General features: G+C 34.9%; 1 protein-coding gene across 1 annotated transcript; it reads left to right on the top strand.

Annotated features, from left to right (window-relative positions):
• The first annotated feature begins 37,862 nt into the window (after window positions 1–37,862).
• Window positions 37,863–122,611, top strand: LOC117328519. Its single transcript, XM_033886055.1, has 4 exons — window positions 37,863–38,240; window positions 38,403–38,508; window positions 121,295–121,762; window positions 121,851–122,611. The coding sequence occupies exons 1-4, from the start codon at window positions 37,863–37,865 to the stop codon at window positions 122,609–122,611; spliced, it is 1,713 nt and encodes a 570-aa protein (XP_033741946.1).
• The last annotated feature ends 20,855 nt before the right edge of the window (window positions 122,612–143,466 follow it).

The following is a 143,466-nucleotide window of genomic DNA, read 5'->3' as shown; positions in this document are numbered from 1 at the left end:
AGAACAGGAGGTATGTAATAACTTTAGAAATCACGGTATTTAACACTTCACTGACTATTCGTCGTCACTAATATTTTATTATTTTATTTGCTCAGTTACATGTGTGACGTTACTGACTATTCGTCGTCACTAATATTTTATTATTGTATTTGCTCAGTTACATGTGTGAGTAGAGGTCTTCTTGTTTAAGAACACATATATTTCTACTCTTATGACGGACATATTAAAAAACTGAAGATCATTTGCGGTGTTTTTTTCTTTGTCAAAATGTTGATAGAAAAAAATAGGCAAATAACAATTATAAAGAAAAAAAGACTTTAACATTATATTTACTGGTCAAACCTAGATACATGGAAACAAACGCTGTTCAAACGCCAGGAAATGGAAGATATTCGTCAAAACGCACGATGTTAATAACATGACATTATTTACATACATGTATCTTATGTTGTCTATTTGTGAATTATCCCGTGTAATAAGAAAGTTAATCGACATTTTATTATGGGATAAAAAACCCTTAAGGCCACATAGACTTTGTAAATAGTTGTCTTGACACCCCTTAACCGTCCATGATACATGCCCAGGATAGGATAGTAGAGTAATACCACTGTATTAGACAGTCAGTACTTCAAAACATCCAGACATCTACCAATGTATTAGACCGTCAGTATTACAAAACATCCAGATATCTACCGCTGTATTAGACAGTCAGTACTAAAAAACATCCAGACATCTACCGCTGTATTAGACCGTCAGTACAACAAAACATCCAGATATCTACCGCTGTATTAGACAGTCAGTACTACAAAACATCCAGATATCTACCGCTGTATTAGACCGTCAGTACTACAAAACATCCAGACATCTACCGCTGTATTAGGCCGTCAGTACTATAAAACATCCTGACATCTACCGCTGTATTAGACAGTCAGTACTACAAAACATCCAGACATCTACCGCTGTATTAGACCGTCAGTATTACAAAACATCCAGACATCTACAGCTGTATTAGACCGTCAGTACTACAAACATCCTGACATCTACCGCTGTATTAGACCGTCAGTACTACAAAACATCCAGACATCTACCGCTGTATTAGACCGTCAGTACTACAAAACATCCAGACATCTACCGCTGTATTAGACCGTCAGTACTACAAAACATCCAGACATCTACCGCTGTATTAGACAGTCAGTACTTCAAAACATCCAGACCGCAAACGAATACAAATAATTCTACCAAACGACATCAAACTCTCCCACACGTTCCATGACGTGTAGGAGTATACCGTGTATTGTGTCAGTCAATTAAGAACTGACCTTCAAATGTGGCTAAGTTTTGCAAGTTCAATGTCACATTATCAGGTGTGGTAGAGCGCGTGGGCCGACATGTGACAGTATAGCACAGTCATCGGGAAATAATAGTCGTTAGGGAGGATATCTTTATCAATGTACGTGGACATTTAAAAATCTTATTTAGCAGCCTACTGCTGTTTGGTCTCAACATCACTATTTCAGCGAACATCTGACAGATACTCATACCACGAATTTCGGGGGGACTCAAAACGGTGTTGATGGAGACTTCCATCGGAATGATAACTCAAATTAAGCTCGTCAGATGAGGTTATGATGATGATTGTGATGATGATTATGATGATGAAATGATGATGATGAGGATGATGAAGAAAGATTTAGGTTATGATGATGATGGTGAAGACTATAGTAGGATTATGATGATAGATGCAAACCATACCTATTGGAAGTAATGTGTGTTTGTGTCTGTGGTTCCTGTTCATTTTTCTTATTAAAAATGTCTATAAAAAAAACCCCAAAAAATTAAAAAAAAGATAAAAATAAGCTCGTCAGTATGGCCTTATTTGATTACCCTGATCCAAATTTAAAAATAAATACAAAACAAAATTATGTGACAGTTATCTTTGAAATAAAAAGAACATCATAAAGGCTAACTGCAAGCACCTGGCTTTCCAAATGGACTCTTTAAGATGCACTACCATGATCATTTTTTGGAATTAACAAGATATTTGCGCTCTCATGTTCAATCGTTATGTTGATTTTGTTTAACTATGATTCATATTGTTTGCTGTTATCATTATATGAACGGACTATTTGTATCTTAATGATATAAAGATTGCCTTAATCGTTTATCTTTTTTGGTATTGGGTTGTTTATGTAGAAACATCACAGGGCACCTCAAAGCTTTACAGCTAGTTTTATGAATGAACAGAAATCATTAAATAAATGTTAAACAAAATAGTATTTTGAGCCGACAACTGTAGACTTACACCTACCTACCCATGGAGTCTTGAGAGACCACCTTGACATGCAACACGTGGGCGTCTCCATTTACCGTCACTGTCAATAACACGACTTAAAGTGGGCGTGGTTCAATGTCAGGATCAGGCCTGTGTGACATGCAGTCACTCGTTCACGTGCAGCGTTGGTACTGATGTCCTTAGAACAGGAGGTATGTAATAACTTTAGAAATCACGGTATTTAACACTTTACTGACTATTCGTCGTCACTAATATTTTTTTTATTTTATTTGCTCAGTTACATGTGTGACGTCACTGACTATTCGTCGTCACTAATATTTTATTATTGTATTTGCTCAGTTACATGTGTAAGTAGAGGTCTTCTTGTTTAAGACCACATATATTTCTACTCTTATGACGGAAATATTAAAAAAACTGAAGATCATTTGCGGTGTTGTTTTCTTTGTCAAAAGGTTGATCGAAAAAAATAGGCAAATAACAATTATAAAGAAAAAAAGACTTTAACATTATATTTACTGGTCAAACCTAGATACATGGAAACAAACGCTGTTCAAACGCCAGAAAATGGAAGATATTCGTCAAAACGCACGATGTTAATAACATGACATTATTTACATATCTTATGTTGTCTATTTGTGAATTATCCCGTGTAATAAGAAAGATAATCGACATTTTATTATGGGATAAAAAAAACCTTAAGGCCACATAGACTTTGTAAATAGTTGTCTTGACACCCCTTAACCGTCCATGATACATGCCCAGGATAGGATAGTATAGTAATACCACTGTATTAGACAGTCAGTACTTCAAAACATCCAGACATCTACCGCTGTATTAGACAGTCAGTACTACAAAACATCCAGATATCTACCGCTGTATTAGACAGTCAGTACTACAAAACATCCAGACATCTACCGCTGTATTACACCGTCAGTACTACAAATTATCCAGATATCTACCGCTGTATTAGACAGTCAGTACTACAAAACATCCAGACATCTACCGCTGTATTAGACAGTAAGTACTTCAAAACATCCAGACATCTACCGCTGTATTACACCGTCAGTACTACAAAACATCCAGACATCTACCGCTGTATTAGACCGTCAGTACTACAAAACATCCAGACATCTACCGCTGTATTAGACCGTCAGTACTACAAAACATCCAGACATCTACCGCCGTATTAGACCGTCAGTACTACAAAATATCCAGACATCTACCGCTGTTTTAGACCGTCAGTAATACAAAACATCCAGACATCTACCGCTGTATTAGACAGGCAGTACTTCAAAACATCCAGACCGCAAACGAATACAAATAATTCTACCAAACGACATCAAACTCTCCCACACGTTCCATGACGTGTAGGAGTATACCGTGTATTGCCTCAGTCAATTAAGAACTGACCTTCAAATGTGGCTAAGTTTTGCAAGTTCAATGTCACATTATCAGGTGTGGTAGAGCGCGTGGGCCGACATGTGACAGTATAGCACAGTCATCGGGAAATAATAGTCGTTAGGGAGGATATCTTTATCAATGTACGTGGACATTTAAAAATCTTGTTTAGCAGCCTACTGCTGTTTGGTCTCAACATCACTATTTCAGCGAACATCTGACAGATACTCATACCACGAATTTCGGGGGGACTCAAAACGGTGTTGATGGAGACTTCCATCGGAATGATAACTCAAATTAAGCTCGTCAGATGAGGTTATGATGATGATTGTGATGATGATTATGATGATGAAATGATGATGATGAGGATGATTTAGGATATGATGATGATGGTGAAGACTATAGTAGGATTATGATGATAGATGCAAACCATACCTATTGGAATTAATGTGTGTTTGTGTTTGTGGTTCCTATGCATTTTTCTTATTAAAAATGTCTATAAAAAAAATCAAAAAATTAAAAAAAGATAAAAATAAGCTCGTCAGTATGGCCTTATTTTATTACCCCGATCCAAATTTAAAAATAAATACAAAACAAAATTATGTGACAGTTATCTTTGAAATAAAAAGAACATCATAAAGGCTAACTGCAAGCACCTGGCTTTCCAAATGGACTCTTTAAGATGCACTACCATGATCATTTTTTGGAATTAACAATATATTTGCGCTCTCATGTTCAATCGTTATGTTGATTTTGTTTAACTATGATTCATATTGTTTGCTGTTATCATTATATGAACGGACTATTTGTATCTTAATGATATAAAGATTGCCTTAATCGTTTATCTTGTTTGGTATTGGGTTGTTTATGTAGAAACATCACAGGGCACCTCAAAGCTTTACAGCTAGTTTTATGAATGAACAGAAATCATTAAATACATGTTAAACAAAATAGTATTTTGAGCCGACAACTGTAGACTTACACCTACCTACCCATGGAGTCTTGAGAGACCACCTTGACATGCAACACGTGGGCGTCTCCATTTACCGTCACTGTCAACAACACGACTTAAAGTGGGTGTGGTCAATGTCAGGATCAGGCCTGTGTGACATGCATCACTCGTTCACGTGCAGCGTTGGTACTGATGTCCTTAGAACAGGAGGTATGTAATAACTTTAGAAATCACGGTATTTAACACTTCACTGACTATTCGTCGTCACTAATATTTTATTATTTTATTTGCTCAGTTACATGTGTGACGTCACTGACTATTCGTCGTCACTAATATTTTATTATTGTATTTGCTCAGTTACATGTGTGAGTAGAGGTCTTCTTGTTTAAGAACACATATATTTCTACTCTTATGACGGAAATATTAAAAAACTGAAGATCATTTGCGGTGTTTTTTTCTTTGTCAAAAGGTTGATCGAAAAAAATAGGCAAATAACAATTATAAAGAAAAAAAGACTTTAACATTATATTTACTGGTCAAACCTAGATACATGGAAACAAACGCTGTTCAAACGCCAGAAAATGGAAGATATTCGTCAAAACGCACGATGTTAATAACATGACATTATTTACATATCTTATGTTGTCTATTTGTGAATTATCCCGTGTAATAAGAAAATTAATCGACATTTTATTATGGGATAAAAAACCCTTAAGGCCACATAGACTTTGTAAATAGTTGTCTTGACACCCCTTAACCGTCCATGATACATGCCCAGGATAGGATAGTATAGTAATACCACTGTATTAGACAGTCAGTACTTCAAAACATCCAGACATCTACCGCTGTATTAGACAGTCAGTACTACAAAACATCCAGATATCTACCGCTGTATTAGACAGTCAGTACTACAAAACATCCAGACATCTACCGCTGTATTAGACCGTCAGTACTACAAACTATCCAGATATCTACCGCTGTATTAGACAGTCAGTACTACAAAACATCCAGACATCTACCGCTGTATTACACCGTCAGTACTACAAATTATCCAGATATCTACCGCTGTATTAGACAGTCAGTACTACAAAACATCCAGACATCTACCGCTGTATTAGACCGTCAGTACTACAAAACATCCAGACATCTACCGCTGTATTACACCGTCAGTACTACAACACATCCAGACATCTACCGCTGTATTAGACCGTCAGTACTACAAAACATCCAGACATCTACCGCTGTATTAGACAGTCAGTACTTCAAAACATCCAGACATCTACCGCTGTATTAGACCGTCAGTACTACAAAACATCCAGATATCTACCGCTGTATTAGACACTGTCAGTACTTACAAAACATCCAGACATCTACCACTGTATTAGACAGTCAGTAGTTCAAAACATCCAGACATCTACCGCTGTATTAGACAGTCAGTAGTTCAAAACATCCAGACATCTACCGCTGTATTAGACAGTCAGTACTACAAAACATCCAGACATCTACCGCTGTATTAGACAGTCAGTACTACAAAACATCCAGACATCTACCGCTGTATTAGACAGTCAGTACTACAAAACATCCAGACATCTACCGCTGTATTAGACCGTCAGTACTACAAAACATCCAGACATCTACCGCTGTATTAGACCGTCAGTACTACAAAACATCCAGACATCTACCGCTGTATTAGACCGTCAGTACTACAAAACATCCAGACATCTACCACTGTACTAGACCGTCAGTACTACAAAACATCCAGACATCTACCACTGTATTAGACCGTCAGTACTACAAAACATCCAGACATCTACCACTGTATTAGACCGTCAGTACTTACAAAACATCCAGACATCTACCACTGTACTTAGACCGTCAGTACTACAAAACATCCAGACATCTACCACTGTATTAGACCGTCAGTACTACAAAACATCCAGACATCTACCGCTGTATTAGACCGTCAGTACTACAAAACATCCAGACATCTACCACTGTATTAGACAGTCAGTACTACAAAACATCCAGACATCTACCGCTGTATTAGACCGTCAGTACTACAAAACATCCAGACATCTACCGCTGTATTAGACCGTCAGTACTACAAAACATCCAGACATCTACCGCTGTATTAGACAGTCAGTATTACAAAACATCCAGACATCTACCGCTGTATTAGACAGTCAGTAGTTCAAAACATCCAGACCGCAAACGAATACAAATAATTCTACCAAACCACATCATACTCTCCCACACGTTCCATGAAGTGTTGGAGTATACCGTGTATTGTCTCAGTCAATTAAGAATTGACCTTCAAATGTGGCTAAGTTTTGCAAGTTCAATGTCACATTATCAGGTGTGGTAGAGCGCGTGGGCATGTGACAGTATAGCACAGTCATCGGGAAATAATAGTCGTTAAGGAGAATTTCTTTATCAATGTACGTGGACATTTAAAAATCTTGTTTAGCAGCCTACTGCTGTTTGGTCTCAACATCACTATTTCAGCGAACATCTGACAGATACTCATACCACGAATTTCGGGGGGACTCAAAACGGGGTTGATGAAGACTTCCATCGCAATGATGACTCAAATTAAGCTCGTCAGATGAGGTTATGATGATGATTGTGATGATGATTATGATGATGAAATGATGATGATGAGGATGATGAAGAAAGATTTAGGTTATGATGATGATGGTGAAGACTATAGTAGGATTATGATGATAGATGCAAACCATACCTATTGGAATTAATGTGTGTTTGTGTTTGTGGTTCCTATGCATTTTTCTTATTAAAAATGTCTATAAAAAAAATCAAAAAATTAAAAAAAAAGATAAAAATAAGCTCGTCAGTATGGCCTTATTTTATTACCCCGATCCAAATTTAAAAATAAATACAAAACAAAATTATGTGACAGTTATCTTTGAAATAAAAAGAACATCATAAAGGCTAACTGCAAGCACCTGGCTTTCCAAATGGACTCTTTAAGATGCACTACCATGATCATTTTTTGGAATTAACAATATATTTGCGCTCTCATGTTCAATCGTTATGTTGATTTTGTTTAACTATGATTCATATTTTTTGCTGTTATCATTATATGAACGGACTATTTGTATCTTAATGATATAAAGATTGCCTTAATCGTTTATCTTTTTTGGTATTGGGTTGTTTATGTAGAAACATCACAGGGCACCTCAAAGCTTTACAGCTAGTTTTATGAATGAACAGAAATCATTAAATAAATGTTAAACAAAATAGTATTTTGAGCCGACAACTGTAGACTTACACCTACCTACCCATGGAGTCTTGAGAGACCACCTTGACATGCAACACGTGAGCGTCTCCATTTACCGTCACTGTCAATAACACGACTTAAAGTGGGCGTGGTTCAATGTCAGGATCAGGCCTGTGTGACATGCGTCACTCGTTCACGTGCAGCGTTGGTACTGATGTCCTTAGAACAGGAGGTATGTAATAACTTTAGAAATCACGGTATTTAACACTTTACTGACTATTCGTCGTCACTAATATTTTATTATTTTATTTGCTCAGTTACATGTGTGACGTCACTGACTATTCGTCGTCACTAATATTTTATTATTGTATTTGCTCAGTTACATGTGTGAGTAGAGGTCTTCTTGTTTAAGACCACATATATTTCTACTCTTATGACGGAAATATTAAAAAACTGAAGATCATTTGCGGTGTTTTTTTCTTTGTCAAAAGGTTGATCGGAAAAAATAGGCAAATAACAATTATAAAGAAAAAAAGACTTAAATATAATATTTACTGGTCAAACCTAGATACATGGAAACAGGCGCTGTTCAAACGCCATAAAATGGAAGATATTCGTCAAAACGCACGATGTTAATAACATAACATTATTTACATACAGTGGAACTTCGTAAACTCGAACTCGGAAAACTCGAATACCCCGCTTAACTCGAAATACCTCCTCGGTCCCGGCCGAATTCTCTCTTTATCTTAGTAAAGAAAACTCGGAAAACTCGAAGTCGGAAAACTCGAAAAACTCGGAAAATACGAAGTGAAAATTTGGTCCCAACAATAAAAATCCTATTTGAAATGATCGAATAACTCGAAGTATAATTTTCGTCGATCGGTGGTAAACGCCGACATTTTTTAAGAGCTAAATTCCGTTTGTAATACTGAACATATCGGCACTACTAGCTTACATGCTATTATAAGTGTTTCATAAATTCATAAAAGAAATTGTCGGTTGAATCTTATAACAACAAGTCTTGGTGATAAAAAGTACTTCTTTACTTACATCAGGTAATTTCCTAAGGCGGTTACCGATATTAGTACACACGATAGTCAACAAATCATCTACCCGCTCGCTCAAGCGGAAGTAATCTCTGACACACCGGTAGATCTACCCGGCTGATATTTTTACAGGTGTAGAAATAAAACAATCACCGGCGCCTATTAAATCTTTAAACTGCTGAAACAATAGCGTAACTACTGCCGAGGTGTTCAGAGTACAACTGTAACGGTCAGTGCTGTCTATTAAATCGGATAAAACGCCAACTCAGTTACAGTAACATTTTATACGCACATGCGCAGCCCAACTTCCGCTGCTAATACACATGGAAATGGCGTGGTTATCAATAAAAAGTAAGTAGGCCGATCAAACAGTATTTTATATGTCCAATAAAGGTAATGGTTCAGTTACGTTTTGCATGCAATACGGAAGCGTTTAGGGGACACGACATACTTATTTATAATACATTATGTATAGTTATCATATCCCGTTTTACACACATATGTACTGTTATCTTGAGATAGATATGTCGACATAACATACTTTATCTTCACATTTTACAGTTAAATAATCCAACTTATACATATAAAATCATCTATCTAGAGTAAACATATGTCGATATACATAATGTCATTATAAGTCCTTATAACACTATCTTGAATTATCCATATACTTAGTTATTTCAATATCTAATTTGTTGTATTAGAGCCTTGTACTTTCACATTTTAACTTAATGTTTGTGTTTTTTATAGTTTTTTTCATATCTCAAAATACTATAACTCGTGTTTGCGAAATATATCTTTCCATCCCAAGAAAAAAAAAAACAGGTAAGAATAAGGTATAACATTTGAACACGATTTATATTATCTCGAATTCTAAGTTTGAAAGTTCATGTTCGACGTAGGTGTTGTTGAGATATTAACTTATACCCGGCTACATTTAGGTAAACTTCTCGACTTGGCAAGTTAAATCTTAATTGCTTAATTGCCGTAAAACGATTTGTCTGGTTATTACAATATCTCATAATGATGTATTTCGATTTAGCACTGTTGATGTTTTCCTCTACAAAAGCACAATAAAATTAATAATATACAAGGGCATTTGCATTGCGTTTGAAGAAGGGAGAGCTGCTACTATTGAGTGTGGACGTACAACAATAATTTTGGGATATGCTGCCACTGAAGTAGGTAAATATAATAAGCAATAATTATCATATTTTTTAAATTATCACGGCACATGATTCTGCCTTGGATAACCTCTGAAAAATCTTAGAAGTTAGAGGACCAAATTGAGACTAAACAACAGAGTTGCTGAATCATATACCGGTTTGACCTCTCAGTTAATGGGTGAAAATGAAAAGTCGGCTAAAATAGATGGTATCATACAAACTACCGGCTGACTCAAGGGCAAATCTAAGACTGGGGAAAAAAGGATTTTAATGGCCGAGGGCGAAAATAACACAGGGCGAAATTTCCTTCAATTGCATTAAATTTATTTGTATAATCGAGAACTGCTAATGAATTATTTTCCGTAATGCATATCCAATGCATAGACATTGGTATCTATTTTAATTATTCTAAATAAAGAAAACTTACTGGAATGTTAATATAAATAATAAGAACAATAAGGGTCTTTTACCGAGATTTTGAAGTTTTCAAGAAGATCCATTGCGAAACATGTTAACACCAATTGTTATTTGAGATAGTATTGTGGTCATTTTGTATTTTACAGATTGTACTGGTGTTGTCAATCTTCCTTATGGTGGCAGTAAACGGCGCAGATGACCCTGACATATTCATAAATGATGATTCAACTCTGGACGAAATGGTCACGTTTTACTTCAATGATGATGGTTATACGTATAATGAAATCATTGGATTTCTTTTGATCCATCATGATGTTGTTTTGAATTGACGGCAGCTGAAAAGAAAGAATCGTTATAACGCAGGAGCCCCGGCTCGAGATGTCATACGGGGAATCCGAAGACTCCGGGATGCAGGTCTAATTGACGTCGGGTACAGAACGATATGGAAACTGCTGAATACTAGGTGTGGATTGCGTTGCACAGTTAATGACTCGACATGCACTACGACTAATTGACAATGAAGGCGTAAATAATCGCAGAAGTCACAGACTACGGAGACGGTTATACTACAATAAGGGACCGAATTTCCTGATGCACATCGATGGATTCGATAAGCTTAAACCTTACGGTATTGCGATACATGGTTCAATCGACGGATTTTCGCGACGAATTGTTTGGTTGAAAGCTGGTTTCACCAACAACAACCCACGATATGTTGCACGATTTTATATAGATGAGGTTTTACGAACCATGACTGTTCCTAGATGTATTCGTTCTGATAACGGTACAGAAAATGTAACAATCGAAGACTTGCATAAAACTCTGCGATCACGTCATCCGGATGCAGTAGCAGGCCGGCCCGTATTTCTGAAAGGACGTTCCACAGCCATTCAAAGGATCGAAATGTTTTGGGGTTTGCTTAACAGACATGTAATACAGTTTTAGAAGTCACTTTTCAAAGACCTGAGAGATTCTGGGATACTGCAAGATACAGACCCTATTCATATTGAGTGCGTAAGATTCTGTTTTATTGACGCAATACAGAGACAGCTAGATGTGTTTAGATACATGTGGAACAGGCACCGCATACGACAACAGCATTTAAGTGACTGTTACTGTGGAATACCAAATGTACTGTATTTCCAACCAGAATTATTTGGTACAATTAACTATTCTCTCCCTGTTCCCTTTGAACAACAAGACGTGGAACGTGTATATTGCATTAAAATGAAACAAAATAAAGTCTGTTTCAAATGCGGTGTTGTTTTTAACATTGTGCTTTGACCATTCTGCTGAAAATATCTTTGTTAACGCTTAATTTGAAAATCTAACAGTAGGTACAAATGTACTGCCTAATTCCACCTTTGGTTAATAATATAGAAATGAATATTTCAAAAACATTGTACATCAATGTTTGTCGCCGCTATTGACTGATCTGACGCCGCATGTGAGCAAAATATTTGGCTTATCGACCTAAATTATCCTTTAAATAATCACGGAGAAAAATGAATTTAAAGATAACCGGAAATCTTTATTATAATTATCATATTATAACGACAATAAAACACACACACTTTGTCCAGAAATCACCCTGATGAAATCATTACGTTTTCTAAAAATTCATCATTGTTGCATTGTACATAGCCGATATGCTGATGTGAATGGATATTTTTGAAGCAGAGCCCATGCACAGGGTAATAAACTGCTCAAGATGGTTAATGTTCAAAAACAATGATATGGTTAGATCATACATATTTTTTCAATATATCATTAAAGATAAAGAATACCTCACTAAAACACTATCGCAGGAAGGCTTTTGTACTGATATACGGGTCCGCCGGATATGTAAAACATAAACCTAAATGCATACAATATAGATATGCTCCGATTTTCCTCAATTCTCATTGGCTAAATCCTAGTCATGCAGATGTCGATATTTTGATATCTAAAATATTGACTTCGGGCTTCGCTCTCGGCTAATATTTTATTCTACTAGGTCGGTATAACACTACATGTATATGGACCTCATCATAGATTGATATATCATTGCCAAACTCAATAGCTATCATGGACCTATAGTTGACATCATCATTATTTCGACGTTATAATTGTAACGTTGGAGACCACATACCCTGATGGACGATGGCTGTTCCAACTGCACAATCACAAATGATAAAAAAATAATAATGTAGTGATTTTTTATGTGATGAACATATTGCAAAAATTGTAAATATTTGCCTTTGTTTAGTTGGCATTCATATACCCATTAATGGCAACTGAATGCAGTTCAATGCTTAAGCAACTTCTGTTTAATATAATGAAGCCCACTTGCTAATTAAATAATAATGAAAATATACTGAAAAATAGCAACTGGAAAGACCTGTCCGCATGGTCACACTCACTATTACCAATTCTGTCAAGTCTCTAATGAGGTTTGAATACCGATGTTTCACTGTAATTAAATTGATATGTTGTATTGCTGGGCTCTTCATCTTATTTGGAAATTTTCTATACCATTTCGTTATTTGAAGGGATAAGATTTTGAGTATGCTCATTCCGGAAACTACAGACTTTACTCACAATTATGATCAACATGGACAGCTAACCACAAAGCTATACAATAGGTCCTAAACGTGACGATTTTGACCTTCCTGTCGTAAATTTCCCTTTCTCGACAGCATCATTCCTGCTTCTCGACCCTAAGATATTTACATGTTGCAGTTGATTCAGTTTTTTAAAGCTCATTTCCTTGATATATTTCGGCTGCTGGCTAAAAATACTTGAGAGATTCTGGTTGATGAAAACTTTGGGCAAGTTTTACGGTCGCCACTTTCATCTCATTATGGAATATTCGGTGTCCTTGTTTGATTTGAAAGTGGACGTTTTTTTCGTTTGATCATTCATGCCCAGTGTTGTTATGTTGTTCATGCCTTGGTTCTGATTTGAAGGATGTGACCTTTACTTGAATGTGACCAAGATTTGCATGATGGATGTCGTCGACGAAGCAGTGTACGTTTTTGTTCGATGTTTGATGATGGTGGGCTAAAAATAGAGGTGTTCTATATTAACACAAAGGATGGCTATGTTTTAAGTTAGAGACTTATCTCCATAACATATATATATCAAATATCTCCGGTAAGCACATATATAGCGCATGAAACAGTTATAATACAAACTGTAAAATACCCTCCCTTTGATATTTCTACTTATTAATTGTTCTAAAAATGTGTACGTTCAAGGAACACCCCAATCTCTAGCACGAATTTTCATACGCTCCCTACACTATGCTCTAACGACGACCATCTGTCAGAAATCGTCCGTCCGTCGTTAGAGCTACGATATCGCAGCGACCCAATCTCACAAGGAACACAACCTTGGTTCATAACTGTACTCCATGTACATTTTGTATCTTGCATTATATTATATTTAGTGTTCAGCACATGCACAGTTTTTTGTATACATTGTACTCAGTTACTGTATACTCCAACAGGTATAAATCGTCACCATATTAGATACAGATTAATACCAATGTATGTAATGTAAGGATAGGATGCATGAGTTTCTCGATGTAACTGCTGAAAACTGGATATGAAAACATAACATAAGATAATATATATCAACAAATATTCTATTTAAAAAAAAAATAGCATGCTTCTCAATCACAATAAGGCAAGAACACCTCAAAACAATTGGAATCATACTGACCCTCGTACCCTTTAACTAAGAATAAGAGTAAAAGAAGCAATTGAGACCTGTGTCACACCTAGTGAATGTTCTAAATCATCAGCAATAACGTTCGGCATATGTGACAACATATCAACAAGTTAAACGACATGGTTAAATGAAGCATAAAAAGTAGGTCAAGAGTATGCCTGTAACACACATTTAGACACCAAGCAAACATACCAACCAAACTGTGTACCTTAGGACGGATGGACGAGCACAAATCTACATTCCCTCAACCTTGTTGCAAGGGAAACAATATTTGGTATACAATATGAAAGAACTTACAAGGCATAATAGACCCTTCATATTACCGGGTATACACAAAACAATCAGAAAAAAATATGCATAAATATACTCAGTAAGTTTTTTTTTATAAACAAGCATCTGGCAGTGTAATATCACAAAACGTTTGTCATAAAATATCACATATTGCTTTGAGTAACCACTTGTCAATGTGCAGATATAATGACTGCAAAATATCAAAAATATATTGGCTGCAAACTATGTGCAGTTTTACATAAGGATACTTCCTACCAAACATTATTGAATTTGGCTAATCGGTTCTTTAATGTGATATAGAAAACCATTTGACCATTTACCCCTATTTAGCCCCCATGTTACGCAAATGTGAGCACAACTACCTTTTATGATACATAAATGTAATATTTTCAAATAGGGATGCTTCCTCCCACATTTGTTCAAATTCGGTCAAATTTGAATGTTTGCACTTTTTCAATACCCCTAGGTTTTCCCCCGTTTTGTCTACAAACTTTGAAGCCCTGTTCCTTTGGACTCTATATGTCAATAATGAAGTCAATTGGACTGTTGGTTCATGAAAAGATTTCTCCAATTTTACCCCTTTTCTCGAAGGGTCCACATCATTTTCCTTCAAATGTATCTATAGAACGCCAGGTAATCTTTTCGACATACATTACAGTACATATAGTATTCTCGCATTATTTTATGTCAAATTTTTGTGTTTGTTTAATGAATTTGACTTACGTCAACTCAACTTGTCATGATGTTGTAGAATTTCCCGAAATGTCAAACTCGAATTGTTGATATAGTCAGATCGTTATTGAAGTGACTAAGGGAAAGAAATTTTATCGTGACTGTATATCGGCAAAATACGGAAGCCAGTTAGGGTCACAGCGAAAAAATATATTATGTCGTAATAAAGACATAGTATCTCGTAATGACGACTTAGCTATGTTGTAATAACGACATAGTATCTCGTAATAACGACTTAGCTATGTCGTAATAACGACATAGTATCTCGTAATAACGACTTAGCTATGTCGTAATAACGACATAGTATATCGTAATAACGATTTAGCTATGTCGTAATAACGACTTAGTATCTCGTAATAACGACTTAGCTATGTCGTAATAACGACTTAGCTATGTCGTAATAACGACTTAGTATCTCGTAATAACGACTTAGCTATGTCGTAATAACGACTTAGTATCTCGTAATAACGACTTAGCTATGTCGTAATAACGACTTAGCTATGTCGTAATAACGACTTAGTATCTCGTAATAACGACTTAGCTATGTCGTAATAACGACTTAGTATCTCGTAATAACGACTTAGCTATGTCGTAATAACGACTTAGCTATGTCGTAATAACGACATAATATCTCGTAATAACGACTTAGCTATGTCGTAATAACGACTTAGTATCTCGTAATTACGACTAAGCTATGTCGTAATAACGACATAGTATCTCGTAATAACGACTTAGCTATGTCGTAATAACGACTTAGCTATGTCGTAATAACGACTTAGTATCTCGTAATAACGACTTAGCTATGTCGTAATAACGACTTAGTATCTCGTAATAACGACTTAGCTATGTCTTAACTTGCAGCAAGTCATCTGTTGGGACATGTGACTTCATTGGATTGATCAGTTTCAGCTTTTAATTGCTTATTATCAGAAAAATGTTGCACATAACTTTTTCAAATCCCATTTTAATTTAGTTGTACATTCTAATGTAGTAGAATCTAGTCCTTGTGCATTTTACTGCTTGGGACTGACCGGAATCACAATATCGCCACCAAGTGGCCATATCGGGTTTTAAGAGTACACAAAAACTGGTAATGTTAAACTGGACTCTACAAGTTTGGTACATTATATGCATACATTAAAAGTCCATCTTGGAATATTGGAGCGCAGTGTAAAATATGGCTTAGTAAGTCATTTAGTATCTAAATATTATATACGTTGTTGGCATTTTGGCAAGGAACAATTTGAAAGATCATAATTGGTGAGAGGTAAAGGTGAAGCTCTTTGTTCCAGTGCCACTTTCAGACATGATTTTAGGTTGCCCTTTTCCATCATTTTGCTTTGTGCGTTTGTAAAAATTTACCTGCGACAAAATTCGATGAATGTTCAACCAAAACTGTGAAATATGTGGTCCTCACCACCCGGAAGCCTGAGAGGCGGGACCAGAAAAGGTCAAAATGATATCTATTTCAAAAATCTGCTTCTCAACTCCGAAACATGATAGAATAGAGATGGTCCAACGTCCATCACGTTAAAAACAATCATTTGTACAAACTTGTTATGACAAAATATGTAACTACATTTTTGTATTGTGTTCCTTATTTCTTTCAAAATGTAACAGTTAGTTACTGTAGCATCAACTTGATCGGTTTAATGCAAACATCGTTGAATTTGTCAAATGTTTACACACTAATAGCTACAACCACTTGACTCGAGCAAACGTTTTGTGAAACGGCTCTTACTCTTTGAACATGGTTTGAGTAATGCAACAATGAGACCGGTGTTTGGGACTCACGATGAATGCACTTGACTATAAAGTGATTGAACTATCATTGTTTAAATTTACGTGAAATCAACGAAATGATTAAAAGTAAGAAATACATGTTAGCTTGATGTTCATTATTGGTATTGCTAAGTATCATCCGATTAAAGATATATGTCCATGGGATTGCGTACTTCAATAAGTTTGTACTATGGTGTTCATGGTAAGCACACTCAGAAATGAGTAGAACGAACATATTGCAACTGTTGAGACATGAATTCTGCTTAGCACCGACAACAGTGTTACTCATCACCTACTATTTCGATGGTTTTACACAGCAAGTGTATTAAAATAGATTATACGTACAGCCATAAATATGAGTTTCAAGGTATTATCATTGTCGGTAAGTATTTCATGGTCCTCATTAAACCAAGACGGTCACGAAGACACGAAGTTTTAAACCTGTTACCTGTATCTTAATGTTTTGACTTTTTGTATGGCAAGTCAAGTTGTCATCCAATAATCAACTTAATCACTGCATTTCAATCAAACTTCACCGATCTAAATTTTATCGAATTTTTGTTGTATGCATATTGCTACATTAAAAAACTACGTATCTAAATGTAAACTATGTTTATCTTGTTCAGTTATTACGCGAATATTCTGTTAATATGTTTAAATGAAAGCATTATTAGACATACATATATACATTTGTTCATGTATGCTCGATATGTGAACGACCATTTGTGTAGTTTATGTGCAGTGCACGTTGTTATACAGATGTAGTAGCCTCGTTCTCGGCTCCGTGACAAATATCGCGATAAATATTTTCATACACTGATGTCTCAAGGATTCCCCCGGTCAAGCGTCCAGGCCAGTGGTCATTTTAATGTTAGGAGAGAGTGAATGAGCATCTTGGATTGCTATTAATACATGTGTGCAACTAGAATTTTAGATTGTTTGGGAGTATGTTGCTTTAACCCCAGTCGTTGTTGATCTGTTGTATATTTGTACACGCAATAATACCACACATGACTTGCTCCAAGTTAAGACATAGCTAAGTCGTTATTACGAGATACTAAGTCGTTATTACGACATAGCTAAGTCGTTATTACGAGATACTATGTCGTTATTACGACATAGCTAAGTCGTTATTACGAGATACTAAGTCGTTATTACGAGATACGAAGTCGTTATTACGAGATACTAAGTCGTTATTACGACATAGCTAAGTCGTTATTACGAGATACTAAGTCGTTATTACGACATAGCTAAGTCGTTATTACGAGATACTAAGTCGTTATTACGACATAGCTAAGTCGTTATTACAAGATACTAAATCGTTATTACGACATAACTAAGTCGTTATTACGACATAGCTAAGTCGTTATTATGAGATACTAAGTCGTTATTATGACATAGCTAAGTCGTTATTACGAGATAACTAAGCCGTTATTACGAGATACTATGTCGTTATTACGACATAGCTAAGTCGTTATTACGAGATACTAAGTCGTTATTACGAGATACTAAGTCGTTATTACGACAAAATATATTTTTTCACTGTGACCCTAACTGGCTTCCGTAGCAAAACAACACCAAATTACAAGTGCCATAACGAAACATTACATATATATTTAAATGTATTGACCAGTCTTCACACTAAACTGATGAGCGACAGAGCGAAGTTATAATGATTATATAATGTTGACAAATATTGACCAAACTTTTCACCAAAAATGATAACTCGCTTAATTCGAACACTCGGATAACTCGAAGTTTTTTCGTGGTCCCGTCGACTTCGAGTTAACGAAGTTCCACTGTATCTTATGTTGTCTATTTGTGAATTATACCTGTGTAATAAGAAAGTTAATCGACATTTTATTATGGGATAAAAAAAACCTTAAGGCCACATAGACTTTGTAAATAGTTGTCTTGACACCCCTTAACCGTCCATGATACATGCCAAGGATAGGATAGTATAGTGTTAAGATTAATAGTTCACTCAATACTCCAAACCATCAAAATCTCCGAGAGAACTCTCCCTCATACATGAACATTATGGGATAATATAGTGTTAAGATTAATAGTTTTCTCAATATCCCCAAACCATCAACATCTCCGAGGGACCTCTCCCTCACACATGAACAGTATGGGATAATATAGTGTTAATATTAATAGTTTTCTCAATACCCCAAACCATCAACATCTCCGAGGGACCTCTCCCTCATACATGAACAGTATGGGATAATATAGTGTTAAGATTAATAGTTTTCTCAATACCCCAAACCATCAACATCTCCGAGGGACCCCTCCCTCATACATGAACAGCATAAGATAACATTGTAATCCTGGTCTGGCTCTGGAAGTGCCAACATGCAGACCATGGTGAGATACACCAGGGTAAATGCTCCTTCACCACATGACGCCGTAAATGTGTGAACCTGTAGGGACAGATAGGACAGTCACTTCCCCTTTTTCTCCGTTGATCCTGTTGCCCTTGGGTCATTAACCTTAGCTGAACTAAAGGACTGGTCAGTATCATCCACCTCCTCCTCATGGTCTGGTACAAAGTAAACTTCATTGTCTAAATTCATCTGCAAAATATAACACCATTTTTGAACAACCTATAAGTCATTTAAGTTCTTACAGTAAATGACTACCGACCCCATGTGAATTTTAATAACCCGCCTCATGTGCATGGCCTATTCGCCATCCCAGTCCACCACAAAATTCTGTAATCTCTGTGGCCTCCTCATTTTACGATGTTGCCTTGAACTCATTTCGTGTTGATAAACGGCCGTGTTAAAGCTAATGTCCTTCTTCTGGTTTCGAAGTCATCAGATATTTGACTTCGCTGATCAGACGATCCCACCTCACACGTTCTCTGGCTGGAGTTCAAGATCATAGTCGCGCCTTTGTCGACTATGGGTACTGTGCAGTGTGGACCTTGTAATAGCACGGGCTTGCTGGAGATTAGTACGAAGTGTATCAACATAACCTGCAGTCTGATTCTCCTGCCGTAACCAAACACCAGATGTCCCCAGCATTAGGTCAGATGTCAGCATGACTCCCCATCCAAGCATGATATAGTTTGGAGTAAATCCTGATTGTTGGTTAGACCTGTGTTTCAGCCTGTTTTCCCTTAGAACAAGGATGGTAACTTCCATCCATTCAAACAATGCAGCAAATAACCCCATTTTAAAGTTTCGGCCCTGGTCAGTATGAATCTGTAGCGGCACTCGAAACGTGCAACAAACCAATTCACCAAGTGGGTGGAGTTGTATGCTCTACCTGATCAGCCTTGGCCACACGCTCTGCAGTCTGATCGGGTAGAGCATACAACTCCACCCACTGGGTGAACTGGTCGACTTTAACTAAAACATACAGGTTCCCGTCACGACTCTCTAGTAGTGGCCCCAGTATGTCTAGATGTATTCTTTCTAGGGGTGCCCGGCATGGTATTCCCGATTGGCGATCTTGCCTGGACATAAGCCTACTTGAACCAGTCACAAGTTTCGCATGTTTGAAAATATGCTCTGCAGTCGGTTAAAAAAGCCAAAGGCATCACATCATCTACCCCTCTCTCTCAAATTTGTCTCACAGCTCATGTTCTCGAGTACAAAAGCAACAACCACCACAAGACAACTCATTAACGTGTTAATCAGCCCGGTAACACAGAACTCCAATACGTCAGGCTTCCGCGACAACATGTCAGTATTGCTGTCTTTTTTCCTGGTCGATGCTTGATCATCAGGGTAAATTGAGACAACTTCTCTTTCCATTGGGACAGCTGTCCCTCTGCGTTCTTGAAGTTTAGTCCGAACAACAAACTTCTTCCGAAGAAGATAATTTCGATATTATCCAGTAAAGGTAATTACTGCCAATAGTTCTTTCCGGGTTGTACAATAGCATCTCTGTGCAGGTGTCATCACCCGGCTGCCATATATAATCACTCGTTCCTGACTGTTCTGAATTTGCAGCAGCTCTGCCTTATTTGGTCACGAAAGCCGTTTTGTGACGATCCATGTTAGCTGCATCAACTTGCCAGTACCCACCAGTCATATCAAGAGTACTCATGAACATGTTTAAAGTATCAATGCAACTTTTTATTCTCGGTATGGGAAAGGAGTCCTTAATTGTTACGTTATTTAACGCCCTGAAATCGATGCAATAACGCAGTTTGCAGTCTTTTTTCCTTACAAGGACTGAAGGTGAGGCCGATGCAGAACTGGAAGGTTCGATATCTCGTTGTAGCATTTTACGATATGTTTGAGGGGGAACCGTCCTTTGAGGATGATATATGAGAGGGAGAATCGTAATTTGAGGATGATATGTGTGAGGGAAAGTCACCATCAGTTTTATTACTAAGGGACATAGGAAAAGACTAAGTTGGCCGTATGCCATCTGACCACTTCATATATATTCTATATTTTATCTTTCCAATAAGTCATGCTTTAAAGCTTGACAATACCTATTCTTATCCATTTTACTTGTTTTCTAACACTTTCCTTTCATCGCTTCTCTTTTCTCGTGGATTCAGAGGATTGACAATGGGACATATTTAAGACAAAACAATTCTTAAGATAAGATTGAAGAAATAACTATATTAGCAGGTAATTGCCAGGGTATGTGTGATAAAAGTAAACGTAGATATGTTTTCACATACTTAAGAAACAAGAACTATTATATATACTGTATTCAAGATACGCACTTTACTGTTGAAAAGGAAAACACGTGCACCATAAGATCTGAATGGGGATATACATGCCACTTTAGTTCTTTTAGATCTAATTCAAGGGGTGTAGCAGTGTTGATAAATAAGAATTTTGAGGTTAAGGTTTTGAGAGAGACAAAGGATACAGATGGGAATTTTTTGGCCTTAGATTTAATGATAGGAGCTAAAGAAATTAGCTTAATAAGAGTTTATGGTCCGAATTCAGATAGACCTGAGTTCTACGGGAAAATATTGGAGGTATTTAGGTACTTTAACAATGAATATTATATAGTATGTGGAGATTTTAATTTGGTATTGAAGCCAAGTATATATTATGATCAGAATTATAAACAGATAAATAATCGTAAAGCTAGGGATAAGGTATTAGACCTAATAGATGAATTAGATATGGTTGATATTTATAGAGAGCAACACCCTAATAATAGAAGATATACTTGGAGAAGAACCAATCCTATAAAACAGGCTCGTCTAGTGTTTTTCTTAATATCTGATAATATGGTGAGTTATATACAGAAGTCAAACATAGATATTGGTTATAAATCAGATCATTCCTCACCTACTATCTCCTTCAAATTTGATTAATTTAAGAAAGGAAAAGGATTGTGGAAGTTTAATAATTCACTGCTTCATGATATAAAGTATATTGAATTAATTAACAAGGATATTTTTGAAGTGAAATTACAGTATGCAGTACCTGTGTAAAACATTGAGTTTTTAAATATTATTTCTGACAATGAGAATCGATTTCAAATAAATGACCAACTTTTCCTTGAAACACTTGTGTTTGAAATTAGGGGAAAAACTATCTCTTACTCTTCTTATAAGAAAAAACAGGCACATATACAAGAAAATCAAATTATAGAGTCAATTGAATTGCTAGAAGCCCAAGCCAATATGGATTTTGAACAAATAGAGGAGAAAAAGCGGGAATTAGAAAATATAAGAAAACACAGAATGAAGGGAACTCTTATTAGATCAAAGGCTAAGTGAGTTGAAGAAGGAGAGAAGCCAACAAAAAACTTTTTAAATTTAGAAAACAGAAATTTCATTTCAAAAATAATTCCTAAGGTGGAAAAAGATAATGGGGAAATTGTAAGTGATCACACAGATATTTTAAATGAAATAAAGTTATTTTATGAAACGTTATTCTCAAGAGAAAGTTGTATTTAGGAAGTAAATCTAGATGCTTTTTTAAATAGTTTTACTAATGACATTCCTAAATTAACTCAGTTAGAATCCTGTGCTCTGGAGGGTAAAATTACTAAGGCTGAAGCATCACAGACCTTAAAAGATATGAAAAACGAAAAAAGTCCAGGGTCAGATGGCTTTACGGCAGAATTTTTCAAATGTTCTTGGGGGAAGTTAGGATATTTTATTGTACGTTCAATTAATTTTGGATTTATGAAGGGGGAATTATCAGTCACTCAAAGACAGGGAATTATTACATGTATACCAAAGGGAGATAAACCTCGGCAATTTTAAGAAACTGGAGACACATCTCTCTACTCAATGTAATTTGTAAGATAGCTTCCGGATCAGAATCAAAAGAGTTTTGGATAAATTGATAAACAATGATCAGACAGGTTTTATAACGGAGATATATCGGGGAAAATACAACATTAATATATGATATCATGCAATACGTAGAAGAAAACGAAATTCCAGGCATGCTTTTAATAATATATTTTGAAAAGGCTTTTGACTCTGTTAGTTGGGAATATATAAATAAAGTGTTGACGTTTTTTTTTAATTTTGGAGTTGATATATGTAAATGGATTAAAACTTTACATGCAGAAACTGTCTCTTCTATAAACCATGTTGGCAATCTATCAACATTTTTTAGTATTAAAAGAGGTTGTCGTCAAGGCGATCTGATCGCCCCCTACATTTTCATTTTATGTGTTGAAATATTAGCTATAAGGTTCAGGACAAATATTAATATTAAAGGAATCAACATAGAAACTACCCCAGCTCTAATTTCTCAGTAGGCTGATGATACATCAATCATTTTAGATGGTTCTAAGAATTCGTTAAAAGAATCTTTTTGTTTTAATTAAATACTTTTGCAAAATTTCTTGGCTAAAGGTAAATAAAGGCAAAACTCAGGTAATATGGATAGGCAGTGAGAAATATAGTAGAGTCACATACTTTCCAGAATGGAATTTACAGTGGGCAGTTACAAGGTTTACAGTTTTAGACATTCAATTTAATGTGGATTTGCATCAAATTCCTAAATTGAATTATGTCAAAAAACTAGTAAAACTGAAGTCATTAATTAAGATATGGAATAGAAGGTTTTTGACACCTATAGGGAGAATCCATATAATCAAGTCCCTCCTTATTTCTCAGTTTAATCATCTTTTTATTACTTTACCAAATTCTGATGATATATTCATCAAGAAACTGAATATAGAAATTTCTTATTTCTTATGGAACAGTTCATCACACAAGATAAAAAGAGATGTAATTATTAAGAACTACAGTGAAGGGGGTCTGAAAATGATACACTTACAATCTTTTATTGATTCATTAAAGCTTACATGGATTCGACGACTGTTTGCAAGTAATGGAAAATGGCAGGCAATTTTTAAAACATTCAGTGATACAGATATTTTAGCAAATTGCGGTTTAGATTATATTTTGAAATGTCAAAAAGCTTGTAATAATTTATTTTGGAAAGATGTTCTATTACGTTGGAGTAAGCTTTCTAAGAAGATAGAATGTTCTGAAAATAATAATGCACTTCAAAAACCTATTTGGTATAATAATTTAGTAACAGTAGAAAATAAGAGCACTTTGTATATGTATTGGTATAGGAAAGGAGTTTTAATAATTAATGAAAATAGCAATGGTAGATTTTACAGCTATACAGAATTTATGGAGAAATTTAATATTCGTACAAACTTTCTCACTTATTAAGGTGTCATAAGTGCTATAAACAAAAAAAAATTCAAAAGAGGATATCTCTACTGAATTCATAAAACGACCTTACATACCTGCCAACTTAGAAAAAAAATTTCAAACAGAAAAGGGGAGCAAGAGAATTTTATAACTGTCTGTGTAAAAATAATATAACATCTACTTGGAAAAGAAATGGGAAGCATTGTTTGATTTTGATGAAAATATATGGAGAAACACCTTTCACAATTTCTAAAAATACAAAATTACAGTGGCTTCAGTTTAGAATCAATCAATATATTTTACTACAAACTCATATCTGTATAAAATAGGCCTAGTTGATAGTCCATTCTGTTACCATTGTAATATCGAGAATGAAACAATAGTTCATGCATTATGGGAATGTGAAAAAGTACAGCTATTTTTGACAAATTTTGAATTTCTGTAAGATTTATTATGCATTCCCTTTAATTTTAACAAAGAGTAATTTATCTTTGGATTTAATGAAGGTAAAAACAATGTTGATAATTTAATTATTTTAATTATCAAGCAATATTTATATAGCACAAGATGCCAGGAAAAGAGTCTGTCTTTATCAGCTTTGAAAAGTTACATTAAAGAAACATACCACACTCTTAGATATATTGCAACCAGTAAAGGGGAAACTCATCTTAACATCTTTAATAAGGACTGGGAAAAATGGGAAAGACTTCTGGTATCGTAAATACTTATATTGAATGAATAATTTTCGCTTTTCACTGGTACAAATGTAATAAAAGTATTATGACTTATTGGTGTTTTTCAGTAAGAGTTATTGCCTTTGGTATTTCTCTTATCAAAGAGGGAGAGTCATCATTTGAGAATGATATGTTTGAGGGAGAGTCATCATTTGAGAATGATATGTTTGAGGGAGAGTCATCATTTGAGAATGATATGTTTGAGGGAGAGTCATCATTTGAGAATGATATGTTTGAGGGAGAGTCATCATTTGAGGATGATATGTTTGAGGGAGAGTCATCATTTGAGGATGACATGTTTGATGGAGAGTCATCATTTGAGGATGACATGTTTGAGGGAGAGTCATCATTTGAGGATGATATGTTTGAGGGAGAGTCATCATTTGAGAATGATATGTTTGATGGAGAGTCATCATTTGAGGATGATATGTTTGAGGAAGAGTCATCATTTGAGGATGATATGTTTGAGGGAGAGTCATCATTTGAGGATGACATGTTTGATGGAGAAGCGGTATTTCAGGATGATATGTGTGAGGAGGAACCGTAATTTGAGGATGATATGGATGAGAGAGAGCCGTCATTTGAGAGTCCGTGTCTTTATGGTCAGAGATATGAATTTTATAAATGAAATTCAGATTCGGTTTCATCCTTATTTGATTTTCCTCAGTGAAGCTGCCAACCAATTTAACAGGGCAGACCAGTTAGGGCTGCATGATTCGGGTAACATTGTCAGATTTCAATTATTTTATTGATACAAACGTTTGGTTTTCCTAACCTTTAATGATTTTAAATTCCATCATGTCTAATTGTTAATTTTACTCGCCAATCAGAGAATAACGAAATCAATATATTGCACTATTCGTTGTAGTCACTGCGAGATAATTCGTTTGATATCAATGCCCCTAACTGTGTGAGACTTGGTGTTATATCACTGGCCTTACCTATGTGAGACTTGGTGTGATATCACTGGCCTTTACTGCCTGAGACCTCGTGTAATATGACTGTCCCTAACTATATCAGACCTGGTACTATATCACTAGGCCTTAACTGTGTGAGACTTGGTGTTATATCACTGGCCTTAACTATGTGAGACTTGGTGTTATATCACTGGCCTTAACTGTGTGAGACTTGGTGTTATATCACTGGCCTTAACTGTGTGAGACTTGGTGTTATATCACTGGCCTTAACTGTGTGAGACTTGGTGTTATATCAATGGCCTTAACTGTGTGAGACCTCGTGTAATATGACTGTCCCTAACTATGTGAGAATTGGTACTATATCACTGGCTTTAACTGTGTGAGACTTGGTACTATATCACTGGCCTTAACTGTGTGAGACTTGGTGTTATATCACTGGCCTTCACTGTGTGAGACCTCGTGTAATATGGCTGTCCCTAACTATGTGAGACTTGGTGAGATATCCCTGGCCTTCACTGTGTGAGAACTCGTGTAATATTACTGGCCTTCACTGTGTGAGACCTCGTGTGATATGGCTGTCCCTAACTATGTGAGACTTGGTGAGATATCACTGGCCTGAACTGTGTGAGACCTCGTGTTATATGACTGTCCCTAACTATGTGAGAACTCGTGTAATATGACTGTCCCTAACTGCCTGAGACCTCATGTAATATGACTGTCCCTAACTATGTGAGACCTCGTGTAATATGACTGTCCCTAACTATGTGAGAACTCGTGTAATATGACTGTCCCTAACTGCCTGAGACCTCGTGTAATATGACTGTCCCTAACTATGTGAGACTTGGTGTAATATCAATGTCATTCACTGCCTGAGACCTCGTGTAATATGACTGTCCCTAACTGTGTGAGACTTGGTGTTATATTACTGGCCTTTACTGCCTGAGACCTCGTGTAATATGACTGTCCATAACTAGTGAGAACTCGTGTAATATGACTGTCCCTAACTATGTGAGACCTCATGTAATATGACTGTCCCTAACTATGTGAGACCTCGTGTAATATGACTGTCCCTAACTATGTGAGAACTCGTGTAATATGACTGTCCCTAACTGCCTGAGACCTCGTGTAATATGACTGTCCCTAACTATGTGAGACTTGGTGTAATATCAATGTCATTCACTGCCTGAGACCTCGTGTAATATGACTGTCCCTAACTGTGTGAGACTTGGTGTTATATTACTGGCCTTTACTGCCTGAGACCTCGTGTAATATGACTGTCCATAACTAGTGAGAACTCGTGTAATATGATTGTCCCTAACTATGTGAGAACTCGTGTAATATGACTGTCACTAACTATGTGAGACCTCGTGTAATATGACTGTCCCTAACTATGTGAGACCTCGTGTAATATGACTCTCCCTAACTAGTGAGAACTCGTGTAATATGACTGTCCCTAACTATGTGAGAACTCGTGTAATATGACTGTCCCTAACTATGTTAGAACTCGTGTAATATTACTGGCCTTAACTGTGTGAGACCTCGTGTAATATGACTGTCCCTAACTAGTGAGAACTCGTGTAATATGACTGTCACCAACTATGTGAGAACTCGTGTAATATGACTGTCCCTAACTATGCGAGACCTCGTGTAATATGACTGTCCCTAACTAGTGAGAACTCGTGTAATATGACTGTCCCTAACTATGTGAGAACTCGTGTAATATGACTGTCCCTAACTATGTGAGACCTCGTGTAATATGACTGTCCCTAACTATGTGAGAACTCGTGTAATATTACTGGCCTTTACTGTGTGAGACCTCGTGTAATATGACTGTCCCTAACTAGTGACAACTCGTGTAATATGACTGTCCCTAACTATGTGAAAACTCGTGTAATATGACTGTCCCTAACTATGTGAGAACTCGTGTAATATTACTGGCCTTTACTGTGTGAGACCTCGTGTAATATGACTGCCCCTAACTATGTAAGACTTAGTGTTATATCAATAACATTCACTGCCTGAGACCTCGTGTAATATGACTGTCCCTAACTGTGTGAGACCTCGTGTAATATGACTGTCCCTAACTATGTGAGACCTCGTGTAATATGACTGTCCCTAACTAGTGAGAACTCGTGTAATATGACTGTCCCTAACTATGTGAGACCTCGTGTAATATGACTGTCCCTAACTAGTGAGAACTCGTGTAATATTACTGGCCTTTACTGTGTGAGACCTCGTGTAATATGACTGTCCCTAACTAGTGAGAACTCGTGTAATATGACTGTCCCTAACTATGTGAGAACTCGTGTAATATGACTGTCCCTAACTATGTGAGACCTCGTGTAATATGACTGTCCCTAACTAGTGAGAACTCGTGTAATATGACTGTCCCTAACTATGTGAGAACTCGTGTAATATGACTGTCCCTAACTATGTGAGAACTCGTGTAATATTACTGGCCTTTACTGTGTGAGACCTCGTGTAAAATGACTGTCCCTAACTAGTGAGAACTCGTGTAATATGACTGTCCCTAACTATGTGAGAACTCGTGTAATATTACTGGCCTTTACTGTGTGAGACCTCGTGTAATATGACTGTCCCTAACTAGTGACAACTCGTGTAATATGACTGTCCCTAACTATGTGAAAACTCGTGTAATATGACTGTCCCTAACTATGTGAGAACTCGTGTAATATTACTAGCCTTTACTGTGTGAGACCTCGTGTAATATGACTGCCCCTAACTATGTAAGACTTAGTGTTATATCAATAACATTCACTGCCTGAGACCTCGTGTAATATTACTGTCCCTAACTGTGTGAGACCTCGTGTAATATGACTGTCCCTAACTATGTGAGACTTGGTGTGGTATCGCTATCCCCAAACTTTGCGATGGTCAAAGTACAGGACCATTGACGGGCATGAGGTTGATGTCGTTAATTGCACGTGTGTAATTGAGGGGCGCTACCTGTTTCTGTTACTAGGTATGACTAAGATACATGTCGAGCTCGGGCTAAGCAAAGTTTAATCTAACGCAACCCAACTTAACGGAAATGACGATTGCTTTTGAGTTCGGGTTAGCCATTTCGCGTTGTACTATATCCCAAAGGTGGCGGACGGCGTGCAGACTGTAACAAGCCTTCTGGTTTGATGCTATTGGTCAGCGGTTTTTCATCTTAGGAATATACCAATTCAGGAACGACAACAAATAATTATCGAATAGAAATATTAATCGGCGAGCTTATATTGACACTGACTACACACTCATATTGTTAGGTCGTTCGTATCGCATAGTGAGACTCCCTATGTCAAGTTAGGGAATACCACTAAGTTGCGTGGGTAATTTACGCAAATTCGCCTATTAAAAGCCAATGGGAGTATCGATTTGTTACTAACAATAACCTAAATTATTTAAACAGTAATTGTTGCATTGTATCATTTGTTTTATGTAATTTCCGAAGAGTATGATGTTTTGTTGCTTAATTAATGCGAACGAAAAAATACAAGTAAAGGTCAAAGTGATTTTGGCTATATTATTTTATAACAAAGCTATATCTCAAGGGGTGTAAAATAGGCAAATTTGTGTATCTTGGTGGTATACCCCATCCTGATCATTGTCAGGGTAGATACATATAATTGTGTGTTGAAGTCTTGTAACAATGAAATTGTCCTACCCTGATCATTTTGTATGTAAACATACAACAGTAAGCCCATTATACAGTGCCAAACTATTAATATTAATTCCATATGTGATGACTGCTTTAAAAATAAAACATACATACTATATTAGACCTATTCAGTAAGTTGAAGTTAAGCTGTATGTTGTAACAGAAAGTAAATTATTCAACATGAAATATTTTGAACCTGCACTGAGTGCCACACGAAACCTGTTAGTGCTAGTTAAGGTGTTTGTTGATGATAATTACAAGTACAAATACAATAAGAAGTATAGCTTATTTTGCCCAATTTCAAATCAACATAAATATATTCCAACGTTGTTTTATGCAGATAACTACGACTGCTAAAAAACAAACAAGATACTTGTATGTGCTATATAAGTTGCATAAATTGTGCAAAGTAATTAAAAGAAATTGCTATGTAATTTCTGAAAGAACAATTAATATAGGGGGAAATCTGTTTTGCATTGAAGCATCGTGAAGTGAACTTGGATAAAAGGTTTATACTTCGTTTTATTCGTAAACATGAACTTCCACCTACACTAATAACCTACTAAAGTGAATTCTCCACTTTCAAATCAGCCGCCACGTTCCCAACTAACCACAGATATTAAATGATCTTACAACTGCTGAATAAATTTTCTAATAATAACGCAACATAGATTTATGTTTTCCTCGTCCTAGAATCTGATTGGCAATGTCAGTGTTGGTCTACATGGTAATTTTTATTGTCCAAGTCCACCATGCCCAATACCTGGAAGATGACGGTTACCGAAATCTACATTACTTGTGGTTGTTTAAACATTTTGACTTTTGGATGCAAAGGCTTACTGGTTTCTAAATGGACGTTGTACCCTAAATAGTATATGAATCTGGCTAAGTGGGCACATACCTCCATGGCTTTCTGAACCAGTGGGATGCTGATAATAATAATCCTTTCTAGGATAAATGGTGTTGGAGCTGTCGAGCAGGATCCAATCATTGCACTTTACATTGACCTTTGTCCTCGAGTAGATCTGACATTGTACAATGCCTGGTGAGTGCCGATAGATCGGTATTGGTATGTGCCACAGGATATTGTCCGAAAGTATTCCATGTCTATCTTTGGAAATTCACAATTATTCGCAGTCGCAGCTAGTTTGACAAATAGTTATTATGCCCTACTGGTAAGATCTGGCTCATTTATCACACGCTGAGCTTAGGTGTTGTGAACACGCGCTTTCATTGTGTCCGCAAGCGCTCTATCATTTGCGCCTCGCTCTGGTGTAACATATATGATCCTAGAATTCCATTGAGACAACTTGTTAATATTCTAACGGGTCAAGTTGTGTTTTGAAAAAAAAAACAGCCATTGCTTGAATCGTCTGTGATGGGACGCCGCTACCCATCAGGAATTAGTTATGAATCTATCAAGGTTAGCTTGTAGGTCGTCATGTTGAGTCTGCCTAGGTTTTAGTTAAGACGGCACATTTGTTATCAAACCACGTGATTCCAAATCTGGCAAAACATCCCTAAATCCTCGATCGACAATGACATTGTCATCCTTCTCCCTGCAGGATAGACCCATGATGACTTTTGTAATTAGGTCCTAGTGTATCCAGAATGTAACATTCAGACATAGCTATGTTCATGAACTTCAAAGAGTTCCACTTCTTCTGGAAACAGTAAGAGCTTCTCTTGAGCTTGCGACCAGGAACTCTAAGGAATAAAGATACACAACCGTCAAGCATAATAGTCGCCCACTTACCATGCTCTAAATGTTCTCTTTCACGGTACTGTAACCCTTTATATAAATCACTGCCTCCGCTAGGGATCGAACCTGGGACCTCTGGCTTACTAGTCCTACGCTCAACTAATCGAGCTTAAGAGATCTCTCTAGCCGAGCGGTATATTGCGGCTAGTATTTACCAGGGTTACAGTACAATTGAAAAATTAGCCCAATGTTTTTGCTTTGGAATAAAATATTTTCGATATACTAGAAACCATTTTTGCTCTTATCTAAACTGTCCAGGCTTTACAATCTGTATAATACATAGAGGAGAAACACAGTGTAAAGGAGAAGTCCTGCATTGATAACATATGTGATATCTCCAAAGAGCATTAATGATTTCCTGTGATCTGGGAGGTAACTCAACATGTCTCTATCTGTGCGATTTTCAAAGTAAGGGTTAGGGTTATGATTAATCCCATACAGGACAAACATGGTTGTATGTTCCTATGTAGCCAGTATCCTGTACTAATTAGGATACTACATGCATTTGAAAACCAGTAAGCCTTTGCAGTCAAAATGCTGATGACAAACCGCAAGTAATATAGATTTCCCTGGCAACCATCATATTCCAGGAATTAATTATTATCGACTTGGACAATTAGAACTACGATGTATACCAACACCGACATGGCCAATCAGTTTATAGGACGAGAAAGCCATACTGGATTCAAGTTTAGATGGTTTAATTTGTAAAATTAAAGAAATCTATCATGTAGCGTTCTTGTCAGAAAATTGATTTAGCAGTACTAAGAACATATTCTATTTGTGGTCCATGTGTACTAATAAAACCAAGTATAAGCATTTAATTTCAGTTCACTTCATAATATTTCAATGCAAAACAGATTTTCCCCTATGCTCGTTTTTCTTTTAGAAATTAAGAGTATTGTCAATCAATTTCAATTACTTGAATAGTTTGGGCGACGTTTTTTATTCTGTTTTGAAAATGAATTTAAGAAAATAATTATAAAAAGACTGCATTAAAAAGTAGTTTTTTTTTATTTTCAAAAATTTCACTTAATGTAAAAAGTGTATGTCTTACTCTCTTCACATCCTTATCTCCTGTTCCTAATGTATTTAAAATATACAACTGTTTGCTTTACATATCCAGCATATTACATCAAAATATTCGTGATTACTTTTTTTACAAAAGTGAAGAAATAATAGAGCATATTCCTCCAAAACCAAAATATTCACCACATGATAAGGTGGCATTCATACAGTAATGAATAGCAATAAGGTTGCTCCTTAAAATAATCCAATCCAGTGACTCACCATTTTGATATCATAATGGCTTTCATCCATTCTGTCCATCCTGGTAGATGATTAGATTCCTGGATTAATACATCTGATTATTTTTATGATATGAATGTAAAGTTTATACTTTTCGATACTCATACATTTTGTGGATATTATTGATTAATATTGATAATTTTGATTTAAATGCAAAAAAAAACAACAAAAAAGCTTCAGTCAAGGAGGCTTTGCTGCAAATTATCATGCAGGAACAGAGTATGCACTTGGGCAGAGTGACGAAGAAAATTTCTGATGAAAACTAATCGGGCATAGTAACTGACCAAGAATAATGATAACTACAGAGTAAGTCTGATGACAGAGATTCTGCAGACAAAAGCCACCGAACCTGGACCTGGACAGAAATGAAGAGAGCTTGCCTAAGAAGCAGGAGAGATCAGCTCTGTTTAAGTCCAACAGAGACCACCTTCCCCTATTGAACTTCAAGTCAACAAGTCATGTACAAATATAATGCACTGAAAAAAGGAGTATATAATGTAAAACGTTTTATTCACAACAGAACATTTGATGATGAATTTGACGACTAAGGCAATACAAAATCAGCTTTTACTGTGCGAGACCCCAGTAACCGTTCTACCGAATCAGAGATCAACACGAAACCTGCAAAATGGCTGAAAAAGGGAAGTTCTCAGGAAATGTAGGTGTCTTTTGTGCATTGGAGGTCAGCATTCGGAATTTATGAAAATAAATAAATAATAGAATAAATAGATACAATAACTTCAAAGATGCAATCAGTGGCATTGTCATGAATTGTCAGTTTCACTTACGGCATGGTGTGTGTGCAATCTTCGGTGGACATGTTTAAAAATGACTTTATCTTAATCATTCCGTTTTCGTAATTATTTAAGTTAAAGTCTAATTTTGGTTTGTTTGGTGATTCGATATAGGTTTTAAAAGTCTGAGTAGTTTTTTTTTTAATTTGTTAAGCTCACCCGTAATGAATTGTCAGTTTCATTTACGGCATGGTGTGTGCCATCGTCTGTGCACATGTTTTAAAATGACTTAATCTTAATAACTGGATTACCTAAGTCCATACCTGTTATACACTTTCGTCAAATACAAGACGCTGACCTACTTCCCTTGTCAGACTTTTTAAAAATGTTTAAATATCTTCATTTGAACAAGAGATCTAAAACAATGATACTTTGCCAATAGCTACCGGTACCTAGAACACAGTGCTGTCATGTGTTCCCAAATAATAGATTAGTGTGACCTTCTTTCAAAGTAATAACTGAAGGATCAAATCAATGCTAATATTTAAGCAACTTCTTTGGAAATACCCGGATGCCCTTGGTGAGAGAATTCGACCAGTAGCATGCTAGGAGAGAACAGTATGAAATTTCATACGGCCTAGGATATTCGCACGGCCATCAGTCTCAATAAGTGGAAATGGTGTCTTCCAGTCTAGCCAACATATGAGATTTTAGGTGAGAAATAGGTAGAGAAACATGTTGGCCAGAGTGGAATAGGTGTATTTTTCTAAAACAACAGCGGTGATAACTATCAAAACACTTGACAGCTCAGGTAGACACAGGTAAACTAAGATGAAAATGAAGTTGCCACATTTTATTATGTTTTATTTTACTAACAAGTAACAGATAATTTATTAATGATTAAGATACAAAATACAGATAAAAATATGTGGTTCATAGCACAGTTATTAAGACTTACATGTACACATACATATATTTAAAATATCAATACAAAATGCAGGTAAAAATATGTAGTTCATAGCACAGTTATTAAGACTTACAAATATATCATTTAAAATATCAATACAAAATGCAGGTAAATTAAAATATGTACCCTGGTAGTTCGCAGCACAGTCATTATAAGACTAACATATATATCATTTAAAATATACTATATAAACTACGACAGTTACATTGTATCTAAAATATTTATCTATCAAAATGATGAATTCATAAACAAAATGTATGTAAAACATAATTATTTAATTCATATCACTAAGGTAACTCAATATAATACATGTAGAGCATTTATAAATAAGATAGCAAAATGTTTATATTACAGGTTAGATTATACAATTCACATTTTCCATTCGAATATGTAGTTGGGGTTTACTCATTTAGATGAATTAAGTGAGATGCTGCGTCAGCATATGCGTAAACGTCAAGTTCACCATTCCTGAACCTGTCCTTCAGGATGCGCAATCTAGCATCAATGCGCTGATACTTGGCCTTTTTCCTCCTTGATCTTGCTCCTGCTTCCAGCTGGATGATCTTAGACTCATTAGTTGCCTGAATGGATTTGATTAGTTTAATAATGCTATAGATGTTTGGATGGCCACTACTACAGAGACGGTTCACTTTACTATGCCATCCTTCGACGTGGTTTGTAGTCCTTGGTCCAGCATTTTCAAAATGATTCCATGTCTCCTTGTCATGGTTTTCGACCCATGTTTCTGTTATATAATCTTTAAATCTGATCATCTGTAAAAATACAAATCATTTCATTAGTAAACATATCAACAACCATTTTGCCTGTTTTCTGGTGTCATGCCTAACACAGAATTTACATTTTCATCTTTTTCTCTATAACTAAAGCCCAGAGCTATGAAATTGCCTCTGGTTCGAACATTCAAATTAGGTTAAAAATTGACAGTGCCATTTACCTCTGGAGTATGGTCCTCACTATCCTCAAGTGCGTTGAACCAAACGTCCCCAACCCGACCCACTGCTACCAAAGGAAGCACTGCTGCTCTACGTACAAGTGTCTTTACATCATCATCATTGCTATATCTGGTAGCAAGACCACAAGACTGTTTTCCTCCAAACACACTGTGTATAGTAAAAAAAACATGACTTGACAGAAACTGCTGGAAACACAGCCCTAAAGGCATTCTTTTCTGTCGGTCAAAAGCTGGCTAATGGCACTAAAGAAAGTATTATATGTTTGCTGAGTCTTGTTCGGTAATAGACCGTATATAAATGGAAACACTGTTTGTTGTATCTGGCCGTGTAAAGTATATAACTGGTAGAATAGTCCAGGGCATGAGTAGAATGTACCATCTCCAAAAATGATGGAGGATTCACTGATATGCTCCAAATTTGTATCTGTAGCAAAAATGAGTAATCTTTGTCCATTGAGCATATTCTCGTCATTTAAAAGAAATCTTTCCCCGGCATATGTTTCTTTCCATTCGCCTTGAAGGTCGATTTCGTGTTGCGAAACTGGTAATTTTGGAATGGTCTTCATCCTGTGATTGTAAAGGGATGACTTAACATTTTCAAAAACAGGAATTTTCTCTATCAAAGTCTTGACATCATCCTCAAAATCCCTATTTCTCAATAGTCCAAGTTCCTCATCATATAGTGACGGTACTGGAGTGATTTCATCTCTACACCTTTTCTTGAGGTTAACTACAAATGCATCAGCAGCAAGGCCAATAGTGTCGGGTCGATGGTTATGATTTTGTCCATAATTCCCAACAGGAATATTATCAACAGTGGTTAATGATGCAGTGCAATCAAGATCTCTTCGAACACATTTCCAATACACTCTATTGTTCCTTCTTGTCTTAATGGAATATTTATAGCCCGCATTTAGGAGATAGTGACCCCCTCTTCCATTCTCCAGAAAATCCACCTGTATCTGTGCATTGACCATAGTAAAGTGTGAAGTGGTATCTTTGAAGTTTACCAAACACAGGTAAGAGACAACTTTTTACCTGGAACTTACCTGGTGGTCACTCAGGTATGACCAAGCCTGGCCAAGGTGTGAAAATAGAAATGTTGGCCAGAGTGGAATGGTGTTCAATCAGAATGTTGGCTAGACTGGAATGAACCGTGGAAATATGTACACAAGTGATTCATTGAGGATATTTTTAATGATTACAATATGCATATTAGCGACAAAGGCCCACTTATTATGGTCTGTCTTACATTTTTGAACTTCTTTAATTCAAAATTCACATATAGTGATTGCATACTTTCATTTTACACTGGTTATATCAAAATTTGGGTATTATGTTCAAATATTTATATTTTTGAAATGATTAATACAAAGCTGTAGCTCCAGTTTTATCCCATTTTCGTTCATTAAAATGTTGACGACTCTTTCTTACTGGAATAGGCTTATGTTTATTACTTTAAAAACAAAACAAAAAACTAATCATGTCTTTCCACAATCTAACACGAGCTGAATGAGTCTGGTTATACGAAGTATTCCATAATGTCCAAGCCGATAGTCATTTCCGGGGTCGTCATCGTTTCCTTCATCCAGGTACTGGTCCAAATAATCACGATGGTAAACACAGCATTTAGGCAATACAAACATTGATATAACACGTTTTGTGATTTCTGTAAAGTTGTGGAAGGTCTTATAAGGGATTCTTTTTTCACAAATCAATACGCCATGTCAATAGCCGTATTGTGACGTCACATATTTCGCGCCATTTTCGGAATTTTTTTTCATAGAGGTATTATAAAAAACCAATTAGAAAGCCGCAATGCGCGTACAAACACTGGACTATCAATTATTGGTTATTGTAAGAAACTACATGTCAAAGCAAAAAATTTGGTATATTACATGACTATTTTTGTGCAAATCTTTATATACATATTTAATATATTTATTTGTGTTTGCAATTCAACGAATATCGGGCCTAGAGGTCGAGATGAAAAGCGTCTCAATACAGCATGGTTTACTTTCTGTTACACTTTCGTTGAAATTGAATGTATCAGTTATCATCTGTACAGTTAAAGGGAATTCATTTACACCATGTTCTACGTAAAACTAAATGTGAGCTTTTCTGCTTTCATCTGAGACGGTTACCTGACAATGGCTTCATTTACGGATGTAACAACACTGTACACAGTTGAAATTGACACCGTAGACTTTGACACAGTTGACTTTGACACAGTTGACTTTGACACAGTAGACTTTGACACAGTAGACTTTGACACAGTTGACTTTGACACAGTTGACTTTGACACAGTTGACTTTGACACAGTAGTCTTTGACACAGTTGACTTTGACACAGTTGACATTGACACAGTTGACTTTGACACAGTAGACTTTGACACAGTTGACTTTGACACAGTTGACTTTGACACAGTTGACTTTGACACCGTAGACTTTGACACAGTAGACTTTGACACAGTTGACTTTGACACAGTTGACTTTGACACAGTTGACTTTGACAATCTAAATATGTCGGTGCATTCTAACATGCTCTTTTGGTTACCGAAATAATTCACGGAAACAAGAACTACATATCCGAAGTGACTTGGTTGCGTCCACCACGAAATTGTTTGATTAATTAAATCGTCACTTACACGCCCCAGAAGGCAATCAACCATACCCCTGTTTAATCTGCAGTGCTTAGTCTATGTTATCATGTATGACGCCCCTATTGATCTTGGTAAAGATGAGCGATTTGTCTTCTGCATGTGTAAAGACATAGAAGACATCATTATTTGTGTCGGTAAATTATCTCATCATTAGAATCGCTGATCAAGTATTCCATAAGTATTGCGTGTTGTAAAAGTCGACATGCGGGGCCGCCATTAACTTTAGTGTATGGACTAAAGTGCGTTCGATTTGCAACTTTATTGTTATATGTAATTCCTACTTCCTGGTCAGACTAAAGTCAGCCTCCAACTGCAAAAAATGTGTACTTTCATATCACAATAACAGGAAACTCGACATCTCACTTACAGCATGTCGAAACATGATGCACTATATCACGTGATCGGTACAGATCCCTTACATGGCGTTGTTACTACTACTACCTCGGCTATTTCCCTTGCGTACGTATTACGTTTCAATTATACGTTATTTAGTTAATCTAAATGTATACCTAGTGTCGCCTGTTGATAAAATCCATCGATCATTCTATACTTGGAGCGATGTTTTTGTCCCGCATGTTGATGGCAAGGGGTATTGGGGGAAGGAAGCACACGATGATTTGTGGTCTCCAGGCAGTAAATGATACCTGCGTCATCTATAACGTCTCCCTGTGTGACCAATGTACCGATATATTAGGTTGCCGTTTTAATGAAAAGTGCGTTTATCGATACATGTAAGTTCTAAACTTCTGGCTGAAGTTTAACCATTTACTAACTAAGCTTACTTTAAAGTTTCGCCCATTATTATTTTGCCGACATCCTCTCTGGCCTCAACTTTTTTATTAACTTGGCTTACTTTTCTGTTTCGCCATTAGTCTTTTGCTGACGTTCCCTCTTGCCTCTACTTAATCCCAGGGGAATAAACAACTTGGTCTTACAGAATTTAATGACTTATTCCTAGGGAATTTAATTACTGTGTCCTAGGGGATTAATTTCTTGGCCCTAGGGTGTTTAATTATTTAGACATAGGACGATTCTCTCCTAGCGTCACTTGATTGTCCATCTGCACGTGACACTACGCAGAGCTGACCATTGTTCATCGACACTTACTTTCTGCTGACGAAGACTGCGATACAGTCGAAATATTCCGATGGGAAAATAGCATTCCCTTAGTAACAGATTAAAAAAATGTACTTAGTCCAATGGTGATGTAATTACGTAGTCCTAGAGGGATTAATGACTCTGTCCTATGGGGATGCTATTACTTACTCCCAAGGGAATGAATAACTTGGTCCTAAGGAAATTAATAATTTGGTCTTATAGGAGTTAATTACTCAGTTCTAACGGAATTAATTACTCTGCCCTAGGGTATTCTATTACTTACTCCCAGGGGAATTAATCACATGGTCCTAGGAGATTTAATTACTTAGTCCCAGGGAATTAAATTACTTGGTCTTATAGGATTTGATTACTGCGTTCTAGGGAGATTACTTACCTTGTCTTAGGGGTTTTAATACTTAGTCCCAGGGTAATTAATTTCATAGTCTTCGGGGATTTAATTACTTGATCCTAGGGAATTAAATTGCTTAGTCCCAGGGGATTTATTTACTTAGTCTTATAGGATTTAATTACTTAGTCCCTGATGATTAATTACTTGGTACTAGGGTGTTTAATTACTTAGACATAGGAGGATTCTCTCCTAGTCTCACTACGCAGAGCTGACCGTTTCTCATCGACACATTCGGCTGACGAAGACTGTACGACACGGTCGAAATATCCCAATAGGGAAAAATAGTCCCTAAGTAAAAGCTTTGTGACGTTAGCTCAAAAAACGACATATGACATTCAACTTTCAAAACATTCATCTTGCGGCCAACAAGGGATCTTTTTGAATGAAAAACAAATCAAAATCTGAATTTTGAATTTTGAATGTCGCGGTGCACAACATTCAAAATTTGAATGTTGAATGCATGTCGAGCTGCTCAACATGTTAAATATGGATGTCGTATGCCGCTGAACATTCAAAAGATCCCTTGTTGGTCAGTGAAAACACTAAAGATGAATCTTTTGAATGTTGAATGCCGTATGTCGTATTTTGAGCTAACCTGGGGGTGGGGGGTAATACTTTTGTCCTAGAGTACTTAATTACATAGTGCTAGGAGGAGGAATTACCTTGTTCTTCGTAGATTTATTTATTTACACCTAGGGAAATTTAATTACTTGTGATCTTTGAATTTGAGTTGAACTAGCCTACAAATCACCTCTTTGCCAGACCCCGTGAAACCTTTAGACAAAGGGTCCTTAATATTCTCTCGCATTTCCAACTGTAATAATTTTCAATTCCTGTATTTCATGCAGATCTTCATGGACCTTTTTGTGTAAATTTGATTATGGCAGTCGTTCATGCTCCCATAAATATACATCACACATTGTTCGCAAACCAATATTGATTTCCCCATCACAGTTTTATGTCACCGGCATCACTAATAACCTAGTGCCCTGGAACAATTTGACTAAGAGTACTTCATTTGGTGACGGACACAAACCATTCTACTACATCCAATAACAACAAATATACGATTAGGGTTTGTCACACAGCAACGTGTTACATTTCAAGAACAGGCATTTTGATATTCATACATTTTAATGATGAGATAATCTATATGATTTGACATATTAACTCCGAATTAAGGTCTGCGAAGTCTTGCATTCGTATAGTTGTTGCCGGAATTGTTTGAAATTATCGATTCTCATTTACCAAGCGACTTCACTAATACACTGTAATATACACGTATAAGACTTTGCTGGGAGGAAAAAGATCGAACAGTTTGGTGAATTCAACAGCAGATATTGAGCAACAGCCCTCCGAAGTGCATAGAGATGAATAAAGGGATGTTCCACTTGGGAACTGTTCACGGATAGAAATTGAAGAAAAAGACACTCCATTAAGGAATTCTTCACTGAAAGAAGGTAAAGACAGAGACATCCTATCATCAAGGCGGTGGAAATGCACACCAGGAGGCTCAGAACAGCATCAGCAATCTAACAACCGTTGAATTGATGTTTAATGGATGACCTGACCGTGACTACCACCACACATGTCCAAACAAGATGGGTTATGTATTGGAAGAGGTAGTCCCATGGGTAAGGATGATATTCAAGTCAAGGAAATCATCGAGATTCATGATAGATAATGAGGAAGCTAAAGGTTCATAGAGAAAAGATCCAATTAATATCAGACAGGTATATCAAGTACCCAGGAAACAGGCAGATACAGGCAATTGATTTGATGAGAACAAACCAACAGCATCTACTTGCGAAGGTGACTTGAAGTACCGCCAAATTTGTCCAGAACTGGACTTTTACAGCTGCACATACTCACTGTAACTCCCGCTGTCATCATTTGGGGGAGGGGGATGTATGTGGCTCGAGGTGACAAACGCAAAAACGCTTCGAGATTTAAAAGATGAGAAGATAAGTCACGCATAAATCAAGACTAGGGCAAGACTGAAATGTTGTGCAGACCAAGGGAACAACATGCAAAAATGGTTTTGAAACAGGAGGGAGGCGAAAGACAGGAATCCATCCATTGATGGACAGTGAGCTAATCACCACTGTCGACCCACCATCACGGTGGCGTTCCGCGACGAGGATGGAAAAAATGACTGATGGACCAGATTGATGATGTCAATGGATTCGAAGTTTTCCATTTACTGTATATGTTCATAGGCCTGAAAACTAATAAAGACATCATGCATATCATGATGATCATCATTAATGTTGTGGAAGTACCATTTATATGCATTTTTAGAAATATTGATTTTTCCAAATCTCAATCAGCGGTGTTTTTGGTGAGATAGCCAGTTGACGTCACACAGTATTTTTTAAATGTTTTTATTTTGGCTGATTTGATACATTATTGATACATGCTTATATAAAGTAAGATAAATCCCTTGGCAGTATTCGAAACTTACTCAGGTCCATATCATACATACCCTAGTTACTCACCGCCTGGCGTTTCTGTTAAGTAGTTTAGACCTTGAAATTCCTAGCTTTCTATGGGTCATACTGGAAAGCGGAACTAGTACTATGTACATATTTTTCAATTCCAACAAATGTTATTGACATAGAGATAGTCACTGGTATTAAACATTAGACAAAGCCTATCTAAGTCTTCTCCTTAAGTTACTGAAGTTATTGAGAGAGAGAGAGAGAGAGAGAGAGAGAGAGAGAGAGAGAGAGAGAGAGAGAGAGGGGGGGGGGGGAGTCAATAGTATTAGACGTCAGACAAAACCTATCTAAGGCTTCTCCTTAAGTTACTGACAGAGAGAGAGAGAGAGAGAGAGAGAGAGAGAGAGAGAGAGAGAGTCAATAGTATTAGACATCAGACAAAGCCAATCAAAGTCTTCTCCTTAAGTTACTGATATAGAGAAAGTCAATAGTATTAGACATCAGACAAAGTCTATGTAAGTCTTTTCCTTAAGTTACTGATATATATATATATATATATATAGAGAGAGAGAGAGAGAGAGAGAGAGAGAGAGAGAGAGAGTCAATGGTATTAGACATCAGATAAAGCCTATCTAAGGCTTCTCCTTAAGTTACTGACATAGCGAGAGAGAGAGAGAGAGAGAGAGAGAGAGAGAGAGAGAGAGAGTCAATAGTATTAGACATCAGACAAAGCCAATCAAAGTCTTCTCCTTAAGTTACTGATATAGAGAAAGTCAACAGTTTTAGACATCAGACAAAGTCTATCTAAGTATTCTCCTTAAGTTGACAGCAGGTGGTCAGAAATACACACAAATACATATATACACATTGACATGACAGATTTATTTAAGGGGAAGTAACTCCTCGATGTAAGTAGACTTGTACACTATTCAATATATTGTCCATTTTCAAGCGGTTATCATTTTCATCTCATTTCAACAAATTTTATTGATTAAGATGATTACAGTCAATATCATTGAATAACAGGCAAGGCCTATGCTAACTCTATATAAGCATTTAGCAAATTACAGATATTGATTTTGAAATTAAAATAATAAAATCCAATAGTTAAAGGGAGATTACTCATTCGTATATCTTAATTACAATTGTATACACACGTTTTACACACAAAATACACACATAATACAATTACAGCAATTATTTTATTAGCATGAACATTTAAACTACATGCCACTCAGATATTGACCGACATTGACCAAAAGGCCATATGCATATTTATATCTAGCCATAGTTGTCAATACTTTTTTGTTACAAACAAGAAGTCAGTTTATACATATATGCTTCAATGGATAAAATGAATGCTTTAAAACAGAAGTGATTGAATAAAGTACCAAACAAACCTGCTCAACGGAGGAATCTTAATATGTATCCTTACAATAAGACCATACAGAGATTAAAACGTCTATGTACTTGTATCTTCTCCAATTTGTAGTGACCATTCAGTAATAAACTTCAGTATATGTTACTCCGTATTTAAACAACATGCATACTCGAAAGATATCCTACTCTATAAGAATGCTGATGTTACCAGAATGAACCGTATGATTGATAGTATCAACTGGGTAAGTATAAATGAGCAGCATGACGTAAATGATTTTAACAAAATACTTATTGACACTATAAATAAAGCGGTAGATGTTTGTATACCTAAGAGGTATATTACAGTTAGACCAAATGATAAGCCATGGATGTCAAACGAGGTCAGGCTAAAAATTAGACAGAGAAATAGAGCTCATAAAAAAGCTGTACAGAGTAATAATCCTGATCATTGGGCACATTTTAGAAATGTTAGAAATGAACTTATTACCTTAATACGTAGGGTTAAATCTGTATATATAGAAAATCTAGAAAATTCTCTTAACAACCAGTCTACTTCTGCATCAAAATGGTGGAAAACAGCAAAAGCAATCTTGAAAATTGATGACAAATCACCTATCATTCCTCCATTAAATTGTAATAACTCCATTTTATTTCATCCACTTGATAAAGCTGAATGTCTTGTTGATTATTTTACATCTATTTCAACTTCTTCTGATTACAATGATCCACTGCCTCCTGTTCCAGAATCCCCAAATACTCTCAATAATATTTCATTTCAAGAACAGGAGATAGTGGATCAGCTGACTGTATTGAATGATAGAAAGCCTGCAGGATCTGATGAAATTGTACCTAAAATTATTAAACTCCTCTCACCATCACTAGTAACTCCCCTTACTTTATTATTCAATAAAACTATGTCTACAGGCTCTATTCCTCTGTCTTGGAAATTAGCTAATATTAATGCTATATATAAAGGTAAAGGTAATAAATGCGATGTATCCAACTATCGTCCTATTTCTATCACATGTTGCTTTAGTAAGATATTAGAAAAAATTGTTTTTAAACATTTATATAATCACTTAATACAATATGAAATTATTACAAAATATCAGTCTGGATTTATCCCAGGTGATTCTACTGTCAACCAACTACTATCATTGTATAATACAATTATTCAAAAATTAGATGAAGGACTTGAAATTAGATCAATATTCTGTGATGTTAGCAAAGCATTTGATCGAGTCTGGCATCCTGGTTTACTATTTAAACTTGAAATGTATGGCATCAAAGGTAAGCTCCTTAATTGGTTTAAGGATTATCTTTTAAACCGTAAACATAGCGTCATGACAAAAGGCTTCTGTTCATCACCACGTCAGGTAAGTGCTGGTGTCCCCCAGGGATCAGTCCTCGGCCCTTTTCTATTTCTTATTTACATCAATGATATCACTGAATGTATAACTAATAAACAAAGATTATTTGCAGATGACACATCTCTCTTTAGAGTAATACATACCACTCCATTAGATGCTGCCAACAGTCTATCTACTGACTTGGTAAATGTTGATGTATGGTCCAAAAAATGGGACATTAAGTTTAATCCAAATAAAACTGAATCATTAACTTTTAGTCGTAAAAGGAATATAATTAGTCCTGATATTTCATTTCAAAATGAAATCGTATCTAATGTTACATCACATAAATACCTTGGTGTATTTTTCTCTGCAGATGGTAAATGGCATCATCACATTTACTATATCTATAATAAAGCATATAAACGTCTTCATTTACTAAAGTCAGTAAAATATAAAATGAGTCGAAAAACCTTAGTTACTTTATATACTTCTTATATTAGACCCATTTTAGAGTATGGTGATATTATTTTTGATAACTGTACGCAAGAGGAAGCAAAACTTCTTGAATCAATAAAAATAGAAGCTGCCCGTATTATTACAGGACTGCGTAAGGGAACCTCTCATTATAAACTTTACTGTGATCTTGATTGAGACACCCTTGCTGCAAGACGGAAAAAACATAGATTAATACTCCTTTACAAAATTCTCTGTGGAACTACACCAACTTATCTGAATGAATTAATTGAGCCGTACTTTACTAATGCAAATCCATATTTATTACGTAATGATAGATTGTTTACTATTCCATTATGCAGAACCAATATCTACGCAAAAAGTTTTATTCCAGCCACATTGAAAGATTATAATGAACTTGCAGCAAGGTGTGACCTTACCAGTATTACATCAATTTATCAGTTTAGAAAACTTTTAAATATGCATTTAAGTGACATCAGATTCGAAAATATTAATTATGTCTATTTTAATGCTGGTACCAGGAAAAACAATATACTTCTTTGTCAATTAAGAAATAATACGAGTAATCTTAACTCTGACTTACACAGAGATCATCTTTCTGAATCTCCAGTATGTACATGTGGAAAACGCCCATGAAACAGTAGAACATTTTTTCTCAACTTGTAGTAAATATGAGGAACCCCGAAGAATACTAAGAGAAAAATTATTCAATTTAAATCATAATCATTATAATTTAAATATATTTTTGTCTGGCTGTGAAACTTGTAATAAACTAACTAACTTAAATATATTTGATAATGTCATTGAGTTCATTAGAGCCACCAATAGATTTTTACTATAGATTAAACCCCATTATTGTTCTGCGATCTGCAATTTCTTTCTTTCCTTATTAAGCCCTATATATGGTCACCTACCCCTCCCCCCCCCTTTTTCTGATTGGCATGAAATTTGTAATACTTAACATATTATAATAATATATTCCAAGTATTACATATGAAATATTACATAGCTCTGAATCAAATCAATTGATTATGAAATAAGTAAGGACAATATCAGTCCACTAATACCATTCTACTAAATTTCTTTTCTTCCATATTCTACAATATATTTGTCCATGACTGAATATAGTATCCATGACTTAATCCAAAAACTCATGGGTGGATGACCAATGGCTAGTAAGCCAGTATGGACTTTTTTAGGTCTGTATCCCATGGGTGGATGGATTATGTCTTGGATAATGTATTCTAAATCCTCCAAAATTTATACAAATTGAAAATACATTTAAGACAAGCCAACTTTTATTAATAACAATCATAGAGTTGTCCTTTCTACTCAAATTACATATTCATACCATATTATATTATACATGTACTAAGTAATATCTTAAAACGTCTAGATTTACCAATTACATGGACAGAACATTTTGACCGCCATTTTGATGACGTCATAAAAACGATATGACGCGCATGCGCGACTGACAACAAACATTTTTTTGAAGTATATTATCTATACTATTAATTTATCATGGTCTCTTGCTTCCTTTATGAAGTGCCCACGGGAGTAAAATTTCTGCCCTTGGGGACTCCACTAAATAGAATATATGAACATTCTGAAGTAATTGTCTGTATATTGTTCTGTCACAGTCAGGACAGTCCTGGATAAATTCGTTAGCGTCTTTATAGTCGTGATTTCCATAACTACTACCATACTTAGATAGAAGATAGAGAAAGTCTAATGTGATCATACATTGGGCACTCAAGATAATAATGGGAGACGCGTTTGATTCAACTTCTATAATGGCATCTTTATTTAGTTTGGTTTGTATTTAAAAGCAGAAAGAGTAGGGGAGTTAAAGAGGTCATTATCAGAAGTGTTAATTGTGCAACACATTAGAGGAAAAGGCTATCAAAATAATTATTATCTTTGCATAATGGTGGATTAAATATTCTTGTTTGTCTGAGGGAATAGGGGTTGTTATTTTGGTTGTTAACAAAAGGATTTAAGACAAGCAGTAAGTACTGAGGTTAGAGCCCATGGTTATTTTATTTATCAATGTTTGTTTGTGTTTGTCTTCACTTACTCACAGTGTTTCCCAACCAGGTTCTCTATAAAGTATATTGTGTGATGTTCCAGTGCTAATTTATAATTCTAGCTGCTTCTAATTGGACAGATTCCAAAAGTTATTTAGATTGTTTAATGCAATTATCCCATATTATGTCTGCACATTCTGAAGTTGGTCTAATAAATGCTGTGTACATTTTAACTTATTATTTACCATTAACTTTATTTTTAATATATAGCGTAAGATGTTAAATATACTATAAGCTTTTTCATATGTATCAAGAATGTGTTTCCTCCAAGTTGTATCATCCTTAAGTGTAAGACATATGTGTTGTTTTCTGTTGTGTCAGTGATTCGATTGCTTTGGGAATTTATTGGGGTGTGATTTTTGTTTTGCTTTCTAGAAAAAAGTACTGATTTGTTTTTCTTACGGTTAGATTTAATGACCCAGATACTTGCCCATTCACCAATATTAGGGGGATCAGATGATATTGCTAGAGCTGCTTGTGCTGGGTTTTCATCTATAATTACGTATAATGAGGTGTCGTCTGCAAACAGTCTGAACATTTTCAGTGATGTCGTTGATATAGAGCAGAAAAAGAAGAGGCCCAAGAACAGATCCCTGAAGTTCCCCTGTATTTACAACCTTGAACTGTGAATGATATCCTTCCGTGGTCACTCTTTGTAATCTGTCATCAAACCACAGAAGCAAATTTCCATTTATTCCTTACATTTTGAGCTTGTGTAAGAGACCTTTGTACCATACCCTGTCGAAAGCTTTGCTAATATCACAAAAATAATCTAAGCTCCTTCCCTGTTCCACATTACTTGCAATTTCATTATAAATAAACAATAATTGATCAACAGTAGAATCACCAGGCATAAAGCCAGACTGATATTTGGTTAAGATAGAATTTTCAACTAGATAGTTCTTCAGATATTTAAATACAATGTTTCAAATTGTTTTCCTGAACAATGAAGTTATCGAGACTGGGCGAGAATTCAGAACATTATTAGATCTACCATTCCCTTTATATATGGAATCTATACGGTAATCAATGTCCCATTTCCTTACTTCCTGCTAAAAATATAACTAAATTCATTTTCAAAAAATGAATGCCTCTTATCAATAAGTCATTGCGAAAGAAAGTCACGGTTAGGGTTCGTACTGAGGTGTAAATGAGAACTGATAAGGATTCGTGATAAGGTGTAGATGATAATTAATCAGGATTCGTGATGAGGTGTAGATGATAATTAATCAGGATTCGTGATTAGGTGTAGATGATAATTAATTAGGATTCGTGATGAAGTGTTGATGATAATTAATTAGGATTCGTGATTAGGTGTAGATGATAATTAATCAGGATTCGTGATGAAGTTTAAATGATAATTAATTAGGATTCGTGATGAGGTGTAGATGATAATTAATTAGGATTCGTAATGAGGTGTAGATGATAATTAATTAGGATTCGTGATGAAGTGTTGATGATAATTAATTAGGATTCGTGATTAGGTGTAGATGATAATTAATTAGGATTCGTGTTAAGGTGTAGATGATAATTAATCAGGATTCGTGATGAGGTGTAGATGATAATTAATCAGGATTCGTGATTAGGTGTAGATGATAATTAATTAGGATTCGTGATGAAGTGTTGATGATAATTAATTAGGATTCGTGATTAGGTGTAGATGATAATTAATCAGGATTCGTGATGAAGTTTAAATGATAATTAATTAGGATTCGTGATTAGGTGTAGATGATAATTAATTAGGATTCGTAATGAGGTGTAGATGATAATTAATTAGGATTCGTGATGAGGTGTAGATGATAATTAATCAGGATTCGTGATGAGGTGTAGATGATAATTAATTAGGATTCGTGATAAGGTGTAGATGATAATTAATTAGGATTCGTGATGAGGTGTAGATGATAATTAATTGGGATTCGTGATAACGTGTAGATGATAATTAATTAGGATTCGTGATAACGTGTAGATGATAATTAATTAGGATTCGTGATAACGTGTAGATGATAATTAATCAGGATTCGTGATGAGGTGTAGATGATAATTAATCAGGATTCGTGATTAGGTGTAGATGATAATTAATTAGGATCCGTGATGAAGTTTAAATGATAATTAATTAGGATTCGTGATTAGGTGTAGATGATAATTAATTAGGATTCGTGATGAGGTGTAGATGATAATTAATTAGGATTCGTAATGAGGTGTAGATGATAATTAATTAGGATTCGTGATGAAGTGTTGATGATAATTAATTAGGATTCGTGATTAGGTGTAGATGATAATTAATTAGGATTCGTGTTAAGGTGTAGATGATAATTAATCAGGATTCGTGATGAGGTGTAGATGATAATTAATCAGGATTCGTGATTAGGTGTAGATGATAATTAATTAGGATTCGTGATGAAGTGTTGATGATAATTAATTAGGATTCGTGATTAGGTGTAGATGATAATTAATCAGGATTCGTGATGAAGTTTAAATGATAATTAATTAGGATTCGTGATTAGGTGTAGATGATAATTAATTAGGATTCGTAATGAGGTGTAGATGATAATTAATTAGGATTCGTGATGAGGTGTAGATGATAATTAATCAGGATTCGTGATGAGGTGTAGATGATAATTAATTAGGATTCGTGATAAGGTGTAGATGATAATTAATTAGGATTCGTGATGAGGTGTAGATGATAATTAATTGGGATTCGTGATAACGTGTAGATGATAATTAATTAGGATTCGTGATAACGTGTAGATGATAATTAATTAGGATTCGTGATAACGTGTAGATGATAATTAATCAGGATTCGTGATGAGGTGTAGATGATAATTAATCAGGATTCGTGATTAGGTGTAGATGATAATTAATTAGGATTCGTGATGAAGTTTAAATGATAATTAATTAGGATTCGTGATTAGTTGTAGATGATAATTAATTAGGATTCGTGATGAAGTTTAAATGATAATTAATTAGGATTCGTGATTAGGTGTAGATGATAATTAATTAGGATTCGTAATGAGGTGTAGATGATAATTAATCAGGATTCGTAATGAGGTGTAGATGATAATTAATTAGGATTCGTGATGAGGTGTAGATGATAATTAATCAGGATTCGTGATTAGGTGTAGATGATAATTAATTAGGATTCGTGATGAAGTGTTGATGATAATTAATTAGGATTCGTGATTAGGTGTAGATGATAATTAATCAGGATTCGTGATGAAGTTTAAATGATAATTAATTAGGATTCGTGATTAGGTGTAGATGATAATTAATTAGGATTCGTAATGAGGTGTAGATGATAATTAATTAGGATTCGTAATGAGGTGTAGATGATAATTAATTAGGATTCGTGATGAGGTGTAGATGATAATTAATCAGGATTCGTGATGAGGTGTAGATGATAATTAATTAGGATTCGTAATAAGGTGTAGATGATAATTAATTAGGATTCGTGATTAGGTGTAGATGATAATTAATCAGTATTCGTGATGAGGTGTAGATGATAATTAATCAGGATTCGTGATGAGGTGTAGATGATAATTAATTAGGATTCGTAATGAGGTGTAGATGATAATTAATTAGGATTCGTAATGAGGTGTAGATGATAATTAATTAGGATTCGTGATTAGGTGTAGATGATAATTAATTAGGATTCGTGATAAGGTGTAGATGATAATTAATCAGGATTCGTAATGAGGTGTAGATGATAATTAATTAGGATTCGTGATGAGGTGTAGATGATGATTAATTAGGATTCGTAGTAAGGTGTAGATGATAATTAATCAGGATTCGTGATGAGGTGTAGATGATAACTGGTTAGGATTCGTAATAAGGTGTAGATGATAATGAATTACAGCATGATTACAGGCCGTGAACTGCAATAATGCAGCATAACTCGGGTTTAATTGGACTCTCATTTAAAATGAACACTTTCAGATGTATTCTGGATTCTATTCACTTTATGGTGGATAATGAGCTTGTTTTCTCTTTACTGTGCTGTCAATTATTGTAAAATCTTCCTATTTAACAACATTGTCCCCAGGTGACACTCCAGGTAAAACACGGCCTTTATTTGAAATTCTTCGTCGATTATTATCGGGAAGTACAGTCGACGTCGCATATGTCAAAATGTCATTTGTTTTCTCTATGAACCTCGAACACTGGGGATTCTCCAGAGTAGAGTTATCTGTTCGAATTACCAAACGCGTTATAAAAGTGCTGTTTACGCCGGGAGAAATGACGATGTAATTCACCACTATGCTAAATGTTTCATAGGCGTATAGTTGACCTCATTGTTATTTTTTGAAAATACATAATAAGATTACGGAGATATATGCCACTTAACCAACCCAGTGGAATATGAGTGTATATAACATATATCTAGTGTAATATAATAGTGTATATAACATATATCTAGTGTAATACAATAGTGTATATAACATATATCTAGTGTAATATAATAGTGTATATAACATATATCTAGTGTAATATAATAGTGTATATAACATGTATCTATTGTAATATAATAGTGTATATAACATATACCTAGTGTTATATAATAGTGTATATAACATATACCTAGTGTAATATAATAGTGTATATAACATATACCTAGTGTAATATAATAGTGTATATAACATATATCTAGTGTTATATAAAAGTGTATATAGCATATATCTAGTGTTATATAATAGTGTATATAACATGTATCTAGTGTAATATAATAGTGTATATAACATATATCTAGTGTAATATAATAGTGTATATAACATGTATCTAGTGTAATATAATAGTGTATATAACATGTATCTAGTGTAATATAATAGTGTATATAACATATATCTAGTGTAATATAAAAGTGTATATAGCATATATCTAGTGTAATATAATAGTGTATATAACATATATCTAGTGTAATATAATAGTGTATATAACATATATCTAGTGTAGTATAATAGTGTATATAACATATATCTAGTGTAATATAATAGTGTATATAACATATATCTAGTGTAATATAATAGTGTATATAACATGTATCTAGTGTAATATAATAGTGTATATAACATATATCTAGTGTAATATAAAAGTGTATATAGCATATATCTAGTGTAATATAATAGTGTATATAACATATATCTAGTGTAATATAATAGTGTATATAACATATATCTAGTGTAGTATAATAGTGTATATAACATATATCTAGTGTAATATAATAGTGTATATAACATATATCTAGTGTAATATAATAGTATATATAACATATATCTAGTGTAATATAATAGTGTATATAACATATATCTAGTGTAATATAATAGTGTATATAACATATATCTAGTGTTATATAATAGTGTATATAACATATATCTAGTGTAATATAATAGTGTATATAACATGTATCTAGTGTAATATAATAGTGTATATAACATGTATCTAGTGTAATATAATAGTGTATATAACATATACCTAGTGTAATATAATAGTGTATATAACATATATCTAGTGTAGTATAATAGTGCATATAACATATATCTAGTGTAATATAATAGTGTATATAACATATCTAATGTAATATAATAGTGTATATAACATATCTAATGTAATATAATAGTGTATATAACATATATCTAGTGTAATATAATAGTGTAAATAACATATATCTAGTGTAATATAATAGTGTATATAACATATCTAGTGTAATATAATAGTATATATAGCATATATCTAGTGTAATATAATAGTCTATATAACATATATCTAGTGTAATATAATAGTGTAAATAACATGTATCTAGTGTAATATAATAGTGTATATAACATATATCTAGTGTAATATAATAGTGTATATAACATATCTAATGTAATATAATAGTGTATATAACATAGATCTAGTGTGATATAATAGTGTATATAACATATATCTAGTGTAATATAATAGTGTATATAACATATATCTAGTGTAATATAATAGTGTATATAACATATATCTAGTGTAATATAATAGTATATATAACATATATCTAGTGTAATATAATAGTGTATATAACATATATCTAGTGTAATATAATAGTGTAAATAGCATGTATCTAGTGTAATATAATAGTGTATATAACATGTATCTAGTGTAATATAATAGTGTATATAACATATACCTAGTGTAATATAATAGTGTATATAACATATATCTAGTGTAGTATAATAGTGTATATAACATATATCTAGTGTAATATAATAGTGTATATAACATATCTAATGTAATATAATAGTGTATATAACATATATCTAGTGTAATATAATAGTGTATATAACATATATCTAGTGTAATATAATAGTGTACATAACATATCTAATGTAATATAATAGTGTATATAACATATATCTAGTGTGATATAATAGTGTATATAACATATCTAATGTAATATAATAGTGTATATAACATGTATCTAGTGTAATATAATAGTGTATATAACATATCTAATGTAATATAATAGTGTATATAACATATATCTAGTGTAATATAATAGTGTATATAACATATATCTAGTGTAATATAATAGTGTATATAACATATATCTAGTGTAATATAATAGTGTATATAACATATATCTAGTGTAATATATTAGTGTATATAACATATCTAATGTAATATAATAGTGTATATAACATATATCTAGTGTAATATAATAGTGTATATAACATATATCTAGTGTAATATATTAGTGTATATAACATATCTAATGTAATATAATAGTGTATATAACATATATCTAGTGTAATATAATAGTGTATATAACATATATCTAGTGTAATATATTAGTGTATATAACATATCTAATGTAATATAATAGTGTATATAACATATATCTAGTGTAATATATTAGTGTATATAACATATATCTAGTGTAATATATTAGTGTATATAACATATCTAGTGTAATATAATAGTGTATATAACATATATCTAATGTAATATAATAGTGTATATAACATGTATCTAGTGTAATATAATAGTGTATATAACATATCTAATGTAATATAATAGTGTATATAACATATATCTAGTGTAATATAATAGTGTATATAACATATATCTAGTGTAATATAATAGTGTATATAACATATATCTAGTGTAATATAATAGTGTATATAACATATATCTAGTGTAATATATTAGTGTATATAACATATCTAATGTAATATAATAGTGTATATAACATATATCTAGTGTGATATAATAGTGTATATAACATATCTAATGTAATATAATAGTGTATATAACATGTATCTAGTGTAATATAATAGTGTATATAACATATCTAATGTAATATAATAGTGTATATAACATGTATCTAGTGTAATATAATAGTGTATATAACATATCTAATGTAATATAATAGTGTATATAACATATATCTAGTGTGATATAATAGTGTATATAACATATATCTAGTGTAATATAATAGTGTATATAACATATCTAATGTAATATAATAGTGTATATAACATATCTAATGTAATATAATAGTGTATATAACATATATCTAGTGTAATATAATAGTATAAATAACATATATCTAGTGTAATATAATAGTGTATATAACATATCTAGTGTAATATAATAGTATATATTACATATATCTAGTGTAATATAATAGTGTATATAACATATATCTAGTGTAATATAATAGTGTATATAACATATATCTAGTGTAATATAATAGTGTATATAACATATATCTAGTGTAATATAATACTGTCTATAACGTATACCTAGTGTAATATAATAGTGTATATAACATATATCTAGACTAATATAATAGTGTATATAACATATATCTAGTGTAATATAATAGTGTATATAACATGTATCTAGTGTAATATAATAGTGTATATAACGTATACCTAGTGTAATATAATAGTGTATATAACATATATCTAGAGTAATATAATAGTGTATATAACATATATCTAGTGTAATATAATAGTGTATATAACATATATTTAGTGTAATATAATAGTGTATATAACATGTCTAGTGTAATATAATAGTGTATATAACATATATCTAGTGTAATATAATAGTGTATATAACATCAAGAATAATGACGAGATAACAAAACCTTTGATCACTTTATTATATTTTGATAAGTTAAGATCCAACAACGATATCATGTTATATAATGTATATCAGTCCGTGTTTCTGCCAGGGACTGGCTTACTTTTAAGTAAGGGACGACAACCCTTCGGAAAGACCGGTTTTGTTTCGTAGGCATAATCAAACGCACCAGCGAATCAGAGTTGCATAGAAGTTTGATAGATGCTGTGTTGGGATTGTGAGAACAGACGACAATTGAAAGAGAATGTTTGCCAGTGTGAAGGTGGGTGGTAGTTTCATGAACTCTCGAAACTATATTTAAAATATCTGTTTATCTGTGCTGTTTGTGTTCAGGTCCATTCCTCCTCTATTTTGATAGGAAGACACAAGGATGCAAGGATACAAGGATACAAGAATGTATTATCATTTTAATTATGGAATTCAAAGTGTAAGAATATCATATGTCAATTCCCAGAGTCTTGGTGACACAACAAAACAAAGGATGTATTTGAATGCTATTTTGCATTTTTGTCTTCAAGATATACACTTTCACACAGAAGTTAATTCGGGAATATTACTTTCATTCATACCAATCAAACTCTTGGGAGGTTGCCATTCTTTTTAAAAACAATTTTCAACACACGATTTTACACACCAGAAAAAATGATAGTGGAAATATTTTAGCTTTTATCGTCCTACTTAATGGCGAGCAATTTACGCGTATCACTTTATATGGTCCGAACAACGACAAACCGACCTGATTTTTTAAGAAAATGTGGAGAAAATGTATTTATGTAAGATACGTGACATCCAGTAATGGTGGATGCAAAACATTGTAGAGAAGAGAAGAAAAATGAGTTTAAGATATATTGAAGGAGTGGTAAGGCAATTGGTAAGATGTAATATGATGGAGAATAGCCACATCATACCGTACATAACCTGAAGGAGTACTGTGGAAATTTGTTTTGTTGAAGGACTTAGGTTATTAATTTAGGATGACAACTAGCGGTAAGAAAATCCAAAATGGCGGCCCTGATAACGTTGATAAAGAACGAAGAAAACTCGGTAGGCCGGTTAGATCTGCTTCGAGCTCCAAACCAGAAATAAATCCAGAGCAAAAATACCTTCTATGTACAGTATATAGACCTCCACAATGTGCTCTTACTTTTTGGAATTATTTCCGACACTCTATTGAAACTTCACGGGTAGTAATTGTTGGTGACATAAACGTAGATCTTTTAACTGTTAGTAGAAATCATGCAATTGTTGATATTCTCGACTCCTTTCACCTTTCGAATATTATAGAGAGACCGACACGTGTAGCTCGCACTAGCTCGACCTTACTTGACCCCATTATACTGTCCGACACGTATAACTTTACTTATGCAGATATTATTGACGTTGAAAGTGACATTTCTGACCATAAAGCGACAACTGCTGAATTGACTGTTAGAACGAATTTTAGAAGGACGTATGACAGGGAGATTAGATGCTATAATGATGCAAATTATGATTTATTCAATAGTATATTAGACGAGACGGAGTGGGTTGACTTTTTTTGCGAATACTAATTCACCAGATGATATGTGTAATATTTTTACGACTAGATACCTCGACATAGCCAGAGAATGTATACCGACTCGGACTGTGACGATCAGATCAAATAACAAACCTTGGTTTGACTCAACTTTACGTAAGGAAATTAGGAAAAGAAATAGACTGTTGAAATTATATAAATCAGACCGTTCAGACAGAAACTTATCTAACTTCCGGAAGCAACGTAATCATGTAAACAACCTGAAGAAACGAACAAAAGAACTTTTTTATGTTGATATAAATGGTATCTTAGATAGATATTCAAGTTCAAATCCTAGAAATTTTTGGAAAATTATTCGTAAATTAATAAAAACACCTCATGATTCGAACATTATCCCACCTATTAGAGATATACACGGTAACATTGAAATGTCTGATGATAATAAAGCTAATATTTTAAATGATTACTTTGTTTCAATTTCTACTATTGACGACAATAATTTTGATGTACCGACAGTTGAATTACGGACTGACTCCACTATTACTGACATACAATTTGAAACGAGTGACATAACAGACATACTGAAATCATTGAATATAAATAAAGCTGTTGGGAATGATACAATCAGTCACAATATGTTAAAAAATACAGCAAATTCAGTAGCATTACCATTGAGTCTTATTTTTAGAGCTTCTCTGGAAACTGGAGTTTTTCCTAAATTATGGAAACATGCATTAGTTACACCTTTATTTAAATCTGGGGATAAACATATTTTTTCAAATTACAGGCCAATTTCACTACTCAGTACGGTTGGGAAAGTTTTTGAAAGGTTAATTGTTGAATATTTAAATAATTACTTGCTAGATAATTCATTAATATATAAGTTTCAGTCTGGTTTTCAACCTGGCCATTCGACAGTTCATCAACTTATTGAAATTTATCACACTTTATGTAAAAATCTAGAAAAAAGACATCCTACATGTTTAGTTTTCTGTGATATATCGAAAGCTTTTGATCGTGTGTGGCACAAGGGACTGGGGGTGAAACTAACAAACTATGGTATTAGCGGCAAACTTTTAAATTGGCTTTTAAATTATATAAGTGAAAGGAAACAACAAGTTTGTGTGGGTGACTCTAAATCACTTGTTAAAACTACTAACGCTGGCGTTCCACAAGGTTCTGTACTTGGTCCCTTGTTATTTATTTTATACATTAATGATATTTCCGATAATCTACAAAGTCTTTCAAAGTTGTTTGCAGACGATACGTCATTATTATATTCAAATCCATCCCCTCAAAATGTTGAATCTGTAATCAACAACGATTTAGAGCACATTCAAAATTGGGCAAATAAATGGTTAGTAAAGTTTAATCCTTCCAAAACAGAGGCACTGCTTATCCATAATTCTGAGCTAGATTATGTAATTGATATTAAATTTGATAATGTTAGTGTGAACTTCGTAGAGAATCATAGGCACTTGGGAGTTATATTGGACGGAAATTGTAAATGGACTAGTCATATTGATGGTATTTGTAAAAAGGTATCGAAACAGATGTGTTTTGCGTAAACTTAAATATATATTAAATCGCCATTCTTTATATAGAATATATACTTCGTATATTATACCATTATTAGAATATTGTTGTGAGGTATGGGATGGATGTAGTCTCGGTGACTCAGACAAACTAGAAAAACTTCAACTAGAAGCTGCACGTGTGATTACGGGATTACCATCTTACACTAGTATACAGTCATTATATTCTGAAAATAGTTCATAACCTCTTGCTATTAGACGCTCTAGGGAAAAATTGCAGCTTTTTTTTTTTTATAAAATTAAACATAAATTATCACCAAATTACCTAACATCACTTCTTCCACCTTTAGTATCAGAAAATTCTCAATATAACCTTAGAAATGCCAATAATTACTCAATACCAAATTACCGTTTACATCTTACTAATTCATCTTTCTTTCCCTCTACTATCCAACTATGGAATCATTTAGATAACGAAATCCGACAAAGTGTTACGTACTCGGCCTTTAAACATTCTCTTCAAAATTTTACAGACACAAAAGTTCCCTTCTACTATCAAATTGGTGACAGAAAACAGAACATTATGCATGCAAGATTAAGAACAGATCTAGTACCCCAAACAACGATTTATTTCATGCAAATTTGATTAATTTTAAACACTGCCAATGTGGACACCCTGTTGAAGATGCATATCATTTCTTTTTTGAATGTAATAATTACTCTGTTCAGCGTTTGCAACTGTTTCGTGATCTAAATTATTTCATCCCACTAGACCTGCAACTTCTGCTATTCGGAAAAAATGAACTTTCTCATCAAGAAAATGTAACTATATGGCAATCAACCCAACTATTTATTAAAATTACAAATAGATTTTAATGATATCTTTATTGGAATTAATGTACATTGTAGTTTTGTCTTTGCGGACTCGGGTGACATTCGGGTGTGTGTAAAATGTTATAAATGATGGACCAGAAAAGAAAAGGAGAAAGACACCACTGGCATGGATTATCATAGACATTAGACAAGTTTGAACGAAAGGAAAGTCGAACTGTGTACCAAAGTGATTGTTGCCCGAGTCCGCTTAAGTCTACCACAAAACTATTTGTCTTTATTAAGTATTTAGATATACATGTATATCCCAAATATATAAGATTATTTGTATCAATATCTTATAAAATCTCTCTCTCTCTCTTCTTCCCTCCTCCCACTCCCCCTCTCTGCCCCTTTCTCTCCGTCACTCTCCCCTTCTGTCTCTTTCTCTCTATTTCTTATAAAATTAGATTGTAAATATGTAAATAAAACTGCCATCATGTAAATTTTCTCTCAATGTAAAATTGTATCGGGAGAGGGCTTAATATAAGTTGGAAAACTTGTGCCCAATCCCTTTGTAATAGATTGTAAATTACAAATAAAATATGTTTAAATCAAATCCAGAGCAAGCTCACCTTGTCAAACCTAAAATGGAGATAGAAGTTGATGCTATAGACTGTTACATTTGCAAAGTCTCGTTCACGAGTTCTAACGGTAAGCTAGAGTGTCAGAGGTGTACGGAACAGAACTAGTCAATAGAGGAACACTAGATAATGAAACAAAATGACACTATATGGTTTTGTATCCATGCAGGGAAAAAAGTAAGAAATTGGGGATAGGGGTAATGTCATGATTAAACTGTTTCAGAGAAGAATAACTTTTCTGGGGGACGGAATGCTAAAACACGTAATGAGTATAGGTGGACACTATATTTAATAACCCGATACACAAGCTGCCAGGGCAAAGAACTAGTGAAAGCCGTCTAAAAGAGCGAGAGAAAGAAAACGTGCGAGAGAAAGAAAACGTAGCAGCTATCATGATTAAAATAAATAAGAGAAACACAGAAAATGCAACATGATGATTTTATAGCTGAGCAGAAAGTCACATGGAAGACAAGGAAGCAGGGAAAGACAATAATAGAGAACTAGCAAAGATAGTGAATAATGCTAACCAATTTAGTAACAGACTAAATTAATTGAAAGTAACAATAAGGGACCCAAAGGCAATAGTAATTTGCATAACTGAAGTGAAGGCCAAACACTTTTATCTAGCTGAATACAGTTTAGACTTGACAAATGATTATATGATGTTTCACACAAACACAGAGAAGAATATAGGGAGAGGAATACTTCTATATAACCGTGAGTACCTTCAAGCTCAGGAAGAGGAATACTTCTATATAAACGTGAATACCTTCAGGCTCAGGAAGAGGAATACTTCTATATAAACGTGAATACCTTCAAGCTCAGGAAGAGGAATACTTCTATATAAACGTGAATACCTTCAAGCTCAGGAAGAGGAATACTTCTATATAAACGTGAATACCTTCAAGCTCAGGAAGAGGAATACTTCTATATAAACGTGAATACCTTCAAGCTCAGGAAGAGGAATACTTCTATATATACGTGAATACCTTCAAGGTCAGGAAGAGGAATACTTCTATATAAACGTGAATACCTTCAAGCTCAGGAAGAGGAATACTTCTATATAAACGTGAATACCTTCAAGCTCAGGAAGAGGAATACTTCTATATAAACGTGAATACCTTCAAGCTCAGGAAGAGGAATACTTCTATATAAACGTGAATACCTTCAAGGTCAGGAAGAGGAATACTTCTATATAAACGTGAATACCTTCAAGGTCAGGAAGAGGAATACTTCTATATAAACGTGAATACCTTCAAGCTCAGGAAGAGGAATACTTCTATATAAACGTGAATACCTTCAAGCTCAGGAAGAGGAATACTTCTATATAAACGTGAATACCTTCAAGCTCAGGAAGAGGAATACTTCTATATAAACGTGAATACCTTCAAGCTCGGGAAGAGGAATACTTCTATATAAACGTGAATACCTTCAAGGTCGGGAAGAGGAATACTTCTATATAAACGTGAGTACCTTCAAGCTCGGGAAGAGGAATACTTCTATATAAACGTGAGTACCTTCAAGCTCAGGAAGAGGAATACTTCTATATAACCGTGAATACCTTCAAGCTCAGGAAGAGGAATACTTCTATATAAACGTGAATACCTTCAGGCTCAGGAAGAGGAATACTTTTATATAAACGTGAATACCTTCAAGCTCAGGAAGAGGAATACTTCTATATAAACGTGAATACCTTCAAGCTCAGGAAGAGGAATACTTCTATATAAACGTGAATACCTTCAAGCTCAGGAAGAGGAATACTTCTATATAAACGTGAATACCTTCAAGCTCAGGAAGAGGAATACTTCTATATATACGTGAATACCTTCAAGCTCAGGAAGAGGAATACTTCTATATAAACGTGAATACCTTCAAGCTCAGGAAGAGGAATACTTCTATATAAACGTGAATACCTTCAAGCTCAGGAAGAGGAATACTTCTATATAAACGTGAATACCTTCAAGCTCAGGAAGAGGAATACTTCTATATAAACGTGAATACCTTCACGCTCAGGAAGAGGAATACTTCTATATAAACGTGAATACCTTCAGGCTCAGGAAGAGGAATACTTCTATATAAACGTGAATACCTTCAGGCTCAGGAAGAGGAATACTTCTATATAAACGTGAATACCTTCAAGCTCAGGAAGAGGAATACTTCTATATAAACGTGAATACCTTCAAGCTCAGGAAGAGGAATACTTCTATATAAACGTGAATACCTTCAAGCTCGGGAAGAGGAATACTTCTATATAAACGTGAATACCTTCAAGGTCGGGAAGAGGAATACTTCTATATAACCCTGAGTACCTTCAAGCTCAGGAAGAGGAATACTTCTATATAAACGTGAATACCTTCAGGCTCAGGAAGAGGAATACTTCTATATAAACGTGAATACCTTCAGGCTCAGGAAGAGGAATACTTCTATATAAACGTGAATACCTTCAAGCTCAGGAAGAGGAATACTTCTATATAAACGTGAATACCTTCAAGCTCAGGAAGAGGAATACTTCTATATATACGTGAATACCTTCAAGGTCAGGAAGAGGAATACTTCTATATAACCGTGAGTACCTTCAAGCTCAGGAAGAGGAATACTTCTATATAAACGTGAATACCTTCAGGCTCAGGAAGAGGAATACTTCTATATAAACGTGAATACCTTCAGGCTCAGGAAGAGGAATACTTCTATATAAACGTGAATACCTTCAAGCTCTAAAAGAGGAATACTTCTATATAAACGTGAATACCTTCAAGCTCAGGAAGAGGAATACTTCTATATATACGTGAATACCTTCAAGGTCAGGAAGAGGAATACTTCTATATAAACGTGAATACCTTCAAGCTCAGGAAGAGGAATACTTCTATATAAACGTGAATACCTTCAAGCTCAGGAAGAGGAATACTTCTATATAAACGTGAATACCTTCAAGCTCAGGAAGAGGAATACTTCTATATAAACGTGAATACCTTCAAGCTCAGGAAGAGGAATACTTCTATATAAACGTGAATACCTTCAAGCTCAGGAAGAGGAATACTTCTATATAAACGTGAATACCTTCAAGCTCAGGAAGAGGAATACTTCTATATAAACGTGAATACCTTCAAGCTCGGGAAGAGGAATACTTCTATATAAACGTGAATACCTTCAAGCTCGGGAAGAGGAATACTTCTATATAAACGTGAATACCTTCAAGCTCGGGAAGAGGAATACTTCTATATAAACGTGAATACCTTCAAGGTCGGGAAGAGGAATACTTCTATATAAACGTGAATACCTTCAAGCTCGGGAAGAGGAATACTTCTATATAAACGTGAATACCTTCAAGCTCGGGAAGAGGAATACTTCTATATAAACGTGAATACCTTCAAGCTCGGGAAGAGGAATACTTCTATATTAACGTGAATACCTTCAAGCTCGGGAAGAGGAATACTTCTATATAAACGTGAATACCTTCAAGCTCGGGAAGAGGAATACTTCTATATAAACGTGAATACCTTCAAGCTCAGGAAGAGGAATACTTCTATATAAACGTGAATACCTTCAAGCTCAGGAAGAGGAATACTTCTATATAAACGTGAATACCTTCAAGCTCAGGAAGAGGAATACTTCTATATAAACGTGAATACCTTCAAGGTCAGGAAGAGGAATACTTCTATATAAACGTGAATACCTTCAAGCTCAGGAAGAGGAATACTTCTATATAAACGTGAATACCTTCAAGCTCAGGAAGAGGAATACTTCTATATAAACGTGAATACCTTCAAGGTCAGGAAGAGGAATACTTCTATATAAACGTGAATACCTTCAAGCTCAGGAAGAGGAATACTTCTATATAAACGTGAATACCTTCAAGATCAGGAAGAGGAATACTTCTATATAAACGTGAATACCTTCATGCTGAGAAAGTTCCAGTCCCAGGTATGTTTGAAGAGAAATTGTTTATAAAGATAAGAACAAGTAACAAAGACTACAAGGTACAATATATAGATCACAAGCAGGCAATAAACGTGAGGTTAACACAGGATTATGCAACCTGATCAGTCAAAGCATGAATATACCTAATCTTTGGTGATTTCAACTAACCCAAAATCAACTGGGAACTCCTGAGAGAGAAGGGAAGAAAACAGAAAAAACACAAACTCCTTGAAGTCTTGCAGGATAACTACTATTCCAGAATTACGGACAAGAAGGAGAGGGACGGATTTACCAAATAGCTCTGACATTCTGATCACTTAAGACGAAACTGTTATAAAAGACTGGCATCAGATGTTAAAATAAACCCTCAACGGATTTGAAAATATATTAATTAAAAATGTAAAACTCTGCAAGGAGTCAGCGACACAATGGACGGTCGATTGAAATTATATACCATGGAAGGTCGATTGGAGTGATTTACTACGAAGGTCGAATGAAATGATATACCATGGAAGGTCGATTGAAATGATATACCATGGAAGGTCGATTGAAATGATATACCACGAAGGTCGAATGAAATGATATACCACGAAGGTCGAATGAAATGATATACCACGAAAGTCGATTGAAATGATATACCATGGAAGGTCGAATGAAATGATATACCATGGAAGGTCGAATGAAGTGATTTACCACGAAGGTCATTTGAAATGATATACCATGGAAGGTCGAATGAAATGATATACCATGGAAGGTCGATTGAAATGATATACCATGGAAGGTCGATTGAAATGATATACCACGAAGGTCGATTGAAATGATATACCATGGAAGGTCGATTGAAATGATATACCATGGAAGGTCGATTGAAATGATATACCATGGAAGGTCGATTGAAATGATATACCATGGAAGGTCGATTGAAATGATATACCATGGAAGGTCGATTGAAATGATATACCATGGAAGGTCGAATGAAATGATATACCATGGAAGGTCGATTGAAATGATATACCATGGAAGGTCGATTGAAATGATATACCACGAAGGTCGATTGAAATGATACACCATGGAAGGTCGATTGAAATGATATACCATGGAAGGTCGATTGAAATGATATACCACGAAGGTCGATTGAAATGATATACCGTGGAAGGTCGATTGAAATGATATACCGTGGAAGGTCGATTGAAATGATATACCGTGGAAGGTCGATTGAAATGATATACCGTGGAAGGTCGATTGAAATGATATACCGTGGAAGGTCGATTGAAATGATATACCGTGGAAGGTCGATTGAAATGATATACCGTGGAAGGTCGATTGAAGTGATTTACCACGAAGGTCGATTGAAATGATATACCATGGAAGGTCGATTGAAATGATATACCGTGGAAGGTCGATTGAAATGATACACCGTGGAAGGTCGATTGAAATGATATACCATGGAAGGTCGATTGAAATGATATACCACGAAGGTCGATTGAAATGATATACCGTGGAAGGTCGATTGAAATGATATACCGTGGAAGGTCGATTGAAATGATATACCGTGGAAGGTCGATTGAAATGATATACCGTGGAAGGTCGATTGAAATGATATACCGTGGAAGGTCGATTGAAATGATATACCGTGGAAGGTCGATTGAAATGATATTCCGTGGAAGGTCGATTGAAATGATATACCATGGAAGGTCGATTGAAGTGATTTACCACGAAGGTCGATTGAAATGATATACCATGGAAGGTCGATTGAAATGATATACCGTGGAAGGTCGATTGAAATGATATACCGTGGAAGGTCGATTGAAATGATATACCATGGAAGGTCGATTGAAATGATATACCATGGAAGGTCGATTGAAGTGATTTACCACGAAGGTCGATTGAAATGATATACCATGGAAGGTCCATTGAAATGATATACCATGGAAGGTCGATTGAAGTGATTTACCACGAAGGTCGATTGAAATGATATACCATGGAAGGTCGATTGAAATGATATACCATGGAAGGTCGATTGAAGTGATTTACCACGAAGGTCGATTGAAATGATATACCATGGAAGGTCGATTGAAATGATATACCGTGGAAGGTCGATTGAAATGATATACCGTGGAAGGTCGATTGAAATGATATACCACGAAGGTCGATTGAAATGATATACCATGGAAGGTCGATTGAAATGATATACCGTGGAAGGTCGATTAAAATGATATACCGTGGAAGGTCGATTGAAATGATATACCACGAAGGTCGATTGAAATGATATACCGTGGAAGGTCGATTGAAATGATATACCACGAAGGTCGATTGAAATGATATACCACGAAGGTCGAATGAAATGATATACCATGGAAGGTCGATTGAAATGATATACCGTGGAAGGTCGATTGAAATGATATACCACGAAGGTCGATTGAAATGATATACCATGGAAGGTCGATTGAAATGATATACCACGAAGGTCGATTGAAATGATATACCATAGAAGGTCGATTGAAATGATATACCACGAAGGTCGATTGAAATGATATACAAAGCACATAATGACCGGAAGTATATTGTTTTAATTTTTTTATGTCTTTTTTCTATATATATTGTATTGTGTCGTTTTGTTTATAAAAATGAAAATTGAAAAGAATGTTTTAAAAAATCCGGATTTAACTCATATATATAGTCACAACCAACCAAGCTCAAAGACGAAATGTTAGGTATGATGTACCATAGTGTATAAGGTCAACAGTATACCTCGTTTTGTTAAATACTTTCCATATTTAGACATGTCCCAGCAATGTTCCTACCAGGTCTTGTTTGTGTGAGGAAATCTTTTGTTGATGTTCTGCTGTAGTTATTTTTGAGTTCAGTGACAAGAATACAAGAAAATGTACAACTAAGAGCGACAAAACAGGTCATTCAAGTTAATTATTGGATAAAATGAAAATAAACTACGATACACGCTACACTGATTTGGAAGAGATTGACTTGGAATATAAGTACTATACAAACGGAGACAAAATTACGCCTAGCAGTGAATTTTTCGAAAATTCTGATCATAACTCTTGGGACAGGCGCCGGCTTTAGATGCATAGTAATGAACCAGCTGTATAGGAACCAGCTGTATAGGAACCAGCTGTATCGTATATAGAGGGTTACTTGGCGACTCTGTCCTCTCCTTGAAGTTATTTTAAGTGCCCCTCCGACATACACAAACACAACTGATAATAAGGATACGGTTTTTGTTTTGCATTTTAATTTCAACCAATTTTATCAAAAGGATTCAACAACAGACATAGCCTATTTAACTTCTTTACTTTGTATGGAAGGAATACACTTTAAACATCTGTTATATTAGGTAACAAAAGTTGATGATCCCACCAATAACATGTTCGTATTCTTTGTTGGAGAATATAAAGTACTCATTAGATTCGAGGAATAGAGGGTTAGTTGGCACAAATGATTCTACGCATTAGCAGTTTGCCTTTATATTTACCGACGAAGCAGAAGACGGCTTCTCCCCTGGAACACTTGGTCCTTCTGGACCACCTGATTACTTCTCAAGGCTCACGAGTCACAACTATACTTTTGTTTGTATTTTTCAACCGTTTTATCAATTTTGAATGAAAAGTGTGGTTCAACCGGTATGTCGGGGAAAGAAATGTTTATAATCTTTATATATAAGTTTTGATGGACGATTAACATCCATTTGATGATAAAGATATCCATGCAAGCCATCAACGACAGGAATTCCATAGGCGTGTTAACATATAGTTACACGGGCTGACTCTGTCTTCTGTCGCGTGCTATGTACGCCTCATTAAATAGAAACACAGGGGTTGTATGATCCGTTAGTGAACCCCACAGACACATGTCCGGAGATGACGATCATTGGTGCACAGACATCTACCGCTGGTTTGTCGATCTCATAAAAGCCTACAGATGCCACCGCAGAGATCTGCATGTTAACTTCCTTTTAAACATCGTTAAAGTACAAAAGTGATTCTGTGGGTCCGGTCATGTCTGGGGTGGGACTTGTACTGGTTAATGGATGACGATGGTGGTCTAATGACACGTGCGCTAGGTCATTGACTGTTGTTTTAGCGTGATAAAAGGCTAGTTTAGTTACAAATCAATGTAACTCCGATATAACCGGATTCGACCTAGAGAAGACGCTTACTTTTCCGATACCCCTGTCTAGTTCGTGTGTTGTAGGTTAAATAAACCATATATGTATTTGAACAGTTTAATTAATAAGATAGGTATGCATTGTATATGTTGTAGGTACATTTTTATGGCGCGGAAGGATGTCATAATTAAATAGTTTTGCTTAGGCAAAATTCTTTTTACCAATTATTTTTGCCGAGGCAGAAATCGAATTTCGCTTAGGCAAAAATAGTTCAGCCTAGGCAATATTCGTTTTTTGCCTAGGCAAAATTAATTCTATTAGCCAATCAAAAGTAACCATCTTATGATGTATATAGGTCCATGTCTATTATCATGACGAACATATTACAATATGTAATTACCGTGACGTAAAATTTCAAAGAATATTGTGAGCATTTTCATGGCGTTTTTTTGTTCAGTGATTGATGTTCTGCGTCATGGTAAGTATTATTCACATAAAAGCAAAAGCTTCTGGTCACATAATAATCAATACCGACTTTTCAATATCCCGCAACATTTTACGTCACGGTAATATGTTCGTCACGATAATAGGCATGGATCCTGTACATACAATTGTACGTGTGATAATATTATTAGGGACGGGCGTCTATAATGTTCGTGTAACTTGTGCCCAATCCTTCTGCTTTAAGCGGCAACAAAATACGTTTAAACTTAACTGTTTACATGTATTCTTGTGGTGTTCAACTGAGGACAAGCTGACGGAGGTAATGCTCGACAACCGTACTCGCGTTCTGATTGGCTAGATTTCTTTAGCAATCGCGTTGCTAGCAACGACGTGGTTGAATCGTGCTCAGATCTTGTGGTAGCTAACTGTTAGAAACACTGTACTGAAATATTGGAGATAAAGTTGTGAAATGGATAAGTCAAGGTTTAGTCGAAATATCAATTTGTGTTTTTTAAAATATAATTTGATTTTAATTTAAATACATTTAAAACTGAATTTATTTAGGGTAACAAATCTTACCTTCTGATATCAACGATATCTCTTCACACCAATTGAACCAGGTCGCTATACTCTCTATATCGATGGCTCATTCGCCCTACATGAATGACGAGATTGTCCAGACGATGTATAGAAGAATCGAGGTAGTCCTGGCCTTTGCAATAGGTGGTGACCAGCATAACAGCAGTCTGCAAAAGTTGTTTTCATTGGTTGAAGCATTATAAACTATGCCAAGGCAAAAATATTCAATTATGGCAGAAATCGAATTTTGCTTAAAATTATTTTTGCCTAAGCAATATTTAATTTGTTTACATTTACTCATTCGCCATCGTGCTTTCGCTCCTTCGCATTAAGCTCGAAGGAGCGAAGGAGCGATATTGGAAATTTGGCCTTAACGGAACACCATAGTTGTCCCTCCAACACAACTTTTTTTTGGACGCTGAATCTGCAGTCCTTCATTCACCAGGTGTTTTCGACGGGGGGAAAACAAACAAAGAAATTAAAATAAATAAATACATGACCTTTCGCTGTTTTCCTCTGACGACGTCATCAATCTGTTTTGTAATAGTTTTGAAGTACCATACCATTACCATTTTACAAACACTCATTCGGTATCTAAATACAAACTGCGTCCACCAGTCGCTATCACGGTTAATCTATTAGTAAGATTATACGGAAATTCAAGCCGGACATTAGATTTTTATCAATAAATTAGGTACTGGTTTGGTACATCCGCAGCAACATGAAAACTAGTTGGTCGATACAACCACTATCCAGGTTTTGGATATAAATAATGGGTTTGTTGTGTTGCCTTCTCGTTGGAGACCCTACATGGATTGTACTATTGAACATAGCAGAGTATTCTATACAGAAACCAATTTACGAATCAGAAACGAGAAACATGTATTAGATCCGGTCATTGAGGTGTTTAACCCGTAATCAACCAGCTATCAGACCGCAGAACCCGCGGGGTACGTCTTTGGCGGCTGGAGGATATCCGGGAGGTGGCGCTGGAGGGTATCCGGTAGGTGGCGCTGGCTATATAAGTACAAGTCCTAGTAGACAGCTTCAGTGTTCCAGCAGTGACATTAGCACAGTTTGGAGTTTAAAGTGCCCCTAGTGTGAGACTACGTCTTTAACGGGAATTACATGGCTTAACTAAGGTGAGTCACATTCAATGTCTACTTAATGATAATCGTCTACGTCACATTCATCGCCTTTCATTGTCTCTCGTCACATTCATCGCCTTTCATTGTCTCTCGTCACATTCATCGCCTTTCATTGTCTCTCGTCACATCCATTGCCTCTCGTCACAATAATTATCACTCGTCTTACTCATTTTATAAGTTAGTCTTGTGATATTAACCCCGTGTTAACATCTGTATACTAGATACGGCATTATAGTCTCATACGTCATAAAACACCATTTAACCTCGGTATATATTTCATTTTTGTATATCATAGATGGTGGATTACATTACGTTGTTATAATCGAAACAATAACACAAAGTCGTTTAACGCTGTAGTTAAACTTACAAAATCTGTATGTAGCATAACGTGTATGTGTTACATGTGTCTACAAGTCTGTATGTAACATAACGTCTATGTGTTACAAGTGTCTACATGTCTGTATGTAACATAACGTCTATGTGTTACAAGTGTCTACAAGTCTGTATGTAACATAACGTATTTGTGTTACATGTGTCCACATGTCTGTATGTAACATAACGTCTATGTGTTACAAGTGTCTACAAGTCTGTACGTAACTTAACGTGTATGTGTTACAAGTATCTACAAGTCTGTATGTAACATAACGTGTATGTGTTACAAGTGTCTACATGTCTGTATGTAACATAACGACTATGTGTTACAAGTGTCTACATGTCTGTATGTAACATAACGACTATGTGTTACAAGTGTCTACAAGTCTGTATGTAACATAACGTGTATGTGTTACAAGTGTCTACAAGTCTGTACATGTATGTGTATTGTGTCAGAAATTAAGAACTTTTTTATAAACCTCAGATATATTGTCGGCAGGCACCTTTTTCGAATCCCCGAATCTCTTAAGAGTATGCGCATAACAATATCTGTGATATCAATGCATCACATGGTTTTAACTATAGATCACCAGGTAAATTGATATCACTGATTTTTCCTGGATATTGCAAATAATGCGTTTTGAGCTTGGTCTGCTAATTTCTTTTTGCCTTACCTGTTTCTTTTCTTTTCGAAAAGATAACCATCTTAGTCTTGTTTCTATAACCTCTTTACAGTAATCGCCATACATATAATGCTTTCTGTAAGCGTTTGGGTGATTCTACTAACACAACAGCTTCGTTGGCATATTACAATATAAGTTACAAAGGGAGTTATATTTAAAAAAAATATAATAAAAATAAAAATAAAACAATCCTATTGGAACAGTTTAAAAATATATGTACGCTTTGTACAAGGAATAAGAAATAGTGTTCAATCTATAGACCTTCAAATACCACATTTGGTTATCTTGTATTGTCAAAACTCATTTATTTTGTAGAAGTATTGGGCTATGAACATTTAAGTAATGTTGAAACACGACATTTACAATCAAACGTTAGGTGTTAGAAGTATACCGAACTTAATGGTGTATGGAGAGATCGGGAGATTCCCGGTATATATTGAAGCTAAAAGCAGAGTAATCCTGTTTTGGTACATTTATGTATAAATTGATAACGTATAACGATCTGTCCAGCAGTAATATGTAGAACGTAACGTTTAATTTATAAACAAATGAAACAATGGAGTTCAAATGGCTAAAACATGTTAATGAAATATTTACAGAAACTGGTTCACAATTTATTTGAGATTTTCAAAACACATGTTCATTAAATAGATTTAAAAAAAAATATTGTGAAAAAATTAAAAGATCACTTAATTAAGAAATTGTTTATAGACGTAAAGAGCTCCTCGAGAGAACGAACCTTTTCTATTTTCAAAACAAATTTTCAACTTGAAAATACCTATAAAAAAAAACACCAAAAGAAAGACAAACCATAGTTAAATTTAGAACGTCCGATATGTATTTACCAATAAAGAGAAAGAATTATATGGATTCCAAAAGAAGACCTTGGCAATGTATATCATTGTCTCCTCAAATGCTAACACGTGACTGTTAAACAATTTAGACAAAATTGTGTTCCTAGTTTTTATTGTACTTGTCCTAATATCAACAAAGTACAAGGTCTTTTTACCAGATACAATGTTAACTTTTTATCAATCGTGATCAATGTTTGTACAATTGCATTTCTTATTTTACGATAAACACATTGACTAAGTGTATACTAAACACATTGACTAAGTGTATACTAAACACATTGACTAAGTGTATACTAAACACATTGACTAAGTGTATACTAAACACATTGACTAAGTGTATACTAAACACATTGACTAAGTGTATACTATTGTCTTTGGTAGCAGTCTTTCCTATATCCGGCTTGGTTCCCACGAATGAGATCTATATTATCAGACAATGCTTCAATCAACATTCGAAACACGGTACTAAAGTTATTTTCCTATAAGTATCGATGGTATTTATCTTGTTTTTGTATAATTGTTTAGATAGCCCAATAGACTATGGTTTTGGTATAATACCACAGTCCAGAAGTATTACGTTTTGTACCCCGCTTATAGCAGGTACAACTATTACGCCTACCTTTGTTCAGCAGGTACATGTACAACTATTTCGCCTACCTTGGCTTAGCAGGTACAACTATTACGCCTGTCTTGGCTTAGCAGGTACAACTTTTACGCCTACCATGGCTGAGCAATTAAAATTATTACTCCTATACCTGGGCTTGGCAGATAAAATAATACGCCCATCTGTGCTATGTAGGTACACTTACTGCCTCTTCCTGGATTAAAATTGATTTAAAATCACTAACAGTTGTTTCAAAATCTGATGTCTAGGCGGAAACGTTTCACCAAAATATTGCTCAAGAAAAAACGGTCGAATTATCGGTGCTCAAAACAAGAAGTTTGTGCCAGATAATACATGTAACTTGGTTCCACCTGGGAAATATCAACCTTATTTGAGTATACCTAATTTGTCATCGGGCGGAGTTAAACCCTCTCTGCACTTTAATGAAATGTGTCGCAATTAGGGCCGCTATATCTACCAAGGGGTAGCTTATACCACGTGTGTAGTTTATACCACGTGTGTAGTTTATACCACGTGTATAGTTTATACCACGTGTGTAGTTTATATACCACGTGTGTAGCTTATACCACGTGTATAGTTTATACCACGTGTGTAGTTTATACCACGTGTGTAGTTTATACCACGTGTATAGTTTATACCACGTGTGTAGTTTATACCACGTGTATAGTTTATACCACGTGTATATACCACGTGTGTAGTTTATATACCACGTGTGTAGTTTATATACCACGTGTATAGTTTATACCACGTGTGTAGTTTATATCACGTGTGTGGTTTATACCACGTGTGTAGTTTATACCACGTGTGTAGTTTATATCACGTGTATAGTTTATACCACGTGTATATACCACGTGTGTAGTTTATACCACGTGTGTAGTTTATACCACGTGTGTAGTTTATACCACGTGTATAGTTTATATACCACGTGTGTAGTTTATACCACGTGTATAGTTTATACACGTGTGTAGTTTATATCACGTGTGTAGTTTATATCACGTGTATCTACCACGGGGTAATTAGTACCACGTATATCTACCACGGGGTAATTAGTACCACGTGTATCTACCACGGTGTAATTAGTAACACGTATATCTACCACGGGGTAATATTCAGCTTAATAACTATACTTTATCAAACTCTTTATCAATTTCTATGGATAACAAGTATACCTCTCATCGTTAGCCGCTTGTTATTTCAAAATATTATCAGGAAACTAAATAATGTCGTTAGTATTCTGCATCACATTCGATATACATACATTCGCAGTAATAGTTCGGACATTACAAGGTTGATATCATTCGCATTCCTTATACACACATGACACACTCACAGTAATAGTTCGGATATTACAAGGTTGATACCATTCGCATTCCTTATACATACATGACACACTCACAGTAATAGTTCGGACATTACAAGGTTGATATCATTCGCATTCCTTATACACACATGACACACTCACAGTAATAGTTCGGACATTACAAGGTTGATATCATTCGCATTCCTTATACACACATGACACACTCACAGTAATAGTTCGGATATTACAAGGTTGATATCATTCGCATTCCTTATACACACATGACACACTCACAGTAATAGTTCGGACATTACAAGGTTGATACCATTCGCATTCCTTATACATACATGACACACTCACAGTAATAGTTCGGACATTACAAGGTTGATATCATTCGCATTCTTTATACACACATGACACACTCACAGTAATAGTTCGGACATTATAAGCTTTTTTGATTGATTGATACCATTCATTACACATTACATCTCAAATCTAAAACATCTCTTATCGTTTCGCATAAACTTACGTAACATCCTATTAGATTGTGGGTCAAGTATCAGAAAGCAAAACGACTCATCTGGATTATTATTTGAGGTATAATGTAAGCAACCAGGGCTATTGATCTAATACGAATGTATGTTGGACACGTCATAAAAAGCATGATACGTCATAAAAACCATGATACGTCATAAAAACCATGATACGTCATAAAAAGCATGATACGCCCGCCACTGGTAAGGTTACCACAGGAAAGCATGGTGTAGTGGGAATAAAGTAGATATGTTGGAAGTTTAAGTTTCCAGTTTGAAATTACATTTGATTGACATGTCCTTGTATGTACCAATATTCCTAGAAGGTGCTATTGGTATAATCTCCGAAGGTTTCATTGTATACTTTCTCTGACTATTATTTATATACTATTCTTATTTTAATGAAACAAGCTACAGCTAAGAAAACATTGTTGAACATTTGAGAAAAAATGGGGAATATTAAAATAATATGATAACTATTGTTTTGTTTTGTCTTTTTGTTTGAAAATTGAAACACAAGAAAAAACTTGTAATATATGTGAAACATGATTATTCCTAGTTGTATTGTGCAAAATCTTAGAGGAATTGAAGAAAAATAGAAAAGTTCTACAAAATGCCCACATTTGGCTTTAAATGGGGCATAATTCTGGTGAAAATATTTGTAAAATCTTCCAAAATGAACTTGTTTGAGCTATTAGGCTATAGAATATTTGTAATCAGTTTCATAATAATCCGTTGATAAATATAGTTAAGAGAATGCTATTAAGAAATGCTAGTGAAAGGCCCTTCTTATGGATAATGTAATAGTATAGGAATAAACACAATGTAATAGTATAGAAATAAACACAATGTAATAGTATAGAAATAAACACAATGTAATAGTATAGGAATAAACACAATGTAATAGTATAGGAATAAACACAATGTAATAGTATAGAAATAAACACAATGTAATAGTATAGGAATAAACACCATGTAATAGTATAGGAATAAACACCATGTAATAGTATAGGAATAAACACCATGTAATAGTATAGGAATAAACACAATATAATAGTATAGGAATAAACACAATGTAATAGTATAGGAATAAACACAATATAATAGTATAGGAATAAACACAATGTAATAGTATAGGAACAAACACAATGTAATAGTATAGAAATAAACACAATATAATAGTATAGGAATAAACACAATGTAATAGTATAGGAATAAACACAATGTAATAGTATAGGAATAAACACAATGTAATAGTATAGAAATAAACACAATGTAATAGTATAGGAATAAACACAATGTAATAGTATAGGAATAAACACAATGTAATAGTATAGAAATAAACACAATGTAATAGTATAGGAATAAACACAATGTAATAGTATAGAAATAAACACAATGTAATAGTATAGGAATAAACACAATTGTAATAGTATAGGAATAAACACAATATAATAGTATAGAAATAAACACAATGTAATAGTATAGAAATAAACACAATATAATAGTATAGGAATAAACACAATTGTAATAGTATAGGAATAAACACAATGTAATAGTATAGGAATAAACACAATGTAATAGTATAGAAATAAACACAATGTAATAGTATAGGAATAAACACAATTGTAATAGTATAGGAATAAACACAATATAATAGTATAGGAATAAACACAATGTAATAGTATAGGAATAAACACAATATAATAGTATAGGAACAAACACAATATAATAGTATAGGAATAAACACAATATAATAGTATAGGAATAAACACAATATAATAGTATAGGAACAAACACCATGTAATAGTATAGGAATTAACACAATATGATAGTATAGGAATAAACACAATATAATAGTATAGGAATAAACACAATATAATAGTATAGGAACAAACACCATGTAATAGTATAGGAATTAACACAATATGATAGTATAGGAATAAACACAATATAATAGTATAGGAATAAACACAATATGATAGTATAGGAATAAACACAATATGATAGTATAGGAATAAACACAATATAATAGTATAGGAACAAACACCATGTAATAGTATAGGAATTAACACAATATGATAGTATAGGAATAAACACAATATAATAGTATAGGAATAAACACAATATGATAGTATAGGAATAAACACAATATGATAGTATAGGAATAAACACAATATAATAGTATAGGAATAAATACAATATGATAGTATAGGAATAAACACAATGTAATAGTATAGGAATAAACACAATGTAATAGTATAGGAATAAACACAATATGATAGTATAGGAATAAACACAATGTGATAGTATAGGAATAAACACAATGTAATAGTATAGGAATAAACACAATGTAATAGTATAGGAATAAACACAATGTAATAGTATAGGAATAAACACAATGTAATAGGATAGGAATAAACACAATGTAATAGTATAGGAATAAACAATATAATAGTACATATGTATAGTAATAACCACAATATAATAGTATAGGAATAAACACAATGTAATAGTATAGGAATAAACACAATGTGATAGTATAGGAATAAACACAATATAATAGTATAGGAATAAACACAATATAATAGTATAGGAATAAACACAATGTAATAGTATAGGAATAAACACAATGTAATAGTATAGGAATAAACACAATGTAATAGTATAGGAATAAACACATATAATAGTATAGGAATAAACACATTGTAATAGTGTAGGAATAAACACAATGTAATAGTATAGGAATAAACACAATGTGATAGTATAGGAATAAACACAATGTAATAGTATAGGAATAAACACAATATAATAATATAGGAATAAACACAATGTAATAGTATAGGGATGAACACAATGTAATAGTATAGGAATAAACACAATGTAATAGTATAGGAATAAACACAATATAATAATATAGGAATAAACACAATGTAATAGTATAGGAATAAACACAATGTAATAGTATAGGAATAAACACAATGTAATAGTATAGGAATAAACACAATATAATAGTATAGGAATAAACACAATATAATAGTATAGGAATAAACACAATGTAATACAATAGGAATAAACACAGTATAATAGTATAGGAATAAACACAATATAAGTGAAGACGTATAACATAAAGATAATACAATCGATGTGACAGATTGGGACCGTGTGACAACACTGTTAAAATTTGGGGAAAGTTTTATAAATAAGTAGTTGGATGTATCTGAAGATATTTTCGTTCTCATCAATGGATACATTAGGATCACCGCAAAGAAGCATGTCTATTTTGTAGTTTTCAAGTAAGTTTATAAAACACTAGTTCCTTATAGCCGTAGAGTTCGGACAGAGTAGAATCTTCAGTAGTTCCATGTGCCTGTCTACAGGAACAGTAAGGTCATTCAACAAGGTTTCGATTATAAAGGTGGGCATTCGTTTTCCAAAATAGTAGTAAGGAGATATCTTGGGGGAATGTTTGTGTATGTATTTTTTTTTAATTGCTTATAGAAGGGTTATTCTTGATACCCGGGGGTAGAGTGTTCCACAAGTCAGTAGAAGAGAGAAGGAAAGATTTATTATATGAGTTTTACAAAATATATTACTTAGAGTATCATCAGCACGTATGTTATAAAGGTGAGAGTCGTTTCTGCGTTGTGGAAGAAGGCGTGAAACGGTGTGGATGAGAAAAGCCAAAGATCATTTTATGTATCTGAACTATTTTCTTAACTTTTCTGTGGTATTGAAGACTAAAGGTGGTTTTCCTCATAGATCTTAGCACTAGTTGCTAGTTCAGTGCCAGCCGTGAAATAGTTCAGTTATCTCAGATGCTATCATCATATTCAAGCAGAGGTCCGACATACGAAAAGTACAAAGTCTAAAGAGATTTCCTGTCTAATCTAAATCGAAGTTTTCTGAGAAGCGCTAGTTTATTAGAGGCCTTTTACTAATACAGTGTATGTGCTCTGTCAATGTACCAATGTACCAATGTACCATCGTGAGAGACGAATAGCCCTCTATGTCTATGGTGTTTAACTTCGTTCACAGGAACGTCATTCATACATAGAGTCGGGTGATTAGGCTTATTGGTTTTCCTACTTATCAAGAGGAATTCAATTTTGTCAAGGTTAAACTTAACCATTGAACAGACCAGTCATACATTTCCGAAGACTACTATTAAGTTAGCATGTTGATTTGGAGTATCTACAATAGCGTATAAAGGGAAGTGACGTCAGCAAATAATTTATTACAGCGTTAATATCGTCAACTTAGTCATTAATAAAATTCAAGAAGAGCAGAGGACCTAATATTGACCCCTGGGAAACACCAGTTTTAATTGTCATCAACACAGAGTTCTTACCATTTCTAACCACTTTCTACTTCCTGTTGTCTAAGATACCAATTCTACGTGATCTAAAGAGTAATCCTGTCTTACTGATATCGCGGAACACCATCCTAATTTCCTTACCTTAGTCGAGCGTTTGGTTTGGTTTGGTTTGGTTTGTTTTGTTTAACGTCCTATTAACAGCCAGGGTCATTTAAGGACGTGGCAGGTTTTTAGAGGTGGAGGAAAGACGGAGTACCCGGAGAAAAACCACCGGCCTACGGTCAGTACCTGGCAACTGCCCCACGTAGGTTTCGAACTCGCAACCCAGAGGTGGAGGGCTAGTGATTAAGTGTCGGTACACCTTAACCACTCCGCCACCGCGGCCCCTACCTTAGTCGAGCGCTGAATATATATCACTAGTAATGGCAAATAGGCGATATCTTGTAGAGTCACCGGCCCCGAATCCAAATTAGGAAGGTGATGAAAGAGAATTCTCAGTAATACATTTTAAGAGATATTTGTATACACATATTTCCATTACCTTGCCCATTATAGATATCAATGATATTGGTCGATAGTTGTTAACAAGGGAAGGGTTATCTTGTTTGAACACATGAGTATAGTTAGTGAATTCCCAGGTACTGGGAGAGACAGAAGTTGTTAGAGAATTGTTGAAGATAAGATAAAGAGGTAACCTCGGAATAACTGTTGCTTCCTTATGGAGTCCTGGATTAAAAAGGTCGAACTGAATGTAGTGATAGTTGGTCGATTACTAAAGAAACTATGGCATCAAGGCCAGATATGAACTACAGGTACGGCATTAATCACCAAACTATTTCATCCTCAATCACGAGTCACTTACCATACAAATTGGTAAACCTGACATTAACAGGAACAGAGAGGATTGTGGGTAAAACAGCTATAACAGCTCTCGATAAAGGTCCATATAAAGTATTAGCATTTATGATGTGTAACTTATATTGTTAGTGTAGTGGAGTTACGTAACAGTTTAATGGCAAAACACAAAAATCCTTGATAGTTTCTAAATCGAGCTTTTAACTTTCATCTGGTTCTTAACCTTAGCGTATTGAAACTCTCAATCAGATATACAGGTGGCAGTTGCTGTTTCTGACATGCACAGGCTGGGTCACGTGACCGATACCTTACACAGATAGATGTACATTATAAATACAGGCTGTGTCACATGACCGATACCTCACACAGATAGACATACATTATAAATACCAGCTCTGTCACGTGACCGATACCTCACACCGATATGTGTACATTAGAAATACAGGATGCGTCACGTGACCGATACCTCACACCGATATATGTACATTAGAAATACAGGCAGTGTCACGTGACCGATACCTCACACCGATATATGTACATTATAAATACCAGCTCTGTCACGTGACCGATACCTCACACCGATATGTGTACATTAGAAATACAGGCAGTGTCACGTGACCGATACCTCACACCGATATATGTACATTAGAAATACAGGCAGTGTCACGTGACCGATACCTCACACCGATATATGTACATTAGAAATACAGGCTGTGTCACGTGACCGATACCTCACACCGATATGTGTACATTAGAAATACAGGATGTGTCACGTGACCGATACCTCACACCGATATGTGTACATTAGAAATACAGGCTGTGTCACGTGACCGATACCTTACACCGATATATTTACATTATAAATATCAGCTCTGTCACGTGACCGATACCTCACACCGATATACATTAGAAATGTATGTACATTAGAAATACAGGCTGTGTCACGTGACCGATACCTCACATCGATAAATATATATTATAAATACAGGCTGTCACGTGACCGATACCTCACACAGATAAATATACATTATATAAATACAGGCTCTGTCACGTGACCGATACCTCACACAGATATATGTAAATTAGAAATACAGGCTGTGTCACGTGACCGATAACTAACACAGATAAATATACATTATAAATACAGGCTCTGTCACGTGACCGATACCTCACACAGATATATTTACTTTATAAATACAGGGAGTTTGTGGATATTAGAACTGAGTTTATATACATTAGAACTAAGTTTGTGTACATTATAACTAAGTATGTGTACATTATAACTGAGTTTGTGTACATTAGACCTGAGTTTGTGTACATTAGAACTGAGTTTGTGTACATTAGATGTGAGTTTGTGTACATTAGAACTGAGTTTGTGTACATTAGAACTAAGTTTGTGTACATTAGATGTGAGTTTGTGTACATTAGAACTGAGTTTGTGTACATTAGATCTGAGTTTGTGTACATTAGAACTGAGTTTATGTACATTATAACTGAGTTTGTGTACATTAGAACTGAGTTTGTGTACATTAGATGTGAGTTTGTGTACATTAGAACTGAGTTTATGTACATTAGAACTGAGTTTATGTACATTAGAACTGTGTTTGTGTACATTAGAACTGTGTTTGTGTACATTAGATGTGAGTTTGTGTACATTAGAACTGTGTTTGTGTACATTAGATGTGAGTTTGTGTACATTAGAACTGAGTTTGTGTACATTAGAACTGAGTTTGTGTACATTAGAACTGAGTTTGTGTACATTATAACTGAGTTTGTGTACATTATAACTGAGTTTTTTTATACATTAGAACTGAGTTTATGTACATTAGAATTAAGTATGTGTACATTATAACTGAGTTTGTGTACATTAGATCTGAGTTTGTGTACATTAGAACTGAGTTTGTATACATTAGAACTAAGTTTGTGTACATTAGAACTGAGTTTGTGTACATTATAACAGTTTGTGTACATTAGAACTGAGTTTGTGTACATTAGAACTGAGTTTGTGTACATTAGATGTGAGTCTGTGTACATTAGAACTGAGTTTGTGTACATTAGAACTGAGTTTATGTACATTGAAACTGTGTATGTGAACATTTTAACTAAGTTTGGGTACATTAAACTGAGTTTGTGTACATTATAACTGAGTTTGTGTACATTAGAACTGAGTTTGTATACATTATTACTGAGTTTGTGTACATTAGAACTGAGTTTATGTACATTAGAACTGAGTTTGTGTACATTATAACTGAGTTTGTGTACATTAGATGTGAGTTTGTGTACATTAGAACTGTGTTTGTGTACATTAGAACTGAGTTTGTGTACATTAGAACTGTGTTTGTGTACATTAGAACTGAGTTTATGTACATTAGAACTGAGTTTATGTACATTATAACAGTTTGTGTACATTAGACCTGAGTTTGTGTACATTACAACTGAGTTTGTGTACATTAGAACTGAATTTGTGTACATTACAACTGAGGTTATGTACATTAGAACTGAGTTTATGTACATTATAACTGAGTTTGTGTACATTATAACTGAGTTTATGTACATTAGAACTGAGTTTGTGTACATTATAACTGAGTTTGTGTACATTAGAACTGAGTTTGTGTACATTATAACTAAGTATGTGTACATTATAACTGAGTTTGTGTACATTAGAACTGAGTTTGTGTACATTATAACTAAGTATGTGTACATTATAACTGAGTTTGTGTACATTAGAACTGAATTTGTGTACATTACAACTGAGTTTATGTACATTACAACTGTGTATGTGTACATTAGAACTGTGTATGTGTACATTAGAACTGTGTATGTGTACATTAGAACTGTGTATGTGTACATTAGAACCGAGTTATGTACATTAAAAATGAGTTTGTGAGCATAAAAACTACTTTTGTTGACCTTAAAACTATGTATGCGTACATTAGAACTTAGTTTGTGTACACGAGAATTGTTTCAATAGCTCATTTTGTAGATATTAAGCAACATAATGAATCAAGTCGAACCCCTTCTGTGGATTAAAAAAAAATCTATATGGAATAAATCTGTTCTATTAGCAAGACATGACACATCACGTGACTAGACACGAGCCTTAAATCACGAGTCCATTGACGTGTAATTCTACACCTCGTCGTTATAACCGTCCTCGGATACAACATAATATCCGCACAATTAATCATGTTCTCACAAATGCGTTTTCGTTGATCTAGTTTAGAGACGACATGATGAGCGAAAACTGCTGCTGTTAGACAGAAGATAATCAAATCCATATCCTGTTTGTGAGGGGAGTGTATATATACTTATAATTAATATGATAACAGTATATAACAGATATCGTATTACTGAGACAGCACGGCACATTATTATATATCAATTCATCCATTGTATATCAGAATTAGACAAATGGTGTCTCTGGGACGTATATTGTTATACGGGGTGTGTCTTTATTGTCCATGCTAGACAACTGTTGTCCTGATTCACCGCTGGTTTTTTGTAAAGGATTACGACATTACCTACTTTCAGGTTTTTATATACAAAACATTACAATTTAACATTACAACTCGGCCTACATTTCGGTCTATATACCAAATATTACGACTTAAGGGTCATCTATATAGCAGAATCATGTTCAAACACGAATAGATATCTAAAGATTTGCACAAAAATTGTCATGTAATATACCAAATTGTTTGAATGGACATGCAGTTTCTTACAATCATCATTAATTTGCTGTAGATGCTATCAGTTTCTTCTATAGAGTTACTTTGTGGTAAGATGTAGCATGAAATAATTCTAAGTCACGCAAACGACCTAACCCGAAAAATAACGAAGCTGTTATGCTCACAAATGTCGGTCGGCTTTGAATAATATCACACAAATATGGCATATAGAGAGGCATTTCAATAAATAAAAATGCTCCTGTATAATATTTTTGAGCCATCTGATCATAGTAAGAAGGACGTTTTAAAGTCAAATCGTTAAACTGGTGAGTTTGTGGCCTTTTTCAGAAATAGGCATATTTCCATCCAAACTCAACGGTTGAACATTATTTTTCTAAAAGTAGTCTTCTTGTCATTTCTAGAATTCCTTATATTGTCTAATAAGAGCATTTTCGATGTTAGAAATAAGTTTGTGATTTACAAATAAGTATTTGCCATATTTGTGTGATATCATTCACGACCGCCATTTTCATTTCAAGGTCAGAATAAATAAAAACAGTGTTTATACATGTACATATAATAAAGTCAAATCTGGTCAAACCAATGTTCCGATCTTTTACTTTAGACACAAGTGAGAAAAACGACATGGCAAGTTTGTGTAATATATGCAATACGAATGTGTTAATTATGTCCCCCCTGAAACATGCATTTTTCGTAGGTTTTGTTGAAATACATTTGTATAAACAGCCTAACAAATAACATGTCAAGTCCCACAGTTTGCCATGTTACATACTAGAAGTTCATCATGTTACTTCTGTGAAATTGCACCCTAATAGGGATTTATAGGCCTGTAAAATATCACTGCTTCGACGTAATTTGCTGTTTAGATGCCCCTTAACCTAGTTTCTGGTTCTATATACCAATCATTACGACTTAACCTAGTTTCTAGTTCTATATACCAATCATTACGACTTAACCTAGTTTCTGGTTCTATATACCAATCATTACGACTTAACCAAGTTTCTAGTTCTATATACCAATCATTACGACTTAACCTAGTTTCTGGTTCTATATACCAATCATTACGACTTAACCTACTTTCTGGTTCTATATACCAATCATTACGACTTAACCTAGTTTCTGGTTCTATATACCAATCATTACGACTTAACCTAGTTTCTGGTTCTATATACCAATCATTACGACTTAACCTAGTTTCTGGTTCTATATACCAATCATTACGACTTAACCTAGTTTCTGGTTCTATATACCAATCATTACGACTTAACCTAGTTTCTGGTTCTATATACCAATCATTACGACTTAACCTTGTTTCTGGTTCTATATACCAATCATTACGACTTAACCTAGTTTCTGGTTCTATATACCAATCATTACGACTTAACCTAGTTTCTGGTTCTATATACCAATCATTACGACTGAACCTACTTTCTGGTTCTATATACCAATCATTACGACTTAACCTTGTTTCTGGTTCTATATACCAATCATTACGACTTAACCTAGTTTCTGGTTCTATATACCAATCATTACGACTTAACCTAGTTTCTGGTTCTATATACCAATCATTACGACTTAACCTAGTTTCTGGTTCTATATACCAATCATTATGACTTAACCTACTTTCTGGTTCTATATACCAACCATTACGACTTAACCTACTTTCTGGTTCTATATACCAATCATTAAGACCTAACCTACTTTCTGGTTCTATATACCAACCATTACGACTTAACCTACACTCGTAAACAGCAAATTGTACACGCTCTGTTTTAATACCCCGACACACCCTGTCAAACATTATATGTCCGCTGTCATTTAAAAAGCCAGATGATTAAAGTTGATTACGTAAACACAGTAAATTATATTCTTATTGAAAGATTAAAACTTTAATTTATGTCAATATAAGATTGTGAAGCTTTCTTCCGACAGACAGCTATCACCAAACGTATGATTTTAGCAATGTTGACAGCTATCACCAAACGTATGATTTTAGCCATGTTTTATCATTATTATAAATTTGTTAATTCACGAGATGTCACAATGTCACGATCGAGCAGAATCTGACAAATGTGAACTATGATTTGCCTCTCCTATTCACCTTTTCTGGTGAATATTCCTATTAGGAGATCGTAGTATTGTGAAGGTTATCGTGTATTGAGTACCTCCGTAATCATGTTCGGAGATCGTAGTATTGTGAAGGTTACCGTGTATTGAGTACCTCCGTAATCATGTTAGGAGATCGTAGTATTGTGAAGGTTACCGTGTATTGAGTACCTCCGTAATCATGTTAGGAGATCGTAGTATTGTGAAGGTTACCGTGTATTGAGTACCTCCGTAATCATGTTAGGAGATCGTAGTATTGTGAAGGTTACTGTGTATTGAGTACCTCCGTAATCATGTTAGGAGATCGTAGTATTGTGAAGGTTACCGTGTATTGAGTACCTCCGTAATCATGTTAGGAGATCGTAGTATTGTGAAGGTTACCGTGTATTGAGTACCTCCGTAATCCTGTAAGGAGATCGTAGTATTGTGAAGGTTACTGTGTATTGAGTACCTCCGTAATCATCTTAGGAGATCGTAGTATTGTGAAGGTTACTGTGTATTGAGTACCTCCGTAATCATGTTAGGAGATCGTAGTATTGTGAAGGTTAATGTGTATTGAGTACCTCCGTAATCATGTTAGGAGATCGTAGTATTGTGAAGGTTACCGTGTATTGAGTACCCCCGTAATCATGTTAGGAGATCGTAGTATTGTGAAGGTTACTGTGTATTGAGTACCTCCGTAATCATGTTAGGAGATCGTAGTATTGTGAAGGTTACTGTGTATTGAGTACCTCCGTAATCATGTTAGGAGATCGTAGTATTGTGAAGGTTACCGTGTATTGAGTACCTCCGTAATCATGTTAGGAGATCGTAGTATTGTGAAGGTTACTGTGTATTGAGTACCTCCGTAATCATGTTAGGAGATCGTAGTATTGTGAAGGTTGCTGTGTATTGAGTACCTCCGTAATCATGTTAGGAGATCGTAGTATTGTGAAGGTTACCGTGTATTGAGTACCTCCGTAATCATGTTAGGAGATCGTAGTATTGTGAAGGTTACTGTGTATTGAGTACCTCCGTAATCATGTTAGGAGATCGTAGTATTGTGAAGGTTGCTGTGTATTGAGTACCCCCGTAATCATGTTAGGAGATCGTAGTATTGTGAATGTTACCGTGTATTGAGTACCTCCGTAATCATGTTAGGAGATCGTAGTATTGTGAAGGTTACTGTGTATTGAGTACCCCCGTAATCATGTTAGGAGATCGTAGTATTGTGAATGTTACCGTGTATTGAGTACCTCCGTAATCATGTTGGGTTAACGATTGATTGAAAATTGCTATGCTTTTCAGATTGATTATTATAGACATAATTTTAAAAGAATAAAAAGTGGAAAATTAAATGAAAAAATAAATTTGCCAACAGCAACAAATGTCAGTCATTTACAAATCACTTTCTTTTTCTTTTTCGATGAACATTTAAAAACGAAAATCCCGGAGACTTGTAGCTGATTTATACAGTGGTTACATGTAAAATGCCGAAGACTTGTAGCTGATTTATACAGTGGTTACATGTAAAATGCCGAAGACTTGTAGCTGATTTATACAGTGGTTACATGTAAAATGCCGGAGACTTGTAGCTGATTTATACAGTGGTTACATGTAAAATGCCGGAGACTTGTAGCTGATTTATACAGTGGTTACATGTAAAATGCCGGAGACTTGTAGCTGATTTATACTGTGGTTACATGTAAAATGCCGGAGACTTGTAGCTGATTTATACAGTGGTTACATGTAAAATTCCGGAGACTTGTAGCTGATTTATACTGTGGTTACATGTAAAATGCCGGAGACTTGTAGCTGATTTATACTGTGGTTACATGTAAAATCCCGGGGACTTGTAGCTGATTTATACAGTGGTTACATGTAAAATCCCGGAGACTTGTAGCTGATTTATACAGTGGTTACATGTAAAATGCCGGAGACTTGTAGCTGATTTATACTGTGGTTACATGTAAAATGCCGGAGACTTGTAGCTGATTTATACTGTGGTTACATGTAAAATGCCGGAGACTTGTAGCTGATTTATACAGTGGTTACATGTAAAATGCCGGAGACTTGTAGCTGATTTATACTGTGGTTACATGTAAAATGCCGGAGACTTGTAGCTGATTTATACTGTGGTTACATGTAAAATGCCGGAGACTTGTAGCTGATTTATACTGTGGTTACATGTAAAATGCCGGAGACTTGTAGCTGATTTATACAGTGGTTACATGTAAAATGCCGGAGACTTGTAGCTGATTTATACTGTGGTTACATGTAAAATGCCGGAGACTTGTAGCTGATTTATACTGTGGTTACATGTAAAATGCCGAAGCCATAAGTTCCGTTAATTTGTACATACTTAAACCATTAAATAATCAAGCAGGGATTCTTCTTAAAGTTGCCAACAACCTTTATATGTCAGAATAATCTAGAATCTATCAGAAAGGTTGTTTTCAGAAAGGCGTAACAATCATTAACCATACAGTTAAAAATGTATAGAGATATGCCACGCTGCATATTTCACTTTGTGTGACTGGTTTTTCCCCTTTCCTGATTGGCCAGTTTTAAACAATCTCACTTTGCTCAAATATCATATCGACCCCGAATCCGCGCTACAGGGTGATATAACAATCCAACAACTCGAGTTCGTACCCAAATAAGAAATATCTTGTTCGAGAGTTGATAAATCATTGTCGATATCTGTTTTATTATATGACAAAACCACATGTATATTTAAGCATGCATTTTTGACGTCACGGATTGTGGGAAAGCCCCTTGTTACCATTCAAAAGTATTTGGGTACGAACTCGAATTTTTTGACGTCACGGATTGTGGGAAAGTCCGTTGTTACTATATTTGGGTACGAACTCAGTTGATTGAAAAAGTTATTCCTCTGGTTATTTCCGAATTGTCTCTTTCTGCCGATCTGTCTGCTAGGTATTGCTCCAGAAAACATTCACGTCGTAGGTGGCGTCTCCGACTAAACGTCACATCATGCCAATTACCCAAATTACGTTCGGCCGATCGACAATAGAACACTTGTCACTCATGTCATGAATGTGGTATTAACGGAAAGTTGTAATAATATAATAATGATATTAGTAAGTTTTATGCTGCTGATAATAAAATGGACACGACAACTGTAAATCGGCTAAAAACACCCGATCATGACATTTCAATACTTACGTGTTGAACATTTTGGTGAGGATAGATGCTATGGTGTGCCTAAGTTCTTTAAGGATTCTGCCATGGATTTGATCTGGTCCTGGTGCTTTGTGTGGATTTATGTTGTTCAGTAATTTTTCTATACCGTTGCTAGTGAGTTGTATTTCTGGCATGATGGGGTGTGGTGAGGGTCCTTTGTCTGGAATGTTTTCGTCATGTTCTGTGGTGAAAACATTGGAGTTGTTCATTTAGTATGTTTGCCTTTGCGGTAGTGTCTGTGGTGAGTTGTCCTTCTATGCGGAGTGCGGGGATGTCAATGATTTCTTTTCTTGTGGTTCGTATGTATTATAACAGTTTCTTTGTGTTGAATTTGTTATTAGTGTGAGGTGTGCCTGTTTCGTTGATTGGTATGTCTGTGATCATCTTTTCAATATAGGTGCGGTGTGCGTTGCGTATTTGCCGTTGTAATTCAGCCTTTGTGCGTTTGTATTTTTGTGTCAGCTGATGGTTTGTTCGACTTTTGGAGTGAAGGCGTTTTGATAAGTTTCTTCCAATTGTGATGAATTTATTCCTGTGTGTGTTTTTTACACCGATGAGAATGGGACACTTAGGTCTTTGCAAATTCTTAATATTTTCTATTCATTTATTTATTTATTAAAAAAAAAATCATTATTTTCATTTTTCGTTTGTTTGATTTCGTTTCGTTTCATTTCGTTTCGTTTCATTTCATTTCGTTTCGTTTCGTTTTGCTTTCGTTTCGCACTTTACAGTTACTCTTATATATAACTATAGTGGCCGATTTCTGCCATTTCATTGTTTCGTTTTAACGCCTCGAGAGAATGATAATCTTCGTCTTTTCGCCACCACTAATTATTTTCAATTCGTAGTGACATAGCTAGCAAAAAAAGACGCCTTGTCTCGACGCGAAATGGCTAAAACGTGCCGTCGCTATTTATCGTCTTTTCACCATGACACCTTGATATCTTCGTTATTTCGCCCAACTGATAATATTCCCAAGCTAGACGCACGGAAGTTTTTGAATTTATTTGAACATTACGCTAAATGAAGCCCAACGATTTGATACTTTTGTTACATATGTTGGTAATGTTTAAATCTATTAAGATCTTCTTGTATTGTTACGCTCAAAAAGCTTGCTTAAACAGTATGCTGAAGACAGTAGTCGTTTGTACAAATGTATACATTTATTAAATTGTGAATGTAAAGAACGATAACTCTGGTAGAAATCAGTATGGCATGTTGATTCTTGAGGACATTTCTATATTCGTAAATTTAGCTGTCAGTAAAGTATACATAGATAAATATATAAAGGCATGGTTGTCAGTAAATTATAAAGAAATGGCTGCCAATATGCCTGTCTGTAAATTACTAGTATTTATAGATCTAGTAATGGTTGTTAGTAATTTATGTAAGTATCGCTGTCAATAAATAGTTCGGCTAATTATATAAAGATATGTGAATGGCTGACAGTAAATCATACATATATATAGGAATAGCTTTCAGTAAATAACAGAGTAATTGCTGTCAGTAAAGATTATATACAGACTCTAGTAATAAACGATCGTAACATAGTTATGGTTATATTTGTATGGTTATACTGATATTATCTTATTTCAATTCCCACGGTCAATTATACATCAATTGGTTGTTAGGTTTCGGTGCTATTAATTGTTCCCATGCGAGATCGGTATTGCCTGAGGCAACTGCACCTGGAAACGCTGCTAAGATGTTCAATTCCAATTTAAATTAAATCGTTTCTTTCTCCGTTCTCATATGACCTTTCATATTCCGGGGACTTTAAACTCGACTGAAAATAAAACATGCGTCAATTTGATTTATAATAGGCTGCCTGATCGCTTCACCAAGTGATCTATTGGTGTTTGCGTCCCTGCTATTTTCGTTGTCTCTCATCGTAACATTAAGACAAAATATCAGAAACAAGTTGAGAAACTACAGATGTGTACAGACAAAATATCAGAAACAAACAGAAGAACTACAGATGTATACAGACAAAATATCAGTAACAAACTGAAGAACTACAGATGTATACAGACAAAATATCAGAAACAAACAGAAGAACTACAGATGTATACAGACAAAATATCAGAAACAAACAGAAGAACTACAGATGTATACAGACAAAATATCATAAACAAACAGAAGAACTACAGATGTATACAGACAAAATATCAGAAACAAACAGAAGAACTACAGATGTATACAGACAAAATATCAGAAACAAACTGAGGAACTACAGATGTATACAGACAAAATATCAGAAACAAACTGAGGAACTACAGATGTATACAGACAAAATATCAGAAACAAACAGAAGAACTACAGATGTATACAGACAAAATATCAGAAACAAACTGAGGAACTACAGATGTATACAGACAAAATATCAGTAACAAACTGAAGAACTACAGATGTATACAGACAAAATATCAGAAACAAGCTGAGGAACTACAGATGTATACAGACAAAATATCAGAAACAGAATCATATGTCTATTCTGTATATCATTACAACTATTACAACATATAATAGAACATGTTTACAGAGATGACTATGAGTATAATGATTCAAATTTTGTTGAAGAGTCTGACAAATATTTATTGCAGTCTACAAAATAATGTGAAGCAGTTTTAAAAGACGGATTGGATTCATACATTGGAGATTCAATGAAATGGTCCTTGTATCGATCATAGTTTAGATTACAAACATTATTTCTTGACTGGCAAAGTGTAATATTTGTATCATGATCGCACACAGTTTGAAAATGTCAGTTGTTTCAGAGTTAATATAATGTTTTTTTTTTATTACGCAGTCTTTTTAGATATGGACTGAATGTTACTACATTGTAATATCTGGAGCAAGTCTATCAATTTCATTAAACATGGACGGAAAAAAACGTTCAAAATAATTAACAGTACGAATAATGGGTAATCAAATTTTCTGTTTGTTAGGAGAGGGTATCACGGAGTTTCAACATGATTTGTATAATTTATCATGTGGTGTTCCTCTGAGTAGACCTGTAGCCTCTCAGCTACTGATTCTACATGTGATAGGTTTTATATCTAGAGTAAAGTTGTCCCACACATCATCTGCATATTCCAATATTGGTTTTATGTAGGATGTATATATAATAGCTAAGGCTGATTTCTATCAGTTTCTAAATTTCTATTCTTTTAGATACTTTTTCATGAATTCTGATAATTCTGATGTGTATGTGTTGGTTCCACTTAACATCCTCACTAAGTGTAATACTCTGATGTGTATGTGTTGGTTCCACTTTACATCCTCACTAAGTGTAAGACCCGGATGTGTATTTGTTGGTTCCAATTAACATCCTCACTAAGTGTAAGACCCGGATGTGTATTTGTTGGTTCCAATTAACATCCTCACTAAGTGTAAGACCCGGATGTGTATTTGTTGGTTTCACTTAACATCCTCACTAATTAAGTGTAAGACCCGAATGTGTATGTGCTTTGGTTTTCAGTTAACCTTCCGTTAGAACTTTGTTTTCTATTTGATAAAAAAATAATAAATTTTTTAAAAAAAAAAAACAAAAAAAATTTTAAAAATTAGAAAAACAGGGGTTTAAAAAAAAAAAAAAGTTTTTGATTAAAAAAAAGGGGTTTTTTAAAAAAAATTTTTGAATTTTAAAAAATTTTGGTTGGAAAAAAAAAGGGGGAGGGGTTTTCCCCTTTTAAAAAAAAAATTTATTTTTTTAAAGTTTCAAATTAAAAACAGTTTTTTTTGGGATTAAACCCCATTGGGAAGAAAAAGGGTTCAAATTAAAAATTTGGTTTTTGGGGTTTTCGTTTCATTTTTAATTCAAACTTTTTTTCTAAATGAAAATTTTTAAATAAATTGAAACATTTTTAGAGTTAAAATAAGGGATACGCGTTTTTTTAGGGGGGGTTTCCATTGAAATCTACAAGGCCTTTTTTCAAAAAAAAACGTTCAAAATTTTGAAAAGGGAAAAAAAGTTTTGGAAATGGGAAAAATTTTTTAAAATTTACAGTGGGGCCTTGGTGTTCCCCAAGCAGTTTACATTTATAGGTTTTTATCGATTAAAGTTTCCCAAAAAATTGTTTTCCAAATTTTTGAAGGAAAAAGAGCAGGTATTTTCCTCATTTTTCAAATTTTATTTTAAACTTTGAATTCGTTTCGGGGGAGGGGAAATTTCCATATGGAATTATATTTTGGGGTTTGGATTAAAAATTTTAAAGAGGTGTTTTGTTGGTTAAAATTTAATTTGAAGAGGAGGGGTTTTTTGGTTTAAATATGGTAAGAGGATTTGATTTTTGGTTTTTTTTAAAAATTTAAAGAAAAGGTTTGTGTTTTGGGTTTTTTTTGAAAATTCCTTTAGAATGTTTTATTAAAAAAAAAAATATAAAAATTAAGGATTTAATGAATATTTAGTTAAGGGGAGTTTGTTGTCGGTTTGAAAAATTATAAAGGATTTTTATTTGTTGGGTTTTTGGGAAAATAAAAGTTAAGGGCTTTGGGGGGGAGGTTTGTATTTTTTTTAAGGAATTAGGGTTTTGGGTGTTTTTGTTTTTAATTTTTTAAAAAGTAAAGGAGTTTAAAATTGGGTTAATTTTTTATAATTTGAAAGTTTGGGAGGGGTGAAAAATTTGTTTTTAATAATGGGGGTTAGAGGAGTTTGATGGGGTAGTTTTTGGTTTGGTTAGAGGAGTTATGAGGGTGTTAGTTTTTTGATATGAGTTGAGGAGTTTGATGGGGTAGTTTTTTGAAAATTTGAGTAAGAGGATTTATGAGGCTGTATTGTTTGATTTGAGTAAGAGGAGATGAGGGGTTTTTGTAGTTGTTGATATTGGTTTAAGGGGAGTTATGAGGGGTTTTTTTGTGTTTAATATTGAGTACGGGAGTTAGGGGTTTTGTAGTTTTTTTGAAAATTGATTTTAGGGGTTATGATGGGTTGAGTTGTAAATTGGGTTTGGGGATTAATTGGGAAAGGTAGAGGAGTTATGGGGGTATTTGTTTGTAGAGTAGAGGAGTTATGGGGTGAGTTTTTGATATTGGGTTTTTAGAGGAGTTATGAGGGTTTTGTAGTTTTTATAATGTGTTAGAGGATTTTGGGGTTTTATTGTTGATAATTGGTTAGAGGAGTTATGATGGGTTGTAGTTGTTTGATAATTGAGTTAGAGGAGTTATGATGGGTGTAGTTGTTTTGATAATTGAGTTAGAGGAGTTATGATGGCTTGTAATTGTTTGATAATTGAGTTAGAGGAGTTATGATGGGTTGTAGTTGTTTGATAATTGAGTTAGAGGAGTTATGATGGGTGTAGTTGTTTTGATAATTGAGTTAGCGGAGTTATGATGGGTGTAGTTGTTTGATAATTGAGTTAGAGGAGTTATGATGGCTGTAGTTGTTTTGATAATTGAGTTAGAGGAGTTATGATGGGTTGTAGTTGTTTGATATTGAGTTAGAGGAGTTATGATGGGTGTAGTTGTTTGATAATTGAGTTAGAGGAGTTATGATGGGTGTAGTTGTTTGATAATTGAGTTAGAGGAGTTATGATGGTGTAGTTGTTTGATAATTGAGTTAGAGGAGTTATGATGGGTGTAGTTGTTTGATAATTGAGTTAGAGGAGTTATGATGGGTGTAGTTGTTTGATAATTGAGTTAGAGGAGTTATGATGGCGTAAGTTTGAAATTGGGTTTAGGGGGTTTATGGGGGGTTTTGATTTTTGAAAATTGAGTTAGGGGGGAGTTAGGGGGTTTTTTGTAGTTTTTTGAAATTGAGTAGGGATTTTATGAGGGGGTTTTGTAGTGTTTATAATTGAGAAAGGGAGTTATGAGGGGGTGTTTTTTTGAAAATTGGTTTAGAGGAGTTAGAGGGGTAGTTTTTTGATATGGTTTAGAGGAGTTTAGGGGGGTTGTATTTTGTTTGTATTGAGTTAAGGATTTATAGGGTGTAGTTTTTGAAGATTTTAGAGGAGTTTGGGGTTTTTTAGTTGTTTAAATTTGGGTTTTAGAGGGGGATGATGGGTGTATTGTTTGATAAGGTTAGGGGATTTATGATGGGGTATTTGTTTATAATTGATTTAGAGAGTATGAGGGTGTTGTTTGATTTGGTTAGGGGATTTTATAGGGTTTTGTAATTTTTTGGAAATTGAGAGAGGATTTATGATGGGTTTTTTAGTTTTTGATAATTGAGTTAGGGATTAGTGGAGTTGTTTAATAAGTACGGATTGGAGGGTGTGTTTTAAATGCGTAAAAGGAGTTATGGGGTTTAGTTGTTTTGAATTGAGTTAGAGGAGTTATGATGGGTGTTAGTTTTTTTGATAATGAGTAAGGAGTTGATGGGTTGTTTTGTTTTTTTGAGTAAGGAGTTTGAGGGGGGTGTTTAGTGTTAATAATTGAGTTAGAGGAGTATGATGGTTTGTGTATTGTATAATTGAGTTAGGGAGTTAGATGGGTGGTTTGATAATTGGTTAGGGGAAAGTTATGATGGGTGGTGTTTGTAGTTTGATATTGAGTTAGAGGGTTGAGGGGCTTTTGAATTGTTGAATGATTTGGGGGTGGGGGTTTGTTGTTTGATATTGAGTTAGAGGAGTTATGATGGGTAGTGGTTTGATAGGGTGTTAAGGGAGTTAAAGGGGTTTTGTGGGGTAGTGTTTGATAATGGTTAGAGGAGTTATGATGGGTGTAGTTGTTTGATAATTGTGTTAGAGGAGTTATGATGGCTGTAGTTGTTTGATAATTGAGTTAGAGGAGTTATGATGGGTGTAGTTGTTTGATATTGAGTTAGAGGAGTTATGATGGGTGTAGTTGTTTGATAATTGAGTTAGAGGAGTTATGATGGCTGTAGTTGTTTGATAATTGAGTTAGAGGAGTTATGATGGGTGTAGTTGTTTGATAATTGAGTTAGAGGAGTTATGATGGGTGTAGTTGTTTGATAATTGAGTTAGAGGAGTTATGATGGGTGTAGTTGTTTGATAATTGAGTTAGAGGAGTTATGATGGGTGTAGTTGTTTGATAATTGAGTTAGAGGAGTTATGATGGGTGTAGTTGTTTGATAATTGAGTTAGAGGAGTTATGATGGGTGTAGTTGTTTGATATTGAGTTAGAGGGAGTTATGATGGGTGTAGTTGTTTGATAATTGAGTTAGAGGAGTTATGATGGGTGTAGTTGTTTGATAATTGAGTTAGAGGAGTTATGATGGTGTAGTTGTTTGATAATTGAGTTAGAGGAGTTATGATGGGTGTAGTTGTTTGATATTGAGTTAGAGGAGTTATGATGGGTGTAGTTGTTTGATAATTGAGTTAGAGGAGTTATGATGGGTGTAGTTGTTTGATAATTGAGTTAGAGGAGTTATGATGGCTGTGTAGTTGTTTGATAATTGTGTTAGAGGAGTTATGATGGCTGTAGTTGTTTGATAATTGTGTTAGAGGGAGTTATGATGGGCTGTAGTTGTTTGATAATTGAGTTAGAGGAGTTATGATGGGTGTAGTTGTTGATAATTGAGTTAGAGGAGTTATGATGGGTGTAGTTGTTTGATATTGAGTTAGAGGAGTTATGATGGGTGTAGTTGTTTGATAATTGAGTTAGAGGAGTTATGATGTGCGTAGTTGTTTGATAATTGTGTTAGAGGAGTTATGATGGCTGTAGTTGTTTGATAATTGAGTTAGAGGAGTTATGATGGGTGTAGTTGTTTGATAATTGAGTTAGAGGAGTTATGATGGGTGTAGTTGTTTGATATTGAGTTAGAGGAGTTATGATGGGTGTAGTTTTTGATAATTGAGTCTAGAGGAGTTATGATTGTGCGTAGTATGTTTGATAATTGGTTAGAGGAGTTTATGATGTGCGTAGTTGTTTGATAATTGTGTTAGAGGAGTTATGATGGCTGTAGTTGTTTGATAATTGTGTTAGAGGAGTTATGATGGCTGTAGTTGTTTGATAATTGAGTTAGAGGAGTTATGATGGGTGTAGTTGTTTGATAATTGAGTTAGAGGAGTTATGATGGGTGTAGTTGTTTGATATTGAGTTAGAGGAGTTATAGTATGATGGTGTCGTGCTTGTAATGTTTGATAATTGAGTAGTTAGAGGAGTATGATGGGTGTAGTTTGTTTGATAATTGAGTTAGAGGAGTTATGATGGGTGTTTGTAGTTGTTTGATATTGAGTTAGAGGAGTTATGATGGTTGTAGTTGTTTGATATTGAGTTAGAGGAGTTATGATGGGTGTAGTTGTTTGATAATTGAGTTAGAGGGAGTTATGTGTGGGTTAGTTTTTTGATAATGGGGTAGGGAGTTATGATGGTGGTGTTTTGTTTGTATGTGTTAGAGGATTTAGAGGGTTTTTGATATTGAGTTAGAGGAGTTTTGATGGGTTAGTTGTTTGATAATTGGTTAGAGGATTTATGATGGGTGTAGTTGTTTTGATAATTGAGTTTAGAGGAGTTTGATGGGTTTGTTTTTGTTTTAGTTGTTTTTAAATTGAGTTAGAGGAGTTATGATGGGTTTTGTAGGGGTTTGTAATTGGTTAGAGGGTTATGTGGGTGTTGTAGTTGTTGATATTGATTTAGAGGATTTAAATGAGGTTTGGGAAATTGTTGTATTGAGTTAAAAGGAGTTATGAGGGGTTTGTAGTGTTTTAATAAGTTAGAGGAGGATGATGGGTTGTAGTTGTTTGATAATTGAGTTAGAGGAGTTATGATGGCTGTAATTGTTTGATAATTGAGTTAGAGGAGTTATGATGGGTGTAGCTGTTTGATAATTGAGTTAGAGGAGTTATGATAGATGTAGTTGTTTGATAATTGAGTTAGAGGAGTATGATGGGCTGTAGTTGTTGAATAATTGAGTTAGATGGAGTTATGATGGTGTGTATTGTTTGATAATTGAGTTAGAGGAGTTATGATAGGATTGTAATCTGTTTGATTAATTGAGTTAGAGGAGTTATGATAGGGTGTAGTTGTTTGATAATTGAGTTAGAGGAGTTATGATGGGCTGTAGTTGTTTGATAATTGAGTTAGTAGGAGTTATGATGGGTTGTAGTTGTTTGATTAATTGAGTTAGAGGAGTTATGATGGATGTAAGTGTTTGATAATTGATGTTAGAGGAGTTATGATGGGTTTGTAGTTGTTTGATAATTGAGTTAGAGGGAGTTATGATGGGTGTAGTTGTTTGATAATTGAGTTAGAGGAGTTATGATGGGTGTAGTTGTTTGATATTGAGTTAGAGGAGTTATGATGGGTGTAGTTGTTTGATAATTGTGTTAGAGGAGTTATGATGGGTGTAGTTGTTTGATAATTGAGTTAGGGGAGTTATGATGGGTGTAGTTGTTTGATAATTGAGTTAGAGGAGTTATGATGGGTGTAGTTGTTTGATATTGAGTTAGAGGAGTTATGATGGGTGTAGTTGTATGATAATTGAGTTAGAGGAGTTATGATGGGTGTAGTTGTTTGATATTGAGTTAGAGGAGTTATGATGGGTGTAGTTGTTTGATAATTGAGTTAGAGGAGTTATGATGGGTGTAGTTGTTTGATATTGAGTTAGAGGAGTTATGATGGGTGTAGTTGTTTGATAATTGAGTTAGAGGAGTTATGATGGATGTAGTTGTTTGATAATTGAGTTAGAGGAGTTATGATGGGTGTAGTAGTTTGATAATTGAGTTAGAGGAGTTATGATGGGTGTAGTTGTTTGATATTGAGTTAGAGGAGTTATGATGGGTGTAGTTGTTTGATAATTGAGTTAGAGGAGTTTATGATGGGTGTAGTTGTTGATAATTGAGTTAGAGGAGTTATGATGGCTGTAATTGTTTGATAATTGTGGTTAGGGTTATGATGGGTAGTTGTTTGATAATTGATTTAGGGTTATTGATGGGTGTTTGTTGTATTGAGTTGAGGAGTTTTGATGGGTTAGTGTTTGATATTGAGTTAGGGGTGTTATGATGGGTTGTTTTTTTTTTTAATTGAGTTAAGAGTTTGATGGGTGTAGTTTTTTGGGATATTGAGCAGGGAGTTAGTGGGTTAGTTGTTTGATATTGAGTAGGAGTTATGATGGGTAGTTTTTTTTGAGTTTTATTGAGTTTTTTTTTGGGTGTAGTTGTTTGATATTGGTTAGAGAGTTATGATGGGTTGTTTTTTGTAATTTAGTTAAGGAGTTTAATGGGTTTTTGTTGTTTGTAATTGATTAGAGGATTATGAGGGTTTTTGTTTTTTTGGTTAAGTTTTGGTTTTGTGATATTGAGTTGGGTTTTATGGGGTTGTGTTTGTTTGAGTTAGGGATATGATGGGTGTAGTTGTTTAATAATTGAGTTAGATGAGTTATGATGGGTGTTGTTGTTTGATAATTGAGTTAGAGGAGTTATGATGGGTGTAGTTGTTTGATATTGAGTTAGAGGAGTTATGATGGTGTAGTTGTTTGATATTGAGTTAGAGGAGTTATGATGGGTGTAGTTGTTTGATATTGAGTTAGAGGAGTTATGATGGGTGTAGTTGTTTGATAATTGAGTTAGATGAGTTATGATGGGTGTAGTTGTTTGATATTGAGTTAGAGGAGTTATGATGGGTGTAGTTGTTGATATTGAGTTAGAGGAGTTATGATGGGTGTAGTTGTTTGATATTGAGTTAGAGGAGTTATGATGGGTGTAGTTGTTTGATAATTGAGTTAGAGGAGTTATGATGGGTGTAGTTGTTTGATAATTGAGTTAGAGGAGTTATGATGGGTGTAGTTGTTTGATAATTGAGTTAGAGGAGTTATGATGGGTGTAGTTGTTTGATAATTGAGTTAGGGTGTTGATGGGTTGTAGTTGTTTGTAATTGAGTAGAGGAGTTGTTTGTGTAGTTGTTTGAATGAGTTTAGAGGAGTTATGAGGGGTTTTGTAGTTGTTTGTAATGAGTTTTAGAGGTTTATGATTGGGGTAGTTTTTTGATAATTGGTTAGAGGAGAGTATGAGGGTTGGTTGTTTAATTGTGTTAGGGATTTTGAGGTAGGTGTTTTAAATGAGTTAGAGGAGTTATGAGGTTTTGGGGGTTGTTTGATTATGGGGTTAGAGGAGTTATGATGGGGTTAGTGTTTTTATATTGATTTAGAGAGTTATGATGGTGTGTATTGTTTTATAATTGAGTTAGAGGATTTAAATGATGGGTTGTATTGTTTGATAATTGAGTTAGAGGAGTATATTGGTTTTGTTTTTGTTTGTAATTGGTAAGGAGTTAGGGGTGTGGTTTTTTTGTGTAATATGGGGTGTAGTTGTTTGATAATTGAGTTAGAGGAGTTATGATGGGTGTAGTTGTTTGATAATTGAGTTAGAGGAGTTATGATGTGCGTAGTTGTTTGATAATTGTGTTAGAGGAGTTATGATGGCTGTAGTTGTTTGATAATTGTGTTAGAGGAGTTATGATGGCTGTAGTTGTTTGATATTGAGTTAGAGGAGTTATGATGGGTGTAGTTGTTTGATAATTGTGTTAGAGGAGTTATGATGGGTGTAGTTGTTTGTATAATTGAGTTAGAGGAGTTATGATGGGTGTAGTTGTTTGATAATTGAGTTAGAGGAGTTATGATGGGTGTAGTTGTTTGATATTGAGTTAGAGGAGTTATGATGGGTGTAGTTGTTTGATAATTGAGTTAGAGGAGTTATGATGGGTGTAATTGTTTGATATTGAGTTAGAAGAGTTATGATGGGTGTAGTTGTTTGATAATTAAGTTAGAGGAGTTATGATGGGTGTAGTTGTTTGATAATTGAGTTAGAGGAGTTATGATGGGTGTAGTTGTTTGATAATTGAGTTAGAGGAGTTATGATGGCTGTAATTGTTTGATAATTGAGTTAGAGGAGTTATGATGGGTGTAGTTGTTTGATAATTGAGTTAGAGGAGCTATGATGGGTGTAGTTGTTTAATAATTGAGTTAGAGGAGTTATGATGGCTGTAATTGTTTGATAATTGAGTTAGAGGAGTTATGATGGGTGTAGCTGTTTGATAATTGAGTTAGAGGAGTTATGATAGATGTAGTTGTTTGATAATTGAGTTAGAGGAGTTATGATGGGCGTAGTTGTTTGATAATTGAGTTAGTGGAGTTATGATGGGTGTAGTTGTTTGATAATTGAGTTAGAGGAGTTATGATAGATGTAATTGTTTGATAATTAAGTTAGAGGAGTTATGATGGGTGTAGTTGTTTGATATTGAGTTAGAGGAGTTATGATGGGTGTAGTTGTTTGATATTGAGTTAGAGGAGTTATGATGGGTGTAGTTGTTTGATATTGAGTTAGAGGAGTTATGATGGGTGTAGTTGTTTGATATTGAGTTAGAGGAGTTATGATGGGTTTGTAGTCGTTTGATAATTGAGTTAGGGGGGTTTATGAGGGGTTTTGTATGTTTTAAAATTGGATTGAGGATTTTGGAGGGGGTGTAGTTTTGTATTGGTTTAGAGAGTTTGAGGGTTGTAGTTGTATGTTTAATTGAGTTAGAGAGTTATTTGGGTTTTGTTGTTGTTTGATATTGGTTAGAGGGTTTTGATGGTTGTAGTTGTTTGTAATTGAGTTAGAGGAGTTATGATGGGTTTTGTTTGTTTTGAATGGTTTAGAGGAGTTTGATGGTTTTTTGTAGTTGTTTGTAATGGTTAAGGTTATGATGATTGTAGTTGTTTAAATTTAGTTTAGAGGAGTATGTGGTTTTAGTAGTTTGTTTTAGTTGAGGTTATTGGTGTTGTAGTTGTTTTATTGAGTTAGAGGATTAGATGGGTTTGTTTGTTTGAAAATTTGGGTTGGAGTTATGTGGTTGTATTTTTTGTAATTGAGTTAGGGGAGTTTATGGTTGTTTGTATTTTGTTTTTGAAATTTGGTGTTGAGGGGGTTATGATGGGTGTAGTTGTTTGATATTGAGCAAGAGGAGTTATGATGGGTGTAGTTGTTTGATATTGAGTTAGAGGATTTTATGGGGTTGTGTTGTTTGTAATTGAGTTAGGGGTGTTATGAGGGGTTTGTATGTTTGATAATTGGTTAGAGGAGTTATGTGGTGTAGTGTTTGTTTTGGAGCAAGAGGGTATGATGGGTGTGGTTGTTTGTATTGAGTTAGAGGGTTATGATGGGTTGTGTTTTTTTGTTTATAATGAGTTAAGGAGTTTGATGGGTGTTGTTTTTTATATTGGGTTAGAGGAGTTATGATGGTTTATTGTTTTGAATTGAGTTAAAGGAGTTTTGATGGGTTTTGTTTTTGTTAATTGAGTAGAGGAGTTTGATGGTTTTGTAGTGTTTGTATTGAGTTAGAGGAGTTATGATGGGTGTAGTTTTGGTGTGATAATTGGTTTTTATGATGGGTTTTTATAGTATTGTAGTGTTTGATAATGAGTTAGATGGAGTTATGATGGGTTGTTTAGTTGTTTTGATAATTGAGTTAGAGGAGTTATGATGGGTGTTGTAGTTGTTTGATAATTGAGTTAGAGGAGTTATGATGGGTGTAGTTGTTTGATATTGAGTTAGAGGAGTTATGATGGGTTGTAGTTGTTTGATATTGAGTTAGAGGAGTTATGATGGGGTTGTAGTGTTTGATAATTGAGTTAGATGAGTTATGATGGGTTGTCGTTGTTTGATATTGAGTTAGAGGAGTTATGATGGGTGTAGTTGTTTGATATTGAGTTAGAGGAGTTATGATGGGTGTAGCTGTTTGATATTGAGTTAGAGGAGTTATGATGGGTGTAGTTTTTGATAATTGAGTTAGAGGAGTTATGATGGGTGTAGTTGTTTGATAATTGAGTTAGAGGACTTATGATGGGTTGTATTGTAGTTGTTTGAAATTGAGTTAGAGGAGTTATGATGGGTGTAGCTGTTTGATAATTGAGTTAGAGGAGTTATGATGGGTGTAGTTGTTTGATAATTGAGTTAGAGGAGTTATGATGGGTGTAGTTGTTTGATATTGAGTTAGATGAGTTATGATGGGTGTAGTTGTTTGATAATTGAGTTAGAGGTGTTTTGATGGGTGTAGTTGTTTGATATTGAGTTAGAGGAGTTATGATGGGTGTAGTTGTTTGATATTGAGTTAGATGAGTTATGATGGGTGTAGTTGTTTGATATTTGAGTTAGAGGTGTTATGATGGGTGTAGTTGTTTGATATTGAGTTAGATGAGTATGATGGGTTGTAGTTGTTTGATATTGAGTTAGAGGAGTTATGATGGGTGTAGTTGTTTGATATTGAGTTAGAGGAGTTATGATGGGTGTAGCTGTTTGATATTGAGTTAGAGGAGTTATGATGGGTGTAGTTTTTGATAATTGAGTTAGAGGAGATATGATAGATGGGTGTAGTTGTTTGATAATTGAGTTAGAGGAGTTATGATGGGTGTAGTTGTTTGATATTGAGTTAGAGGAGCTATGATGGGTGTAGTTGTTTGATAATTGAGTTAGAGGAGTTATGATGGGTTGTAGTTGTTTGATATTGAGTTTAGAGGAGTTATGATGGGTTGTAGTTGTTTGATAATTGAGTTAGAGGAGTTATGATGGGTTTGTAGTGTTTGATTATGAGTTAGAGGAGTTATGATAGATGGCTTTGTAGTTGTTTGATAATTGAGTTAGAGGAGTTATGATGGGTGTAGTTGTTTGATAATTGAGTTAGAGGGAGTTATGATAGATGGCTTGTAGTTGTTTGATAATTGAGTTAGAGGAGTTATGATGGGTTGTAGTTGTTTGATTAATGAGTTAGAGGAGTTATGATAGATGGCTTGTAGTTGTTTGATAATTGAGTTAGAGGAGTTATGATGGGTGGTCGTTGTTTGATATTGAAGTTTAGAGGAGTTATGATGGGTTGTAGTTTGTTTGATAATTGAGATAGAGGAGTTATGATGGGTGTAGTTGTTTGATAATTGAGTTAGAGGCGTTATGATAGATGGCGTAGTTGTTTGATAATGAGTTAGAGGAGTTATGATGGGTGTAGTTGTTTGATAATTGAGTTAGAGGAGTTATGATAGATGGTCTGTAGTTGTTGATAAATTGAGTTAGAGGAGTTATGATGGGTGTAGTGTTTGATAATTGAGTTAGAGTAGTTATGATAGAGGGTTGTAGTTGTTTGATAATTGGAGTTAGAGGAGTTATGATGGGTGTAATTGTTGATATTGAGTTAGAAGAGTTATGATGGGTTGTAGTGTTTGATCATTTAGTTAGAGGAGTTATGAATGGGTGTAGTTGTTTGATAATTGTGTTAGAGGAGTTATGATGGGTTGTAGTTGTTTGATAATTGAGTTAGAGGAGTTATGATGGGTTTGTAGTGTTTGATAATTGAGTTAGAGGAGTTATGATGGGTGTAGTTGTTTGATATTGAGTTAGAGGAGTTATGATGGCTGTAGTTGTTTGATAATTGAGTTAGAGGAGTTATGATGGGTGTAGTTGTTTAATAATTGTGTAGAGGAGTATGATGTGCTTCGTAGTGTTGTTGATAATTGAGTTAGAGGAGTTATGATGGGTGTAGTTGTATGTTTGATAATCTGAGTTAGAGGAGTTATGATAGATGGCTGTCTGTAGTTTTGATAATTGAGTTAGAGGGAGTTATGATGGGTGTAGTTGTTGATAATTGAGTTAGAGGAGTTATGATAGATGGGTGTAGTTGTTTGATAATTGAGGTTAAAGGGAGTTTATGATGGGTGTAGTTGTTGATATTGGTTAGAGGAGTATGATGGGTTTTGTAGTTGTTGATAATTGAGTTTAGGGGAGCTTATGATGGGTGTAGTTGTTTGATAATTGAGTTAGAGGAGTTATGATGGGTGTAGTTGTTTGCTATGAGTTAGAGGAGTTATGATGGGTGTAGTGTTTGATATTGAGTTAGTAGGAGTTATGAATAGGCTGCTGTAGTTGTTTGATAATTGAGTTAGAGGAGTTATGATAGATGTGTGTAGTTGTTTGATAATTGAGTTAGAGGAGTTATGATGGGTGTAGTTGTTTGATATTGAGTTAGATGAGTTATGGTGGGTGTAGTTGTTTAATAATTGTGTTAGAGGAGTTATGATTGGTGTAGTTGTTTGATATTGAGTTAGAGGAGTTATGATGGGCGTAGTTGTTTGATATTGAGTTAGAGGAGTTATGATGGGTGTAGTTGTTTGATATTGAGTTAGAGGAGTTATGATGGGTGTAGTTGTTTGATAATTGAGTTAGAGGAGTTATGATGGGTGTAGTTGTTTGATATTGAGTTAGAGGAGTTATGATGGGTGTAGTTGTTTGATAATTGAGTTAGAGGAGTTATGATGGGTGTAGTTGTTTGATATTGAGTTAGAGGAGTTATGATGGGTGGGTGTAGTTGTTTGATAATTGAGTTAGAGGAGTTATGATGGGTGTAGTTGTTTGATAATTGAGTTAGAGGAGTTATGATGGGTGTAGTTGTTTGATAATTGAGTTAGAGGAGTTATGATGGGTGTGTTTTGTTTTTGTTAGGGTTTTAGAGGAGTTTGATGTGTTTTTGTTTTGATAATTGAGTTAAGGGTTATGATGGTTTTTTAGTTGTTTGTTTTAATTGGTTAGAGGAGTTATGTGAGTAGTTTGTTGATATTGAGTTAGGGTTTGAGGGGTTTTTTGTGTTTGAATTGAGTTAGGGAGTTATGAGGGGTTTTGTTGTTGATATTGAGTTAGGGGATTATGATGGGTGTGTTGTTTGATTGTTGGGGAGTTATGAGGTGTAGTTGTTTATAATTGGTTAGAGGAGTTATGAGGGGTAGTTGTTTGATAATTTGGTTAGGGGAGTTTTATGATGGGTTGTTTGTAGTTTTTGATAATTGAGTTAGTGGAGTTATGATGGGTTTTTGTAGTGTTGATATTGAGTTAGAGGAGTTAGGGGGTGGCTTCAGTTGTTTGATAATTAGTTAGGGGAGTTATGAGGGGTTTTTGGTTTAGTTGTTGAAAATTGAGTTAGGGGAAGTTATGTAGTGTGTAGTGTTTTGATAATTGGTTAGATGAGTTTATGATGGGTGTTGTTGTCTGCTAATTGAGTTAGGCGGAGCTTATGATGGGTGTAGTGTTTCATAACTTGCGTTAGGAGGAGTTCTGCTGGGTTTGTACGTTGTTTGATAATTGAGTTAGGGGAGTTATGAGGGGTGTAGTTGTTTGATAATTGAGTTAGGGGAGTTATGATGGGTGTAGTTGTTTGATAATTGAGTTAGAGGAGTTATGATGGGTTTAGTTGTTTGATATTGAGTTAGAGGAGTTATGATGGGTTTTTGTAGTTGTTTGATAATTGAGTAGGGAGAGTATGATGGGTGTAGTGGTTTGATAATTGTGTTAGAGGAGTTTATGATGGGTGTAGTTGTTTGATATTGAGTTAGAGGAGTTATGATAGATGGGTGTAGTTGTTTGATATTGAGTTAGAGGAGTTATGATGGGTGTAGTTGTTTGATATTGAGTTAGAGGAGTTATGATGGGTGTAGTTGTTTAATAATTGAGTTAAATGAGTTTATCGATGGTGTTGTTGTTTGATAATGAGTTAGAGGAGTTTATGATAGATGGCTTTGTCGTTGTTTGATATTAGGTCGAGGCGTTATGATGGGTTGTAGTTTTGGTAGTTGTTTAATAATTGTGTTAGAGGAGTTATGATGGCTTTGTAGTTGTTTGATAATTGAGTTAGAGGAAGTTATGATGGGTTTATAGATGTTTACTAATTGTGTTAGAGGCGTTATGATGGCTTGTAGTTGTTTGATAATTGAGGTTAGAGGAGTTATGGCTGGTGTTGTAGTTGTTTGATATTGGAGGTAGAGGAGTTTATGATTGGCAGTAGTAGTTGTTTGTAATTTGTGTTAGGAGGAGTTATGATGGGTGTGAGTGTGTTTAGTTGTTTGATTAATTGAGTTAGGAGGAGTTATGATGGGGTAGTCCTGTTTGATAATTGAGTTAGAGGAGTTATGATAGATGGCTATGTAGTTGTTTGAATTGAGTTTAGAGGCGTTATGATGGGTTGTTGTAGTTGTTGTTATAATTGAGTTAGAGGAGTTATGATGGGTGTAGTTGTTTGATAATTGTGTTAGAGGAGTTATGATGGGTGTAGTTGTTTGATAATTGTGTTAGAGGAGTTATGATGGGTGTAGTTGTTTGATAATTGTGTTAGAGGAGTTATGATGGGTGTAGTTGTTTGATAATTTAGTTAGAGGAGTTATGATGGGTGTAGTTGTTTGATAATTGAGTTAGAGGAGTTATGATGGGTGTAGTTGTTTGATATTGAGTTAGAGGAGTTATGATGGGTGTAGTTGTTTGATAATTGAGTTAAAGGAGTTATGATGGGTGTAGTTGTTTGATAATTGAGTTAGAGGAGTTATGATGGGTGTAGTTGTTTGATATTGAGTTAGAGGAGTTATGATAGATGGGTGTAGTTGTTTGATAATTGAGATAAAGGAGTTATGATGGGTGTAGTTGTTTGATAATTGTGTTAGAGGAGTTATGATGGGTGTAGTTGTTTGATATTGAGTTAGGGGAGTTATGATGGGTGTAGTTGTTTGATATTGAGTTAGAGGAGTTATGATGGGTGTAGTTGTTTGATATTGAGTTAGAGGAGTTATGATGGCTGTAGTTGTTTGATAATTGAGTTAGAGGAGTTATGATGGGTGTAGTTGTTTAATAATTGTGTTAGAGGAGTTATGATGTGCGTAGTTGTTTGATAATTGAGTTAGAGGAGTTATGATGGGTGTAGTTGTTTGATAATTGAGTTAGAGGAGTTATGATAGATGGCTGTAGTTGTTTGATAATTGAGTTAGAGGAGTTATGATGGGTGTAGTTGTTTGATAATTGAGTTAGAGGAGTTATGATAGATGGCTGTAGTTGTTTGATATTGAGTTAGAGGAGTTATGATGGATGTAGTTGTTTAATATTTGAGTTAGAGAAGTTATGATGGGTGTAGTTGTTTAATAATTGAGTTAGGGGAGTTATGATGGGTGTAGTTGTTTGATATTGAGTTAGAGGAGTTATGATGGGTGTAGTTGTTTGATATTGAGTTAGATGAGTTATGGTGGGTGTAGTTGTTTAATAATTGTGTTAGAGGAGTTATGATTGGTGTAGTTGTTTGATATTGAGTTAGAGGAGTTATGATGGGTGTAGTTGTTTGATATTGAGTTAGAGGAGTTATGATGGGTGTAGTTGTTTGATATTGAGTTAGAGGAGTTATGATGGGTGTAGTTGTTTGATAATTGAGTTAGAGGAGTTATGATGGGTGTAGTTGTTTGATAATTGAGTTAGAGGAGTTATGATGGGTGTAGTTGTTTGATATTGAGTTAGAGGAGTTATGATGGGTGTAGTTGTTTGATAATTGAGTTAGAGGAGTTATGATGGGTGTAGTTGTTTGATATTGAGTTAGAGGAGTTATGATGGATGTAGTTGTTTAATATTTGAGTTAGAGAAGTTATGATGGGTGTAGTTGTTTAATAATTGAGTTAGGGGAGTTATGATGGGTGTAGTTGTTTGATAATTGAGTTAGAGGAGTTATGATGGGTGTAGTTGTATGATAATTGAGTTAGAGGAGTTATGATGGTGTAGTTGTTTGATAATTGAGTTAGAGGAGTTATGATGGGCGTAGTTGTTTGATAATTGAGTTAGAGGAGTTATGATGGGTGTAGTTGTTTGATAATTGAGTTAGAGGAGTTATGATGGGTGTAGTTGTTTGATATTGAGTTAGAGGAGTTATGATGGGTGTAGTTGTTTGATATTGAGTTAGAGGAGTTATGATGGGTGTAGTTGTTTGATAATTGAGTTAGTGGAGTTATGATGGGTGTAGTTGTTTGATAATTGAGTTAGTGGAGTTATGATGGGTGTAGTTGTTGATATTGAGTTAGAGGAGTTATGATGGGTGTAGTTGTTTGATAATTGAGTTAGAGGAGTTATGATGGGTGTAGATGTTTGATAATTGAGTTAGAGGAGTTATGATGGGTGTAGTTGTTTGATAATTGAGTTAGTGGAGTTATGATGGGTGTAGTTGTTTGATATTGAGTTAGAGGAGTTATGATGGGTGTAGTTGTTTGATAATTGAGTTAGAGGAGTTATGATGGGTGTAGTTGTTTGATAATTGAGTTAGAGGAGTTATGATGGGTGTAGTTGTTTGATATTGAGTTAGTGGAGTTATGATGGGTGTAGTTGTTTGATATTGAGTTAGAGGAGTTATGATAGATGGGCGTAGTTGTTTGATAATTGAGTTAGAGGAGTTATGATGGGTGTAGTTGTTTGATAATTGAGTTAGAGGAGTTATGATGGGTGTAGTTGTTTGATAATTGAGTTAGAGGAGTTATGATGGGTGTAGTGGTTTGATATCTAGTTAGAGGAGTTATGATGGGTGTAGTTGTTTGATAATTGAGTTAGAGGAGTTATGATGGGTGTAGTTGTTTGATATTGAGTTAGAGGAGTTATGATGGGTGTAGTTGTTTGATATTGAGTTAGAGGAGTTATGATGGCTGTAGTTGTTTGATAATTGAGTTAGAGGAGTTATGATGTGTGTAGTTGTTTGATATTGAGTTAGAGGAGTTATGATGGGTGTAGTTGTTTGATAATTGAGTTAGAGGAGTTATGATGGGTGTAGTTGTTTGATAATTGAGTTAGAGGAGTTATGATGGGCTGTATGTTGTAGTTGTTGTGATTATATGAGTTAGAAGAGTTATGATGGGTTTGTCCGTTGTTTGATAATTGAGTTAGAGGTTATGATGGGTTTTAGTTTGTAGTTGTTTGTTAATTGAGTTAGAGGAGTGTATGATGGGTGTAGTTGTTTGATAATTGAGTATAGAGGAGGTATGATGGGTGTAGTTGTTGATAATTGAGTTAGAGGAGTTATGATGGGGTGTAGTTGTTTGTTAATTGAGTTAGAGGAGTTATGATGGGTGTAGTTGTTTGATAATTGAGTTACAGGAGTTATGATTGGTCATACCAATATCGTTAATAAAATGGGGTTATCGCGCGTAGTTTCAGGTATACGTTCTGTATTTTCAGAAGATGATATTGATATCAAGAATTTATTTAGGTATTCAGCTTTGTCAAATTGGATGTGAAAATTCATATTTTTTTTTCGTAAAATGTCAATCCAAGATGGCAGTCATTTTGGAAAAAAAAAACTTAAAGTTCTTCTCATGTTCTACCAGTGGAATTCAGTATGCAAATGCCTGTCATGATCCGGATATAACCCTGACCAAGCGTTCCTAAATTGAAATCCAAGATAGCCTCCATGACAGGCATTTTGAAAAAAAAAAAAAAAAATTTCATAAACTTCTCAAGTTCCACCTGTGTGATTCAGCTTAAACATACCTTAAATTGTCCCGAGATGATACCGACTTAGTCTTGATATTTTAAGGCTAATTTCAAAATCTTGGTCGCCATTTTGACAAACACATTTTCAACTTCTCCAGTTCCACCTGCTGTATTCAGCTCAACTTTCCAGGTGTAATCCTGAGGTGTTCCTGACCAAATATGGTTAATATCCAAAATCCGAAACCCAAGATGAGCGCTATGACTGCCATGTTCAAAATCTTTTCCAGTTTCACCATTAGGGTTTAGTGTAAATCTGTCTAAAATAAATGTGAGAAGAAAGGGTCTTGATAAAGTTTTGTTATTTTTCAACAGATAAAAATGACCTTATTGAATCTTGAACACTAGTACTTGGATCTTTATAGTCAGATGGCCGTTAAGGCCTATGGGTATCTTGATTGTTTACATAACACCTCTGTAGTGAAAATAACTCACGTTGGTTTTGTCAGATGTATAAAGACGAGCGTGTGACATCTAACATTCAGATTCCTAATTGTATATGCTATTAATATTAACAGTCTATAAGTTTATTTGTGGTATTTACCTGTAAAAGTGTGACGTAACACAGTGGAGTGAGAAGTAGATGTCTTTGTCGTGTGCATTTAAAGACATTGTCACATAGTTTCTGATATTCCTCGTATTATGTATGATCTTGTTTAATAGTTTATCAGTTATTTAGTATTCCCTGTGTACTGACATCACTGGGGTATAGTCACAGCCATAAACCACTATATTTTATGATTTTATCTTACATAACGTTAGCTGGAGTTTTAACACGTGCTCGTTAATAGGTGTTACGGGAGTTTATTATGGATATCACAACGTACCGAATAGCACCACTATATATCATATTACTGACGTCGAAAACGAGTAACCAATCACAAGACATCTATGGTACTACACCAAACGTTATATATTTACGACATAAATCACAGATGTTAAATTCGTCGGGCGGCCAAAGCAAATCTTCGTTGAGAGGCAAGACTTCAGAAATGTTGCCAACAATTCCCCGTAGAATGAGATACATGTCCGTATCTCCATGTCAGAGATAGTAGGGTTTCCAGTAAAGCAGATCATGAGCTCCCAGTACAATACATCATACCATACCTCCCAGTACAATACATCATACCATACCTCCCAGTACAATACATCATACCATACCTCCCAGTACAATACATCACACCATACCTCCCAGTACAATACCTCATACCATTAATACCCAACTATCCACGTTCAAAGACTGACAAAACTTTTTATCGTCATATTTTTGCTGATAATACACATATTCTTAATGGTCAAACAATATTAGATTTTCAAGACAAAATGACACAATATAGATGGAGGGAAACGCATCATAATGATGTGTATGCAAACTCAAACGAAAGTGGTGTTTGATCACGTTTAAACGTATATGATCCTCCATGGGTCCTAGTTCATTTGAAATCAAATTGAACGGTGTCGTTATCCTCATTATACATGGATAATGTATCTGAGTAAAAAAAAACTGATATCAAGAACATAACGTAGAGGCAGATAATTGACTGATCTTAAATTTGGGAAAGAAAAGAGGAGTTACAGAAGGATTCCAATACTCTCTCAGATTCGTCAAACAACCATATAGAGAAGGAAGAGTGATGGTAGAAAGAAAAGAAGATTGATCCATATTGATGAAGGCAGTCCACTGACAGTTTAACCTAAAAGAATACATATCATAAATATATATGATAACATATAAATAAATATATCATTAAGGTCGCCTCTATACATTCACTCAGTGTCATATATGAATGATCAGGAGTCCACAGATTTGAGGTGAAATCCTGTACTATAGATAGATATGTAGGTATTCCACTCATTACAGACAACCGAAAACAGATAGACACACTAGATTACGGACATGAACAACTTGCATACCTGCATACAAAATACAAGATTGATACGAGACATTTAGACAGACTTTCACGCAAACGAACATTAATGAGAAAGAAGATATGAGGGTAATCTGTTAATTCATCTTTTTTTCTTTTTTCTTTTGTTCATTTTTTCTTTAAAATACTAGTATAAGTTTGTTAATCTGAAATTATATTCCCAGGCTGTATATATATATTTCCTATTATATGATCACAACTCCGTGTTTACATTTTATCCAGACTAAGGCCACCATTTAGTAATTATATTCCCAGGCTGTATATATATATTTCCTATTATATGATCACAACTCCGTGTTTACATTTTATCCAGACTAACGCCACCATTTAGTAATTATATTCCCAGGCTGTATATATATATTTCCTATTATATGATCACAACTCCGTGTTTACATTTTATCCAGACTAAGGCCACCATTTAGTAATTATATTCCCAGGCTGTATATATATATTTCCTATTATATGATCACAGCTCCGTGTTTACATTTTATCCAGACTAAGGCCACCATTTAGTAATTATATTCCCAGGCTGTATATATATATTTCCTATTATATGATCACAACTCCGTGTTTACATTTTATCCAGACTAAGGCCACCATTTAGTAATTATATTCCCAGGCTGTATATATATATTTCCTATTATATGATCACAACTCTGTGTTTACATTTTATCCAGACTAAGGCCACCATTTAGTTATTATATTAACGCCACTTATACGTCAGTACGGCCGAAATTATGATAATGAAAACCATTATTATGTTTAATTCAACATCCCTAATTATAGAATTGACAGCGTTCCCGGACCAATGTAAACCCTCTCGATATACTTAGATTAATCAGATATACTCCCTCCCTCCAGATCACCACCATCATTGGTACAGTAAGGAGGACATCGGGGTATTGTGTAATACGTGTTATCACTGTATTGTGTAATACGTGTTATCGCTGTATTGTGTAATACTTGTTATCGCTGTATTGTGTAATACTTGTTATCACTGTATTGTGTAATACTTGTTATCGCTGTATTGTGTAATACTTGTTATCGCTGTATTGTGTGATACTTGTTATCGCTGTATTGTGTAATACTTGTTATCGCTGTATTGTGTAATACTTGTTATCGCTGTATTGTGTAATACTTGTTATCGCTGTATTGTGTAATACTTGTTATCGCTGTATTGTGTAATACTTGTTATCGCTGTATTGTGTAATACTTGTTATCGCTGTATTGTGTAATACTTGTTATCGCTGTATTGTGTAATACTTGTTATCGCTGTATTGTGTAATACTTGTTATCACTGTATTGTGTAATACTTGTTATCGCTGTATTGTGTAATACTTGTTATCGCTGTATTGTGTAATACTTGTTATCGCTGTATTGTGTAATACTTGTTATCGCTGTATTGTGTAATACTTGTTATCGCTGTATTGTGTAATACTTGTTATCGCTGTATTGTGTAATACTTGTTATCGCTGTATTGTGTAATACTTGTTATCGCTGTATTGTGTAATACTTGTTATCGCTGTATTGTGTAATACTTGTTATCGCTGTATTGTGTAATACTTGTTATCGCTGTATTGTGTAATACTTGTTATCGCTGTATTGTGTAATACTTGTTATCGCTGTATTGTGTAAAACTTGTTATCGCTGTATTGTGTAATACTTGTTATCACTGTATTGTGTAAAACTTGTTATCACTGTATTGTGTAATACTTGTTATCGCTGTATTGTGTAATACTTGTTATCGCTGTATTGTGTAATGCTTGTTATAACTGTATTGTGTAATACTTGTTATCACTGTATTGTGTAATACTTGTTATCACTGTATTGTGTAATACTTGTTATCACTGTATTGTGTAATACTTGTTATCGCTGTATTGTGTAATACTTGTTATCACTGTATTGTGTAATACTTGTTATCACTGTATTGTGTAATACTTGTAATAACTGTATTGTGTAATGCTTGTTATCACTGTATTGTGTAATACTTGTTATCACTGTATTGTGTAATACTTGTTATCACTGTATTGTGTAATACTTGTTATCACTGTATTGTGTAATACTTGTTATCGCTGTATTGTGTAATACTTGTTATCGCTGTATTGTGTAATACTTGTTATCGCTGTATTGTGTAATACTTGTTATCGCTGTATTGTGTAATACTTGTTATCGCTGTATTGTGTAATACTTGTTATCGCTGTATTGTGTAATACTTGTTATCGCTGTATTGTGTAATACTTGTTATCGCTGTATTGTGTAATACTTGTTATCGCTGTATTGTGTAATACTTGTTATCGCTGTATTGTGTAAAACTTGTTATCGCTGTATTGTGTAATACTTGTTATCACTGTATTGTGTAAAACTTGTTATCACTGTATTGTGTAATACTTGTTATCGCTGTATTGTGTAATACTTGTTATCGCTGTATTGTGTAATACTTGTTATCGCTGTATTGTGTAATACTTGTTATCACTGTATTGTGTAATACTTGTTATCGCTGTATTGTGTAATACTTGTTATCACTGTATTGTGTAATACTTGTTATCGCTGTATTGTGTAATGCTTGTTATAACTGTATTGTGTAATACTTGTTATCACTGTATTGTGTAATACTTGTTATCACTGTATTGTGTAATACTTGTTATCACTGTATTGTGTAATACTTGTTATCGCTGTATTGTGTAATACTTGTTATCACTGTATTGTGTAATACTTGTTATCACTGTATTGTGTAATACTTGTAATAACTGTATTGTGTAATGCTTGTTATCACTGTATTGTGTAATACTTGTTATCACTGTATTGTGTAATACTTGTTATCACTGTATTGTGTAATACTTGTTATCACTGTATTGTGTAATACTTGTTATCGCTGTATTGTGTAATACTTGTTATCGCTGTATTGTGTAATACTTGTAATAACTGTATTGTGTAATGCTTGTTATCGCTGTATTGTGTAATGCTTGTTATCGCTGTATTGTGTAATACTTGTTATCACTGTATTGTGTAATACTTGTTATCGCTGTATTGTGTAATACTTGTTATCACTGTATTGTGTAATACTTGTTAAGGAAACACACTTCAGTCACTGTTACCTGTTTTAATTAGTCCCGATTTTGTCGTACGAGTATCATCACTCACGGTTGGTTCGTATTCACAACTTCTGTCGCCAGAGTTGAAAAGTGGAACGTAATGTTCTCGCGTCATCAAGGAGTTTTACATCCTGTAGCATTTCTAGTATCATAAATTGAAAATATCACTTAATGGCTTATTATCGTCTACATTTCGTTGATTTTAACTGAAATATTGTCTCATTACTTCTACTTCTTTCAAGCGAGTTCGAAAATTCTGTCAATGTCTGTTTCCGCCCAGACAGAAATTATAGGTCAAACAAGACCTAAACTGCATCGTTAGTCCACATCAGGCTGTTATAAATTGGTTGTAAGCACCATCACAGTTATTGATTAAAAACAGAGTGTTTGATATGAGACGTAGCTGTGCTACTTGTTACAAACCTACAATATGTGTGATATTATCTAGTGTAATTATAATGGAGTGTTTGATATAAGACGTAGCTGTACATGTACTACTTGGTACAAACCTACAATATGTGTGATGTTATCTAGTGTAATTACAATGGAGTGTTTGATATGAGACGTAGCTGTGATACTTGGTAGAAACCTACAATATGTGTGGTATTATCTAGTGTAATTACAATGGAGTGTTTGATATAAGACGTAGCTATATAACGTGTTACAAACCTACAATATGTGTGATATTATCTAGTGTAATTACAATGGAGTGTTTGATATGAGACGTAGCTGTACATGTACTACTTGGTACAAACCTACAATATGTGTGATGTTATCTAGTGTAATTACAATGGAGTGTTTGATATAAGACGTAGCTATATAACGTGTTACAAACCTACAATATGTGTGATATTATCTAGTGTAATTACAATGGAGTGTTTGATATGAGACGTAGCTGTACATGTACTACTTGGTACAAACCTACAATATGTGTGATGTTATCTAGTGTAATTACAATGGAGTGTTTGATATGAGACGTAGCTGTGATACTTGGTAGAAACCTACATTATGTGTGATGTTATCTAGTGTAATTACAATGGAGTGTTTGATATGAGACGTAGCTATATAACGTGTTACAAACCTACAATATGTGTGATGTTATCTAGTGTAATTACAATGGAGTGTTTGATATGAGACGTAGCTATATAACGTGTTACAAACCTACAATATGTGTGATATTATCTAGTGTAATTACAATGGAGTGTTTGATATGAGACGTAGCTATATAACGTGTTACAAACCTACAATATGTGTGATGTTATCTAGTGTAATTACAATGGAGTGTTTGATATGAGACGTAGCTATATAACGTGTTACAAACCTACAATATGTGTGATGTTATCTAGTGTAATTCAGAAAGCCTCGACTCCGTGTTCGTGTAGGGGTGATTCAGGAAATAAGGACCTAGGGATTATTGATTATTATTTCAAATATTTATTGTTAATTGGAATATTAGTAAAACCTGACCCTAATTATAATTAATTCTATTTTATCAAAAATAACACGTAATAAACGTGTGTAGCAATAAACTTCCGAGGAAAAGACGCTTCAAGGAAAGTCAAATATAGTTTATAATTTATGTTACTAACAATTTGATGACACCGAGCCTCTACGAAATGTAGTGCTTACACTCCAACGTAACCAGAAATAACCCCATACATTGATGTCCACATGTTACTTCTACAGTTTGGATCTGAACATGATCCGTCGCCTAAGAGATTTAAGACTGAATCATTGAACAGCATATCCATATGATCTTGTCTGTATTCTAGTTAATTTCTCTATTGTCTATGAGGCTGATTGTTAACAGTCTGATCCAATGATAATTGAACAATGTTGAAGTGGATAGCTATGGGAATGTTCTGAATCATTTCTTTCTTTACAATATGTGTGACCATTAAATTATCTGAATCTATGTTTTGATGGATGACTTAGATAAGTAAACTCTACTTGGTCTAAGTGAAATAGAGGGTAGGCACTGTATGGCTGTACGCCTAAACTAAATTCCAGACTTTGAGTGAATAAAACAAACACTGTGCAGCATTATCAGTTGCGGCTGATGGTCTCAATTCTTCCAATATAGCATCATCCATATCTCGAAAGTTACAAGGTCGTAGTTTTCGTGCCAGAAACTTTTTATTTTCTGGATAGTGCTGCACATATAAGAATTACTCTATACTCATGTATAAACTGGTTTTGAAATAATTGACCTCTAATTAAAACCAATCATACTGTGGTTGTTGAACGAAGGCTATTGATGTAGGGAGCTTTGTATGAATATTGGTCACAATACCTTACAGTCTCTAAGAGTTGTCAACTGCAAATTGATGTCAATGCAAGTGGCTCAGGAACAGTTATTTTGTACAAAACAGCAAAAACAAAGCAGTATATCAGTGATTCTTCAAACGCGCAAAATGTAATGATAAGTTTAGCTCCACCCACTTGATAAAAAGTTTAGCTCAACCCTCTTGATAAAAATAAGTTTAGTTCAATCCACTTGCTAATAATAAATTAAGCTCAACCCACTTGATAAAAATAAGTTTAGTTCAACCCACTTGATAACAATAAGTTTGCTCCACCCACTTGTTAATAATAATTAAGTTTAGCTCCACCTACTTGATAATAATAAGTTTAGCTCCACCCACTTGATAATATTAAGTTTAGCTCCACCCACTTGATAATAATAAGTTTAGCTCCACCCACTTGATAATAATAAGTTTAGCTCCACCCACTTGATAATAATAAGTTTAGCTCAACCCACTTCAGAATAATAAGGCTAGCTCCGCCCACTTGATATTAATAATTAAGTTTAGCTCCACCCACTTGATAATAATAAGGCTAGCTCCGCCCACTTGATAATAATGAGTTTAGCTCCACCCACTTGATAATAATAAGTTTAGCTCCACCTACTTGATAATAATTTCGAGGATTCAACTATCGTAGCTACTTTTTTTCATTCAGGGATTCCTGCTTACTTTACAATGGGATTCCTGCTTACTTTACAATGGGATTCCTGTTTACTTTACAATGGGATTCCTGTTTACTATACAATGGGATTCCTGTTCACTTTACAATGGGATTCCTGTTTACTTTACAGTGGGATTCCTGTTTACTTTACAATGGGATTCCTGTTTACTTTACAGTGGGATTCCTGTTTACTTTACAATGGGATTCCTGTTTACTTTACAATGGGATTCCTGTTTACTTTACAGTGGGATTCCTGTTTACTTTATAATGGGATTCCTGTTTACTTTACAATGGGATTCCTGTTTACTTTACAATGGGATTCCTGTTTACTTTACAGTGGGATTCCTGTTTACTTTACAGTGGGATTCCTGTTTACTTTACAGTGGGATTCCTGTTTACTTTACAATGGGATTCCTGTTTACTTTACAATGGGATTCCTGTTTACTATACAATGGGATTCCTGTTCACTTTACAATGGGATTCCTGTTTACTTTACAGTGGGATTCCTGTTTACTATACAATGGGATTCCTGTTTACTATACAATGGGATTCCTGTTTACTTTACAGTGGGATTCCTGTTTACTTTACAGTGGGATTCCTGTTTACTTTACAATGGGATTCCTGTTTACTTTACAATGGGATTCCTGTTTACTTTACAATGGGATTCCTGTTTACTTTACAGTGGGATTCCTGTTTACTTTACAGTGGGATTCCTGTTTACTTTACAATGGGATTCCTGTTTACTTTACAATGGGATTCCTGTTTACTATAGTACTATTGTTTCATTTCAACATATTTTATTGGAAATCAAATAGATTGAACACCAGGCTAAGCCTATATAAAAGTTCTCTCCATAACATATAGTAACAATGGTGACTTTCTAGTTATGTATAATTGATTTATCTCCTTCATATGAACAACTTCAATTGATAATCTTATTTGATTTGGGCTTAACCAGAATGAGACAATTGTATGTTTTATTTTAAATTCTATCAATGCTTAATGTGATTGAAATTAAAGGTTTATTTTCACCTAGCATCATTAAATTAAAAAAGAATCTATAATAAAATCATGTTGTTTTTTTACTTTGTTGTTTATTGGTAATGTGGCCTGTTTTGATACATCAAGCCGGAGGACCCAGATCTTACAGATATGGAGTATGTTCAATGTTGTTGCAATATTGCTTCTTCTGATGTCTTTCTACATTGTGTCTTAGCCTAGAAATTTGTGGTGCGTTTTTGACCTCATGTTTTGAAAATTGACCTTTAACAACAAAAATGATCAAATCACAAGTTCGCACCAACTTTCTGTAAGATATTTTTATTGGGAAACCCCTTGTCGGCCATCACCTCATCTTCTACTTAAATGACGTCCCTGATAATCTGGTTATTTCTCCTCGTCAGAAATGGAGCCTTCAGACAATGCTTTCTCTCCCCCTATGAGTTGGACGTTCCAGTAGATCCTGACAACTGTAGGTCTAATCTGTTTATAAAAGATATAATATGTAGCATTGATAAATAATGAGTTTCCCCAATGATACAAAAGTTTTTTCTTCCACCACTAAAATAGGTGTCGATCCAGGATACAGCGGGTATGATTATGTCCTTAGCGTTCTGTTTATTTTTATGATCTCATATACCAGACAACTATTTCTCGTAAACACTCTTCCCCAATGTTCTTTTCTATAAGGCGGGAGGTAAGATAGTGAAATAACAGTTCCAGTATTCAATAATAAAAATGCTATTCAGCGAAAACATAACGATTGTAAATGTTGTTGTCATTGTACATGTAGAGTACAGACAGTAGTATAAACGTTCACTGAGACTGATCTCCTAAAGTTTAGTATAGCCGGAATGTGAGAGTAAACTCGAAAATACCACTAAAATCATTTCTATATAATACTTAGAGGTTAGTATATGACTTGATATCAGCCCGAGAATCTCAGCCCTGACGGCTGATATGTCAAGGGCTGGTGTGACATTCCAATAGTCATAGCATATCTTGTTATTAAGTATTTAAAAAAAGACTAGCAAAGCAAAAATGTTATTTAACGTGTTCACAATTATAGCGGTAGAGTTATTAACAAAAATTGTGACAGTCAACGTAGTACATTCTTTCTCATCGATGTCTTTTTTTCGTTCTGTCCGGCAAGTTTGACTTGACAAGCAGTGAGCGAATTTAAAGTGATGTTACAGGCGTATAACGCCAACGTTATCTTAGCTCAGATTATAGTAAACAACACCATCTTTGTTGACGTCATAATTGACGTGATATCAACCCGGGCTGATAACAGAAATCGGCACGGTTGGTAGGACAACTGTACATGTTATATCAGCCCGGGCTGATATCAAGTTATATAATTATCGGCCCGAGCTCTGATACGACCAAGCAAACATCACTCGTATCGCATGGGCAATATGTACATGATCACTGACAAAAGTGTAATAACTTCACATAACGCCTATGTCCAAAACTGTTTATAATTTCACTGCAACTATTCTAACCTGACACTGACAATATTCATATATTTCTCCCCGAATCTCATACAACTCCCACCTAGGCACTGTGAGACTGCTGTCTCTAATGCTTAACGGTCTAATACATTCCTACACAGGAGAAATATATGAACTGTTTTCAGTCCTTTATTTTCCCCACACGAAGTATATTATAAATATATACCACTCAATCAGCTGTTCATAATGGTTGGTACTATATATTGGCGTCCAAGACATAACTCTTGCTGCATGGGCTAGCTCTAACCATAATTCTATACGGGTCTCGGGCCATCCGGCCTTAATTACATAAGTTGCATCTAAACCTGGACATATGTCTAACTGTCGAGCTAAACCACCCTAACCTGGACATAGGTCTTACTGTCGAGCTAAACCACACTAACCTGGACATCGGTCTAACTGTCGAGCTAAACCACCCTAACCTGGACAAAGGTCTTACACATCGAGCTAAACCACCCTAACCTGAACATAGGTCTGACTGTCGAGCTAAACCACCCTAACCTGGACATAGGTCTTACTGTCGAGCTAAACCACCCTAACCTGGACATCGGTCTAACTGTCGAGCTAAACCACCCTAACCTGGACAAAGGTCTTACACATCGAGCTAAACCACCCTAACCTGAACATAGGTCTGACTGTCGAGCTAAACCACCCTAACCTGGACATAGGTCTAACTGTCGAGCTAAACCACCCTAACCTGGACATCGGTCTTCCTGTCGAGCTAAACCACCCAAACCTGAACATCGGTCTTACTGTCGAGCTATACCACCCTAACCTGAACATAGGTCTGACTGTCGAGCTAAACCACCCTAACCTGGGCATCGGTCTTACAGTCGAGCTAAACCACCCTAACCTGGACATAGGTCTTACTGTCGAGCTAAACCACCCTAACCTGGACATAGGTCTTACTGTCGAGCTAAACCACTCTAACCTGGACATAGGTCTTACTGTCGAGCTGAACCATCCTAACCTGGACATCTGTCTTACTGTCGAGCTAAACCACCCTAACCTTGACATAGGTCTTACTGTCGAGCTAAACCACCCTAACCTGGACATAGGTCTTACTGTCGAGCTAAGCCACCCTAACCTGGACATCGGTCTTACTGTCGAGCTAAAACCACCCTCACCTGGACATAGGTCTTACTGTCGAGCTAAACCACCCTAACCTGGACATAGGTCTTACAGTCGAGCTAACCCGCCCTAACCTGGACATAGGTCTTACTGTCGAGCTAAACCACCCTAACCTGAACATCGGTCTTACTGTCGAGCTAAACCACCCTAACCTGGACATAAGTCTTACTGTCGAGCTAAACCATCCTAACCTGGACATAGGTCTTACTGTCGAGCTAAACCACCCTAACCTGGACATAAGTGTTACTGTCGAGCTAAACCACACTAACCTGGACATCGGTCTAACTGTCGAGCTAAACCGCCCTAACCTGGACATAGGTCTTACTGTCGAGCTAAACCACCCTAACCTGGACATAGGTCTTACTGTCGAGCTAAACCACCCTAACCTGGACATAGGTCTTACAGTCGAGCTAAACCACCCTAACCTGGACATCGGTCTAACTGTCGAGCTAAACCACCCTAACCTGGACATCGGTCTAACTGTCGAGCTAAACGACCCTAACCTGGACATAGGTCTTACTGTCGAGCTAAACCACCCTAACCTGGGCATAGGTCTTACTGTCGAGCTAAACCACACTAACCTGGACATAGGTCTTACTGTCGAGCTAAACCACCCTAACCTGGACATAAGTGTTACTGTCGAGCTAAACCACACTAACCTGGACATCGGTCTTACTGTCGAGCTAAACCACCCTAACCTGGACATAGGTCTTACTGTCGAGCTAAACCACCCTAACCTGGACATAAGTGTTACTGTCGAGTTATCCAGTCTTGTCTGTCTTGCATATATGATGATGTTGATGTTGCAGGTTTAAAGTGTTGATTTAGGTTACAACCTCTACTCACGACGACTCTAAGTCAGAACATTAGTTGGAGGGAGGACTGTTAGCTGGTGTAGTAGGTGTTACTCTCGTCAGTTCTCAACATGGGCGGAATATATACCCACGATCTAGTACAACGATAAAGTGAGTGACATATTGATTATTATAATATCTCTACACTGGGAATAAAACACTGTTACTAAACAGCCGGTTAAGACATTAACGAATATCAATTGAACATTAAACATTAACGAATATCAATTGACTTTTAAAATATCAATGAATATTGACAAGCCGCAATTAACAATTACAAAATTAATGGATATCAATTGAGCATTAAATATTGACGAATATCAGTTGACCGTTAAAGCATTAACGAATATCAAATGACCCTCACAATAATTATGTTTACGTCCTGTCAAAACAATTTTCAAAATTGTAACATGATATTAACTGTCGTTATCAACAAAAATGAACAAGCTTCAAATGTCTATATTGTCTGGAGTTAGTCACAGTAATCGCTGTCACTTGGTACGGTTTTTATTTTATTTTAATCAATCATTGCCTATATCAATAAAGTCCATCCTAGAGGTTCAAAATGTAAATGAGGGTCCCTTAAGAGTATTTAATATAAACTGTTTACAATAAATGTTCTGAATTTGGTATCGTTATGATGGACACAGACTTTTGTGTATCAATTCCATTGTTATGATGTATACAGACTTTGGTGTATCAATTCCATTGTTATGATGTACACAGACTTTGGTGTATCAATTCCATTGTTATGATGTACACAGACTTTGGTGTATTAATTCCATTGTTATGATGTACAGACGTTGGTGCATTAATTCCATTGTTATGATGTACAGACTTTGGTGTATTAATTCCATTGTTATGATGTACATAGACTTTGGTGTATTAATTTCATTGGTATGATGTACATAGACTTTGGTGTATTAATTCCATTGTTATGATGTACAGACTTTGGTGTATTAATTCCATTGTTATGATGTACAGACTTTGGTGTATTAATTCCATTGTTATGATGTACATAGACTTTGGTGTATCAATTCCATTGTTATGATGTATACAGGCTTTGGTGTATCAATTCAGTGTTATGATGTACATAGACTTTGGTGTATTAATTCCATTGGTATGATGTACTCAGACTTTGGTGTATTAATTCCATTGTTATGATGTACAGGCTTTGGTGTATTAATTCCATTGTTATGATGTATACAGACTTTGGTGTATTAATTCCATTGTTATGATGTATACAGGCTTTGGTGTATTAATTCCATTGTTATGATGTACAGGCTTTGGTGTATTAATTCCATTGTTATGATGTATACAGACTTTGGTGTATTAATTCCATTGTTATGATGTACAGACTTTGGTGTATTAATTCCATTGTTATGATGTACATAGACTTTGGTGTATCAGTTCCATTGTTATGATGTACACAGGCTTTGGTGTATTAATTCCATTGTTATGATGTACACAGACTTTGGTGTATCAATTCCATTGTTATGATGTACACAGGCTTTGGTGTATTAATTCCATTGTTATGATGTACACAGGCTTTGGTGTATCAATTCCATTGTTATGATGTACATAGACTTTGGTGTATTAATTCCATTGTTATGATGTACATAGACTTTGGTGTATCAATTCCATTGTTATGATGTACACAGACTTTGGTGTATCAATTCCATTGTTATGATGTACACAGGCTTTGGTGTATCAATTCCATTGTTATGATGTACACAGACTTTGGTGTATCAATTCAGTGTTATGATGTACACAGACTTTGGTGTATCAATTCCATTGTTATGATGTACACAGACTTTGGTGTATCAATTCCATTGTTATGATGTACACAGGCTTTGGTGTATCAATTCCATTGTTATGATGTACACAGACTTTGGTGTATCAATTCCATTGTTATGATGTACACAGGCTTTGGTGTATCAATTCCATTGTTATGATGTACACAGACTTTGGTGTATCAATTCAGTGTTATGATGTACACAGACTTTGGTGTATCAATTCAGTGTTATGATGTACACAGACTTTGGTGTATCAATTCCATTGTTATGATGTACACAGACTTTGGTGTATTAATTCCATTGTTATGATGTACACAGACTTTGGTGTATTAATTCAGTGTTATGATGTACACAGACTTTGGTGTATTAATTCAGTGTTATGATGTACACAGACTTTGGTGTATTAATTCAGTGTTATGATGTACACAGACTTTGGTGTATCAATTCAGTGTTATGATGTACACAGACTTTGGTGTATCAATTCAGTGTTATGATGTACACAGACTTTGGTGTATCAATTCAGTGTTATGATGTACACAGACTTTGGTGTATTAATTCCATTGTTATGATGTACACAGACTTTGGTGTATCAATTCCATTGTTATGATGTACAGACTTTGGTGTATTAATTCCATTGTTATGATGTACAGACTTTGGTGTATTAATTCCATTGTTATGATGTACAGACTTTGGTGTATCAATTCCATTGTTATGATGAATACAGACTTTGGTGTATTAATTCCATTGTTATGATGTGCACAGACTTTGGTGTATTAATTCCATTGTTTGGTCTCTTTGACTCCGACACAGCTATGATCAGGTCATAAACATAGTAACAGGAAACGACTTCTCTAAAGAGTATCAACCTGTACACCACTTCAGTGTACATCAGATTATGGTGAAAAAGAAATGTTGATTTGATTGAAGTGTCGTACACTTAACACTTCTTTGTACATTCGCTGCACTAGACATTTGTCTGACTGCGCGACAGACTGTAGACAGCACTATCACCTTGATTAATTAAGTTTGTTTTACAAATGTATGTGGATGACTTCATATTTTTTTCTTTAATGTAATCTGAATCACATTACATAGACAAAACCAGAACTGATGTATTTAGAAATAATTAATGTTCAATGGTGAGAAAATGGATGTTGTAGACGTTTCCATCAATATAGGATTTATACTAGATTTGATTATATACAGAAACAGATATCTGATCAAGGACGTTAGGCCTGATTTGCCCTTTTCTTCTCTCTGGTCAAACTTTATTGTAATATATGTCCATGACTTTTAACTTACTATCCAGCCATCTGGAGTGAACAACATGTACGACCACACATTTAGTAGATATATTAAATAATGTGCCTTATAGTAAATGGACAGCTTGTCTTTCAACATAAAAATGAATTTCAAGACCAAAGACATTTTATTTAAAAGTCGGTTATATTAAAAAAGACATACGCCTGAAGAGATTTCCCCGACAAACCAGGTACAAGGTATTTAACAAGAAACATATAAAAACAGTTGTTGGATTTATAGGAACATAATTTTATACACATAATTCACAAGGGGAGGTTATGGATATATTGAAAACAATAAGAATTAAACAGGTATTTATCCATGTAAACTACATATAAACGTGCATATGTAAAGGTAGAGAGTATAGGTCACTTTCTTAGCTCAGACCAGCAGAACTTTGCCTTCAGCCTAGTCAGGATGTGGAGAGTATAGATCACTTTACTAGTAGACATTTCCCTCTAGCCTTGTGGTGGCGATACTTGATACCATCTTTCGGTGTAATTGATATCTTGTCCTACAGGTTGTAATATTGGGGATCGTACCTGCTGACCCCATTTTTTTTTTTTTTTTTTGCTTGTGTGTAGCACATTATTAATTAATTGTAGAGAATGAGCGGGAGCGTGAAAGGGTATTTTGTATGGTGTAAATATTGTTTCCTATGATTTTGTAAATATGTTCAGGTTAATACATATGTTAATGTTATTTATGTTGTTTTCTCATCTGTTTGCCAATTATTAGGCTAAGCCTATACCCACAATTCTTGACAATGATCATTACCCTTTTTGTCCCCGCCCATACGGCCCTTGCGTTTCATTCAGTACCTATACACATGTAGTTTACAACAACTTTCTTCTTTCTTGGGTTCTGTCCCCTGGCTGAGACATACTAGAATCTTTAGAAATGATAGTTGCTACTTCTGCTAAGCGCTCACCTTTTTGAAAGTGGGGCGTCTGGTTGGCCCGTTGTCAGTATCATGAGACCGGATGGGGGGGTGTCTTGCTGGGTGTCTTCGGTAGTATGCTTCAGTGAGGTAGCACTATAAATTGGCTTAAGTTCCAAACTATCACAAGAAGACTTAATACGAACATACAACAGCCTCCAAAAACACACAAACGCACTCAACACACGCATACATGTCGCATTTACGGGAGGCCTTCCTAAACAATAACACACCAAACCAAACTATATACTCGATACCATCTTTCGGTATAAGCTTGGTTAGTTTTTAGTTTGAACTTATTCTATTGTCATTTGAACAAAAGGATACGGCACAAGTTTTTACAACTGATAAAAGCCCTCTCTCCCAATATACAATTAAACAATACAACATTCAATGACCTAGACAATATTAATAGATTTACATAACAACACATTTTATATATATCTATAAATATGTAAATATGTATATCTTAAAATCTTTTGCTGGACTTGATATAATGATGCACATGACTAAGAATACTTAAGTTTATATTTTCGGCATACCATTTATTGCCATACAGTAAAACATTCAAAGTTATATTAATATTCAAGTTTCTTAAATTATCAAATAAAACATCCATGCTATTTTAAGTGATTATCACATTCAAAGAAAAAAATGATAGGCAATCTCACAAAGATTTTCACGGCTACTATCGGGGCTGTTTATGAGATTTGCACGGAACAAATCATAACCAATTTCAGTATAATCGATACCCTCATTCGGAAAAATTGATACCATCTTTCGGAGTACTAAATATTATCTTTCATTGTACTCGATAGCATAATTCAGTACATCCGATAACATCGGTATAATCGATACCATCATTCGGATTAATCGATTCCATATGTCCGTATACTCAATACCATCTTTCCGTATACTCGATACCATCTTTCCGTGTACTCAATACCATCTTTCCGTATACTCAATACCATCTTTCCGTGTACTCTATACCATCTTTCCGTATACTCAATACCATCTTTCCGTGTACTCTATACCATCTTTCCGTATACTCAATACCATCTTTCCGTGTACTCGATACCATCTTTCCGTATACTCTATACCATCTTTCCGTATACTCTATACCATCTTTCCGTGTACTCGATAGCATCTTTCCGTGTACTCGATACCATCTTTCCATATACTCAATACCATCTTTCCATATACTCAATACCATTTTCCCGTATACTCAATACTATCTTTCCGTGTATTCGATACCATCTTTCCATATACTCAATACCATCTTTCCGTATACTCAATACCATCTTTCCGTATACTCAATACCATCTTTCCGTATACTCGATACCATCTTTCCGTGTACTAAATACCATCTTTTCCGTGTACTCAATACCATCTTTCCGTGTACTCAATACCATCTTTCCGTGTACTCAATACCATCTTTCCGTGTACTCAATACCATATTTCCGTATACTCAATACCATTTTCCCGTATACTCAATACCATCTTTCCGTATACTCTATACCATCTTTCCGTATACTCAATACCATCTTTCCGTGTACTCAATACCATCTTTCCGTGTACTCTATACCATCTTTCCGTGTACTCTATACTATCTTTCCGTGTACTCAATACCATCTTCCCGTATACTCGAAACCATCTTTCCGTGTACTCAATACCATCTTTCCGTATACTCTATACCATCTTTTCGTATACTCAATACCATCTTTTCGTATACTCTATACCATCTTTCCGTATACTCTATACCATCTTTCCGTGTACTCTATACCATCTTTCCGTATACTCTATACCATCTTTCCGTATACTCTATACCATCTTTCCGTGTCCTCAATACCATCTTTCCGTATACTCATTACCATCTTTCCGTATACTCTATACCGTCTTTCCGTGTACTCAATACCATCTTTCCGTGTACTCAATACCATCTTTCCGTGTACTCAATAGCATCTTTCCGTATACTCTATACCATCTTTCCGTGTACTCAATAGCATCTTTCCGTGTACTCATTACCATCTTTCCGTATACTCTATACCATCTTTCCGTGTACTCAATACCATCTTTCCGTGTACTCAATACCATCTTTCCGTGTACTAAATACCATCTTTCCGTATACTAAATACCATCTTTCCGTGTACTCTATACCATCTTTCCGTGTACTCTATACCATCTTTCCGTGTACTCTATACCATCTTTCCGTGTGCTCTATACCATCTTTCCGTATACTCAATACCATCTTTCTGTATACTCAATACCATCTTTCCGTGTACTCAATACCATCTTTCCGTATACTCTATACCATCTTTCCGTGTACTCTATACCATCTTTCCGTATACTCTATACCATCTTTCCGTATACTCAATACCATCTTTCCGTGTACTCAATACCATCTTTCCTTATACTCAATACATTCTGTCCGTGTACTCAATACCATCTTTCCTTATACTCAATACATTCTCCCCGTGTACTCAAAACCATCTTTCTGTATACTTGATACCATTTCTCCGTGTACTATATAGTTGAAACGAGGTATATTTATCCCTTCCGAATCTTCATTACATTCCGTATAGATATCGGGGGCGCTGCCAGAATACCGTTACCAAGGTATGTGTAACCATGGCGCGGATATCATACATCAAGTTTCAGTTATCGTGATAAGGTATCCTAAATTTTCATTTTTCATTAAACCCGATAGCCAAAATCCAAATAGAATGTATTCAGGGATAATGTATCTGATAAGAAACCCACACAGGTTATTTACAGAACCATCCTCCATATCTCAGTAAACACATCCTACACAATTGTATTCGGTAACAATGTCTGGAAGTACTCAGAGAATTTATCATTTATTCTTATTCTTCGATAAATATAGATCAGTGAATGATTTAAAACAACATTTTCATATATTTGAATGATGAATTCATCAACTCTTAAGAATTTTCTCAGTAAATTATTCGGTGATATAGGTTAGCACCACAGGAAGGTGGAACAACTCGGCCTCTATTGTCACTGACGGTGTTCTCCATACACAATAGATGGTAGAATGGCTCCATTGTCTCCATACACAATAGATGGTAGAATGACTCCATACACAATAGATGGTAGAATGACTCCATACACAATAGATGGTACAATGACTCCATTGTCACTGACGGTGTTCTCCATACACAATATATGTAGAATGACTCCATACACAATAGATGGTAGAATGACTCCATACACAATAGATGGTAGAATGACTCCATACACAATAGATGGTAGAATGACTCCATTGTCACTGACGGTGTTCCCCATACACAATAGATGGTACAATGACTCCATTGTCACTGACGGTGTTCTCCATACACAATAGATGGTACAATGACTCCATACACAATAGATGGTACAATGACTCCATTGTCACTGACGGTGTTCTCCATACACAATATATGGTAGAATGACTCCATACACAATAGATGGTAGAATGACTCCATACACAATAGATGGTAGAATGACCCCTTTGTCACTGACGGTGTTCTCCATACACAATAGATGGTAGAATGACTCCATACACAATAGATGGTAGAATGACTCCATTGTCACTGACGATGTTCTCCCTACACAATAGATGGTAGAATGACTCCATACACAATAGATGGTAGAATGACTCCATACACAATAGATGGTACAATGACTCCATTGTCACTGACGGTGTTCTCCATACACAAAAGATGGTAGAATGAATCCATACACAATAGATGGTAGAATGACTCCATTGTCACTGAAGGTGTTCTCCATATACAATAGATGGTAGAATGACTCCATACACAACAGATGGTAGAATGACTCCATACACAATAGATGGTAGAATGACTCCATAGTCACTGACGGTGTTCTCCATACACAATAGATGGTAGAATGACTCCATTGTCACTGACGGTGTTCTCCATACACAATAGATGGTAGAATGACTCCATAGTCACTGACGGTGTTCTCCATACACACTAGATGGTAGAAGTACTCCATTGTCACTGACGGTGTTCTCCATATACAATAGATGGTAGAATGACTCCATACACAACAGATGGTAGAATGACTCCATACACAATAGATGGTAGAATGACTCCATAGTCACTGACGGTGTTCTCCATACACAATAGATGGTAGAATGACTCCATACACAATAGATGGTAGAATGACTCCATACACAATAGATGGTACAATGACTCCATTGTCACTGACGGTGTTCTCCATACACAATAGATGGTAGAATGACTCCATTGTCACTGACGGTGTTCTCCATATACAATAGATGGTAGAATGACTTCATACACAATAGATGTTAGAATGACTCCATTGTCACTGACGGTGTTCTCCATACACAATAGATGGTAGAATGACTCCATTGTCACTGACGGTGTTCTCCATACACAAAAGATGGTAGAATGACTCCATTGTCACTGGCGGTGCTCTCCATACACAATAGATGGTAGAATGACTTCATACACAATAGATGTTAGAATGACTCCATTGTCACTGACGGTGTTCTCCATACACAATAGATGGTAGAATGACTCCATTGTCACTGACGGTGTTCTCCATACACAATATATGGTACAATGACTCCATTGTCACTGGCGGTGTTCTCCATACACAATAGATGGTAGAATGACTTCATACACAATAGATGTTAGAATGACTCCATTGTCACTGACGGTGTTCTCCATACACAATAGATGGTAGAATGACTCCATACACAATAGATGGTAGAATGACTCCATACACAATAGATGGTAGAATGACTCCATACACAATAGATGGTAGAATGACTCCATACACAATAGATGGTAGAATGACTCCATACACAATAGATGGTAGAATGACTCCATACACAATAGATGGTATAATGACTCCATTGTCACTGACGGTGTTCTCCATACACAATAGATGGTACAATGACTCCATTGTCACTGGCGGTGTTCTCCATACACAATAGATGGTAGAATGACTTCATACACAATAGATGTTAGAATGACTCCATTGTCACTGACGGTGTTCTCCATACACAATAGATGGTAGAATGACTCCATACACAATAGATGGTAGAATGACTCCATACACAATAGATGGTAGAATGACTCCATACACAATAGATGGTAGAATGACTCCATTGTCACTGACGGTGTTCCCCATACACAATAGATGGTAGAATGACTCCATAGTCACTGACGGTGTTCTCCATACACAATAGATGGTAGAATGACTCCATTGTTACTGACGGTGTTCCCCATACACAATAGATGGTAGAATGGCTCCATACACAATAGATGGTAGAATGACTCGACCTCCTTTGGTTTTTGTATTCCGCTGAACCGTTTTTGGTTTTGGTATTTCACTGAACTGTATTTGGTTTTGGTATTCCACTTGACTGTATTGGTTTTGGTATTCCACTTGACTGTTTTTGTTTTGGTATTCCGTTTGACTGTTTTGGTATTCCAGTGAACTGTTTTGGTTTTGTATTCCGTTTGCCCCAACGCTCTTTAAAAATAACCCTCCTAAGCTAGGAATTACGAATATTGGAAATCTGTCCTTGTCAGATGATCTATTGATATTGTCCGTATCTACAGACGGCTTACAGAGGTATTAACATGAGTTAGAAGAGTGGTGTCGTGAATGGCAGGAAAGAGAACTAGTCAAGGTTAATAGATACAGATATCTGAGTACAACTCTCTGCTTCCATGATAAATTTACACAAGCAGTCAATTCAATTCATTCATATTTATTCCTAAAGTTTTACAACTTATTGGATAACATAATATAATTTGTACATACATTTAAGGACAAAGGCACCCACTTAATTCATCATTCATTCTACAAAATTCTTCTTACTCTCTTCACATACATCTACAGTCAACAACAATAAATCTTACAACAATTTTAAAGAACAAAACAAAAATATATCATTAATCAAATAAGTTGAAAATGAACATAAATTAATTAAGATTTGATAACAAATCTTTCCTGCGTTTATTTGCTAGTGATAGGTATTTTCCTAAATTGTTTAGTTCTTTTGTATTTTCTACTTTGAGTAATTGAATAAGTTTAAACATACTAGGGTTTTTGAAATAATATGGTTTAATCAAATTAAGACGAATGTCTGCGTAACAGTTGCATTTAAAAATAAAATGGTATTCATCTTCTATATCGTTATCACATAAAATGCATTTTCTTTCATGCCTTGGAATATTAATATATCTTCCACGTTCAATAGCTAGATCATGTGCAGACAAACGAATCTTTGAAATAAGTTTTTGGTAATTAGAATTAACTGGTTTATAAAGATACGACTGAAGTTTAATATCAACAACTAGATTTTGGTATAAAATTCCTTTTGACGACAAATTTACTTTCATCAAACATTCTTGCTGGAAATTATCGAAGATACGCTGTTTAAATACATTACTATACAATTGATATGAACCGTTACTGGTTTCAAAGAAGTAGAAAGGTTTGATTTGCAATTAGGCAATACCTGCATAATATTCCAGGTTTGGAGTTTGGCTATAGAAGAATTAGATAATTCGTTATTGAGACCAGTGTTAACATATAAATCGGAAATTTGCAATGCCGACTATTACGAGAAAGTTGTTAGTGTCACTAAGAGAGAAAAATTGCATAATAGAACAGTCGACAAACTCCCACTGAGGAAATTAACCTCAAATATGGCTAAATGGTCCTAGGAATTGGAAAATATTCGAGTGACATAGCTCTAAGGCAGAATTAGGTCAATATATAATGGATTGTTTTATAAATTAACAAACACTTTGTTATCTATATAGTATATCACAAAATGATATAAACGATCTTGTAAAACAAGTACTTTTTTGTAAACAAATGCGCGAAAATGATATATATACATGGTACATATTATTATTCCATACATTTTTGAACATGACTCTTGTTACTCTAAAAATAATCTCGGAATAAAAAGTTTAATTAAAACTTTGATTCATGAGAAATTTGTAAAAACATTTTTCTAATAAAATTTATAGCACTGATGAAAATAGCAAACGTTTATTATGCAGTAACATTAAGAAAACATATAAAATATAGAAGAATCGTATTTATCATTGCTTGCTTTTGAACGCAGGAAACTTCTTACTAAAATCACATTGAGTAACCATATCTTAGGGATTGAAACTATTAGTTATGCAAAAGTTGTAACACACTTGAAGATGAGGTTCACTCTTCTCCACTGGATTTACAACTCTTCCCACGGAAAGCAGTTTTTTGAAAAATATAAGATAAATAGCCTCCCCGATAAACAATAGATCTGTCATCTTACGATCCACAGCTTTGGTGCAATATAAGCCTCTTCATTAAACAGTATTTTGAACTGACGAAAGCAGGGATTACTATGTGCCTAAGAATATGTTCAATATTTAAAATGTATGTATATTCAGTGCTGTTTGATATACATCTCTGATATATTATATTGGTCTATTTGGTTACATTGTTTGTAGTTCAAGTTGAATTTATAAACAATGTGAACGGCACCAAACTTGTATATAAGATATTGGAATGTCCCCAAATCCATGACTAGGACAGACCAGTACAAGGTGGTGCCAATGGTTAGATGAAAGGTACGGAATAGGCCGAGTAAGTACGAATGCAGAGCAAGATGGCGGTGATAGTGAGAGGTGACGTCATAGTTGTCTCAGACAGGATATCACTTAAGCATTGAACGGCTTTCAGTTGGCATTCATATTGACTATGAATGCCAACTGAAAGCCGTTCAATGCTTATATTTACCATCTGCGATTTTTTATTTGTCGTGCGATTTTTTTTTTTGAAATTTTCAAATTCAAATTTCAGTTGGCAGTTCATAAGCTGGTGAACTCGCAACTGAATTGGTAGGGTTATATAGTGGCAGTGCCATACAATGGTAAATATAAGGTGGTGACTGTTAGAGGTGACATCATAGTTGTCTCAGACAGGATATCACAAGGTGGTGACTATGTTTAGGATGACGTCATAGTCGTCTTGGACAGGATATCACAAGGTGGTGACTGTTAGAGGTGACGTCATAGTTATCTCAGACAGGATATCACAAGGTGGTGACTATGTTTGGGATGACGTCATAGTCGTCTTGGACAGGATATCACAAGGTGGTGACTATGTTTAGGATGACGTCATAGTCGTCTTGGACAGGATATCACAAGGTGGTGACTGTTAGAGGTGACGTCATAGTTATCTCAGACAGGATATCACAAGGTGGTGACTATGTTTGGGATGACGCCATAGTTGTCTCAGACAGGACATCACAAGGTGGTGACTATGTTTGGGATGACGTCATAGTTGTCTCAGACAGGATATCACAAGGTGGTGACTATGTTTGGGATGACGCCATAGTTGTCTCAGACAGGATATCACAAGGTGGTGACTGTAAGAGGTGACGTCATAGTTGTCTCAGACAGGATATCACAAGGTGGTGACTGTTAGAGGTGACGTCATAGTTGTCTCAGACAGGATATCACAAGGTGATGACTATGTTTGGGATGACGCCATAGTTGTCTCAGACAGGATATCACAAGGTGGTGACTGTTAGAGGTGACGTCATAGTTGTCTCAGACAGGATATCACAAGGTGGTGACTATGTTTGGGATGACGTCATAGTCGTCTTGGACAGGATATCACAAGGTGGTGACTGTTAGAGGTGACGTCATAGTTATCTCAGACAGGATATCACAAGGTGGTGACTATGTTTGGGATGACGCCATAGTTGTCTCAGACAGGACATCACAAGGTGGTGACTATGTTTGGGATGACGTCATAGTTGTCTCAGACAGGATATCACAAGGTGGTGACTATGTTTGGGATGACGTCATAGTCGTCTCGGACAGGATATCACAAGGTGGTGACTATGTTTGGGATGACGTCATAGTCGTCCTGGACAGGATATCACAAGGTGGTGACTATGTTTGGGATGACATCATAGTTGTCTCAGACAGGATATCACAAGGTGGTGACTATGTTTAGGATGTCGTCATAGTCGTCTCGGACAGGACATCACAAAACCATTTCTGTGAATTGGTTCTTTATGGAAGACGTGAAAATGTCAATTTGTTTGATCGGGTTGTCTAAATGACATGCTGTGTTATTACGGAAGGCGTTCAAACTCATTTAAATGTGCGTGTTTTGTCACAGTTTTTGTCCCTCGTCTAATCATCGTAAGGAGCCGTGTGAACACAACAATTCCCAATTACAGAGAAAATTACCACGAGTAGATTACCCAAATCACGTGGCGTGACGAAACTTCCACGTGGTGCTAGTCTGTGTCACGTGATGGATTGTTATGAGTATCGTGTAATTGATTGGATAGCCCTACCAATGAGGCAGGTCCAAATCCTGAGCATACACAGAAAGAGGAGCTATTTGTAGGTCATCTCAATTGTAATGGAATTGATATGGTTAAGAGACATTGTGCGAAACAACGGGGATATATTTGTCTCAGAAGATGGGTGGCACGCTAGCTTCAACAGACTTGTGGTGTTGGATATTTCCAATGTTTAAACATCTCCCTTGTTTTCTTATTTGATTACATAATCTTACCTAGGTATTGTAGCTATCTATGAGGACATGCTTTAATAATAATTTGTGAAACGTCATCAATAATTCCACACAGACTCCAGGCTAAAACGTATTATCTAAAGGTCATCACAACCAATTTAAGCCGAATCTTCTTCTAATGTTCATAACACAGAGAGAGGAAACGAATACCAAACGGGCCTTATTGTTTCTGTAGTGACGTCATCAGACCTTACAGTAAACTGTCTGCTCAATAGGTTTACGATACAATTACCAGTGATTATTGAAAACGTTAAGTTTACTGCATTCTTGGCAGATATAACAGTTAGTTAGTGGTCAAGGTGATATACACGTAGTTAGTGGTCAAGGTGATATACACGTGATATAGTGGAGCATTGTCGATAACAATATCAATACATTGTAACTGTTCTGTTATAACTGTATAGCTGTATCTGTGTAACCATATAACTGTATTTGTTTTGTAGTAACCATATAACTGTATCTGTGTAACCATATAACTGTATCTGTGTAACCATATAACTGTATCTGTGTAACCATATAACTGTATCTGTGTAACCATATAACTGTATCTGTGTAACCATATTACTGTATCTGTTATAACCATATAACTGTATCTGTGTAACCATATAACTGTATCTGTGTAACCATATAACTGTATCTGTGTAACCATATAACTGTATCTGTGTAACCATATTACTGTATCTGTTATAACCATATAACTGTATCTGTGTAACCATATAACTGTATCTGTGTAACCATATAACTGTATCTGTGTAACCATATAACTGTATCTGTGTAACCATATAACTGTATCTGTGTAACCATATAATTGTATCTGTGTAACCATATAACTGTATTTGTTTTGTATTTACCATATAACTGTTGTATTTTGTAGTTACCATATAACCGTATCTGTTTTGTAGTATTTTGTAGTAACCATATAACTGTATCTGTTTTGTAGTTACCATATAACTGTTGTATTTTGTAGTAACCATATAACTGTATCTATTTTGTAGTTACCATATAACTGTATCTATTTTGTAGTAACCATATAACTATATCTGTTTTGTAGTTACCATATAACTGTTCTGTTTTGTAGTAACCATATAACCGTATCTGTTTTGTAGTAACCATATAACTGTTGTATTTTGTAGTAACCATATAACTGTATCTGTTTTGTAGTAACCATATAACTGTATCTGTTTTGTATTTACCATATAACAGTTTCTATTTTGTAGTTACCATATAACTGTTGTATTTTGTAGTAACCATATAACTGTTTCTATTTTGTAGTTACCATATAACTGTTGTATTTTGTAGTAACCATATAACTGTACTATTTTGTAGTAACCATATAAATGTACCTATTTTGTAGTTACCATATAACTGTTGTATTTTGTAGTTACCATATAACTGTATCTATTTTGTAGTTACCATATAACTGTTGTATTTTGTAGTAACCATATAACTGTACTATTTTGTAGTAACCATATAAATGTACCTATTTTTAGGTCACCTGAGACAAAGTCTCAAGTGACCTATTCTAATCCCCTTTTGTCCGTGCGTCGTGCGTCGTGCGTCGTGCGTCGTGCGTCCGTTAACAATTTACATTTTCGACTTCTTCTCCAAAACCCCTAAACCAAATTCCATGAAATTTAGCAGGAAGCTTCTATGGCTAAAGGTCAACCAAAATTGTAAATTATATGGTCCCCACCCCCCAGGGGCCTGAGGGACGGGGCTAAAAAGGGTCAAATTGACTAAAACTTCAAAAATCTTCTTCTCTACTCTCAGATATGGTGGAATCAAACACTCTTCATAGATGGAAGGGTCTTAAGGTGCTTTACCAAAATTGTAAATTTCATGACCCAGGGGTCTCACGTTTGCCCCTGGGGAGGGGGTAAACTTTACTATAGTTTATATAGGGAAATCACATTTTTGACTTTTATTTGTTTGATTTGTATTGGAATTCATTCTAATTTGGTAAACATTGTCAGCATGGGATGACAGTTTGATGGCATGCACATGTTGGCCCTGACTGACCCCCAGGGGCTAATTGGCAGGGCTAGAAAGGGCCAAATTGACTGAAATCTCAAAAATCTTCTTCCCAAGACCAAAATAAGATGAAATCAAATACTCTTTATAGTTGGAAGGGTCTTAAGGTGCTTTACTAAAATTGTGAATTTCATGACCCTGGGGTCTCAAGTTTGCCCCTGGGGAGGGGGTAAACTTTACTATAGTTTATATAGGGAAATCACATTTTTGACTTTTATTTGTTTTATTTCTATTGGAATTCAATCTAATTTGGTAAACATTGTCAGCATGGGATGACAGTTTGATGGTATGCACATGTTGGCCCTGACTGACCCCCAGGGGCTGATGGGCGGGGCTAAAAAGGGCCAAATTGACTGAAATTTCAAAAATCTTCTTCTCAAGACCAAAATAAGGTGGAATCAAATACTCTTTATAGTTGGAAGGGTCTTAAGGTGCTTTACTAAAATTGTGAATTTCATGACCCTGGGGTCTCAAGTTTGCCCCTGGGGAGGGGGTGAACTTTACTATAGTTTATATAGGGAAATCACATTTTTGACTATAATATATTATATGTTTGATTTCTATTGGAATTCATTCAAATTGGTTAACATTATCAGCTTGGGATGGCAGTTTGAGGGTATGCACATGTTGGCCCTGACTGACCCCTAGGGGCTTATGGGTGGGGCCAAAAATGGTCAATTTAATTAACTGAAATATTTCAAATCTCAGGTGACCGTTAAGGCCCATGGGCCTCTTGTTTTGTAGTAACCATATAACTCTACTATTTTGTATTAACCACATAGCTGTATCTGTTTTGTAGTAACCATATAACTGTATCTGTTTTGTAGTAACCATATAACTGTATCTGTTTTGTAGTAACCATATAACTGTTGTATTTTGTAGTAACCATATAACTGTATCTGTTTTGTAGTAACCATATAACTGTATCTGTTTTGTAGTAACCATATAACTGTTGTATTTTGTAGTAACCATATAACTGTATCTGTTTTGTAGTAACCATATAACTGTACTATTTTGTAGTAACCATGTAACTGTATCTATTTTGTAGTAACAATATAACTGTACTATTTTGTAGTAACCATATAAATGTACCTATTTTGTAGTTACCATATAACTGTATCTATTTTGTAGTTACCATATAACTGTTGTATTTTGTAGTAACCATATAACTGTACTATTTTGTAGTAACCATATAAATGTACCTATTTTTAGGTCACCTGAGACAAAGTCTCAAGTGACCTATTCTAATCCCCTTTTGTCCGTCGTCGTGCGTCGTGCGTCGTGCGTCCGTAAACAATTTACATTTTCGACTTCTTCTCCAAAACCCCTAAACCAAATTCCATGAAATTTAGCAGGAAGCTTCTATGGCTAAAGGTCAACCAAAATTGTAAATTATATGGTCCCCACCCCCCAGGGGCCTGAGGGACGGGGCTAAAAAGGGTCAAATTGACTAAAACTTCAAAAATCTTCTTCTCTACTCTCAGATATGGTGGAATCAAACACTCTTCATAGATGGAAGGGTCTTAAGGTGCTTTACCAAAATTGTAAATTTCATGACCCAGGGGTCTCACGTTTGCCCCTGGGGAGGGGGTAAACTTTACTATAGTTTATATAGGGAAATCACATTTTTGACTTTTATTTGTTTGATTTGTATTGGAATTCATTCTAATTTGGTAAACATTGTCAGCATGGGATGACAGTTTGATGGCATGCACATGTTGGCCCTGACTGACCCCCAGGGGCTAATTGGCAGGGCTAGAAAGGGCCAAATTGACTGAAATTTCAAAAATCTTCTTCCCAAGACCAAAATAAGATGAAATCAAATACTCTTTATAGTTGGAAGGGTCTTAAGGTGCTTTACTAAAATTGTGAATTTCATGACCCTGGGGTCTCAAGTTTGCCCCTGGGGAGGGGGTAAACTTTACTATAGTTTATATAGGGAAATCACATTTTTGACTTTTATTTGTTTTATTTCTATTGGAATTCAATCTAATTTGGTAAACATTGTCAGCATGGGATGACAGTTTGATGGTATGCACATGTTGGCCCTGACTGACCCCCAGGGGCTGATGGGCGGGGCTAAAAAGGGCCAAATTGACTGAAATTTCAAAAATCTTCTTCTCAAGACCAAAATAAGGTGGAATCAAATACTCTTTATAGTTGGAAGGGTCTTAAGGTGCTTTACTAAAATTGTGAATTTCATGACCCTGGGGTATCAAGTTTGCCCCTGGGGAGGGGGTAAACTTTACTATAGTTTATATAGGGAAATCACATTTTTGACTATAATATATTATATGTTTGATTTCTATTGGAATTCATTCAAATTGGTTAACATTATCAGCTTGGGATGGCAGTTTGAGGGTATGCACATGTTGGCCCTGACTGACCCCTAGGGGCTTATGGGTGGGGCCAAAAATGGTCAATTTAATTAACTGAAATATTTCAAATCTCAGGTGACCGTTAAGGCCCATGGGCCTCTTGTTTTGTAGTAACCATATAACTGTACTATTTTGTATTAACCACATAGCTGTATCTGTTTTGTAGTAACCATATAACTGTATCTGTTTTGTAGTAACCATATAACTGTATCTGTTTTGTAGTAACCATATAACTGTTGTATTTTGTAGTAACCATATAACTGTATCTGTTTTGTAGTAACCATATAACTGTTGTATTTTGTAGTAACCATATAACTGTATCTGTTTTGTAGTAACCATATAACTGTACTATTTTGTAGTAACCATGTAACTGTATCTATTTTGTAGTAACAATATAACTGTACTATTTTGTAGTAACCATATAAATGTACCTATTTTGTAGTTACCATATAACTGATGTATTTTGTAGTTACCATATAACTGTATCTATTTTGTAGTTACCATATAACTGTTGTATTTTGTAGTAACCATATAACTGTACTATTTTGTAGTAACCATATAAATGTACCTATTTTTAGGTCACCTGAGACAAAGTCTCAAGTGACCTATTCTAATCCCCTTTTGTCCGTCGTCGTGCGTCGTGCGTCGTGCGTCCGTAAACAATTTACATTTTCGACTTCTTCTCCAAAACACCTAAACCAAATTCCATGAAATTTAGCAGGAAGCTTCTATGGCTAAAGGTCAACCAAAATTGTAAATTATATGGTCCCCACCCCCCAGGGGCCTGAGGGACGGGGCTAAAAAGGGTCAAATTGACTAAAACTTCAAAAATCTTCTTCTCTACTCTCAGATATGGTGGAATCAAACACTCTTCATAGATGGAAGGGTCTTAAGGTGCTTTACCAAAATTGTAAATTTCATGACCCAGGGGTCTCACGTTTGCCCCTGGGGAGGGGGTAAACTTTACTATAGTTTATATAGGGAAATCACATTTTTGACTTTTATTTGTTTGATTTGTATTGGAATTCATTCTAATTTGGTAAACATTGTCAGCATGGGATGACAGTTTGATGGCATGCACATGTTGGCCCTGACTGACCCCCAGGGGCTAATTGGCAGGGCTAGAAAGGGCCAAATTGACTGAAATTTCAAAAATCTTCTTCCCAAGACCAAAATAAGATGAAATCAAATACTCTTTATAGTTGGAAGGGTCTTAAGGTGCTTTACTAAAATTGTGAATTTCATGACCCTGGGGTCTCAAGTTTGCCCCTGGGGAGGGGGTAAACTTTACTATAGTTTATATAGGGAAATCACATTTTTGACTTTTGTTTGTTTTATTTCTATTGGAATTCAATCTAATTTGGTAAACATTGTCAGCATGGGATGACAGTTTGATGGTATGCACATGTTGGCCCTGACTGACCCCCAGGGGCTGATGGGCGGGGCTAAAAAGGGCCAAATTGACTGAAATTTCAAAAATCTTCTTCTCAAGACCAAAATAAGGTGGAATCAAATACTCTTTATAGTTGGAAGGGTCTTAAGGTGCTTTACTAAAATTGTGAATTTCATGACCCTGGGGTATCAAGTTTGCCCCTGGGGAGGGGGTAAACTTTACTATAGTTTATATAGGGAAATCACATTTTTGACTATAATATATTATATGTTTGATTTCTATTGGAATTCATTCAAATTGGTTAACATTATCAGCTTGGGATGGCAGTTTGAGGGTATGCACATGTTGGCCCTGACTGACCCCTAGGGGCTTATGGGTGGGGCCAAAAATGGTCAATTTAATTAACTGAAATATTTCAAATCTCAGGTGACCGTTAAGGCCCATGGGCCTCTTGTTTTGTAGTAACCATATAACTGTACTATTTTGTATTAACCACATAGCTGTATCTGTTTTGTAGTAACCATATAACTGTATCTGTTTTGTAGTAACCATATAACTGTATCTGTTTTGTAGTAACCATATAACTGTTGTATTTTGTAGTAACCATATAACTGTATCTGTTTTGTAGTAACCATATAACTGTTGTATTTTGTAGTAACCATATAACTGTATATGTTTTGTAGTAACCATATAACTGTACTATTTTGTAGTAACCATGTAACTGTATCTATTTTGTAGTAACAATATAACTGTACTATTTTGTAGTAACCATATAAATGTACCTATTTTGTAGTTACCATATAACTGATGTATTTTGTAGTTACCATATAACTGTATCTATTTTGTAGTTACCATATAACTGTTGTATTTTGTAGTAACCATATAACTGTACTATTTTGTAGTAACCATATAAATGTACCTATTTTTAGGTCACCTGAGACAAAGTCTCAAGTGACCTATTCTAATCCCCTTTTGTCCGTCGTCGTGCGTCGTGCGTCGTGCGTCCGTAAACAATTTACATTTTCGACTTCTTCTCCAAAACCCCTAAACCAAATTCCATGAAATTTAGCAGGAAGCTTCTATGGCTAAAGGTCAACCAAAATTGTAAATTATATGGTCCCCACCCCCCAGGGGCCTGAGGGACGGGGCTAAAAAGGGTCAAATTGACTAAAACTTCAAAAATCTTCTTCTCTACTCTCAGATATGGTGGAATCAAACACTCTTCATTGATGGAAGGGTCTTAAGGTGCTTTACCAAAATTGTAAATTTCATGACCCAGGGGTCTCACGTTTGCCCCTGGGGAGGGGGTAAACTTCACTATAGTTTATATAGGGAAATCACATTTTTGACTTTTA

This window comes from Pecten maximus, chromosome 5 (assembly GCF_902652985.1).
Source record: "Pecten maximus chromosome 5, xPecMax1.1, whole genome shotgun sequence".
In the NCBI taxonomy this organism is placed as follows: Eukaryota; Metazoa; Mollusca; class Bivalvia; order Pectinida; family Pectinidae; genus Pecten; species Pecten maximus.
Note: the sequence above shows the minus strand (reverse complement) of the source record. Positions and strands in the feature narration are given on the sequence as shown.

Bases quoted from the DNA above. Each gene is read 5' to 3' on its own strand.
- LOC117328519 (XM_033886055.1), top strand. From the start codon at position 37,863: ATGGCTTCATTTACGGATGTAACAACACTGTACACAGTTGAAATTGAC. The intron at 38,241-38,402 runs GTGCATTCTAAC...TTTAATCTGCAG, and splicing joins TTGACAATCTAAATATGTCG to TGCTTAGTCTATGTTATCAT. The intron at 121,763-121,850 runs GTCTTACTGTCG...TAGGTCTTACAG, and splicing joins CCACCCTAACCTGGACATCG to TCGAGCTAACCCGCCCTAAC.